The sequence below is a fragment of the Molossus molossus genome, unplaced genomic scaffold (genome assembly GCF_014108415.1).
Source record: "Molossus molossus isolate mMolMol1 unplaced genomic scaffold, mMolMol1.p scaffold_m16_p_1, whole genome shotgun sequence".
Taxonomy (NCBI): domain Eukaryota; kingdom Metazoa; phylum Chordata; class Mammalia; order Chiroptera; family Molossidae; genus Molossus; species Molossus molossus.
The window spans coordinates 21,303,841-21,448,019 of record NW_023425344.1 but is presented as its reverse complement, the minus strand read 5'-3'; the positions used below and the strand labels follow the sequence as shown (position 1 = coordinate 21,448,019).

At 35.9% G+C, this 144,179-nt stretch overlaps 2 pseudogenes; both read left to right on the top strand.

The window, feature by feature from the left end:
- Nucleotides 1–23,519: 23,519 nt before the first annotated feature.
- Nucleotides 23,520–24,261, top strand: LOC118617573 (annotated as a pseudogene).
- Nucleotides 24,262–33,797: 9,536 nt separating this feature from the next.
- LOC118617443 lies at nt 33,798–127,626 on the top strand (annotated as a pseudogene).
- Nucleotides 127,627–144,179: the final 16,553 nt, after the last annotated feature.

Genomic DNA, 144,179 nt, shown 5'->3' with positions numbered 1-144,179 from the left:
CAGATTCTGTGTGGTTTTGGTCACTTGAAATTTTCTGATTTAGTTTTATTTTTTTCAAGTAATAGGGACACTAATTTCCGGTGGAGCCAAAGTACACACACAAAATAGAAGGTCTTATTCAGAAAAGTGGCATAACCTTAAAGTAAAGACATCTGTTTCCTGTGTCTAAAGATGAGCTCATGCAGGCCCAGTGTGGCTCACTGGTTGAGTGTAGACCCATGCACCAAGAGGGCGCCAGTTTGAGTCCAGTTCAGGGCACATGCCCAAGTTGTGGGCGCAAACATCAGTATTGGGCATGTAGGAGGAGGACAATTGATGCTCTTTCTCATCGATGTTTCTATCTCTCTCCCTCTCCCTAAAATCAATAAAGAAAAAAAAAAATGAGCTCAGTAATTACAGCAGATATAAAAAACAAGCTGCTATCTATTGTGACAATCACTTTATATATTTGATATTATCTGGTTCATATTTTGTTTTGAAATAAATATCTACCTTTGTCTATGAGGGTCACAATCTCAGAGAGAGAATAACTTTTCCAAAGTCATACTGATAGTCAGGGCACATGTAGTACAAGCTATGCTCATCAAGCACGGTGCTGTATTCCCTGTCCGAGTCATAGGCGTTCAGTGGAGTACATACTCAGATTGCCTTTTGCTGAGTTACTGAAGGATGACTCTGATTAATAAAATCTTCTGTAGATGTCTTACAAATGGTGCTTCAGTACCATGTAATCTTTGTGTATAAAGGGTATGGCCATACATTTTTTCTCTTCTTTTTGACACCTCAATAGCATAACTAAAGCAAAGGTTAGTTATGGATCATATCCCTCTTGTTTTAGCAGAAAGCTAAAACCAAACTCATTTTACTAGGCCAGCATTATCTTAATTCCAAAATCAGATAAAGACACTACAAAGAATAAAAATCATCGGCCAATATCATTGATAAACATAGATGTTAAAATCCTAAATAAAATATTAGCAAACATATACAGCAATACATTAAAAAGATCATACACCATGATCAAGTGGGGTTTATTTCAGGGATGCAAATTTACTACAATATTCACAAATCAATAAGTGTGATACCCCACATAAACAAAATGATAGATAAAAATCACAAGATTAGCCCTGGCTGGTTTGGCTCAGCAGTTAGAGCATTGGCCTGCTGCCTAATAAGTCATGGGTTCAATTCCGGCCAAGAACACAGACCTCGGCTACAGTTTGTCTCTGGTCCTGGTCAGGGCACGTGTGGCAACCAGTCAATGTGTCTCTCTCATGTCGATATTTCTCTCTCCCTCCCTCCCACTCTATCTGAAGATAAATAAAAAAATATCCTCCTGTGAGGATTAAAAAAATATATCACATGATCATATTAATAGATGCAGATACAGCTTTTGATAAAATCCAGCACGCATTTATGGTAAAAACTCTCAGCAGAGTGGGAATAGAAGGAACATGCTTGAACATACTGAAGGACATATATGATAAACCCACAGCCAACTCCATACTCAATGGGCAAAATGAAGTGTTTTCCATAAGATCATGAACAAAACAGGAATGTCCACTTTCACCACTCTTATTTAACAGTGTCAGAAGTCCTAGCTACAGCTAGGAAAAAATAAGAGATCTAAATTGGAAAGGAAGAATTAAAATTGTGACTTCTAACAGATGACATGATACTGTATATAGAGAACCCTAAAGATTCCACCAAAAATCTACTAGAACTGATAAACAAATTCAGTAAAATAACAGGACACAAAATAAATATCCAGAAATCAGTTGCATTTTTATACACCAATAATAACCTTATCAGAAAGGAAAACTAAGCACAATCTTATTTACAATTGCATTAAAAAAATACCTAGGAATAGATTTAACCAAGGATGTAAAAGATTTTTACTTGGAAAATTATAAGACACTAAAGAAAGAAATTGAAGAAAATACAAATAAGTGGAAACATATACTGTGTTCACGCATAGGAAGAATTATTAACACCAATAAAATGTCTATACTACCCAAACCAACCTATAGCTTCAATAAAATTCTTATCAAGATACCAATGGTACATTTCACAGAACTAGAAAAAATATTCAAAAATTTATATGGAACCACAAAAGACTCTGAATAGCTTCAGCAACCTTGAGAAAGAAGAACAAAGTTGGAGGAATCATGCTACCTGATATCAAACTATACTACAAGGCCATAGTAATCAAAATAACATGGTACTCGCATAAAACTAGACATATAGATCAATGCAACAGAACAGAGAGCCCAGAAATAAACCCATGCCTTTAATGGTCAATTCATATTTGGCAAAGGAGATAAGAGCATACAATGGAATAATGACAGTCTATTCAATAAATGGTATTGGGAAAATTGGACAGATATGTGCAAAGAAAATGAAACTAGATCATCATTTTACACCATATATAGAATAAACTCAAACTGGATTAAAGACAAATGTAAGTCTTGAAACCATAAAAATCCTAGAAGAAAACATAGGCAGTAAAACCTCGGACATTTCCTGCGCAATATTTTTTCTGATATGTTGCCTTGGGCAAGGGAAACAAAACAAAAAATAAATGGGACTATATTAAACTAAAATGTTCTTGCACAGCTAAGGAAACCATCTACAAAATGAAAAGACAACCCACTGAATGGGGGAATGTATTTGCTTATGATACATCTGACAAGGAGTTAATATAGGGGATCAGGAGGAGGAGGAGGGTGTCATTGGGGGAAAAAGAAGAATCATCTGTAACAAAAATAAATTAATAAAAAAAATGAAGAAAAAAAAAGAACTCAGATAACTCAACACTAAAAAAAAAACCCAAAACAACTGAACTGAAAAATGGGCAAAGGACCTCAATAGAAACTTCTCCAAAGAGAACATACAGATGGTCAATAGATAAATGAAAAGATACTCAGCATCATTAATCATCAGAGAGATGTAAATAAAAATAGATGTAAATGAAATATCATCTCACACCTGCCAGAATGGCTATCATCAATAAATCAACTAACAAGAACTGTTGGTGAGGATGTAGAGAAAACGGAACCCTTGTGCACTGCTGGTGGGAATGCAAACTGGTGCAACCACTGTGGAAAATAGTAACTTTTTCTCAAAAAATTAAAAATGGTACTGCCTTATGACCCAGCAATCCCACTTCTGGGAATATATTAGAAGAAACTCAAATACTGATTCAAAAGAATATATGCACTTCTATGTTCATTGCAACATTATTTACCATAGCCAAGGTTTGGAAGCAGCCCAAGTGCCCATCAGTAGATGAGTGGTTAGAAAAGCTGTGGTACATATACACAATAGAATACTACTCGGTCATAAAAAAGAAGACTATTTTACCCTTTGTGACAACATGGATGGGCCTGGAGAAGAGTATCATGCTAAATAAAATAAGCCAGTAAAAGAAAGACAAAGACCATATCATTTCACTTATGTGTTAAATCTAATGAACAAAATAAACTAACAAACACAATAGAAACAGACTCTTAGATACAGAGAACAGACTAGCAGTTGTCAGAAGAGAGGGGGTTATGGGGAAGGGTGATGAAAGTGAAGGGATTAAGCAAAAAGAAGAAACACACACACACACACACACACACACACACACACACACACCCAGATAGACAACAGTATGGTGCTTACCAAAAGGAAAGGGAAGAGGGAGAGGAGGAAGAGGGTAAAGTGGGGCTAAATGGTGACAGAGGAGACCTTACTTTGGGTGGTGAGCACATGATACAATATATAGAATACAGAATTGTAGACTTGAAGCCTATATAATTTTGTTAACCAATGTCACCTCAATTAATTCAGTATTTTTTTAAAAAAGAAAGAAAATTGTCCTGGCCAGCTTGGCTCAGCGGTTGGAGTCTCGGCCCGACCAGAGAGTCCCGGGTTCGGTTCCTGCTAAGGGCACGTACCTCGGTTGCAGTTCGTCCCCAGTCTCTGTTGGGGTCGTGTGGGTGGTAATCAGTCGATGTTTCTCTCTCACATAGATGTTTCTCTCTCCCTCTCCCTCCCTCTCTCCCTCCCGCTCTATCTGAAGATAAATGTAAAAATGTCCTCAGGTGAGGATAACAAAAATAATAAAAAATAAAAAAGAAGGAAAATTTAGAAAAATTTCAAGTATTAATTATCATATATATTTTTTTCAATACTTATGCTTCATTTTCCAAACTTGTTTGTTTTGCTCTGTTTTGTTTTAAACTCGTCAAGGTCTCCTATCTCCTTGTTACTCTAGGATGGGCCAGAAACCGGCATCAAAGGCATTGTATGGGGACATTTTTGAAATGCAGACTGTTAGATCCCATCCAGACCAACTAAATCAGCACCTGCCTTTTGCAAGATCCTCAGGTGATTATTCATAGGCACATTAATAGAGCCTCCCTACCCTAGCATGCCATCAGAATGCTTTCAAACTGCCTTAAAAAGCAGACTAGCCACAATTGTCATAATCTTTCCATGATCAACTACTGACTCTATTTTGATATGCCTGTACTTCCACAGAGGAACAGAAGTGATTTAATAAATAGTTGGCTTTCAGAATTCTTCAGCAATTCTTATTCCCCTACATTGGAGGTCACTTGATTTCTATCTGTAGGACTCCCTTATGAGGCCTACTATTTCTGAGATCAATCCTTATCTAAGAAGAAAATGCAGTCCATGGTTTAGTCTATGGTTTAGGCTCAAGTCATATCCGAGTGCTCTCCTGGTTCCCACAGTCGACGTAATTTGACTTGTCTCTTGCTTACTGCTCCTAACTTTAGGCTAATAGTGACTCGGGTGTGCATCTTTCTCCAACTGTATTTCCTTTTCTTCTTTCTGTCTTTTCTGGTGCCTGGTACCTGTTGACCTATGACCTTATCAAAATTTACCTCCTGGATTTTCTGGTGGCTCTTGTTTGCCCGTACATTCTATTTAGTTTTGATATTGAATTGTAGTAAACTATGCAGCACAAATTTAGTGATATACTTCACCCAAAGCAGAATAACAAATATAGAACAACTTGTAATGAATTAGTTATTATGGATATCATTTAAAACATGTACAGATTAATTATGAATGTGTTTAAAAAATTGTGTAGCTTTCCTTTAACTCTATATTCTCTTAGTGCTTGATGATCAAGAGTTTTATTTTGAAAACTGCTGAACTTAGAAAAATTTGGTAACTTCGGGTATTTTAGATATTTTATTCAGAATCCACTAAGAGCAGAAGACACTATTAATTTACTATGTGAAATAGACGTTTTGGCAAAAACAGAATCTGCAAAAGTTTGAAAAGCAAATGATCGAGTTCATTCAGAAAATCACACTAAAGAGATAAAGATTTAGTATTGGGTCTATTATTTGAATGTGAAAGAAATCATATCAACCTTAAATTTATCTGCCTGTTTATTTTCCTGGCCAAAGATTGTTACCATCGTTAGGATATCTTGTTTCTGAGCCTATCTCAAACTGTCTACAATGGAGAGAGAACACCAGGTTTTGCTAGAAACCAACTTCTGTGCCTGAATTTTCTTTTATCTGTACTTTAGGACTATTTAAATGCTGCCTGAAGTCTAACATCTTGGAACAAGATGTGTTCATTTCTCTCTGTCATGTTACATTTAATCACTTCTATTGTCAGCATGCCCTCTAGAATTCCAAAAATCTTCTTTCTCCACCAAACAAAATTATATATCTCATCTTTACTTTGATTACCACAAAACTATATTGTCATCATCTTCTTCGCACTGGCTCCTCAGTGTTCATTTTTTTCTGTCTCCAAATAGTTCTGTGTATGGCTCTCAGGTAATCTGCAACGCCTCCTGCCTATCATCATGCTGCTTTCTTTACTGAAAGTATTCAACTTCCACAGAACAAAAAATTGGTTCAAACTGCACCACCATATTAAAAAATAACTTTTATAGATGCAGATTTTATGTATGTATGTATGTATGTGCATATACCTCTACCTTTTTGTACTACTTATGTGCATTTTTATAAACTGAGTACACTCATGTAACCAGTTCCTAGATCAATGCAAACATTTCTCTCCACTTTGTACCAAGGCTAAGTCTGCATTCAGAGTTGCCTTTTTTTTTCTGGGCTCCCAACCACCATTGCCCAGGATGGGTTAGGTTATGTAGCTGTAATAAACAACCCTAATCTTAGTGGTTAAAAGATTACATACTTTTTTTCCCCCCAATGCTACATATCCATTGATGCCACTGAAGCTCTGCTGCACTTTACCTTTATTCATATTTTGAAGTGTTTTCTCTCATGGTAAGAGGAATGAATTAAAGAGAATTGTATCCAGGTACTCGAAGCCTCCATTGTTAATATTCTCTTAACATCTTTATTTCTATTCTATATGATGTATGTGTTTCCTTGAAGTGTTGGCCCAATTTTCTAGTTTAAAATTGTAATCATTATCATTTTTTTCAAATATTAGCATAACTGTGTTATATTTATTTAAGTGGTTGCTTAGAGTGTCTAGTAGGTATTGTAAGCTTACCAAACATCGTCTACTGTCAATTGATATTTGCTACATTTTAAATAGTACACGAATCTTAGAATAATATATTTCCATTTCCGTCTCCCTCCCCAACCTCCAGACAAAAACCAGAGCCAAACATCTCCCCCTCCCCAAATATAAAAACAGACCCAAACCCTGGCCTCCCTGATATCTGTCCTGTTTACCTTAGCAGCTTTGGTGATGTGATGGTGGAAGGAGAGAAGGGGGTGATACACTTTGAAGAGGACTTAGGAGGTCTCAAGTCAAGGAATACTGGTGACCCCTAGAAGCTGAGAAAGGTGAGGAAATGGATGCTACACTCAGAAACCCCGGAAGAAATTAGCCCTGCCATGATCTTCATTTTAGTAGATGACATTAATTTTGACTGCTGACCTTCAAAACAGTAAGATAAATTTATATTGTTTTAAGTTAGTAAGTTTATAGTAATTTATTACAGCAGTAATAGGAAGCTAGTACATTTCCCATGTCCAAGGAAACACTGTCTTTCGATTATGGATGTCTAGTGCTTTACAAATCATTCTTTTCATGTTACGTCTGTCCATTTGTTTTGGGTACTCCAGTTTGGAGAATGAATATAATTCTTGTTACTCTATCTGGAATGAATGTGAAAATGCAAGTATGTTTTGTAATTGTCAAAGAATAAAAAAGGAGGGATTCCTCAATTCCTTGAAGATCCATGCATGGCGTATTTTTGGGATAAAAGTTAGTATTTTGAAGTGTATGGATTTTACACAGTTGATGAATCGATGGTAGAGAAAGTGAGCCATATAATGATGGTGTCCTCATCTAATAGGAAAGAAAAAAGATGAATGTATGTATTGTGTAGTGGAAGTAGTATAGTATGGTGAAAAGGCAAAGAACTTTGTAGTCAGACTTTAGTTTACTTTCTAATTTTACTCTCTTCTTTGTGAGTGAGACGAGACGTTAACCACTCTAAGCCTTGATTCCATCATCTGTAAAACAAGGGTAACGTTATACGATTGTTGCAAATTATGAACGTCAAGTTCTTGGTCTGGTGCTTGGCACAAAGTAAGGGTTTAATACATGTAAATTTCTTGATTCACACTGTCTTCTAATATAAAAGTGAAGGATTGAACGACAGAATTGTGGGAGCTGGCTCTCTGCTCCCTGTAAAAATGGGCAGGGATGGGGAAAGAATGTCTAGATACATGATTACACTAGCAAGGGGTCTTGCATAAAACTGGAGATGTTCAGAAAGCAATTATAAATTTTTATATGATAAATAATATTGAATAGTTAAAGTCGGGACTTGAAGTGTCTGTAAGAAGTTTACAAATTGGAACTCTCCGTTAGTTTCAAGGTTAAGTAAAAAATGAGTCAACACCTAGAACCAGTCTTTTGTTCCATAGAAAATACTTAGAATGATTGGATTAACTGATTTCAAAGTAAATGCACAACCTTTTGGCCTGATCTAACCCCTGCATGAAACCATCAGCTTCCTCATAAAATCTGGGGTTCATATAAAAGAAAGAACAGCACATACTGAATGCCCATAATTGATCATTTTTGCTCTTGAGCCAGAGGACTTCACAAACCCTCCACCTTTTATTTCGGGTTTCCTTCTTCCAACTTCTGACCTTAGCTCCACTCACCCACCATTGACTCATTACTTTTATCTTCTGTTTGCCTCTGTCATTCCCACATGTTAATCTTATCAATAATTTCCTGCCAGTAGGTGGTCCAGGGACTTCTCCTGTACTTTCAAGTACTTCCTGGACTCAAACAAAGGACTTACACAAAGGTTAAGTTGTAGAATGCGATAAAATTGAAATTTCATGTTACATAATGTTTCTAACATTTAAAAATTTTTTTATGTTATATTTCTCATTATGGTGACTTTTGGAGGTAAGCTACTTGATTTGAATTCTTGCCCATTGTTCCCTAGCTGTGTCACTTTTTAAACCCACTTCCTTTATTTTAACTTTAGGTTTCTTATATGTAAAACAAATAATTTTGGTACCTCCTTCATCAGATACCTGCAAGAATGAAATGGCTAATATACACGAAAGTGCTCACAAATATCTAGTGCATGTAAGGGCTAAAAAAATTATAATATTATCAGTATTTCAAAATGTATACAAATATATTTTGATAATTAATGACTAAATTCCAATTTTATTATAGTTAAATTTCACATTTAATATAGTTACTTAGAACACAAAACTGCTCAAAAAAATTTACTAAATTTCAAGTTCTTTTCTCTTTAGGCAGCCTAGACATTTTACCCATATAATCCTACCTTTTGATGCTATTATTGCAGGCATCATAATTATAGACCTAGCAGATGTCACAGAGCTGCTTTTGTAAACCCAATGCCCTAGATTATAGACAGGTAAGGGTGCCAAGTAGTTCAGATACTTAGAAGCACTGAGTTGAATGATTTAATCCATTAAGACAGAATATGTAAAATTAAGAATGGACTATGTAAAGAATTTATGTTGCCTATTTGTAAATGAAGATTCCAGAGAAGATCTATGCCTGAAAATCACCTTAGGATCTTATGAAAATTCATATTCAGAATCAGCAAGTCTTGAGTGGGGCCTGAACTTCTGCAGTTATAGCAAGTTCCAAAGTGATGTGTCTATGCTGATGGCTCTTGACCTATATTATGGCAGGAAGTTTATAAGACATAGGGGATTAGAGCAATGATAAACTAATAATTGAAGCTCATTAGCTGTTTTGAAATCCACTACTGGCCACCAAATATATCTCTTATACATTTGACATGAATATATTCCATGTCTTTGAAGTTCTTTAAATATCGTATTAGTAAAATATATCTCTTAGATGTTATGTTCTTCTTAATGTTGACTTCATCCTATTGATCATTTCACTTATATGGCATATTTAATATTAGAACTAGGCTATCAGATACATATCTATTAGAAAGTAAAGGTGAAGTTGGTAATCTTCTGCTCATCATTTCTATGATCATAATGTAAATATAATGCATTGAAAATATAATAAGTTAAAATACTTTTAAAAACCATTAAAATAATTAAGGTGTCTATAAAATACCCAAAGTTTATGTCCTCCTCCCTACACTGCCCCTAAGAGTTCTAATCCACAGACCTATTGACAAAGAGGGTAATATGTTCATGTACATGTTGCCTTAAAAGCAAAAACAAAAATACTGGAAGAGAAAATGTCTGAATCCAAGAAAAATGTTTGAAAACTTAAATAGCAATAATTAGAAGACAGCAGATCAGTAACATTGTAATCAATGTATTTTAAGGTAAACATTTTGAGGAAAATGAATACATCTCCAACTAAGTTTGGTTTTTACTTGAAAAATATGAATGCATGAAAACAATTCATAGAAAAGAATCGAATAAATGTTCACTAGTAGAATTCCAAGAATAACTACTTTAGAAAAATTTAATTCTCGTATGTATTCACCTCATGCGGGGAAGCATTCTACTTCCAAGAAATCTTGTTTTTATGCAGCTTACATTGTGTTGGGCCTGTTTATCCAATGTTCTTCAGTCTCCTTATTAAACTTAAAGTGCAGATATTATGTACTAATAAAACACTGCTTAGCATTTGCAATGTCATGCACTAATAAAAATTTATTTTCAGTAAAGAGTTTGAACCAAAATAAAGTGATATAAGTTTGCTTCTTAAAAAAAAAAACAAACCCAAAATCAACAATTCCCACAATTTCCTTTAATTTCTTTGCTTGTTATTTCTAATTATTAGAGGATTTTGCATTTGAGTCCAACTACCTTTTAGTACACTTATACCTTGCAGTGTTTATGAAAAGGTTGGATGTTACCATGGAAATCATTGTTCTATCACAAATTTTACATCCAAATATTGATGTGATATTAAGCTGACTATAGATTGTAGTTATTCAAAATTTAAAAGATTTAGTAATAAGGTGACAAGAAATAAAAATAGAAAGACTAAGAGGTTAACAGACTTGTTACAATGTAAAGATTTCCAAGATTCTCTTTTCTGCTATGAATATTTAGAACAATATATAAAATATTTAGATAATTTAGAACATTTCCTGTAAGAATCAAGAAAATCCTCTTAAGCTACATAGTTGAATTAAGGTGTTCTGAGATTGTTAGTTTCTCTAGTATGGTCACTTATCTCAGGTAGATATAAGTTCTCTTTAATGAACAAAAATATTAATCAGTGCATTAAATTATCATTGTAATATTTTACATACATTTTCTAGTGTGCAATTAAAAATAATGAGATATTTCAGAGAGGCAATGCTGTATCACTGAAGAGCAAGACAAAAAATACACAAGAAAAAGAGACCTATAGAGAATCCAAGTAATGAAGATATCTAGAGAATATAATGGGAAAATTTACTGAGATTAGTACAGAACCAGAAAATATTTTTTAAACAAATATACATTTTTTATAAATATATAATGAAAAATACTGTAACAGAATTAAAAACAAACAGTGTTAATGGGTTAAGCAAATAGATTAAGCTCAGGTAAAGAAAGTCCTTGAACAGGGAGATCTGTCAAAAGAAAACATCAAGAATGAAGTTTGAAGAGACATAGAAAATAGAAAACACCAGAAGGTTAAAATAGAGGTACGTGTAAAGTGACAATGTAATTGATTTTCAAATTGTGAAAGTTGTGAGAATAAAAGTTTATCATTCAGTTAGTAGATATTTTTGATATCCATAGCTGTGAACGTGGACTGATTGGTCAAACCAAAGCATATGGTCAGTCCACCCAGAAGACATAGTTTAAAGGCCATTTTGAAAGTCTAACTTAAGTCACAGAAAGGATTAATTGAGACAATGGAGGGACTAAATTTTCTAGAGATAATTGTATAGAATACAAATGATTAGGCTTGAATAAATCAAGGATCTGTGTTGCAACCTCTAGAACAGCGGTTCTCAACCTTCCTGATGGCGTGACCCTTTAATACAGTTCCTCATGTTGTGGTGACCCCCAACCATAACATTATTTTTGTTGTACTTTATAACTGTAATTTTGCTACTGTTATGAATCGCCATCGGAATATGTGTTTTCCAATGGTCTTAGGCAACCCCTGTGAAAGGGTCGTTCGACCCCCAAAGGGTTCGCGACCCACAGGTTGAGAACCACTGCTAGAGTAATCACTACAAAAATCCTGTAAGATTGTATATAAAAAAAGCTAACTGAGGTAAAATATTGAATAAAAGCAATCCATTGAAAGTTTCCAAGTAATGAAGGAAAGAAGATAGATTGATTACAAATTAAATGCTAATAGTAAAATGTTGCTTTTAAACACAGATGTATCAGGTATTATAGTAAATGTTATTGTGAAATGGCCAAGATCATCAGAATACATTAACAAACATCTGTATGCTGCTTAAAAGAAACATGGTTAGAAAAGTAGAAATCGGGATCATGGAAAAATATATGCTATGCAAATACTATGTGAAAGAAAGTTGGTAGAAACGCTTTCAATATCGGTATAAGGTAAAACTTTTTGTTAAAGTGAAATTCATAATGATAAAAGTTTTAGTATACTAAAATATATATAGCAATTCTAAATTTTAAGGACCCATTAACATCATTTCAAATATATAAAACCAACAAGAGCTACAAGAATACATAAATACATTCACAGTCGTATTTTCAGATAATTCTCTCATTTACATATAGAACAAGTACATTGAAAGTTAAGATAAATGTAGAAAAGTTTAACAAAAAATGAAGTAAACAAACATGACTTAATTATCATATAAATGACATTGTACCCAACAAATGAAGAATAAAGATCTCTTTAGATTGCTCAAAGATAATTTACTGAAATTGAACATATGCTGATGCATAAAACAAATATAAAAAATTTCAAATGAATGAAATCATAGAAAGTATGTTTCAGACCCAGTAGAATTAAGATAGAAATCATAACAAAAAGAAAGCTAGAAATCTCAGAAATAATTTGAATTCATATAATACATTTCTCATAACTTTTAGATTTAAAACAAATATTACAATGAAAATGAGTAAATATGACCTATCAAAAGTTGGTTGCAGCTATATTTCATTAACAGAAAACATAGAACAATAAATGCATACATTAAAAAGAACGACTGAACATCAGTGATCTGAAAAACTTAGAAAAATATCAGAAAATTATACCCAAAGATAGCAAAAGGGAGAAAACAATACAGATATAAACAGATATTACTAAAATAAAAAATAAACCTATGCTAGATGTGATTAATAAAGGCAGAAGTTAGTTCTTTGCAATAACCAATACAACTAACAAATGTCTGGACCACCTGGCAAGATGGATCAAGAAAGAGTAACTAAAAAGTAAACAGTCTCATAAATTGGAGAATATTATTAAGCATCTTTAATTTTTGAAGAATTAAAAATATAATGGAAGTTATTACAAGCATACTAGGTTAATCACTTTGAAAAACTAAATGTATACATTCTAGAAAAATAAGCACACTGAAGCTCATATAAGATAAAATAAAACATTAGGATTGTTGATATACATTTAATATTAATATTAGTAACCATCCATAACTCCATGCACAGATTGCTTCACTGATAAACCCTACCAAATATTTAACTAGGGAATAGCATCTCTCTTTACCTTTAGCATCTCACTATAACCTTTAATAGTGAATAAGAGTAAGAAAAGAAAATAAATATTTCTAAATTTAAAAAAAAGATTTGTTATTGAATTTTAGAGAGAGAGGAAGGGAGGGGGAGAGAGAGAAACAGTAGGGGATACGAGCCTACAACCCTGCCAGGTACCCTGACTGGAAATCAAACGAGCAACCTTTGGGTGCATGGGATGCTGCCTAATCAACTAAGCCACACTGGCCAGAGCTTTCTAAAAAATTTTTTAGTGGAATCACCATCACCTTATTATCAAAATTTATAATGTCATGATAATAAAAATACAAACCAATCTCATTCATGAATTTAGAGGAAAAATCCTAAACAAATATCAGCTAAAAAATTCAATGATGTAAAGAAACTATCACATGAGGAACCAAGCAGGATATATTTTAGGAATTTCCGAATGGCTTGCTATTTGAAATTCTATCAGCGTGGTTCAGTATATTAACAGAATAATAATTTTCTCAAAATATTTATAAAAATCAGTTGATACAATCCAGTACTCGTTAATAAGAAACTGTTGTGAACTAAGAGTAGAAAATGGATGTTTTAAGATGATAATGGTATTTATAAAAGACCCTTCAGAATCTATGGCACATATCTGTGAATTGAAAAAGAAAACTTGCTTTATTCACATGTGACTTTATTTCCTTTGGAAGTTTTCAGTTGCTTTTGGTTGGGAACCATGTTATACAATTAATTTTCCATTTGTCTTTGCCTCTTTACTGGGAAAATAATACATACTGGATTAATTTCCAAGTCAAGACTTTTACAGTACATCTCTTTTCTTGGAATTCTGTTGATCTATATTTTTGTATGGCTACCTCCATTTCATTTTTCTGATTTAGTCAAAGATCATCTTTTCAGGAAGGACTTCTCCAATCATCCTAGCCAAAATGAGCCCCTAAGTTCTCTCTGAACATGTATTCAGTTAAACGACCAGCATAAAAACAATTAAGTGCAGTGACTCTGCATTTGTGCATCATGCCATGATATATTTTGGAGTGCTACTAAGTGCACTCAAGGGTTCTTCTGCTTACCAAGGATAGAGTAGTAATGAAAATACAATCTCTGATCTGCTTTTTTGGGGGGGGAAGAGAAAAGCAATTAAAATAGCAAATATTAACATTTCAGAAAATGAAAAATACTTCATGATAATATATCATAGTATCAGATATAAAACAGATATTATAGTGCTTTTCACCCTTGGGCTTCTCCTGTACGTGCCAACATGCAAGATTAATAATAAGTGTTCATAATTCAACAAAATATATTGTGATAATCACTTTTGGCTTAGAGATATGTGCTTCCACCCTGGCCTGTGTGGCTCAGTCAGTTGGACTGTCATCCTGTACACCAAAAGGTGGTGATTTAAATTCCTAGTCAGGGCACGTACCCAGGTTGTGCGTTTGAACTCCAGTCGGGGCATGTGCAGGAGACAATTGATCAATGTTTCTCTCTCTTTCTCTCTACTTCCTCTCTCTAAAATCAATTTAAAAAAGAAGATATGTGCTTCCAAAAAAGGAGTAAAAGGAGATTATATATTTTATGATAATTTTCACACCTAAATGAAAAATCAAATCGATATGGTTTGATCAACATTTAGATTCAATGTTTTTAGTACCACATAAATAATGGGAATTTTGAAGAAAATTAAAAAAAAAAAAACTTTAATGGATTATTTAGTACAAGGTCTATATTAATAATGTGACTTTCTTTTTCCTCTAATCTCTATAATTTATCTTCCAAATTGTGGAGCATATATACTTCTTGTTTTCAAAGCTCTTGTCATTCTGTAGTGGTGCATTACTAATTAGACAATTATCTCCATACTGGTAAAACATTACTTGAAGTATTTATTATAGCTCTTAGACTGTTAAAGAGTTACCCTGCTATAAATTGCTTACACTACATCAGGTATCATTTGCCACACAGTTCAAAACTGCTTGTCCTTTTTCAAAGCAAGTGTTGCATAATTACAGTAAGTGACTGCAATTATAAACCCAGAACTTTCAAGAATGACATTTATTGACTTAATTAAAGTAAATCTGAAATGAAATTTTTTTCTTCAAACATAAAATTAATACATATTGCCCTTTGTAGAAGACCCCAATTACATCCATTTTGCTATCTGTACCTCCTGTATTCATTTATGTCTTCTTTTGTTTAGTGAATGCTTTCACAATTCCTAGTACATGTAAGGAAATGTACTCATGAAAGTTAGTGGAAGGAGCAAGATAATGCAGCAGGATATTAATGAATTTGTTAAGCCAGGGCATTGGTTGCTTTTGATCAGGAGGAAAAGTCTGACTGTGTCTGCCCGCCGCATTTTGATATTGGAGTTGCCAAAGGAAACCGCAGTCACGAACTGGATGGAACAATGTTTTACGCACCTAGAGAGGAGACCGAGCCAGGTCAGCGTCAGGAGTGGGTGCCTGTCCTCCTTGGCGAGGGGGCCCCTCCCAGAAGCGGATTCAGGACAATTAACCTGCACACACCCCTCTTGTTCCCTCCCCACAGGGGACAAATACAGTTGTGGGGTTAGCCAGGTGCCATAAGATGCAAGTGTTCAAGCCAAAGAGAGAAGTACACATCAGCTCTGAACGGGAAAAGTTGTTCCCACACAAGGCAATGAATTCAGCACAAGCTGTGAGGTCCCCTTACGTCTTGGTAAGGAAATGTCCCAGGCCCTCGGCTTGTCTTCGGCAGCAGCATGGGAGTCCAAAGACTGCGTGCTGGAGACTGCCTTCCAAGCAGGACTCAGGTTGAAGTCATGCTCGTGAGAGCTGCCGAGGGGATTCAGCCGTTTATATACGGAGAAGCACGGTGACTAAATTGAGAGAGGTGACATTCCATGGTGATCCATGGTGGCTGGATCATATATAAAATTCAACTTTATTTTTAGCATCATGTTTTAAAAGAGCCCTGACAATAAGATTACACGCAGAAGAAAATACTCAGGACAATGGGACTGGAAACTTTCCCACGAGGCAGAGTCGGGTATCAGGGACGTCCAGTGCTAAAGAAACAGAATGAACATGGAGAGGATACAAAGGCAATATAATCTGTGCTAAATTTATTACAATAAGAATATAATTCTCAATACGGTTCTAACTTTTATAATTTACATATTATATATTAATAATTAATAAAAGCATTTTAAAGAGAGATAGAAGTCCTGCCAGTGTGGCTCAATGGTTGAGCATCGACCCTGCACCAAGAGACTGCCAGTTCGATTCCCGGTCAGGGCACATGCCCAGGTTGTGGGCCCGATCCCCAGTGGGGGGCATGCAGGAGGCAGCCAATCGATGTTCTCTCTCATCAGTGTTTCTACCTCTCTTTCTCTCTCTCCCTTCCTCTCTCTCTAAAATCAATAAAGGGAAAAAAATAGAGACAGAAAAATATGAGTTAAACTAAACAAAAAGGAATAAATCCAGTAGACATGTATTGAATTCTGAGAATAAAAGTGGGCCACGTACTAAACCTGACAAGCTCAGAGACTGAAAATAACCCCATAGGATGGTCTGAACATAAAAACTCCTAACTAAAATCAGGTTATGGTGCGTAGCCAATTCCTAGACCTGCAACTTCCTTGACAAATGTCAATCTTTACCTTAACCGAGCCTGCCAATTATCTTTTTGCATCTAAGGTAACATAACTTTGAAATGTCAGAGTAATCTTTTCCAGATTCCTCAAGGTACAACCTCCCCCCAGAGCACAAGCCCACATAACCCCTCACTGCTGTCCTGTTCTTTGAAAACAATCTCCATGTGCTGTAAATGTTAAGTATCAACTATTCTGTACCCACCAATGTAAAAGAAGTAAGAAGTACCTTTCTCTCTGTTTTACTTTTTATCCAGTCCCAGAGATTTCCTCATTTTGCTTTTTCCTGCCCCATTAATCTACCACCAGTGGATTTCAAGCAACCCTCCTTAAATCTCCTCTTTCATGTATAAAACAAGCTACAAAACCACCATTCTTAGGAGCAGTTTGCTTCTAGGCAATTTTCATCAGTTTGGCACAAATAAACTTAAAAATTCTTTACAGGTTTGGATGTTTTTTTACATCAGTTCATATCCTAAAAACAGGGAGTGAACTTTCTTTTTATGGACTCATGAACATCAAACTTCAATAGCATAGAAATGTTAATAACAATCTTAAAATTAATAGAAACCTTGAAAACAAAAACCTCAAAAACCTAAACATTGAAAAACACAAGTTACCACTAATGATTATTTTGTGGCAAAAAAATTAAATCAATTCTAAATTGCCATATACTTTGTAAATAATAATAATTAAACACTTTGTATCTAAACCTTTGAAATTAGCAAAGCACTTAGAGGGATATTTATATCTGAAATAGTTACCTTAATAAATAGGAAATGATTGTTAATTTAATTGTTTAATCATCTAAAATGGTTAGAAAAATGATCCACAAAACAAACCAAAGGCAACCTGAAGGAAGAGTGGAATGAAAATAAAAGCGGAGGTTAGGGGATTGAAAAACAACAAGCACATTTTAAATATCATTTTTGTTAAAAAATGAAAAACAACTAAGCCTATCAAGAAAAAATAAGGGAGAAAACTGATATCAAATGTAATATAAAATAATTAAAGCACTCTAATGATAAACTTTGAGGAAATTAGAGAAAGTGAAATAATTTAAGCCAAACATGAATTGTCAGAACGGAGCGCAGCTGGTTTTGGGGAAAAAAAAAAAAAAAAAAAATTAGAACACAAAGTGTGCACACTCTGCATCAATCCTTTAAAATCTTTCAGAAATACAAAATTCCATTTCTACTTAAACTGTTTCAGTTGAGAAGAGAGAAATCTTATTTACAAAACAAGTACAATATTGTATCATTGTATTAAATTGGAAAATAATATACAAATGAAAAATAGCATACACTACCCTCACTTTTGAATCAATGCAAATGTCCTTTAAAATATTAGCAAAAGGATATCTGAAACTTTAAAATCAAAACCAACGGGTGGGATAGATTCTAATAATAAAATGTCACTTATTATTAGAAATGTACTATTTAAAATTTATCAACAAAATTTATCAAAAATAACATTGAGCTCTGGCCGGTTTGGTTCAGAGTTTAGAGCGTTGTACTGCGGTCCAGAGAGACCCGGGTTCGGTTCCCGCTAAGGGCACGTACCTTGGTTGCAGTTTGTCCCCGGTCCTCATTGGTCATGAGGGAGGCAGCCACTCGATGTGTCCCTTTCACATCAATGTTTCTCTCTCTCTTTTTTTTTTCTCTCTCTCTCTCCCTCCCACTCTATCTGAACAAAAAATGGAAAAATGTCCTCGGATGAGGATTAAAAAAATAATAATAATAACATTGAAAAAATCTCTTAAAAATAGCTGATAAAAAGTAATACCCATTTCTAACAAACACTCTTTCTGAAGTATGTACAATAGACTTTTGTTAAATCCTGTGATTCTGTCCTCTGGTCTTGATGCCTAGTATCCTTTGGGCCATTGCTCTGACCTGCTGAATGCATATATTTTAATACCTGTCTCTCCCTGTTACTGATCTGAACTTGGCTTGATTGGAACAAATAGACCATCACAAATTGGGAGTTTTTGGGTGGCACGGATTTTTGTGTTCATGTTAGATATTCATTATGTATCAAAGGTCTGGAACATGTTGAAAATTAAGTAAATACTTATGAAATGAATATATATGTCCTGATTTTCTAATTCAGATTCACATGTGTGTTTTTTAGATGAGAACTTTTCCCAGTTTGGTCTACATAATTGCTTCTAGACTTCTGTCACAAATTGGAGGTTTCAGGCTTTGCTCCTATTCATCCTGTTTAAAATCATTTCTTCTAATTTAGAGATTCTTAACTGGGGATTCATGTAAGCCCAGGGAGTTCATATGAAGGATTTAGTTTTTGTGTTTTTTTTCAAACTACTCTAATAGTAGACACATAATTTTTATTTATATGCATATATGTTTGTTTTTTCTAGAGAACTGGTTCATAAATTTTCTCCAATTATATTTACTCTCTTCTTTTCTTTGCTGTATCTTGCTGATCCCACATCAATACCTTTCAATACAAAAACTCAAATTAAAAACAGACAATGTTGGTACTGTGTTTTATGATAAGATATGTAGCTTGATGTCAATAATAATTTTTAGTTGTGTAAACACTATCTCTCCTGGAGATGTTTTTCCTCTTGGTATACTCTCCAAGAAAGAGTATAGCAAATACATATAAATATTACAAAATTATCACTACATTAAAGATATATTTCCTACAAATAATAAATCTAATGATCTATTTCCTTCTTCTTCTCCAGGTGGTTCACATACAGTGCTGGATTAACATCAAAGATATTCCAAAATTCTCATGATATTGATCAAAGATGACCCACTTCATAGAATCAAAAATGTGATTTTTTTTGTTCTTTTTTTTAAAATTAAAGACTTTAAGTTTTTAAAGAGGTTTTTAGGTTTACATAAAAAATTAAGAGAAAGACACAGACATTTCCCATATATCCCTTACTCTGACATATGTATAGCTCACCCATTATCAACCTTCTCTGCCAAAGTAATACATTTGTTGTAATTGATGAACCTACATTGCCACATCATCATCACACAAAGTCCATTATTTACCTTATGCTTCACTCTTGATGTTGTACATTCTAAGGGTGTGGAAAAATGTATAATGATATATATCCATTATTATAGTATCATACAGAATACTTCCACTGCCCTAAATATCTTCTGTGCTCCACCTATTCACCCCTCTTTCAGTGATGAGCCCCAGCAACCCTTAATCTTTGTACTGTTTTCATAGTTTTTCCTGTTGGAGAATGCCATATAATTGCAACCATACAATATGTATCCTTTATAGGTCAGTTTCTTTCCCTTAGTCACACACGTAAGTTTCCGCCATGTCTTTTTGTGGCTTCATAGCTCATTTCTTTTTAGTGCTGAATAACATTCCTTTATCTGGATGTACCAACCCCATCTCCTCCATTCACTTACTGAAAGACATCTTGGTGGTTTCCAAGTTTTATCAGTTATGAATAAAAATGTTATCAACACCCATGAGCAGGTTTTTGTTTGGACTTAACTTTTCAACTCCTCTAGCAAATACCATGGAGCATGGTGTGAGGGACCTTTGCTCCACTGAAATGGAAAACTAGGCCTTAAGTGTTGCATGTCTTTGAATTGCCCTTGTAATTTAGCTCAGGAATGTAGATAAAATGCCACATTCGGGAAAGCATCTTTTAAATCCTCCATCTAAGTTCTCAGACTGGCTACATATTGGAATCATCTGGGGGAGGTTTTTAAAAAGTTCTAATATCTGAGCCTAAAATCTTTGAAGATCCTGATTTAAGGGGTCTAGTATAGAGCATTGGTATTCCAGATGATCCCACTGTACATCCAGAATTGAGAACCACTTTTATTTATTTAAATATTTTAATTCAATTTATTGGGCTGATAATGGTTAATAAAATATATAGGTTTGATTCAAATGTACAGTTCTGTGATATTGCATCTGTACATTGCTTTGTGGGCCAATCACTCAAAGTCAAATCTTCTGTCACCATTTCTCTTTACTACCCCCTTCCCTCTGCTCACCACCACACTGTCTGTGTCTGTGAGTTTCAGTTTTATACCCCACAAGGGAGTAAAATTATATGGTTCTTAGTTTTTCTGTCTTATTTCGCTTAGCACGGTATTCTCAAGATCCATCATGTTGTTGCAAATGGCACTATTTTGTCTTTTCTTATGGCAGAGTAGTATTCCATAGCACAGATGTGCCACACTTTTTTTATCCAGTGATCTATTGAAGGATACTTCGGTTGTGTCCATGTCTTGGCCCTGTGAATGATACTGCAATGAACATAAGTGTGCACATATCTTTGCAAATACATGTTTTCAAGTAGATACTCAGAAGAGGGGTTGCTGGTTATATAGTAATTTTATTCTTAATTATTTTTCAGAAGCCTCCCTACAGTTTTTATAGTGGCTATACCAGTCTACATTCCTACCAACTCCTATTTCTTTACAAAATCTCCAACACTTGTTATTACTTTTGTTGACAATAGACATTCTAACAGGTGTGAGGTAGTATCTCATTGTAGTTTAGATTAACATTTACCTAATAGCTAGTGAAGCCGAGCATCTTTTCATATGTCTGTTGGCCGTTTATATGACCTATTGGGAGAAGTGTCTGTTCAGGTCTTCTGCCTATTGTTTACTTGGGTTGTTTGTTTGTTTGGTATTGAGTTGTATGAGTTCTTTCTATATTTTGGATATTAACCGCTTGTCAGAGCTGCTGTGAGAACTACTAAACTCAACAGTTTTCTAAGTTTTTTGAACAGAAGAATCACCTCTGGAATGTTCTTAAAAAAAACAAAACAAAACTGAAGCATGGCTGTTTTTTTAGAAATCTACTTTTCTTTGGTCGTATCGATTACTTATTTTATTTATTTATTTATTTATTTATTTATTTATTTATTTATTTCCTCACCCGAGGACATTTTTCCATTTTTGTTCAGATAGAGTAGCAGGGGGAGAGAGAGAGAGAGAAATATCAATGTGAAAGGGACACATCAAGTGGTTGCCACCTGCATGACCCAACCAAGGCCGGGGACAAACTGCAACCGAAGAACATGCCCTTAGCGGGAACTGAACCCGGGTCTCTCTGGACTGCAGGCCGAAAATCTGACCACTAAGCCAAACCGGCCAGGGCTCAATTACTTATTTTAAATAGGTAGTTAAAAAATTTAGCCAAGAGCCCTGGCCAGTTTGGTTCAGTGGTTGAGCGTCAGCCTGCGCACCAGAGAGTCCCGGTTTCAATTCATGCTAGGGGCACATACCACAAAAAAAAGAAAAAATTAAGCCAAGAAACATTATTCGATTATTGACTCAATCAGCTACAACTTAATAAACTTCGTTTAATTATTCTTTGGATTATCATTCAATTTAACCCTGTATCTACACATTTGTTACACCGGTGGTTATCTCAGCTGCTTTTGGTGGAATTTCCATTCTATAAAGAATGAAAATCATTGCATCAGGTGGAGGGATTTCGTTGTGGTGGTTTGCTGTAAAGCAATTTATAGAAATTAGAATGGGAAACCAGGCCTCGCTGTCCCATATCAGCACAATTTCCAGTAAAGCTTTACATTGTGACATTTATTTTTTCAAAACTTATTAATGCTTTTGTTTTTCTTCTTAACATTAGCTTTAGCAAATAGTAGATTTTAATTAGCAGGTTGTAATTTTATAGGATTATAAAACATTCTAAAATAAAGTATTAGACATTATTCCAGGTTAGTCTTTCTAGAAACGAGGACAGTAAATTTGGTTACCTTTTATGGAGGAAGCAAAGTGGTGTGGGGGATGGAATGGATTTTTTAAATGTAGAAAAAAATCCAGGCCTGGTGTGCCAAATTTATAGAATTACCAAATGAATTTATATGCATCAGTAAGCCAAGTATATCAATGAGGAAGACAGACTGAAAAAAAGAGGAAGTAGTGAAAACACAGCATGATTATTATTATTATTTTTTATTCACATTGACAGTGTAAATTGTTCTAAAATCACTGGGTAATTAGGCAAACCTTCTGCATGGTCCTGAATCGCAGTCTTGATACTACATAATTAATAATGTTCTCTTGAAAAGTATGAGTGATAATGCTTTGATTGAATACTCCGCTTTCATTACATTACTAAATAAAATGAAACAATAATTAGAACAATGTGCCAGCTAAGGATGGCCCATATCAGTATGTGTTTGTATGTAGAGAAGTAGAATTATTATTCAAATGAAATGTGAAATTATTGTGGATAATTGCAGCCATATGAAGATGATTAGCTTGCTTGCAATCAGAATTTTGTAAAGGGACAATGCATGTGCTCATCTTCCCTTGATTATGCCATGTGCATTTCGGGTTGTAACTGAGCTCCAGCACCTAGAATTACAGTAACATCTTCACTCTTTTCTAGAGGTCTCTGTAAGGTGCCCGTTGAAAAACTGAACATTTCCTTTTAGTTAAACTCTATTCCCAATCCCCCTTATAAAAAGTATTTTTTCTTTTCTCTTTGCATTCCCATGTACCTTCTTTATATCATTCCTGACAACACTGTTTTAATATAGTCTTCTTTTACCCTTATCTCACATCCTTCCACCCCAGCCATACCTTATAACTGCCTGATGTCTCATTCTTGGTGGTCTCTCCCCACATGTAACACAACGAGCACACATGTTTTGGTTTTAAATAAGTGTTTGACGAATTCATGAACTCAACCAAATGAAAGACATCGTTAGGTTTTTCCTTTTCTCTGGACAGTGATCTCACCTGTGGTACGCGATGATGCAGCTCAAACCCGCAGGTGAACCCGGAGAGGCTGCGCACGGAGCTGGCCGGGCCGTGGCGCTGCGTGGACGTGGACGTGGACGTGGACGTGGACGTGCCGGAGCTGGATGGGGGCCTGCCCGCGAGCTTCTGCTGCTTCCACTCCCCGCCCAACATGGAACTTCAGGAAAAAACTGATGGGAAAACAGAAGGGACAAGAAGTCAGTCCTCAAGTGAACTTCATGATGGACCGTTGGGAACTCCTGTGGTGCCATCGGACTTACACACGCAGTGGCCAATAATCAAGACAAACTGGAATTTAGGATGGGTCAGTCCTGAAACAGTTTCTTTCTGAAACAGAGAAGTTGTCCTCTGAAGACAGAGCTAAATGCTTTGAAAAGAATGAGGCCATTCAGGCAGCCCCTGACGCCGTGGCACAGGAAGGCCAGTGTCTGGCAGATGACAAGGTGAACGTTCCCTTTAGTCTGTTTAACAACGTGGACGGCCACCTCTGTGACCTGATGGACGCGTGCCTTCTCGGGTGAACCACCGCACCATGCGGAGGACTCGCAGCTGCGGGCCGCGCCGAGGTCTCCAGAGAATCACTGAGACGAAGCAAGAGGGGTGGGCTCTCTGCCCTGGCCCTCTGCAAGGCCGCATGATGCCCCAGGAGGGCATTAAGCTCTTCTCCCCTCTGCCCTTCACCATCGAAATATATCCCTGCCTTGCATTACAGCCTTACAATGCGTCAGTATTGTAGAAAACAGCTGTCCTCTGGTTCTGGATCTTATGTCCGCTCAACCACACCCAAGCGCTAGCGGTGCTCAGCTGTCCGTCGAGCAGTTCGGTAAAAGCTTCAAACGGCTACACATTTCCCCCATTGTATGTCTGTACCTCAATATCTCACGCTTTAGATGGCTACTTCGGTTTATGTCTGTGAGTTAGGGCCCTGGATGTGGTTCAAATGGTTTGTGCTTTTATCTTATTTTTTTAAACTCATGTTTACTGTTGAATGTATTACAGATGTTACCCCCCCACTTTTTCCCCATTGAACCCTCCCTCCCCAATCACGTCCCCTCCTGCCTTCCCCACACTATTGTCGGTGTCCATTGATTATGCATATATGCATAGAAGTTCTTTGGTTTATCTCATTCCACCCTCTCTCCCCTCTTCCCTTTGAGGTTCATCAGTCTAACAACCAATTTGTACCTTTTTATTCATCATCTTTTTCACCCATTCCTCGCAGCCCTCATACATCTGGCAAGCAACATAAAGTTCTCTGTTATCTATGAATCTATTTCTGTTCTGTTTGCTCACTTTGTTTGTAGATTCAATTATTGATAGATATGTATTAACTGCCATTTTATTGTTCATATTTTTGTTCTTCTCCTTCAAGAAGACCCTTCAACATTTCATATAATACTGGTTTGGTGATGCTAAACTCCTTTAGCATTTAATTGCCTGCAAAACTTTTTATATGTCCATTGATTCTAAGTGATAACTTCGCAGGATAGAATAATCTTGGTTGTAGGTCATTGCTTTTCATCACCTAGAATATTTCTTGCCACTCCTTTCTGGCCTGCATAGTTTCTTTTGAGAAATCAGCCTTATGAGAGCTCCTTTGTAGGTAACAAACTGCTTTTCTCTTGCTGCTTTTAAGATTCTCTCTTTGTCTTTAACCTTTGGCATTTTCATGATGATGTGTCTTGGTGTAGATCTCTTTGCGTTCATCTTGTTTGGAACTCTGTGCTTCCTGAATTTGTATGTCTGTTTCCTTTTTGTATGTCTGTTTCCTTCACCAAGATAGGGAAGTTTTCTGTCATTATTGTTTCAAATAGGTTTTCAATTTCTTGCTTGCTCTCTTCTCCTTCTGGCATCCCTATGATGCAAATGTTGGCATGCTTGAAGTTGTCCCAGAGGCTCCTTAAACTATCCTCATTTTTTTTTAAAGTCTGTTTTCTTTTTCCTGTTCAGATTGGGTGTTTTTTGCTGTCTTATATTCCAAATTGATGGTTTGCTTCTTGGCTTTACCTACTCTACTATTGATTCCCTGTAAATTATTTTTTATTTCAGTTAGTGCATCCTTCATTTCTGACTGGTCCCTTTTTATGTTTTTGTTGTCATAGCTATGTTCCTTAGAGGTCTCCTTAAGTTCCTTGAACAACCTTATAACCAGTGCTTTGATCTCTGCATCTGATTGATTGCTTATTTCCATTTTGTTTAATTCTTTTCCTGGAATTTTGTTCTTTTCTTTCATTTGGGACATATTTTTTTTGTTTCCTCATTTTGGCTGCTTTCCTGTGATTGTTTCTATGTATGAGGTAGAGTTTCTATGTCCACTAGGCTTCATAGGGTGGCCTATTGTTGTAGATGTCCTGCAGGATCCTGTGGTGCAGCCTCCCTGATCACCCTAGCTGTGTCCTCGAAGTGCACCTCTAGTGTGGACTGGACACCCTTCTGTTTAAATTGAGTCTTGATTGTTGTTGGCATGTCAGTGGGAGGGATTTATTCAGGCTGATCATCTGCAAGGACTGGCTGTGCCCACTGACCACTGGCATCTGACTCCCTTGGAGGATCAGCCCCTTGGAGGATCAGCTGTGTAGGGGCCCACCACACAGAGCAAGACTTACTTCAGCAGGGCTCTGGTACCCAGTGAGTCTACTCATCGAGTGTGTGTCACTTGTGGAGGTGGTTGTGTGGTGGTCTGAAGCTGTCTACTGGGTGTGCTGGCTCTGGGGCAAGGTCACCACTGCCTGTGTTCTACCTGTGGCCACCTGGCATAAGCTACAAAGTGATCTGCAGATGGCTGCTTCTTGTGCTGGGCTTGGAGGTGCCCAGGAAAAGCCAAGTTGTGATCCAAGGCTGGCTGCTTCTAGTGCCAGGACTGGGGCCACTTAATGAGAGGCATGAGGCTCACTGAGACCGAAGCTGCTTGTTTGAGAGATTTAGGAAACCCTGAAGTGGGATCCAAGACAGGCCAATCCTTTGGTAAAGCCTTTGGAAACTGCTTGGGTGGACCTGAAAGCTGGGTGGGGCGGGGCCTCAGGGAATCACCAGGGTGGGGCCAACAGTATGAGCCAGGTTGCTGGAGTCCCAGATATGGTGGCTGTCTGCTGCTCCAGGGAAGGGCTCACCAAAGGAACATTAGCCTCTGCCTGCATGGTCTATTCAGGAGAAAGCCGCCTCTCCAGCCCTTGTGCTGAGGCCAAAAAGCTCAGTTCTTCCCTGTATGTCTCTGGTGACCCTCAAGCTGCCTTCCCTCCGAGCGTAGAGGGAGCAAGTCTGAGTAAGTCCTTGCGCAGGCCCTTTAAGAGGAGCTGCCTGGGGCTCCAGTAGCATCAGCCTCCCTCAGTCTCGGTTCCAGCTGGTTTTACAGCCAGAAGTTATGGGGACTTTTCTTCCTGGCACTGTGACACTGAGATGGGCTCCTGGTGTGAGACAGGGACCCCTCACTCCTCAAGGAGGACCTTCCCAGCCGAGGTGTTCCCCTGACTTTTATCCGCCACAGGTGGGTGTGGGACCAGTCCATCTGCCTCTGCCCTCATATCAGTCTCCATGTGGCTGCTGCTTTAATTCCGTAGTTGTAGGACTTCCATTCAGCTCGATGTCAGGCAGTTCTGAATGATGGTTGTGTTGTAGTTTAGTTGTAATTTTGATGTGGTTGTGGGAGGAGGCGAGATCACGTTTACCTACACTGCCATCTTGACCATCTGTAAGTAGTCAAATGGTTTGTCTTTATATGGAATAAAACTTTTCTGCTGATACGAGAGATGCCTAAAATGAAAGAGATCATTAAAGTTAAATAAATACAATAAAACTATGGGCCCTAGTTTCTAAGGGTAATAGTTAAAAAACAAGTCTTTTATTTAATGCTGAAACTAAAGACAATTTTATTAAGCCATTCAATAAATAGCAAATTATTATGGGATATGGATAGGGCACAATCCACAAATTCAGTGCACAGTGAATGCAGAGCTAATACTTTCAACGTCAGAATAGAAATTCCTAGTGCTAATCAACTAACAAGCTCTGGTTTCAAATTCTCCGCTGCTCCTAAGACACCTTAGTGACTTAGGAAAGAAATGTTGTTTGCCATGTGCTATTTGTGTGGAACCAGGCTGTATACTTTTGAAATTCAAAGGACAAGTGGGGCCCTGGCCAGTTTGGCTCAGCAGTTGGAGAGTCGGCCTGTGGACCAGAGAGTCCTGGGTTCGATTTCCGCTAGGGCCACGTACCAAAAAAAAAACACAAGTGGGTCATCACAAGTGGCCATGCAATTTGTGCATTGCCCACCTCTAGAAAGGCAGAGAGAGGTTTATTTATATTCATAATTTATTTAATTTCTTCCTTAAAAAATTGATATACTTCACCAGTGAACCCATTAGAGCTTTGACTTTCTCTTATGGAAAGTATAATCCTATTATGTGCCTAGAAGGAGTAAAACTACCAATGTTGTAAATAAGACTGCTAACACCATCATTGACTTGAATGATCATGAGAGGTTTCACATAGCATTTGAATATTTAAAAAAAAAGCAACTAGAATTTGGGCAAGATAAGAGATACAGAGATGCTAGGGAAAAATATGAAGAGCCAAGAAAAGCAGGGAATTAATATGGTGAGTTCAGAGAATTCAAGGAGAGTTCAAATTACCTGTATGTGCCGCCATCACCAATACTGTATGGTTGGTTCTCTTTCCCCGTTTCAACCTACGATTACCATGCTTGAAAGCTTGGAGCTATCTGAGAAGCACTGCCAACTGAAGACTTCATTCAGGCTCCATCTGTAGCTTCTGTGTTCCTTGAATTAGCTTCTTGAGTGGTTTTCTTGACACTAATATTATTCCTCTTTAATATATTCATTAATAATTATATTTTTCTAAAAATGTTTTTGGTTACTTCCATGCTTAAGAATAATTTCTTTTGGTTATCTTTTAATTCAATTGCTTAGTCTGTGTCCAATAAGCTAGTATATTGGTTACTTAATGTATTTAAATTTCTATGCACCACTTTTTGTATACCCAAAGCGTTGGTTTCCTCATTTTAGCAATAAAACATGTTAGCTAATAAGTCTTTCATAGCGTTGTCTACACAAAATACCCATTTTTCTCTTTCTCTAGTCCATAAAGTGACCCCATTCATACTCTTTATCCATGAAATAATTTTCACATTACCTCAACACATTTCCTCTTTAAATTACATAAACGATAACAGCAAAGAAACAAAGAAAACTTTAATGAATTGAACGATTATTATATTATAGATAATTATAAACATATGTCTTTGAGATAAATATATTTTTATTTGGAAAGGAGAAAACGAAAACTTAGAAAATGAGCTCAAACCCAAACATTATGGAGGTCATAGGGCATAGTTGGGATTTAATTCCAGGCCTGTGTAATGCCCAAACTAGTTAAACATTGTAATAGCTGCTAAATTCTTAAAAAAATGTATAGTTTGTTATTTTACCAAAATGTAGATTGCATTTTCCTCTAAATCATTTTCATATGCATGTCTTCTCTTCCCACATAGATTAGAAGCACTTCAAAGACAGGGACACATCTTTGACTTTTTCTGTGTCCCTATACCATTGAGCACAAGAGAAATATATGAACACCGATCAAATGAGAAAAACAAAGGCTATTTATTCTGAGCGTACTATAGCAAGTGAGTCACATCATTTGAATTTTGGCAGAGGACTAAGAAAGCGGTAGAGTAGAAAAAGTGGAAAACTGCTGTATGCAGATTGGAGTCTGCTGACATGGGGAAGTTGTAGGCAGGCAACTAGAAGTGGGCATGCTACGTTACTGGTTAGGGTGCATATTTGTCTCTCTGTCCTTGGCTCGAAGTTGAAAGCTTAGACAAAAATTAAGAAACCTTTTAGTTCTTAATCAAGTCCTGGCTACTTGGGGCTGATTGTAACAGAAGTTATTGTTTAGCTTCCTGGTTTGTCATCAAAGGTAGCAAACTGCATTCCTGAATTGCTTACTATAGCAAGAGAGGTTGATTTCCTGGGCAGGTTGCTGCAGGTTATGGGTCAGAGTTTTATATTTATATGTGATCTAGCCATTGTCCATTTGCATATTTAGTCACTCAGCACTGTGTTGAATAATTGAGAAGGTATCAGAAAACACTCAGTTTTAATTTGGTAATGCTATCTTGAAGGTTTCTGTATATATAGGTGAAGTGACTCTATTCTATCCCCCAATTTTAATGATTTGGCTACATTTAGAGTCTATTATGTACGGTTTCTTCACTGATGGATCATTTTCACCTTGTAGAGAAAATTAAAAAAAAGGGGGGGGGGAATGGAGGAAAAACTCCGCCCTAGGCAGTAACCTGAATGCCAGCCTTGATCCTAGATCTTATACACCATATGTTCCAGAATTAATTAAAAATATCTTTAAATCTTAGTCATTAGATATTATGATGTAAATGATTTCATAGAAATGTTGTAACAAATGGAATAAACTAAGAACTTTAGATGTCTCAAGCAGTGGCCTGTTTATTGAATCTTCTCATATGCAATTCAAAATAAAAATATTTTTGAATCATAAATAAATTGCAAAACTTTTTATTTTTCATATGATAAATTATTTTGTGCCTCATTGAAAATATCAAATAGTTTATTTTCTATTTTGGGAGGGGGTTATTTGGGCATTGCTGGTGCCTAAGTGCATGTTTAAAGTACCTACAATTAGTCCATTGTTGGTGGGGATTAAAATAAACACATACATAATACACTTAGCAATAAGTAACTCAATAGTATGATAATGATTAATTTCATTATTATATTGTGAAATTTTGCCTAATCTTATAATGATGAATAATGAATACATATCCATATAAATAAGTATGATGAGTAGAAGTGTGTCTATTGTACTTTATGGATTCTTATTTTCTAAAGTTTTTCATAAAAATTATCATGTTAATAGGTAAAACATTTTCTGTTAACACTGTAAAATTACTGTTTTTCAATCAAAAGAACTTTTAGAGGCATCAAGAAATAGAAAAAAACTCATGACAATCTTAAGGGTCAAGTATTACCTGAACCTCTTTTAAAAAATGTAAATTTATTATTTTTCCTTTTCACTTGAAGATTTGAGCACCTTGGTTAAAGATGAAAGGGTTATTTTATAAATGTAGAATAATAAGTCATAATAATGATGTATTGAGTGACTAAAACACCCATTACCTTGCATAAGAAGAAACTAACTGCAGAAAGAATGGGAAAAATATAATTTTAGAATGGCCAAGTGCATGTACCTTTGAAGTAATTTATTTCAAGAAAAAAAGTATTTTGCTAGAATATTTTCTCTGAAACAAGTAAAAATTGTTCTAATTCAAATTTTCCGGACAAATTATGAAGTTTTATCTGTTGTATTTTCCTTTTTATTTTTAGCACAGTCTTTTTTGTTTTAATGCTACTGCTTAAATAAATATGTTCTCTTTTATTTTGATGTGTATTGTCATTTCTTCTTACACCAACTCTTCAATCATTCATCTATTTGTGGATACATAATATTTAGCACCTACTCTGTGCTAGTCACTGGGCTAAGCTTGAGACAAAATGTGATCATAATGGGCCTAGTGCCTACCCTCCCGGGTAATAGTTCAAACAGGAAATTAGAATGTAATATAATTCAGGTTGTGGTGGAGGAAGTCCCCTGTGCTGTGACACCACATATGAGAGGACCTTAACACAAACTTGAGTATATATGGGAGTGAAGATCAAGGCATAGAAAGGGGCGGGGATGGACTGCTTCCTGCAGTTGTGCTTTAAGTGAGATCTAAAGAATGAGATCTGAAACCTGGAGGGACTAGAGTTCCAGATTCAGGCTGGGGCGGGGGGGTGGGGGGGAGTGTGGAAAGGCCCAAAGGCAAATAAGAGCAAAGTAGTAAATGGTAAGAAGAATGAAATTTAGAATTTTATTAAGAATCAATTTGCACAGAGCCCTTTATGACATTTAATTGCTTTGGAGTGTATTCTGTGGTCAAGGTGCAGCTTTTAGGATGTTTCATTAGTCTTCCAATTAAATGTTTAATTGATTTTTCAAAATTTTATACACATAAATCATCTCAAGTCTTTGAAACTTAAAATAATAGTTATAGGGATAGATTGGGGTTTCTTTCTTTCATTTTTTAAAAATTTGTTTTATTTTAGCCCCTTAAAACATTATTGAAAAATATATGGCTGTGTATGTGGTTTATAAAATTAGTGAAGATTAGATAAAACAACTTCAAAGGGGAGATGTTGTTCCATTTCCTTGTTTTGATGGCTTTCTAAGATCAGTTCTTTGGGGATTTAAAGGGTGAAGTTGTGAATGTTCAAAAATTACTAGGACATTTCAGTGCACATCACTAATGTGTGCTCTGAAACACTGTATACTAACTATTGACAGACATCCCGAGGGTGGCCCCAGGAGCACCGGGTGAAGTTAATTCAGTATTTCATAGTCTGCTGCATTGCCGAGCACCAGGAGATGGGGCTCGCCGTAGGCAGGAAGGGGGTAGTTTGTTACTTACCTAGGTTGGTTTGTTGATTAGAGAACTTGCAAGCCTTAGCATTCCAATAAAGGACATTTGGTGGGAAGTCAAAAAGTTACTGTTGGTGTCCTTCTTTTAAAGGTTGCGTAGAAGTATCTTACTTGTATGGAAGAATCCATTACACTGGGATTACTATGGTCATAAGATACCTCTCCTTATAACATGTAGTGGGTAGTGTCAATTGAAAGCAAAACACCAGAAGCAATAAGGGAATATGGAAAGTTCACCGAGAGTCTAGGAGGTCAAATTTAGAATATAATACAGTATATCATAATTACATTTATCTCAAAGATATTTGTAAATTTTATGTATTTTCATTGTCAAAGTCAATCTAAACACTACATTTACTTTAAAATTTCTGTTAACGAATTCAAAGAGAAAAATGCAACAAAGTAAAGAATCAAGGCTCACTGAATACGCGGTGACTGGTTTCAGCTCTGCTGTCAGGGAGAGGTCATCAGAAGGTTGTATTTGAAAGTCAAAAGTACTAGAAAATCTACCATAAAGCAGCACTTTGAAGGATTATTTCAGAAGAAAGAAGAATGTCATCCCTGAGGATATTTATATCCTTTGATAAGATCTCTACCAAAAAAAGATTCAAAAACAGAGAGAGATTTCTTTATTTTTTTTTTCCAACCAGTTTTTTTTTTAAAGCTCTGAATCAAAGTATATATTTGAATGGAATTATCAGAATATTAATTACTGAATCTGAATTTTCTGCATATGTTTCATAGTTGTTTAGTAACTTTTTCACTTGAGGTAAAGTCTATGCCATCGAGTTTATGAAATTTTGCACAATGTTATTTTTTGAGGATAGTGTGTGCATGTGTGTGTGTCAACATTTTATAGCCACACCAACAGTTGCCTTGAGTAGAAATATGATGACATTGAGAGCACATTTTTTTAAAACCTAATTGACACTGCTTTCCTCATCAACTTTGTTTTGAATCAATGGAAGCATTGTAGTAAAATAAAATTATAAAAACTCATCTATAATTAGAATTTAAGATATTAGATGCCTGTTTCTGATATGCATTAGCTTAGCAACATAGTAAATTTCCCTGCTACCAAGGATTGGGAGAAATGGAAACTGTACAAATGCTTTATTAAATGCTTATTAAGTACATATTTAGCCTGAGGGTTTTTTGGATATTCCCAGTACCGCACAGTTTAGTGTGATTCATCTGAGAAGTTAGACTGCTAAACCAAGAACAAAGAACAGATTCCCTCGGATTGGTAAGAGAGGAAAGAGAATAGTATTTGACTTATGGGAAAAGTTTAAAGAACAAATCTCAAAACAGAACAATGAAGATTTGAAAGATTTGCTAGTGGAAATGTTACTAAGAGAGTCCTGAAAATAGACCAAACAAGACAAGCATTGCCTACAGAGGATACTGTACTGTTTCTTTGTTCCAGGAAAGCATTTATTTACTCATGAACCATGGTCTAATATTTTTTCTATGGGACAATTTGGGTTTATCCCATTAGCCTTTCCCAATCTGCTTTCCGTTACATACTTGTACTCTTTTTCATTCATCCACATGTTCATTCATTTTATCATTTTTCCATGAGCAATCATCCATGGATGACTTACTGCAGAAGAATTGCGAACATGAACGAGAAGCAGTTTTTCCTAGGACAAGTCTCAACTGCATAAAGTTGCCAAATAATCCTTCAGGATATAGAATTATAATTTATTCAGGATACTAAGTTTGTCTCTGTTTTCTGGTATATCTGCAAATTAAGGAAACATGGAATATTTAGAATCCAAACTAACTCATGGCTATAGTGTAAGGGTTGATATTCGGTATTATAAAGATGCCCTTCAATTTGTTCACAAGTTTACGAGGTATATATCCAACACACAAAGTTCATGTACATGATCTTAATTAATTATAATAATGATACATTATGATAATTGATTAATTGATCAATCAACTGTTTATTAGTAATTACTAAAACTAAATTTGTGACTTTATATCCTTAATTAAAACACTTTAAAATGTGGACCAGGTCAGATATTTCAATTACTTTTTAGATCAGTAATTGCTTTTAACAATTCTCTCATTGTGGCCCAGTCAAGTTCTCTCAACAGTCACCATCACTATTGATGATAGTGTTTTACATGGTGCCTAGGGATTCTTTTACATAATTCAGTTTGATACTTACCTATGTTGTAGGTGTCTATAAATAAGATAACTGAGGTTTGCAAGATTAAGTAACTTGATCAGTCTTAAACAGCTGTACAGTAGTGGAGCTCAGAGTCAACACCAGGTCTGTGTAGATTGAAATTCCACTGTAACTATCTCATGATATTACCATTTTTATAAACACTCAAAATGCAGGCAAGATGTTCCTTTCTTTTCTCATACACACATGCTCCCTCATGTGTAGCTGAGTGTCATTTATTTATGCAAGACAGCTGCTCCTCCAGTCCTAAATTTGTTAGTCTAGATTTGTTAAAACTACCACTGATACAGTTATTTTTTTTTTCCCTATTGTCATCAACTTTTTAAAAATAATCTGTAACACATTGAGAAATGCTTCTAGGAAATAGCTTTGCAAGTCAAGAATGGCACTTCAGAACTAAGTAATATAATATTTCACAGAGGAATGTACTGAATGCACCAATTTCCATAGGGCTTTGGTTGGACTCACAGAAGTGACAATGTACTACTCTATAATAGGTCTTGAGCTTTCTTCACAATAAGTTTTTCATGCAGGTGGCCCAGAAATCATTGTGACATTCATCTTAAAGAGGATTCGGTAACTGCCTTATTTATTTGGATGCTTTAAAAAAAAATGTGTGTGCTGCTATTACTTGAAGTTAGATTTCTGAAAGAAATAATTTTCTTTTCCATATATTAGTATGATATTACTTTCTGAAATAATTTATTTTCTTTTAAATGGTTTTAATAATAGTGCTTATGAAGTTGGGCTCTTATTTAGTTTTACATTCTATTAACAATTTTTTTTAGGTTATGTCTATATGGCTTCACATTCTTGGATGGGAAAGAAAAACCTAGCATCACTGTGATAGAATGTCATATATCTAAATACGATGGAAGTTATATGGAGTTTCTCAACGGTGAGCCCAGAAGTAATAGGAAAGATTGGGGAAACTATATGTTCACTGTACTTTAATTTCAAATATTCATACTCTGAAACATTCAGATAAAAAAAAAATCACTTTTACAAGATGATATATACTCATTGTAGCCTTCAAAAATAAAGGGGAAATGATAGCTCGGGTAGAGTGCTGACCTGTTTGACCATTGTAAATTTGGAGAATATTTGCTTAAGGAATACAGGTTGGTGAATTCAAAATTACTTTTTATAGTGGAATTACCTACTAATGTGACTTATAACAGGATAATTAAAAAAAGAATTCTTACATCAAATTTAATTATTCACATGTGAATCTAAACATATGAGTCTGTGTGGAATGAAAGGGAAGGACTGAGGTTGAGAACTCAGATAAATAACGTTTGTCTCCTTAAGAGGGCCAAAAGTTTAGGATAGTTGTTAAACTATTTTGATTAACTGAAGGTTCACCTATCAAGAGTTGGGACTTTGGCCCGTGTGGCTCAGTGGATTGAGTGTCCTCCCATGGACTGAGCAGACCTCGTTGATTCCCAGTCAGGGCACATGGCTGGGTTATGGGCTTGATCCCCAGTAGGGGGCGTGCAGGAGGTAGCTGATGGATGTTTCTCTCTCTCCTTTTCTCTCTAAAAAAGTCAATAAAAAACATACTGAAAGAGTTGGGATTTTTTACAAATGCAATAATACTACTTAAATAATGTATAGTAAAAATTTACAAACTTCTCAGGAAACTTGAATCCCATATACATATAGTCACTGGCCTCTGAAATTTGGGGACATTGAGACATAATTTATTTATTCCTACAGAATTTATTATTTAGTTAAGGATTTCATTTAAAATAAGGTTGTGTGGTTGGTAAGGTGTCATGTGTTAAATATTTGTCTATTGACCCACAGTCCATACACATCCATAAAACAAGAAATTAAACACTAAAATTATCATATTTGAAAAGTAATTTCAAAATTACTGATTCCTACATATTTGTTGCTTTCTTCATCCAAGGAAATTTGTCCACATAAATGGGCAGCCTTCAGCTAATTTAAATATTCTATTATTTTCTCATCATATATCATACCACTAAACATAAGCGTTACCTCATTGGAAGTATTTGATTGCAATGTACAATCTACATACTGGATTCCAGTAAGCAGTGGATGATTTAGATGATTTAGTGCTGACATCTAGTTACTCTGTAGTCAAAAAAAGATTAAGAAAACAATTCTGAAAGATTTAAGTCCAGAGATCAATGTCAAAGCTTATAATGTTTTTTAATAGGAATTTTGTTTAGACAGATACAAAATTATAAGCTGAAAGAAAAACAATTTTACTTTAATCCTCACCTGAGGATATTTTTTCATTTCTTTTTCAGATAGAGTGGGAGGGAGAGAGAGAAACATCTCCATGTGAAAGGTACACATGGAGTGGCTGCCACCTGCAGTACCCAACCAGGGCCGGAGACAAACTGCAACCTAAGTACATGCCCTTAACGGGAACCGAACCCGGGTCTCTCTGGGCCACAGGCCGATGCTCTCACCGCTGAGCCAAACCGGCCAGGGAGGGAAAAACAATTTTAAAAGTTGACTGTGTCACTCCTAGGGAAAGAAAGAATGCAGGAGACTTGCATAACGTTCTTGTAAGTATCATGATAAGTCAACCTTTGAGTAAATAGACAAAAGATTCTTCTTTCTAGGAGTCTGATACTATCTAAGGAATACTTTTAGTGCGGTGTTCCTGTTTTAGAGCTGTTTATTGTAAACAAATCTGTATTGTTAGAATTTATTAGGTATAGCTTCCTAGAAATGTCATATAAGCTCTATAATTATCTGGTGGTATAAAATGAAGATATTTCATTAACTTTCTTCACTCTTTGATGTATCCCATAAACCTCGTGGGAAACCTCTAATAGTTCTCGGAGCCGGAGAGTACATGCCGAGTGTTGACAGAAAAGACACAGAAAGCCATTCAAAAATGTTCTCAGTCTCTCCAATTTACCCATGCTCTTTGATTGCTGTGTCTTGTAAACTACCAGTAATGCTTACTACTAAGGAAAACTCTGATTTGTATGAATCTGACTTTGTGACATGATCCTTAAAACTAATGAATCCTCAGCATCCACTTCTCCATTGATTATTGACTCGCATCTTCTATAGCAAATATGTAATATTTTCTTTAAAAATAAATTGTTTTCCTTTGATTTTAGAGAGTGAGGAAGTGAGAGGGAGAGAGAGATAGAAACATTGATGAGAAAGAACATCGATTGGCCGCCTCCTGCATGCTCCCCACTGGGGATCTGGCTCATATCTTGGGCATGTGTCCTGAGCAGGAATCAAACTGGCGACCTCTTGGTGCATGGGTCCATGTTCAACCACCGAGCTACACTGGCCAAACCAGATATGTCATATTTTCAAATACAATGTTAATCTTGCAATGATTCCAATAAAATCATTTAATACAAATCTAGAGCTACATGTCCCCCAAATTTTCTTGGATAGACATTAGATATTTTAGAAAGGGTTCTAACTCTCATAATTAGAATATTATTTTATTTATCATTTAATATTTAATAATATCTAGTGATCTGAATAAGCCAAAGATCTGAGAAGCTTACTCTTTAAAAAAAAATTGTAGCTTATTCTTGCAATATTTTAATTGCATTTTTTATCTGCATTATCCAATTTTCTCAAAGCATCTAAAAAATTTAGAACCACAACATTTTTATTTGCACTCATTAAATAGTTTGGTGCATTTTCTCACAAGTTTCTGCTAGCTTGTTGTAACCTAGTCTAACCAGAAGGATATGAAACACCTACATTAGAAATAAAGAGAGATTCTTCCAGTTCCTTTTCAAAATCCCAAGGAAGTCTGCAACCCAAGGAACAGAGAGAAAACCCCAGGGAATAAGGAGTTCAGTTCCTATCCAAGGAGAAAACAACATCTAACTAAACGCTGTATGTACCAGCTGTGAAATTACTGAGGAAGAAACTTTGTATGGAGTGAAAAGTGAGATGTAGAAATTGGGAAGGGGCCTTAAGAAAGAATATTTTTATATCTGGACTTTTGATAAACTGAATAAAATTTACCTATTAAACTCTGTTGATTACAGACAAATCTAATGAAGCCAAGGTCTTGGGCCTGAGAATTTACACCCACACCTATGATTTCTTTAGTATTTTTGGCACAATTTAAAAGCTTTGCAACTGCTAGAAAATTTATCTAATAGTCATTAATATAATTACTTTGATGAAACACAACAGCCATTTGTTTTGCAATTGGTAGAGGAATTTCTAGAGGAAATATTTCATATGTGAATTTTATAACTGAATGAAATCTAAAATTTGTGTTTTATAAAGATGAGAGCAGGTACTAAAATCAGAAGAAACACATATTAATTAATTTTACCTGAAAAAATCTAGGAGAATTATAGAAATATTGTATATACTATAAAATATATAGTATGTATAAATATATTATAAAATATCCACAAGATAACCAGGCACTAAGCAAAGATAGGAAAATATTTATAGCTTTACTAAATAACATCATAAACAATTACAGGTAATAAAAGAAAAAATGCAAATATTAACCTCCAAGAATATAAAATTCTGTTCAATAGTTATCAGTAATAAGCGTTATGGGATTTATACAGAAAAAACAACATTTTTTTCAAAGTTGTAAATGAACACTTGTTAGAGAAATAAAACATCCTGGAGGAAATTTGGACTACTATATGGGCTTTAAATCATCTTGAATTAATTTATACATTTAATAACTTTCTAGTATCAAGTCCCATGTGATTTTGTGGTAACTTGATAAAGTCATATTAAAGTTAATCTGGAAGTATAAATAGTTTAGATAGTTGAAGGAAACTTAAGTTACAAATGGTTAAAGAGACACTTACACATACACATGCATACACATATTTTCATTGAGTATATGATGAAGTCGACCATCAAATTAGAGAGAAAAAGGAGATTAGTTATTAACTTATACTTAAAGTTATGATAATTATTTGATAAAAACAAGTCATATTGATATTTAAATCTACATAAGCTGGAGAAGCATTAACATTTAGTGTAAAATTTGGAAACAGAAGTTCTAATCTAAAATGATGACTCGTTATCTTAGAATGTGAGAGTTTTGTCTAAGCATAAAAGAAAACAACAAAAACAAAAACAAAAACAAGAATAAGAAGAAAAGAAAAAAACATAACAAAAGAGGCATGTCTTACTTAAAATTGAAAAATAATAATTTTAATAATTTTTCAATATGCATAATAAATAAAATATGTCAAACATTACAGCCAGGGAAAATATCTGCCCAAATAAACTAGGTTAAGTGTTAAAATTATTCATAAATAAAATCTGGTTATATTTCTGTAAGAAAAGCATAAAAATTTCAATAGAAAAATGGTCTAAGAACACAGAATATTCATAGAAAGAGAAATGTTAATTTTTGTTTAGTAAAAAAATAAAATATATACAAACTTTTAAATATAAACTTGTGTATTTTTCTTCAATTTCTAGAATGACAAAAAGTGAAAATTATCATAAAATATGAAATATACAATAAAATGCAAAATGAATGTTAATTTTTAATTATTCCAATTTGACTTGGCAAAATATATTGCTTTCTTCACCCTAATATAAGATATTCAAATTATTTTCTATTCAAAGCTAATGAGCCAATAAAAAGCAACTGACATTTTTTTTAGCCAGAAATATGTTTCACTTCAGAAAACAAGTGCATTTTTGTAGCATTAATAATCTAAAATTTTGCAAAATGACACTAGTAAGAACGTTGACAGAAACTTCTATCTCAATCAGCCACAACTCACTATACCTTTAATTGACTTGATTAAATCATGTTTGTAGTTATTTATTATGCTGGAAAACTTTAAATATATGTAAAATTTATACTGCTATTTAGTCATAAACACTTGCTGGAGAGACAGGTATTACTCTGAGTCTGGCTTCATTTCAGGACACTGCATTAATATTCTTAACTACTTTGCAGGGTGAGAACAACAGTATGAATTTATAAGAAGCAAAAATATAAAAATTACAACTACATGTAATCTACAACATTTTCACACTGCATGCAACATCTATGTCTATGTGGACTTTCGAAACTACAAATAAGCCAGAAGTACATATATTTTCCTTCTAGTTACATATTCAATACACATCAAGCCAGTTATGATAATAATTCTTTGCCTTTGTATTATGTCTAGCATTAGTGACCTTCAGAATGCTTGACCTCCAGAGAGACTGGTTTGTAGGGAAGATTTCTCCAATTTGCTGATGAAAATCTTAAGGTTAACAGAAGTTATATAATTTGTTCTAAACCTTAAGACTCCTGGGTGGTAGAGCTATAACTCAAGTCTGATTCTTAGTTTGAGGTTTGAGTCTTTACCAATTTTAAATAAAGGACTTTAGTTAATAATCTTTTCACTCAGTGCCAGCCTTGATAACAAGAAGCTTAGCAGGCCTGAACATTATTGAATTTCAAATTGGTTCAATTTTTCTCTCATTATTTCTTGAATGTGTTAATATACCAACGAACAACATTGTCATTGTCAATACTGTCAACGGCACTCCGGAGCCTTTCTACAGACATTTATTTGTACGTGAAAGGAAGTATTTCTCATATCATGTATTCTCTCAAGGAATTTTTTGCAATACTACTATTGGCCTGGCACAATTTAGGTACATAAAATAGTGATAAATGCCCTGGCCAGTTTGGCTCAGCAGTTAGAGCTTCGGCCCTTGGATGAAGGGTCGCAGGTTCAATTCCCTGTCAAGGGCATGTACTTGGGTTGCAGGTTCAATCCTTGGCCCCAGTTGGGGTCATGTGGGAGCCAACCAACTGATGTGTCTCTCTCACATCAATGTTTCTCTCTCTCTTCCTCCCCCCCTTTCCACTCTTTCTAAAAATCAATGGAAAAATATTCTTGGGTGAGGACTAACAACAAAAAAAGATAGTAATAAATATTTCTATATATTCACAGATATTAAATGTCAATGAAGTCACATTTCAAACAAAGAATCACATGCAAAATATTAACTAAAATTATTATAAGTGGTATGAAGAAATACATGATGCTATGAGAACATGCAATGAAGGTACTAGGTTAATTTTAGGTAGAAACCTGAATGTTGATGACTTACCAGCCAGGTGAATGGGTTTGGGACTAGGGATGGTGGGTGAGAGAAGGGGAGAATATTCTAGGCTAAAGAAACACGCACGATGGCCCTAAGGTGGGAAGGGGAACAGCAACATGGCTTAGGTGTAATGACCAATGGGAATTTATGACAAAACAATGCAAGATGTACAGTCAAGGACAATGTCACATCACTAATTGTACCCTTGGACATGAATAGAGAAAAAAAAGAGGCTTGAATACAATTCAAACACTTGTTCAATACAAGGGTCTGACTGAATTAGTCCACTATCTGGCAGGGCACAAAATTGGCAGTGACAACAGAAGGATGCCACGTGTGCACGGAACTTCTTAGGACCCATCTGACTGCAAATGAGTCAGTGATTATAGGGCTCTTAAGAAAACAAGGTCTCTGCCACAGTCAACAGATGAGAGAAGAACCCCGTTGGACGTTTCATCCTTGAAAATGATCTTTCAGTTTCTCAGTGTCCTAAGACTTTAGCTGTTACCAGTGTCAATCTCAGGTTCTCTGCAGCTGTAAACAATCCATATCTGCTTTTATCCGCTATTGATTTCAGGTATTAGCCCAGCCTTCCAATACTCCTCCTGACAGCCCGGCTGCTACCTCACTGGTTGGGTTATGAATCCCCCCACCCACACCCCAGTTTAAGGTGAAAAATATCAGAATCCTACCACAGTGCTTAATTTGAAGGGCTCTGTTCAATACTTCTGAATTGCTTGTACGTTGGGAACGCACTAAAATGTCACCCTGTCATATAGATGTTTTCTTCTGGACATCTAATTCCCCAACTACTCATCACGGTTCACAAGGTGAACATTTATTATCTGAAAGGAGAATGGCAGGTTGAAGGATTTGTCAGCTCTTTTGAAGCTGTGTGAGAGAGCGGTTACTGTTCCTCCACCAGACTCTTTGTCGCATGGGGAGAGGGAGGTTACACTCCTTAAAGGGGTGCTATCGTGTGGTATTGTCTTCACTTCTTCGCTCAGCTTCCTCTGGTAACACACAAAACCGATGGTTTCCAAGTCATTTAATATTTTAAAGGGCTAACTATTTCAGGTAGTGAAGGATCAAGCTCCTAAACTGAATCTTGGCTTATAGACTGATGAATCGAATCCAGTCCAGATGAACATTGACCAGATTTGTTGCTCTCCTGAAGAGAAAAAAAAAAAAAAAGAGTTACTCTCGCACTCTCAGGCTAGTACACAGTCATCATTTCATTGGCATTTTCCGACAGTAGTTTTTTTCATTTTAAAGGAACTGTTTACAAAATGTCTTTCCATGGTCATGTTTATTTAACGAGGGACATGTGTGAGACCGTGTTCGCTGTGTTCAAGACCAGTGTTATTTGTGGAGACGTATTCTCAATGTATATTTACTTGCTTCTTTTTCCCCCTGATACTTCAGGCTAAGAGAAAGTCTGTAAGCTAGAAAGAACAACCATAAATAAATTAATGATAACTATTGTTTATATAAAATGTTTTTCAGGAAATCAAGTAAATTTTCTGGGCATATTTGAATTTGTTTCTCTAATAACTAAATGAAACTGTTTATAGAAAGGGAATCAGTTCCAATGGCTTCATTTAATCACGACTTTGTCCTTTCATGGAAGTGTCTACCTGTGTTTACCTGCTGCCAGTTTTTGAAAATTTCTTCTCCTTCTGTTCCACAGCCATGCTCCCCTTTTTGTTCCTTCTTCCACTCTGTTTATAGTCTGTTTAGTTACTGATAATTTTTTTTTTATTCTCACCCTAGGACATTTTTCCATTTTTTGTTCAGGTAGAGTGGGAGGGAGGGAGAGGAAGAGAGAGAGAGAGAGAGAGAGAGAGAGAGAGAGAGAGAGAGAGAGACATCGATGTGAAAGGGACACACCGAGTGGCTGCCACCTGCACAACCGACCAGGGCCGGGGACAAACTGCAACCGAGGTATATGCCCTTAGCGGGAACCGAACCCGGGTCTCTCCGGACCGCAGGCCGACGCTCTAACTGCTGAACCAAACTGGCCAGGGCATTACTGATAATTTTTATTTTAAAACATTTTAGAGCCGCCCTGGCCAGTTTGGCTCAGCTCTTGGAGCATTGGCCTGTGGACCAGAGAGTCCTGGGTTCGGTTCCCTCTAAGGGCGTGTACCAAAAAAAAAAACAAAAAAAAAAAACCATTTTAGAGCTACTGTTAGTCTTTAATTATCCTAATTATAACAATGACTCCAAAAAACTGCTTTGCTTTCTTGTATGTTCCACTTTATTCACAAGTGTTTTCTATATAAGGATGCCGTATGTATCAATTTGCCTGGGATAAGACCTCACTTTACCTGTTTCACTCAAAAACACCCTACTTTGGGAATTCGCTGAATAGTTGAAAGGTCTAGTTGCTCAGAGTAGGCTATTGGGACTACTTTGGCCACTGAGTCTGTATCATCAACCAGGACAACACGGCCAAGAGCCCGCTGCCACCGCTGCTGGGAGTGCATGTTGCTGACCCGCAGAAGGGGAGGGTGGGGTGCTCCTGCCGAGGCGCCTGTCACTGAATGCTGGCTCTTGTGAAGCACCCTTTCCAGAGTGGACTCCCTGCAACACCATTTTGCCATGCTTCCAAGCCCATGTCATTTGATCGCGTCTGAGGGACAAGGCGGGGCAAGTGAGTTTTCACGTCTAGCTATGGATGAGTAATGAAGGTGTAACGTGAAGAAATACGAACATGTGAAAAGTGGTCAACAGCTGGGGATTCAACAAACACAACAATTTACCATTAGAGTGATTCTGAATGTATGTCTGTGTCTATAAATAGGAAAGAAGGAAGAAATCAGGAAAGGGGACAAAATTGGCTGTCAAGTTTAATTTAAAAAACTTTTGAAAGCAACATGAAAACAAAGAGCCATGTAACAGCAATAAATAAATCAAATAAAAACAACAACAACAGAGGATTTGAATACAAATAAAGCCCTACATCTTAACCAAGAATCCAGATCTAGTTGAAAGGTGTGGATTTAAATTTGATGTTATAATGGCTTAATGATAAAACTGGTTACTCTTTGTATAAAAATTCAGAGAAAACCGCCAACTGTTTCACAGAGTTCCTTCAAGCACTTGCTATATCATGTACCAGGGATTCTAAAACTGTTCTTACAAATTGCTTGGATCCTTGAAAAGAAGCAGCCCTTAGGGGCTGATGCTCTGAGAATTTTAAGGTAGACTCACTCTCCCCCTACATCTTGCTGCTAAGTCTTTTCAGCTTTTGTAAAACGTTTCCAGGTTGAAGGGTAGGCAATATATATATATATATATATATATATATATATATATATATATATATATTTTCTTCAGAACCTTTGTTGTGAAACAGAAGATAATACATCAAATGTTTATAAGGTTAGATAATAATCAAGAGGCGGACTCTGCCAGATGCCTACTCAATATGTACTTGCTCTTTTTATTGACAAGAACTAATCATTGTTTGGTATGAGATGTGCACAACTTTAAAAAAAAAAAAAGATTTCCCTACCTTCCTCCTAATTAGGTCTGATCATGTGACATTGTCTCACCAATGAGAAAGTAAAAGAGGGCTTTTTAAAAAAATATATATTTTAAAGAGAGAGAGATAGAAACATTGATGAGAGAGAACATTGATTGGCTACCTCCTGCACGCCCCCCACTGGGGATTGGACCCACAACCCGGGCATGTGCCCTGACCAGGAATTGAACTGGCAACCTCTTGGTGCGTGGCTCGACGCTCATCCACTGAGCCACACGGGCTGGCAGAAGAGAGCTTTTATCCTTCCTGCCCTTTAGTAGTCAAGTGGAAGCAGTATAGCAGAGCAGCTCTGACTCCTTGTTTCATAGTTAAATAATGTTTGCACTATAAAGCTTTGAAATGGGAAAGAAATTGGTGGATAAGTGAAGCAGCAAATGCACAGACATAAACTCCACAGGGTCCTATACTCTTTATATGGATAAGAACTAATGTTAATGACTAACATTTCAGAATCCTAAAGATTTTGCTATACTAGTTTTGATTAATCAAATCTTAATTAAGTCACAAGCTCTAAACTAATGTACCCTTCTTGAATAAGAATGATTAATCCCATATTCCAAACATTGGGTCAATGAATAGACATCCAAAAATGAAGCTAACACTACACTGTACATTTTTGCATCTTTCTTACAACAAATATTGGCAACAACCATTCAAGATGTGCAAACAGTAGTGGCTTGGGGAATTTGCCAGCCGTTCTCACTATCAGTTGTTGCTTTAATCTGGTTTAACCCATGAGTTATTTTTCAGGTTTCAGCAGCCTCTAAATTATTGCTCCATTAAGGTTGTGACGTTAATCCCACGAACATACTTTTACTACCAATAAATATGCTGTTCTGTGCATCACTTAGGGCAATATTAGAAGCATTTTCTATTGATACAGTAGCAAAGATATTTCATCAATATAATACAGTATCTCTGTAACATTTTGGGAAACTGTTTTAAAACAAATGGAACATGCTGTCTCTTGCTGGAATGCATGGCCTTAGAGTGCTTTATAAATTGTTTTCTCTCTAGACATACTCAATATTAGTATAGAGTAAAAGTGTTCCTTCCTTAACTAAATTTGAATAACTCCAGTGCTATGGCATATCCTCTGTTCCAGTTTTGTTTTTACATGCTGCTGTTGAGCTCCATTAGAGATTTATTTGATTTTTAAGAAACTATATTTTGATGTTAACAATTTCATCAAAATCTAGATGAACTATGAAGTTTTAATGTCTGGGTACTCTTTCTCTACATTAATGTTCCATTTCTACTTGTAAATATGCAGTTAAATTTATATACAGTTCTTAGCAGTGGTGTTTTTATTGCTTCATAAGAAGTAGAAAACATGAAATAATGACTGCTGATGAGCTGCATATTATGACAAAGGACAGTAGAACGGCATTTCACAATTCTAGGATCTGAATAGAAAAGCAAGTCTTTGGAGAATATGTATCGAGTGTTCTGAAGCTCATTTTCTGTTATATTTTGGGGAACACATTTCCTATATATTTATTAGGTAAGCTAATTAATGTTGTTGTTTCTACTTGTTTATTTAATGGTTGATTAGCTTCTGAGAGGAGTGCCAACAGTCTACACTGATAAATGCGTTAATTTCTCCTTGCGGTTCTGAGAATATTTGCTGTATATATTTTGATGTTTATTAATTTCATAAACTTTTAAAATTGTTGTATTTTTCTAATGAATTAAACCTCTTGATCTGTATTAATATTTTTCTCTTTAATTCTAACTTACCATTTAATACTAACATAGTCGCACTAGCTTTTAATTTTTTTCCCTGAAATACTGTTTTAAATTACATTAATTTCAATGTTTCTGTGAGTACTTTTTCCTAGTTCTGTTTTTTCTTTTTTTGTTAACAGAATCTACCTATATTAAAGCTAAATCAAGAGAAATAGAAAATATGACTATGTAATAGCTATCTAAAAGTCCATATCTAATTGAAATTGTTAACAAAATTTTCTTACCAAAAAAGCTAGGCCAAGATGATTTCACAGATAAATTCTACCAAAAGTTTACAAAACAAGTAATACCAATCTTATAAAAAGATTTTTAGAAAATTTAAGACAAGCTTTTTCTGATTTAATAAACCCACATAATGATGCCTGAACCTGACATTACAAATCCAGATATTTCTTGACATAGAAAAAAATTATAAATCAGTATTCTTCAATCATATAGAGGTAAAAATGACCAATAAATATATAAAATAATAAATATATTATGAGCAAATGGGATTTATCTCATAAATGTAAAATTATTTCAATATTCATAAATCAAGAAATGTTATTTATGATCTCTATATCATTTGCAACTCAACAAATGTAAAAAAAATTATTAGACAAAATTTCACAGCCTTTCGTGACCAAATATCCAGGCTGAACAGAAATTGATGAAATCTTTCTTAATGAATTAAAGGGGCATTTGTTATGGGCTTGCTTGTACCCTCAGAACTCATATGTTGATGCACCAAACCCCAGTATGACTGTGTTTGGACATAGACTATTAGGAGATAAGTAAGGTAAAATGAGGTCCTAAGACTGAAGTCCTAATCAGTTAGGGCTAGCGTCTTTATAAGAAGAGAGACACTTGGTAAGAAGAAACAAGTGATTCTCTGTGTGTATTCATAGAGAAAAGGCCATCTGAGTACCCCCCAGTGAGAAGGGAGCCCTTCTACAGCCAAGGAGAGAGGCTTCACCGGGAACCAACCCTGGGGGCACCGTGATCTTGGATCTCCAGCCTATGGAAGGCAAGTGAACTAATGGCAGGCAGCCCGAGGTACCTGATGCAGCATTCATAACCATCTACAGAACCTTATACTAAATGGTGATGTATTGAATATGTTCTCTCTTAAGTCATAAAAGGAGGCACAGATATTCATTTTTACCACTTTTGTTCAACATCAGATTAGAGGACCCAGCTAGTACAATAAGAAAAGAAAGGAAGAAGCATTAAAGTTTGTCTTATTTGTAGACAACATGAGAGTCCTCGTAGAAAATTTGAAGTAATCCTCTGTAATACAAGAACTAAATTGCTAGAACTAATAAGTGAACTTAGCAAGACTATAGGACACAAAGTCAATATACAAAATTCAATTTTATGTTTATGATAGAATCAAATATTTGGGAAAAGACATATAAATAAAAAGGACTTTGTTTTTTATCCTCACCCGAGGACATTTTTTCATTTATCTTCATATAGAGCGGAAGGAGAGGGGGGGAGAGAGAGAAAGAAACATCGATGTGAGAGAGACATCGAGTGGCTGCCATCCACAAGACCTCAACCAGGGCCAGGGACAAACTGCAATCAGGGTATGTGCCCTTAGCAGGAACCAAACCCAAGACTCCGATCTATGGGCCAATGCTCTAACCACTGAACCAAACTGGCCAGGGTTAAACAAGACATTTTATAGTAGCAGCAAAACACTAGAATAGTCTAAATACTTTTTAATATATATATATCTATTTATTATGGATTGACTCTTTAGAGGGAAAGGATGGGAGAGAGAGATAGAAACATTGATTGACTGCCTCCTGCACGCCCCCTACTGGGGATCGCTCTGCAACCAGGGCATGTGCCCTGACCGGGAATCGAACCCGGACCTCTCAGTCCATGGGACGATGCTCAAGTCACTGAGCCACACCAGCTGGGCTAGTCTAAATACTTTTGATAAAAAAGATAAAATTTGAGTATTTATATTACCCGATTTTAAGACTTACAAAGCTACATCAATCAACACAATAAGGTATTTGTGTAAAGAGACAAATGAGTCATTAAGTCTGAACTGAGAGTCCAGAAATAGAACCACATATATGCGCCTTAATTGATTTTTTTTTTTTTTTTTTTTTTATCCTCACCCGAGGATATTTTTCCATTCTTTGTACAGATAGAGTGGGAGGGAGAGAGAGGAAGGGAGAGAGAGAGAAACATCGACGCGAAGGGACACATCGAGTGGCTGCCACCCGCACGACCAACCAGGGCCGGGGACAAACTGCAACCGAAGTACGTGCCCTTAGCGGGAACCGAACCCGGGTCTCTCCGGACCGCAGGCCGACGCTCTAACCGCTGAGCCAAACTGGCCAGGGCTTGATTTTTTTTTTAAACCTCACCTGAGGACAGGTTTTCATTGATTTGAGAGAGAGAGAGAAGAAAGAAACACTGATTCGTTGCCTACTGTAGGCACTCCCACCAAGGATCGAATCCACAAGCCAGGTATGTGCCCTGACAGGGAATCGAACCCATCACCTTCTGATATATGGGACGACGCTTCAACGACTGAGCCACACCAACCAGGGTGTTTTTTAACAGAATCACTATGGGAATTAAAGATGCTAATATAGACTTTTCAACAAATGCTGCTACAAAGACTGGATAAGCACATTAAATAAGATTGACTTCAAGTCAGAGCTCACCCAAAACACAAAAATTAATTTCCAAAGGATCATAGACATACATATCCATGCAAAAAATGCAAAATTTATGGATTAAACATGAGAGAAAAAAAGCTTGCAATCTGGGATAAACTAACAGTACCAAAAGAAGCACTAACCTAACCATACAAATAAAAATGTATAGATGGACTTCCAGTTTGTAGATATCTGGTCTGTGTATACTTTTCTGTAATATGCAGGGGAGAAATGTTTACCTTCTATACGGGAAATTTGGACCCAGATCCCGCAGTCCTATACCTTCATTCCAGCTTGCTTCTCTCCATGTGTCCCTCTTTAATGTCCATGGAGATGCTGTTTTGTTTTTGTGTAGTGCTACTTCTTTCTCAGTCCTGGGTTGCTCGAAGGCAGCCAGACCAAGGGAAATAAAGGGAGGAAGAAAACACGTTTGTCAGTGTCATAATGTTGTTCAAAATTCTCTTTGGCCTTTTGGTCATTCAAGGCCTTTGTATACCAGGCAGCAGCTTGGACCATATTCCCATCAGCTGCCCCAGCTTTGAATGCAGAATAACAGAAAAAGATGTTAAGAGAAAGCAACAACCGCCACCCCAAACTAGTTCATTATTAAGCAGCGCTTGATACAAAACCTTTTTAGTCACTCAAAATTAATCCTCTTAAGTTTAAAATGTTTGACTTCAACTGGAAAGTAGAATTTCTTTTATGCCATCAAACTGTAATGAGTTGAATGATTTTCGGGAAAAAAACAAACCATGAAAAATATACCCTTTAACAAGTTGGCGTGCTATTTTTGCATGCTGCCCGCTCAAAACCAGTAGGAAGGAAAAATCTCTAAGCGTTCCATGATGATAGGTTTTGGAGGAGAAGGCTTCTAAACAACCCCATTGCTGAAGCAGACTAAAAATATTTCCACTTACTTACAATTAAATTTACATATCTCGGTGGTGACAAATGTTACTAAATCACAAACTTAGGCCTTTGTGTTTTTTAAAAAACAAGTAATAATCCCATTTTATGCTTGGCAGGTCTGGGAGTAAATTACACATGTTCACGTCCCTTGTCATTTTTATTCAGGCTAAAAATAATGATTAACGCGAACTAGTAAGACAACCTTGAAGGGGAAAGATTGGGAGGGAGTAACTTTGCTGATGTGAACAGGATTCTGGCGTGTTCATATATGTTGGAATATTGTAAAGTTTTTTTTTTTTGCGATTGGAGTACTTCAATGGTATTTTCAGAATACCTTTGTGTAAACTATGAGTATTAGGCTTCTGAAGAAGCAAGCACAAAAGTTTTGATTAAACATCAAAAAATTGTGATTTTAATACTCTTATCTTTGCGTATCTTTATGAATATTGTTATGGTGCTAAATATCCTCTTTGTTTTAATTTTTATGTAGCAGAACATATTCGTTTTTTATTGTTGCACTAACAAATTATCACAAACTTAGTGACCCATGTAACAAATATATTATCCTATGTTTCTGAAGGGAAGAAATCGAAAACAGGTCACCAAGTCTCTGTTCCTCTGGAAGCTCTAGGAAGGGAACAGTTTCCCTGCCTTCTCCAGCTTCTGGGAACTGCCCATGTTCCTTGGCTTGTGGCCCAGTCAGTCCAGTCTTTGCTTTTGCCATCTCATCTCTTCCTTCGATGCTGACCCTCCTGCCTCCCTCTTATGAGAACCCTTGTTATTACATTGTATCCACCCAGATAATCAGAATAATCTTCCCATCTCAAGACTTGTAACTTAAACATATCAGCAATGTTCTTTTTCCCATGTAATATAACATCTTCACAAATTCTGGGAATTAGGCCATGGGCATCGGGGGTAGAGGGGGCATTATTCTGTCTGCACACAGAGGATGAAATACCAGAATATTTGTGACTGGATTAATGGAACATACAAAACATTTTATTTTTTAGAAAACCAACGAAGTATAGATATATATCAATAAAATGAAAACAAACAAACAAACAAAACCCCCTCTAATTCTACCACCTGGAGATACCACCATTAATGTACTTTATATAATTTTTCAGATTATTTGTTGGGTACATATGCCACCACACTAAATATTTTATACAAATGTTCAGAAGTTTTACATACTTTATTGTATGTAATATTAATTTTGACTAAATAATATTATAAATGCATCTTTCATGTGAATAAATATTTGCTTCTAGTATTTTTACCAACCCAATACTGTTCCTTTGTATGTATACTCCGATACTCCTTAATCCAAAGGTTTAACTGGAACTCGGTGCCTTCAGCACACCACTTTCTCAGGCAAAATATCTCTTAATTGAATTGCTCAGTCAAAGGAAGGACATTTTATTTATAAATTTATTTTATATGTGTATCCAAAGTGTTATTCACTTAAAGTACTTATATTTTTCAAACCTTCTTGCATGTTGCTAATGTGATTTCATTTCATCTTTGTCAATTTCTTGAAAGAAAAATTATATCTGCCTGATTTCACCTGGGCAGAGCATGACGCAAGCTGTTTGCAAGTCCAGAGTATCAGGAAGTCTGGAAAGGACGAGGGTGCAAATTGTGTAATTTACGTCCAAGAGATGGACACGTTCCACCCATTGACGCTTTCATTTGCATCTTCATCCATTCCTTTATTTTTTTAGTCTTCACATATTTCTCCTTACTGTTCAAAGGCATTAGATACAGCAGTCAACAAGACTGTCAAGATTACATTCTCATTCTTTCAATCCTGTGTGCGCGCGTGTGTGTGAGTGTGTGTAGGAGGGTCACAGACAATAAGCAAGCAAACATCTAAATGAATGAGATCATTTCATATAATGAAATGTACCATGAGATGATAAAGCCGGGTGGCGCTGGAGTACATTCTAATTGAAAATGGGAATAGATTAAATATGAGGAATCCAGGTATGTGGAGAGCTACGGGCTGGACATCGGGCAGGTAATTGCCCTGAAATAGGAATGAGGGAAATGAAATGAAGTCAGCAGGGCTGGAATGGACTGTGTTGAACTGGTTAGCACTGGAGCTCAGTGGGCTTGGTGTAGAAGCTTGCAGACCAATGTTTTACAAAATGGATTTTTTTCTAACTGTAGTGAGAAGCCACTGGAATTTTAAGCAGGGTGGTATGTGATTGATGATTAAAACGGCTTATCTTGTTCAATACTAAGGAAATGCGGTGTCATTTTTTAGGAGAAGAACTAGGAAGACCAGTTAGGAGTCCGTTTCAAAGAAGCACTTGGCTAGTTTAGATAGGCTAGACTATGAGGACAACACTGAGGAACTGAAATAAGATTCTGTTGTTTCTTTATACTCTCCATATCCCTCATCCCAAGGCCATAATGTCTTAAGTATTCATCTGACACTAATTTTAATGATATGAAAATAACTATTATCTGATCCAGTTGCAGTCAGAGAGGGCTGGTAATGAGAGTCAGGACCAAATAATTAAAAGTAAAAAGTAAAGGATTTTTACTGCAAAATGTTTCTAAGAAATCAATCTTCATAATGTTTTTGTTTGTTTGTTTCCTGTTTTGACCTTGTTTGGGGACCTGAAATCACCAGCAGTTTCCTTCATAGTGAGGCCTTGTCTTCAGTGTACCTCTGTGCAAGCACCCACAACTTATCTGGAAGTAAGAGCTCATTAGCAACCACCAATACTTTAACAAAATTAAATTATAAGGATGACTTAATTTAAAGTTGAAAGAGTCCTTAAAAGATCTTCCAGTATTGATGGTTTAGGCTGAGATTTTTCAGAACCAGACCTAAGAGGAGGATTTATATGAAAGTGAAAAGACGTTTATTAGGATGTTTTCCCAGGAAAAAGCTTTTTGGGTGTTAGGGGAGTGAGAGGGAGAAGGGGAGAAAGGAAGCAAGGGTGCACTATCAAGTCACGTTGCACAGAGGTAACAGGGCAGCTAAGCTCACACCTCACTGTTGGTCCATTCCAGGTAAAGATAGCTGGAGAAATTATCTCCCCTTTCCCTCACAGTTGTCAACCATCAGCTAAGAACTCAGAGGGAGAGTCATGAATCCCTGTATCTGCAGGGAAAGTGGTCTCTCTTTATTAGTCTGAGGGTAGCCCACTTTTGTGGACCCACAGACACAGGCTGTTAGCAAAGAAAGCACACAAGGAGCTCTGTACGCTATCATGGCCAAAGGATCTCAAGCACTGTCAGTATCGGGGGCCAGGAAATGTTATGACTACCTGAGAGCCACAGAGTCGATTCTGACTGTGGCAGACACATCTCAACATGACCCCCAAAGGAGTCATGCTCTGTACCATCCCCTCTCCTTGAGTGTGGGCAGAATGTGTGATTATGATGGACAAGGTTATATTATATGGCAAAGGCTTTGGATTTTGCAAATGTCATTAAAGTTCCAAATCAACTGACTTAAATTTAATCACTTGAACAGTCGTTCTGGGTGGGTTATCTCATCAGAGAAGCCCTGTGAAAGAGACTTGAAGCAGTAGCAGATGCTAGCCTGTCGGCCTCGAAGAAGCAAATTGCATATTGTGAAGAAGGCCAAAGAGCAGGGAAATGTGGGCAGCCTCCGTTAGCTGAAGGTCTCACTCCCACAACAGGAAGTCTGTGAACTACAAATATATATATTTCAAGATTTCAAGATTAGTACTCAGGTCAATCTGTTTCAAGGTACTCATTTCTTCATTGCCAAGTTTTATTGAGATCCCTTTTATCTCCATAAGCTAACATGTGGGTTCATTTTAAAGATGTTCTAGAATTCGTACTGGAAGTCTCTGGGCAACTTCAGTCAGTCTGAGGATATAACAGCCCTGAAAACAAAGTTGGGGAAAGATGCAAATTACTCAATTACATATGGGTACCTCTCATCACTTTCTCAATGACTAATGCGTAAAGATTAGAGTATGCTGTGACCTACACCACCCCCAACGCTACCAAAAAATGCAGGCAAAAGTTGGATAGATTCAGATACTCCCGTACTTATGCTAAGTGAATTAATGTTTTTTTTTACCACATACTTGCATTATGCACTCTGGTACATAGTTTATTAATACAGTGGAAATTTTAATTCTAGAATAATCATTTTTTGTTGTTAAATGTGAGCATCTTAGTATATATTAGGCAAGGGATAGCATACTATGGTGCAACATGACCTAGTTTGAATGGGAGAAAAGGTGAGTGCCACCTTTGACTGTAGACTAATCATTTTTAATGCAAATGTTTAGTTGATATAATATTCAGAAAGTTTAAAATCGAAATGCTCATGTTTTTTAACTGGTAAGTAATGGCTCCTTGTTAAAAGGTATAAAATTATTATAATAGATCTGAGAATTCATGTTTGTTTTTATTAGTCTGTTTATTATGTTATTCCCAACCCAATAAATTACAAACTTCATGATGGTGTATAATGCGTGGCACAGAGGATTAACTTTAACTGATATTTGTTTTGTAATGAAAAGAATGATCTTGCACCAAATCGTCTGCAGATGCAACATGAATACCTCTGTATACATAAATATGATATAAATATAAAATTTTAATGAGCATTTATGGTGTGTGACAGGCATCATGAAAAATATTTGCTATCTAATTATGAGCAAAAATTAGATAAACCATGTGTCATTAATTTAAATAAACACAGAAACAAATTTCAAATAGCGACTGTGGCAAATGCAAAGAGGGGTTCCATTGTCCAATTAATGCTTCCTGAAAACTACATGTTTGTCTATTGGTTTATTATATTTTCCTATTGCCTCCCCCAACTATATGGAAAGAGGTTTGGCCTATTTTATTTACTGCTACATATATTCCAACATGTAGGCTAACTTCCCGCACATAGTAGATCCTCCGTAATATTTGTTCAGTGAATGAATGAAATGGATTTGAGGTATGCAAGGCCGCTAATGAAGGCAACTCTGAAATATGGCGATGCTGTCCTAGCCAGTGGAACCAGAGTCTGTGTTGCTGCATGGATATTTACAACCACGCAGACTGAAATAGAATGAAACCTGTCCCTGCCGGCAGAGTCACCCCAAAAGAGCTATAGCACAGAATTGTTTCCAAATCACCTTGTCATCTAGGCATTCTGCTGCTCATTTAAAGTCAAAATAATTAAAATATTAAAATACAATTGAAACTTTAAAAAACAAACAAATAAATAAATAAATAAGGGCAACTCTGAGCTGAATTCCGAGTCCTGAACAATGACCTGTGTTCGGAGTGAGCATAGTGACCACGGAGAATGAAAGGCCAGGGCAGACAGGAAGGGAGAAGGAGAATAAGCATGGGGCTGGAGAGGCAGGTAAGTGAGAAGAAATCTTCTCCAAGGCCTTTGTAGATAATGCTAATAAAATGTATCCTTCTTAGATTATTGAAATATAAGCGGTAGAGAGAAATAATTACACTTGTACTTTAAAATGATATCTCTGCTGCTATTTATAATGAAAGTTGCAGGGACACTCATGGAGAAAGCACAGTTAATGAAGAGAGGACCTAGATGAAGCTTAATCATTTCATTGTTTAATGTCTGTGAAAAGGAGCATGCGGTATTAAAGGAGTCAGAAAGAACAGGCAGCGAGACAGGAGAAAGGCTGGAGTGTGTAGCATAGGGAAAGGCAAGAGAAGACAGCCTTTTAAGGACCGGAGTCCACAGTGTTCAATGCTACCAAAAGATAAGTTGAATTGTAGAAAAATTAATCAGCTATCCACCAGGTATAAAAACATGAAGATTGCTGTTAATTTTAGCCAGAGGAAATTAAATAACGATGAATTAAATACACATACATACACCAAAATAAATTCTAAAGTTATTGCATAAAGAACAATAGTATGAAACTGAGTGTAGAAGAAAGTAAGGCTACTGCCAGGAATCAGGCTTAAGAAGGACCCGGAAAGTTTACAATCTGACCGGTAAACCTGAGTGGATGACGGCAGTTGATGAGAACATCAGTTTCCTTTGAACTTAGAACTTTGGGTTTTAGCAGATATGCTGAATATAAGAGACAAAGCTCTGGGTCTATGCCTACTGGGGATTTGGAACTGAGGGCCTCCCTTAATAAAGGCTACACCCTCAAATGATACACCCTCAAATGATATACCTGTGGAGAAAGAATACAAAGAAACAAACCAAACTCCTGCTCTCCAGATTAAAAAGACAACAAGGTATATAGCCTTTGTCACTCTGTGATCTTGCTAGGGAAATAAACTTAATGCTGAGAACCAATAATCAGAGTTCTCTCAATCCTGTAAGAAGTTTCAATATTCTCATTTTTGGAGTGTAGAGAAAACCCCGGCCAAGAAGTTCTGCTCAACAAAATCGCAAGCACCTTGGGACAACAGACAGAATCAATGCATGTTTTTTTTTGGAGAAAAGCACACTCAAGTAAGACTGTCAAATTCTCATAAATGATGATCACTCAAATATTAGCTCATAATTCCAAATTACACCACACATGCAAGCCACCATGAAATAGAGCAAAAACAAAAAATGGCAAATTAAACCCTCAAGGGCAAAAGATATTGGAATGATTAGATACAGAATACAACATAATTATATAAAATGTTTACTAAATTAAAAGAGGGAATTAAAAACACAAGAAAGGAACAATGAAAAACAAAATTAAACAGCAACTTTAGAAAAGAACCAGATAAAACTTCTAGAAATTTCAATTAAAAATTCAATGAATGTGTTAAAATTATAATTGGCCCAGAAGAGAATGGCCTGGTAGTCTAATATATATATATATAATAAAATTTACAAATAAAAATTAAAAATGGGTAGTAATAGATATGGTAAATAAAGCAAGAAATTCTGATGTATATAATTGAAAATCCAGAAGGTTTTAAATAAACAATATTTAAAGGGATAATTTATTAGACATTTCTAGAATTAAAAGAAAGACAGAAGTGCTCAGATTTAGGACAAACACAAATTTTGCTAAAGTTTAAAATGATCAAAGATGAGGAAAAATTTAAAGCATTTACATTGAAACAAAAATTACCTATAAAGAAGTAATGATACCTTCAGCAGACTTTGTTTTTTTTTTTAATCCTCACCGGAGGACATTCTTTGCATTTATCTTCAGATAGAGCAGTAAGGAGAGAGGAAGGAGGGGAGAGAGAGAAACATCAATGTGAGAGAGACACATTGACTGGTTGCCACCCACACAACCCCTACAGGGACCGGGGACAAAGGCAACTGAGGTACGTGCCCTTAGCGGGAACCGAACCGAGGACTCTCTGGTCCTCGGGCTGATGCTCTAACCGCTGAGCCAAACTGGACAGGGCCAGCAGACTTTTCTTGAACACCAAATTCCAAATTTAGAAAATTGTACCAAGACTAAAAAAGGAGATAGTTGAAATAATAAGTAATATATTATTTTTTAAATGTAAGTAAACCATCATTCAAGAACAAGGAAAGCATCAAGTAAGTTTTTAGAGAAATTTTAGAAGGTTTATCATCAATGCAATCTCACTAGAAGAACTTCTCAATGTTGTATTCCAGGAACAAATAAAACAAATACAGAAAATACAAGTCTTCAATTTAAAAATAAATAATAAGCAAAATAAAATGGTAAATATACATAAAAACATAAAAAAACAAAAATATTGAAATAAAAACAATAATATTCTCATATGATTATCTCGAGGATTAAAAATATAAAAGTTATAAAGTATTTGAAATAGTGCTTTGCTCATTCTCAACATTTTATGATATTTGTTAAATAAGTAAAGTATTACTTTAGAATTTATTAAATATGTTTAAATGTAAGTTCAACCACTAAAATATACAAGTAAATCACTAGTTATCAAAAAACATATGAGGTAAATGAAAAAATATCAATCAATTTAAAAGAAGGTATATTTTATAAATGGAAAAAAACAAATTCATAGTAACAGAAAACACAGAATTGGTCCAAGGAAACATTTATAAGGATTATTATACTGTACTTTAAAAATCCATGTACAGTATGTGTAATTCACAAGAGGTTTATATAAAGCATAAAACCTAGGGAAGTTGAGAGAAAAAGCATAGAATTACCAACTAAGATAAGGCTGTTAAAAGTTATTATTATTTTTTTAATCCTCACCTGAGGATATTTTTCCATTTATCTTCAGATAAAGTGGGAGGGGGGGAGAAAGTGAGAGGGAGAGAGAGAGAGAAAGAGAGAGAGAGACATCCATGTGAGAGAGACACACTGATTAGTTGCTTCCCACATGACCCTGACCAGGGCCAGAGACTGAACCACCACTGAGGTACATGCCCTTGACCAGAATTGAACCCATGACTCTTTGGTCCGCGGGCCGACATTCTAACTGCTGAGCCAAACCAACCAGGACTAAAAGTTATTTTTAATATTGGACAAAATAGACCTTAGGGTAAAAAAACATTTTTTGGATTAAAATCAGTCAGTTTATATGAGGAACATAACACAATTTTCTTTTTTTTTTTTCTTTTTGCATGTAATAACACAGCCAAGGTTGGGTAAAGAAAAAATTAACAGATGGTAAGCAGAATGTACTATCTACTATCATACAGAGAGATGTCATTCAAGTCATTATGAGATCCCAAATCCAAACTTAGTAAAAATATGGAAGATTTGAACAACACAGTTAATAAGCTTGCTTTAATGAACATACATTGATTAAACCTTGAATCCCCAAAATAGAAAATATATTATTTTTTTAAACACACATGAGATATATATAAAATTGACTTTGAAATAAAATGTAATGCAAATTTAATCAAACTTCAATTAATTGGTAACTCAGCAAATTATACACAATTACTACAATGTTATTTAGTTAGAAATAAAATATACTTAAACGATAATTTAAAAATACCAAATATATTCAGAAATTACATGTTACACTTCCAAATAACTAATAGGTCAAAGAAGACAACATAAAAATTTAAACACAAACAAAGCAATAATGAAGTAATCTATATTAAAACTGAGCTAGAAGCTTATTTATAAAAGAAGGAAATGAGAAAAAGCAATGAGATAAGCTTCATTTTAAAAACTTAGAAATATGCCTTGGTGGTGTGGCTCAGTGGTAGAGCATCAATTCATGCACCAAGAGGTCAGGGTACATGCCCAGGTTGTGGGCCTAATCCCCATTGGGGGGGGGGGGCATGCAGGAAGTGGCCAATCGATGTTCTCTCTCATCGATGTTTCTATCTCTCTCTCCCTCTCCCTTCTTCCCTCTCTAAAAATTAATCAATAAAAAAAATAATAATTTAAAAACTTAGAAAATATGACAAAATGAACCCAAAAGAAAGCAAAGGAAGAAAAAATAGAGATACATAGCCTATCAAAACTCATTCAAGAAGACATAAAAAATTAATAGTTCAATAACCACTTAAACATTTTGAATGTGCTCAGTAAATAACACCAACTCCAGATAACTTTAGGAGAAAATTATACAAAATGCCTAATTCATATATAATTCCAATTTTATACAAAGCCTTTCAGGGAATATAAATACAGAAAAATTTTAACAAGATTATAATTTAAATGGTAGTCAAGGGGCCCTCCATCCATCCACCTAGCCAACTATCCAATCTATCATCTCCTGTTAAAATTTATAGTTCCAAGAAAGCAGAATTGTATTTTGCTGATCTTTATTTTTCTGTATTTTGTAGATTAGTAAACATAACTATTTGTTCGAATGACTGATGATCCCAAAAAGTCAGTAGAATAACAATTTATCGGATCCCAACTTTACCTTAAAAAAAAACCAAAAAACAAAACAAAAACTACTTAAGTCTCTTAGCTGATGAAACTTCTACAGTGGCAGTGACATCGTTGCCTGTCTTCCATTTCCTTAAGTTTTCTGCCCTTCGGACTAATTAGTCCTGTGCAGTGTAATGCTCGCCTGACATCCAGGAATCGATTCACACTCTTACTACTTTTTTCACCCCTTCCAGGTGTATGACAGCAAAATGAATGCAAGAACCCAAGGTCCAACCCAACTTCAAATTCTTGATTTCTTGCTACCAACTTTTGTTCTGCAAGAGTTGTTTTACTGACTGTCCTTAGGTGCATTCTGGGGCACAGCTGGGATCACCCCTCTGGGATCTGGGTATCGCACATGTTACTTTCCCCTTCAGTACCTGTTTTCAAGTATCATCTGTCTTTCAATGACTGGTTTACCTCCTGTACAGTCTATGCAATATTCAATGCTCAATCCAATCTCCTATGATCAAAATGATTTTTTTCAGAGTTCTCTTACACTTAAAAATATATTTATCACACAATGCTAACTTTATTAACTTATATCATTAGTTCATTTTCATTAGTAATGGTGTCCTGTCTTTCGAATGTTATTAGAATTTGCCTTAGGGCATACTAGTTAGTATAATATCTTGAATAAACTACTCTGTTTTGCTTAGCAGAATTTAGTAGGTGTTGAGGAAAAAGTACTTCTTACATTCATAATTTATCATTTTTATTCAAAATGTATTTTCCGATGGAAAATATTAAAAATAAGATTATATAAAATATGCATTAATTAAATTTAAAATGAAACCGCTCATTTCTCTTCTGTATATAGTTATACACTGCACTTACAAAGTTTGCAATTTCATTAAATTGTTAACTTCTCAAGGAATTTCATAATTATTTTGTGTCTAGTCAAGCACTTAGGAAAAAGATGGTGGAAGATTTTTAATGATGATAATGCAATCGTGATGAAATAATAAACATGCATATTTAGCAATGTGAATGATAGTATCGATTGAATAATAAATGGTCTGTGCACATTACGGTTCATATATGGACTTCTCATATATATTGCTAGCCCAAATGTGCACGGCAAGTACTTTCTGCACTAAAGGATTCGGCAGTGAGCCAACTAACCGCAGACTCAACAAACTGTGATAGGAAAAGTGTATGTCTCCGGCTGGGGAGAAAGGGAGAATTCCCAGCCATTATGCTGTTTCTTTAGTATGAAATGTGACTAATAGGATGCATTGAGTTACTGACAGTTTCTGTGAAGAGTCTCTTCCCTTTCAAATGCAAATACTTCAGAATCAGGTTCCCAGCGCATGGATTTTTAAAACCAAGGTATTCTTCACTGTGGGCTAACGTAATTGCACACTTGGGACATTATATATTTATACAGATAATGGGTACAATTCAAGCAGCTGCCTGCTGAACTTAATGGAAGGTCTGTCTACTGAGAAGGGAATGGGAAAAAATAGAGAGAGAGATGTATAATTTTCTTCTTTTTTTCACTCAATCCCTGATTAGCCTTATCCTGTGTTTTTCTCTCTGGCATGAATTCCTTCAGTTTGAACTTCACACTATCACTATTTTGATTTACATTTAATTTTTTTTTTTTTTTTGGAGGGACAGTGGGAGACATGGACATTACACATGTTATCTGAAACTATAAATCTTATTTTTTCTACTAGGGTGAAACATTTTTAGTCATAAAAGTCATGTATGTGTCATTAAAGAGGACAGATTTTGGAATCAAAAAGTTTATATTTTAATTATCATGTCACTGATTACTGGATATTTGTCTGTGCAGAGGGTATTTACTCCTTTGAAGCTCCGTTCCTCATCTCTCAAATGACATCTTTCTTGCTAAAGCTGTCACTTGCTAGGTCCTCAGCAAGTTCATTTTTTTTTTAACTTTTCCCCCCATGGCATGTTGTCTGAGAGTATTAAAAGTGCAGTGCCTGCCAAATAATGCATAATGCTTTTTAAATATAGGTTCACTGTGGCTCCCTCCACCAGCAGCCGCACTCCATTAGGATGGACAAAGACATCTTCATCGCGTTATGGAAGCGGCTCTGACTCCCTGGAGTCTCTTGAACACAACCCCTCAGGTCCAAGCAGAGTTGGTTAGGGCAATGGGGTAAGCACATCAGAAACTCTTAGCCTCCTTTGGAGGCGTTAGGTTTCCAAGGGGCCTCGTGGTAAGTAACATCTCTCTTCTCCAACATGATTCTGAGCAATTGAAGAAATAAAAATAAAAGGAAAACCAGAGTCTTAAACGTCACCTTCATTACTTATAAAGCCAGGTAAGAGGACACAGGTTAGAGGAAGCGACAGATAGGCCTACAAAAGCATCCCGGGTCTAGGGAGATGTGCTTACTTAATGCTGAGCTGGGACAGCTTCGTGTTGTGGGAATGTGGGGGTGCTGGGGTGAGGGAGTGTTTGTGGGGCACGTGTGTTCCCTGTAGGAGGCAAGAAGGAGAAAGGTAAAAGTATTAAGTAGGTGAAAAAAGACAAGAAAAAAAAAACTCTCCTCATGGAAAACAGGAATAGAATAAAAAGGATTGTTGTCTATCATTAAGTTGATTATTTTCACTCAATCTAAAGTTATGATTCATACCCAGAGAGTTCAAGGAGTCTTAAGAAGTGTGAAAAGGGCAAGCGGGTATGAATAATTTAGTTTTTTTTTTTTTTTTTAAGCAAAGCTTTAGATTCTGCACCACAATGAATGTTGTCAGAATTCCAGAATTCAGTTCAGGGTGAACTCCTCCAGAGTATCCCAGTGACTGAAGGGTCACATGTCAAGAGAAATAATCAAAAGGAGTTTGGATATCACTATTTGGTTACCATTACTGAATCCTGTTCACCAAAGTCACTGTTAGGTGCTAGCCCCAGCATTATTTCAATCCTTTGATCAAGTCTGCAGGCTAAGTTTATAAATTCAATTTTATAAATAAGGAGAATAAGGTACAGAAAGATAAAGTAATCTGATATTATCCACAGGTAGTAAACAGGGCAAGCGAGACGTTATGCCTGGCTAACTTCATTTATTTTAAAACAAATTTTATTGATTGCTTTTTAGAAAGACAGAGGAAGGGGGAGAGAGAGAGAGAGAAACATCAACTTGTTGTTCCACTCATTAAAGCATTTATTGGTTGATTCTTGTATGTACCCTGACCTAGGATGGAACCCGCAACCTTGGCCTATCAGGTCGATGTTCCCACCAATGAGCTAGCCAGCCAGGCCTGTGGCTAACTTCAATTTCAATCTTGTTTCGCTGCACTCTGATATCTCATTAATACTATATCATTAGAGATTTTCATTGTGATCAACAGAAAATGACTACTGTTATCTTAAGTAGAACAGATTAGAAGAGAATCTGTGGGTTACAAAATCAATAACGGCCCTGAGAATCGGACTTGGAAATCTTGGAAGAATTAAAGCACCTCTATCAGCTCAAGAACAGAAAGTAGAAGGAGCATCTTTAGCACAAGAAGCATGGCCAGATGTAACCAGTCACTGCTGCCTGACACCACTGGATGGCACTGTAGTTGTCACTAGCTGTCCTCCTCTCCCCATGACAGTGTGCATACTGCTGAGTCTTGGGAGAAACTGTTTGCTAGACTGACAAAGATCCTTTCACCTGGGTGAGAGGGTAGCTACTTTAAACAATGTTTCTGCATTCTTATTTAACGACTTTAATTTACTTTCTTTACACACCTGATTCACTAAGCTTACAACTCTGGGAAGCAGTTTCTCCACTTTACAGCAAGGGAAACTAAGGCATGAGGAGGTTCAGTAACTTGCTCAAGTCAAGTGTGTATTACTTGGAGGCAGACAGTCTCTTCCAGAGCCCATACTGTTAACACTACCCCGAGTTCCCTCTCACATGCGGAGAAGACAGAATACTGACAGTTTCATAAATTAACAAGCAATGCATAGATAATAGGCAGTAGGTAGATTCACTGAAGCTACCTTTATTAAATATTTTAAGAATTTTATAATTGTCACCGTATTTCCATGTATATTATCTTACTGGAGGAAGCAAACTTATGAGATAGATTGTCAAAATTATGACTATGTGAAATAAAGAAAATAAAATCGACCGACCTGCTTGAGTGCATTTAATTATTAATGATCTGGACTGTAATGAAAGTCACACGATTCAAGGTTGGAGCACTCCTGCACTGTTGTAGTGGCCCACAAATAGCCACTGCCTTCTTTTGTGTAGATGAATAGGACACTGCATGTGATTAAAATGTATTTTTAATTCCTGTTGTCTTAGCTGGAATATGTAAAGACATAAGAAATGTTCGGGCAAGTAAAAGATTACAGAGCATGAAAAAAATCTTAGCTGGCCACCTCTGACCCTTTGAGTTTAATATCAAGGAGGAAAATGCCATTGTCTCCCAAAATATATGCTGGAGTTACAGTCAGAAACCAGCGTCTTGTGAAAATGTCTGAGAGGTCTCCAAACAATGTTTCCCTACACTTGGAGCAATTTCTTATCAGGCAACATGATTTCTGTCTATCTTGCAATTTCAGAATTTTCTGTTTGCTTTTGGCTCTCATAATTTTATCTGGATGAAATGCTCCTTTATGTGATATCGTTTATTATCCCTCTTCAGCTGACCTGGTTTAGAGGGCTAAAAAGAAAAAGAAAAAATAGAGCTCTATTGGGAGTGGCCTCTGTTACTCGAATTTTCCTTTTCTCCTAGTGAAAGAGCAGGGAGTGATCTGTGTCATCGGCTGGTAACAGGGATGGCAGGTCCAGATGGAAGATGAGAGAAGAGCTGTTGACCTTGAGAAAGATGAACGAAGCCACTGGCTGCTCATCGTCTTTCTTTCCAAAGCCATGGGTTGCCTCTCTATGGACATTTTTCCACGACTGGGGCTTATTTAAAATGAGAGTTCCGAAGCCCAGCATTGACTGGACTTTTATTAACTGATGTACTTGGGAATTAGCATGCTGAGAAAATGCCTCCCTTGAGAACATACACGCATCAGATTTAATGGAAACAAATAACCTTGCATGTAACAGACACTCAGTAAGTGACGGCAGTGTTCAGTAGGCACCGCGGCCCACCTCCCAGGTGCCCTCAGTAACAGCAGGGTTTCTCTCCCCAGCCTAGGGGTGCTGCCAAATGGCAGGTTTCAGTTGTCAGTCTCTTCGGAAACTGGCCCTGGCTGAAGAGAATCACCACATCTAAGTCCTACTCCGACCCAAGGGCACTGCAGCAAAGGTCTGAGCCTGGGAGGGTATGCTGGCCCAGCCCCTTCTGCCCAAGGCAGGCTGCACCTCTCCTGCCAGAGAAGCTGAGGTCTCGTGACTGCATTACAGCCTGATTGTTCAACCCTGCTTCCCTCACCTCTCCCCCGGGTACTACCCTGCGTACTAATTTTCTCTGTCACCCTCTGCAAGTGATACATCGCATAGGCTTCAATTAATGTTGAGACGTGCCTACCCGTATTCCTCCTTTTAAAAGTAAAGTCTCCCATCCCCTTGTTTTTAGAGTCAACTCCAAGGTAGGTATTTTGATAGGTAATGCAACTTATAAAACCATGGCCTCCGTTCTTAAAATATTGGTTACTCTACAATGTCCTTTGTCTGCTTAAGAACAGAGACACAAGTCAGTCTCTGTGGAACCCTTGGGTGCTTCTCAGTGGCCACCTGGGCACACGTGAAGTGTTGTTCCTTTGCAGCTATAGAATCAGGTGCCTGTCTCTGTTGGTGTGACTTCGCTAGTTTCCTGATTTCACCAATAACAGTGTTCGTTTTTTGTTTATTGCTGCTGTTCTTTTCACTGCTAAAACATTTTATTCCTTTATTTTTAAACTTTGGTTTGTTATTTTATCTGGATTTGAAGATGCACAAAGGTACTAGTGGTACAGTAAGAGGGACTTGAAACTGGAAGTCAGAAATTATAAAATGGAATTTTTCAATTACTATGTTTATGACTTGGAAGAATCATATTGCTAAAGGCTGTTAATACACAAAAAGAGAATTATGTAAAATGTGTGGCTGTGGAAAATAAGATGTGAAATCTTTTTGTTAAGGAGTCATGTGCAGATGTAGACATCACGGCGAGAAGAGGGATGAGTGGGTTATTATTAGTCTTTGATTTTCTAGGTTCTTTTTTTGAAGTTTTTAAAACAGGTTTATTGAGGTATAATTGATATACAAAGAACTGCACATATTTAATGTGCACACTTGGATGAGTTTGGACGTATGCAAACATCTGTGATACCACTAACAAAATCAAAGTAAAAGACATAGTCAACAATTCTTAAAGTTTTCTTGTATCTTTGTTTGTTTGTTTGTTTTTGTGTTATGTTATTTGTGTGTGTGTGTGGTAACACCACTTAACATGAGATCTACCTTCTGAACACATTACAAAGTGCACACTACTGTATTGTTAATTGCAAGCACTATGTAGTATAGAAGCTCTCTAACTTATTCATTTTGCATAACTGAAATTTTATACCTATTGAACAACTCCTATATCTCCACTCACCAGTGCCTGGCAACTACTGTATATTCTGTGATTCTATGAGTTGGATTATTTTAGATACCTCATATAAGTAGAATCAGGCAGTTTCTTTTCCCCTCTGTCACTGGCTTTTGCTTAACATAATATCCTCCATGTTCCTCCATGTTGTAAATGGCAGGATTTCCTCTTTCAAGACCAAGTATTATTGCATTGCATGTACATGTACATTTCTTTACCCATTCAGCTGCAGATGAATATTTGGTTGTTTTCACATTTGGCTATTATGAATAAATAGTGTAGTAAACATGGCAGTGAAAATATCTCTTTTGGATCCCAATTTCAATTCTTTGGGGTATATTTCTATAAACGGAATTGCTGGGTTATATGGTAGTTTAATTTTTGAGGAACTTCCACACTGTTTTCCATCATGGTTGCACCAATTTACATTCCCACCAACAGTGCACAAGGGTTCCCTTTACTCCATGCCCTTGCCAACACTTCTTTATTTTTCTAATAGCCTTCCTGACAGGTGTGATGTAACATCTCATTGTGGTTCTGATGTGCATTTTCCTAGTAATTAATGACATTGTGCATCTTTTCATCTACCCATTGGTGATTTGTATGTCTTCTTTAGAGAAATGTCAAAGTCCTTTGCACATTTACAGACTTTAAAACATTTTTTACTATTGAGTTATAGGAGTTTCTGTATATTGTGGAAATTAACCCCCTCGGGTATACGGTTTGCAAATATTTTCTATCATTTCTTAGGTTGCCCTTCTTTCTTTCTTTCTTTCTTTCTTTCTTTCTTTCTTTCTTTCTTTCTTTCTTTCTTTCTTTCTTTCTTTATTTTTATCTTCACCCACGGACATTTTTGCATTTATCTTCAGATAGAGCTGGAAGAAAAGAGAGGGGAACAGAGAGAGAGAGAGAGAGAGAGAGAGAGAAAGAGAAACATCAATGTGAGAGAGACACATCAAGTGGTTGCCACCCACACAACCCCAGCCGGGGGCCAGGGACAAACTGCAACTGTGGTACGTGCCCTTAGCAGGAACCAAACAAGGGACTCCCTGGTCCGCAGGCCAATGTTCTAACCCCTGAGCCAAACCAGCCAGGGCATGCCCTTCCTATGTTATTGATTGGTTTCTTTGCTGTGCAGAACCTTTTTTGCTTGACTTGGTTCTACTATTTCTTTTAGACTGGGGATTTAAATTATGGCAGTATGGACTTCTGAGGATTCTGTTTGTAGTAGGTTCTGATAAGCAAAAGCATAAGTAATGATAATATCTATGAAGAAAGAATGGGTCAATTCAACCTCAGCCACTCATAAGTCAAGAAACCCTGTGCTGTAAGAGCCACTATCAAGGCAATGGAGAGGGGCAGGAATTGTCAGCCAAGCTGCAGTTGGAGAACTTGCATTAATGCCCTGACAAGTAGAAGAGACATCTCTGGTACAAGAGGGGTATGCTGCTGTTACCAGTATGCAATTCTACCATGGAAACTTGGGTGACTAAATTAAACAAATGTATTCATGATTCAACAAATACTTATTAAGATTCTACTATGGGCAGGCACTGTGCTAGGTAGAGGTTACAACAGTGATAAACAAAAACAAATATGAACTTGCCTTCATGAGATTGTCCCCCCTTTTATTGGATGAAATACTTAATCCTGAAGGTGATAATGAGTACAGGAAAGGGGGAAGAGAATTTTTGTGCAGAGATTTTGTGCACAATTTTTTTTTTTTGGTCATTTCTAAAATGTTCTTTTTCTCCAGAGTGAACAGTGTTAAGGGCAAAATGATCCTATCTGGTAAATACAAACAGCAACCCTCATTCTGACTCTCTCATCCCATAGAGATTCTGACTTCTACCATTTGTTTTTCTTTTGTTTATTTTTCCTTTCATATCTTTCTAAGGGTCAATTCAAGTTATATAGAATATCAATTTCTGTATATTTTAATCAAATGTATTTAGAAAAAATGTTAACATAGCAATCAACATATCTTCATGATTTTGGATTTGATTCACTAACTTGTTTTCCAGAACTATAATTTTTGGGTTGAATATTCTCCTTGAAACTATCACTTGTCTTTGCTATGATGTTTTTTCTCTCTAATTAGTTGAACTCTTTTTCTGTTTAATTTCTGCCTTCTGGAAACAGAGATTTCCTGTCTATGCAATTCCCCTTCTAGTCTAGTTGCTCTTGACCCAAGAACATATTCCCCTAAAATTTTTTTGGTAACAGTTTAGGAAGAGACCATTATGATTTTTGTACCACAAAAGCAGTGTTATTTTTATCTTTTCCTTCTCCATTTTCTTACTTTGCATGGAAAATAAATTTAATTTAAAAAATAAAATAAAAACCCTCTATTGCCCACTGGGCATTCTAGAAACCTTTAGAAGAGAGGATTTAGTCTCTGTAATGTATCACTCTATTACAGAATGCACATTTATGCTGAGAGCTCAATTGCTATAAACAGCTCCAGGGAGAAGTTATTTAAGTGTTCCTAAAAAACAAAACAAATGAGAAAACAAAACAAAAACAAACTCATAGATACAGAAACCAAATTGCTGATTCCAGATGGGAGGGGTTTGGAGGGATGGCTGAAAAAGATGAAGGAGTTAAGAAATGCAAATTGCCTGTTAGAAGAACAGTCATGGGGATGTAAGTACAACATAGGGAATACAGTCAATAATATAACTATGTGTGGTGTTGAGTTAGGTTGTAATGTAGATTCTATGTAGTTATATAGGTACCTGACTATATGATAACTAAAATGATGCATTTGTATATTTATATATAAAACTTTCTCAGTAGAACTATGTATAATAATATGTAACTATATAAATATATAACCATATAGCTATACATTACATATAACTAAATATTATCTATCATATGTGTGTGTGTGTGTGTGTATATATATATATATATATATATATATATATATATATATATGCTTTTGTCATCCAAAATTTATATGCTGAAGTTCTAAACTCTGGCGTAGCTGTATTTGGAGATGGGACCTGTAAAGAAGTAATTAAGATAGAATGTGATCCTAAGAATGAGGACCTGCTCTGATAGGATTAGTGTCCTTACAGGATGAGACATCAAAGAGTTTGCTCCATCTCCCGTTCTGCCTTCCCATTTGCACTCAAAGGAGAGGTCATCTGAGCACACAGTATGAAGGCAACCGTCTGAAATCAAAAAGAAAGGGGCTTCAAAGGAAACCTGTCTTGCTGGATCCTTGATCTTGGATTGCCCTGACTCCAGAACTGTGAAAAATAAGTTTCTGTTGTTTAACAGTCTAACAGTCCATGGTATTTTGTTATAGCAGCCTGAGTGGACTAATCGAGTACACACACACACACACACACACACACACACACACAGAGTTTTCAAATTCTAAAGATATTACATATTAAGAAATATCATCATCCTTTTCCCCAACACTGCCACTGTTTTTTTTACTTAAAGGGCATAACCAAGTTTGTGTCTTTTGTGTAATTTTTAGCTGTTTCTGAGGTGTGCTATTGTGTAACATTTTGTATTCACTATAAAATTAAGTGCTGTCACCCTGGCCAGAGTAGCTTAGTTGGTTGAGTGTCGTCCCATGCACTGAAAGATTGCTGGTGCAAGTCCCCATTTGGGCACGTACCCAGGTTGCAGGTTCCATCCTTGGTTGGGGTGCATACCAGGAGCAATAGATTGGTATTTCTCTCTCTCTCTCTCTCTCTCTCTCTCTCTCTGTCTTTCTCTTTCCCTTCCTTTCTCTCTAAAATCATTAAAAAATATATTTAAAAAAAATTAAGTGATGCCATCAATCTTTCCAGAGCAATACCAAGTTCTAAGGGAAGAGGAGATTCAACAGACTCTCAAAATAACATAGACAAAAGTGGTAAATTAATTTTCACAATGAAATAAAGGTTACAGAAGTCATTGGGCTAGACTCACAGAGGAATTGTAAGCCCATTATTCAATTAAGTTCAATATCATAACTATTTTGAGTTAGGTTGGGAGAAATGCCAGTGAAGTTAATCAATGCCAATTAGTTTGGAGTGAATTCCCTAATCGCCTTTTCTCAAGTCCAAAGAAAAGGATAGTCAACACTAGAGATCTAAGGGATGAGTGGAATATATATTATATGGTGAAAAACAAAACAGTAAAAGCATCTATGTTTTGTTTTAGAATGTAACCAAAAACCAACCCGAATGTTCAAGTTTTTATACACAAAGTATTTGTTGTACTTTGGCCTAAGTATCTATTTTTCTCAGGAAACCCCTGGCCAGGCTAACATAATTAGTTGACAAATAGCCTATGTTTGTTAGAATACATCCCCAATAGCACAGCTTCATTAAACTATCCACATTTACAAACTCTCTAACATAAAACATAAGCCATGCTGGTTAGAGTTGGAAAAAGTATGAGAACAGAAAATGCTGATTTCTAGAAATTCTGGTTATCTTTAGCTAATAATTTTTAGTTTATTTATTGTCAAATAATGTGCTAGTTGCAGACCTAGCTCCCGTCAGTCTATCAGCATAGGGGACAGATTTTAAACAATTTCCAGCATAGTAACAATAATTACAATTGCTGAGGTAGAGAAGGAAGAGGGACAGAGGGCAGTGGTACATTTTGGACTGTAAGTGACCAAGGTTCTCAGCTAGGATTAGGACAATGCACTTATTCAGGTTCTGAAACACTCTACTCTCCTGAAGTTGGTGGGAGGCAGGAGGAGAAAGACAGAACTCAACAACTAGTGATATGGCCAGAGCAACGGAGTGGGGATTTATGTATAAAGGAGAAAATCACTCTCCCTGATTTTATCTGAATAGATAAATTCATGTGGTATCGTACATTTAGTTTCCTATGAATACAAAAATGACTATAGGTAGAGTTCTTGATTTTATAGATACTCAAATTTTATTTTGAAATTCCACATGAGTATGCCGAGTTGTTTACAGCACTCTACCAACAAGAAATTAAAAATGTAAATATAAAGCAACTAAAATAAAGGCAGGTCGATCAAGTGAACAGAGCCCAGGATTAGATCTCATTCACATTGGGTTGCAGTCATGGCTGCACTGACTTGAACAGCTGTGGATTCCAAAACAAGACCCTTAATCCTTCTGTCTGAGATTTCCCATCTGTGAGTGACGTGCTCACACCTGTCTGTATCTAATTTGGTAATCTTAAGTGGTTCCTGCGGTCTGATGGCATCGATTTCTTCACCATAGAATGTGGTGCCTAGAGTCATGTGGTTTGGTACTTTAAGGTTTAACAGTTTGAATATTTTAACACTTTAATTATAAGTTTTAAAAAGACATTCTTCTTGTTTTCACTTTATCACAGAGAATTAAAAATTCAGCCAATCACGAAATGTATCAGTTTGAGACCATGACTCAACCTCTCACCTTCTAGGGCAGGATCTATAAACTCATTATAGATTTCTATAGATTGATTGAATATATCAAGAAGCAAAACAATTGGCAAACAGATAACTATGTTTCAAAAAGTTTGATCATCAATTAGATCGAAACTGTCTGTGCATATCTTACTTTTGATGAATATGCCTGTATGTGTATTTATATAAATTTATACACATATTATTTGTGATGAATACTTACATATGTATATATACATATGTATATATCTATATATCATTGTCAATTACATGAATAAAAACTCCAGATTAATTTAAAATATGTCTGCATATTTAGCTGCTTGCTAAAACAAAGAAGCAAACAAAACCCCATCTTTTTCCTTAGATCCAAATACAACAAAAGATCTGTCATACTTAAGAGACAAATAGCCATCAAGTGATTGAGTGATTGTTGTCTATAAAATATGTGAAAATGATATTTGTGCAACAGAAATTAATAAATGATAATTTTTAAATTTTAAGTATAGTAAATAAAAATGCCACATTTATGGAAATTTGCTATTTCCAAGAGATAAAGACAATACCTTAAAAATAATATATTGATTTTTGTGTGTCTATGTGTGTATGTTCACAATGAGGACGAAACAAAGAATTAAGTTAAGATAGGTCATAGTTTGCTTTGATTTTCATGATTTACTGGTAAAAATTTTGGAATCTAAGAAACCATTATTAGGTTTGATGTTGTAGACTTTAAATTAAGGTGCTTTACCCTGAGAAAAGTTTTGCTTTAAAAGGCATATATCTATATATCTATAGCTATATCTATATTGATAATATCTCCACACATAATCATCATATATGTTATCTATCCTCAGCAATTCTTACATATTTATCAAAAGAAAAATTTAAAATGTAGATTAAAGTTTTCCTTAACCTAAGATCTTTATACTAGGTGAAAAATTCTTCGTAAAGGCATGCAAATGGCTATTTGTCCTAAGAAAAACACATTTAAGAATGTTAATATTTGCAGAAGAGATGGAGTCATTTATCTTTGTTACACTAAAAACAAATAAACACAAAAGTTCAGCAGAGATTCCCAAACGTTATGCTATGGACTTTTTTCAATGGTCTAAAAACAGAAAATATATACAAAATAAAAATAAAACCAACAATTTTATTTCTTAAGGGATGAGAGCAAAGCATTTAATTGTAAACTACAATTTTCAAGTGTGTGATATACATATTTTTTTTTCTTGCAATAAAAGTTGTTAAACCTCAGGCTTAAAATCAAAGGGAAATTTTAGATACCTTCTCCAAAGACCCTTCCATTCATTCAACATATATGCTAGGACCTGGGAATATGTGTTTATCAAAAAAATTAAGTGCCTACTAAAATTTTCCCTAGAATTTGAGCATTGTCTGCCTAATAATATATAAAGACTAAATGGTGAAGGTAAAAAGAGGACAAATCTCTAAGAATGGCTGGAATCCAAAACACTGGCAACACTGGCAAGCAACAGGAGTTCTCAGTCATTGCTCTGGGCATGCAATGCGGTCCAGGCAATTTGGAAGACAGTTTGGTAGTTTCTTACAAAACTGAACATACTCCTACTTTATGATCCAGCATTTGCACTCCATGGTATTTAACCAAAATGAACTGAAAACTTAGTTCACATAAAAACCCTCACACAAATGTTTATAGTGGCTATATTTATAATTGCCAAAAATTGGAAGCAACCAAGAGGTATTTCAATACATAAATGGACAAAGAGACAATAGTAGAGCCATTTAATAAAATATTATTCAGACATAAATATGAGTTATCAAGCCACAAAAAAGACATGGAGGTGCTAAAAATGCATATTACTAAGGAAACAAAGCCAATCTGAAAGGCTACCCTCTGTGTGATTCCAAGTTTATGACATGTTGAAAAAGGCACAACCATGAAGACAATAAAAAAGATCAGTGGTTTCCAGAGTTTAAGGGGAAGAGGGATGAAAAGTGGAAAATGGGGGATTTTTAAAGTATGAAACTATTCTGTAGGATACAGTCATGATGTATATATGTTATATGTATTTTCAATACACATAGAATTTATAACACAGAGTATATGGCAACATAAACTATGGATTTTAGTTAAAAATATATCAAAATTGAACTGTGTCCATCAGTAGATGAGTGGATAAAAAAGCTGTGGTACATGCACACAATGGAATACTCTGCAGCCATAAGAAAGAAAGATCTCTTAACCTTTGAGATGGCATGGAAGGACCTGGAGAGTATTATGCTAAATGAAACAAACCAAGCAGAGAAAGACAAATATCACATGATCTCACTTACTTGTGGAATATAATGAACTAAGCAAACTGATGAACAAAATTGACCTGGAGACATAGAGGTGGGGTACAGACTGACAAGTCTCAGAAGAGGGAGGGTTGGGGGGGGGGCAAGATATAAACCATAGAACTTATATGCATGTATGCATGACCAATGGACATACACAACAAAGCTGGGAATGGGGGAGGATGGGGAGGAGGGTGTCAATGGGGGAAAAAGAAGAAACATCTGTAGCAAAAACAAACTAATAAAAAGAAAAAATACATGTCAAGATCGACTCATTAATTTTAACAAATACACCGTAATAATGCATAATAATATTAGTAGGAGAACTGTATGTTGGGGAAGAGGTCATACATGAGTACTCTATTTTCAGCTTTTTTTCCCCATAAACTTAACACTGCTCAAAAAACAGTCTAGTAATTAAAAATGTAATAACCTTAAAGTATTATGTCCAATTTCATGTATGGTTGAATATTTCAACTGAAATGTTTTAGGTATGATATAAACAACAAAACAATACAGGGATATTGCTGTAAGATGAGGTTGGATTTTCTCCCCTTACATGCTGTGATAGATGTACTAAAATAGGACTACCTGTCCCCCCCAAAATAAGAACTTTGGAATCTTGCTTTCTTTGTTGGCTTTGATGAAGCACGTTGTAATGAATCCTCTGGCTATAAGATAAGAGATTCAGCCAATAGCCTGAGTTAGCTGGAAGTGGAGAAATCCTGGCTGGTATTTAATTGAAACCCTGCAGAGAACCCAACTAAACTGTGAAGGAACTCCTGACACAAAACTATGAGATAGTAAATGTGTCATTTTAAATTGCTTATAAAAAGGTTATATAGAATATGAGGGGATGGACAATATGGACAATTAAGGAATCCATTGGTGAAGTTTATGCATCTTGTGATATTGATATGATTTTGCCAAAGCCAGGAGTTCTAGAAGGATCATTCTTAGCTCTTCATGTATGGGCTTTTGCTTGTGATTTTAATTAGAACTGATTCATTTGGTTTGGTTTTGGTTACATATCAGTCTGTATGTCAATCTGTGAATCAGTTCACCAATTTCTTTCATTTTGATAATTCTCACAAGGGCCGCTTGATCTCTGATGTCTAGTCATCAGAACTGGGAGACAGTAAATGTCTGCTGTTGAAGCCACTCAGTTTGTGGTACTTTGTACACAATCCTAGAAAACTCAGTTTAATCCTGGCTTGTGTGGCTCAGTGGTTGAGCTTTGACCCAAACACCAAGAGGTGTCAGTTCAGTTCCCAGTCAGGGCACATGCCCAGGATTTGGGCACGATCCCTAGTGAGGGGCAAGCAGGAGGCTGCCAATCGATGTTCTCTCGTCAATGTTTTTATCTCTCTCTCCCCCTTCCTTCCTCTCTCTCTAGAGTCAATAAAGAAAAAAAATATATACAGTTCAATTGTTTTTACTATATCTACAGACTTATACATCTGTATAACAATAAAATTTTAGAATATTTTTGTCTCCACAGAAGAAATTGTATCCTTTAACATTCGCTTCACATTTTCTCCTCCATCACCAACCGTTCTCCGGCAAACACAAATCTGTTTTGTCTCTATAGATTTGAATGTTCTGAACATTTCAGGTAAGTGGAATCTTATAGTATGTGTTTCTTTGTATCTGGCTTTATTCACTTAAAATAATGTTTTCAAGATTCATCCATGTTGTAGCATGAAGCAATAATTCAGCCCTCTTTATTGTTAAATAATATCTCATGGTATAGATATATACAGTTTTACTTATCTATCCATCAATTGATAGGAATTTGAGTTGTCTCATTTTTAGTTACTATGAATAATTAGTATATATTTACTTTCTAGTGTCTGCATGAAACATTTCTTTATTTCTTGTAAGTACCTAGGAATAGAATTGCTGGATCATATGCTATGTCTATGTTTAACTTTTTGAAGGACTGCCAAACTGTTTTCCAAAACAGACTATGGTTTTCAAACACGGAACTACATTTTCCCACTAGCTGTGTATAAGGTTCCAGTTTCTCTACATCCTTTTAAGCACTTGTTATTGTCTCGCCCCCTTCCCCCAAGACTAGCTATTCAGTTGGATGTAAAGTAGTATCTCATTGTAGTGCAGATTTTTATTTCTCTAATGACTAATGGTGTTGAGAATCATCTTATGACTAATTGGCCATTCATTTTTTGCATTAGTGTATATTCAAACCCTTTGCCCATTTTAAAAAAGTATAGTTATTATTTTATTATTGAGTTGTAAGATATGTATTTTCAGATATATGGGTTTCAAATGTTTGCCCTCATTCTATGTGTTATTTTTTAACTTCCATGATTATATCATTGGGAGTAAAAAAGGTTTTAATTTTGATGGATTCTAATACATGTATTTTTCTCTTTGTTGCTTGTGCTTTTGATGCCATATCTATAAAGGTTTTCTTCTACACAGGGTCAGAAAGATTTACTCCTATGTGTTCTTCTAATATTTTATATATATATATTTAGCTCTCAGTTTTAGGTCTATCACTTATATTGAGTTAATTTTTGTGCATGATGATAGGAAGGAATTCAACTCTAGCTTCTTAAAGGTATCATATTATGAGACAATCCACACTGATTACAAAATAAAATTAATAAACTCCCAAGCCAAAAATAAGACTCCTTTGTAATGCATCTTATGTAAGTGAAAAGAAATGTGGTTAAGTATAATCAATGCTTTCATTCTGATCTGGCCATACTGTAGTGTAAAAGTTTTATACTCCCATTTGTAAATATATATATCTTTTGTGTGAAGTTCTTAATTATCTTTGAATGTCCCAGCTTTCTATTCTTTAATATTATGACAGATTGTTGAGCCAAAGATTTAGAATATAATCTCATTCAATAATTTTTATCCTATATCAAATGCCCAAAACAGGGTGAAAGAAGCATATAATATAGTTTTGAATATAAAACTGATATATGTCATCTTCACAATCAACAAATAGTTATTGAATTTCAATGTACACTGGGTCTTATGCAAGATGCCTCTTGTTTAAAGAAGTTTAATATTTTTGTAGAGATGAGTTTTATAAACTGTCACTGACAATTCAAAATAGAAAAAATATAGTACATTTGGTAAATTCTCTATAAATGTATGTCTTTTTTAAAATAGTATTATCTTCCACTGAATATAATGACAAAGATTTTACTGGGTTTTATCCCTAGTACCATGGTGCTTTGTATGGATTTGATTAATAATTCTTCAATAAGTAAATGAGTGGGTATTCATATTTATTGGTGTCCTATTATGTGCCCCTTCTTTGGCCTGACACTGTTACATTCATCAACGTGGCAGTAGGGGGTGATCCAGTGCCCCAGGGAAGTGTTTATGTGGGCCTGATCAGGGAGAGCTACTGATCCCTTTTGATTTTCCAGGCTCACAAGCATACCTGGACTGTGACCACTTTAAAAAATATATATAATTGTAGCCAGTATTATTTAAGAAATTTTAGTATTAATGCCTTGATATGTATTGTATTGTTATTTTAAAGGACTTATTGTTACTGCCTTCAAAACATAGCATGATGGCACTGAGTTCCATTGTGGGAAGATGGAGTTATCTTTGGACAGTATTTTCTTATAGTAGGATTTCCAATCAGTCCTGAAATCTATCCCATGCTGCTCCCATTCATATTAAACTGAGCAGATTTTTAAAGGCACAGTAATAGTTTAATTTTGTGTTTGTTTGTTTGTTTGTTTATTTATTTATTTATTTATTTATTTGTCTATTTATTTATTTATTTATTTATTTATTATTTCATCAGGAACTGTATTATACCCCTAAAAGTACTGCTGGTATGATAAGCCCAACAATGAAGCTTATGACAGTCAGGATTCAGTGTCTCTCATGTCCTTTCCCAGAGGGAGGCCTCACAATGAAATCACGCAGCGGTGTTTGGGTACATTGCCTCGAAAAATCGAAGAATGAGTTCAAGAACCAAGGATAAGCGAAAGAAAGTTTATTTTAAAAATAGACAGATTGGTCGAGGAGAACACACAAGTGGGTTGCCTGCGGGCCTCTGTTGTTTAGGGGGAGATCTACACTTTGCTAGCCTCTGATTGATCCTTTCAAGGAATTCTGCCTTAGCAACATCTGTGCATTTTAAAGCTGTGTTTCCCACCTGATTGTGTTCAGCCCTAGGTCATCTTTAGGGGCCATAGTGGCCTTTCTTTTTTGATAATTTCAACTTCTCCCAAGCTATTACTGAGGAGGAGGGAAAATACCCTTGGAGCAACCCTATGCTTGTTGTTGGTTTCTCCCCAACATCCAATTACTCAGCAATCCTGTTGCCTTTCTCCTAGAAACCAGTAAGTATATTAATTGGAATAGGTAAGAATGGCAGTATTGTATTCTTTACCAGTAAATAAAATTTCTCTGCAAACCCAGAAAGAGGAACTATACAATCAATTTCTGTTCCCCTCTTGCCTGAAACCAGCCTTTCAGGTTTTCTTATTATGTAATTGATCTGTGCTCCTTCCAGAAGCTTCTAATTTTCATTTTGGTAAATGGGGCTGGGAGTATCTGGCCTTGGAGGCACAATCTCCTATGGGTATTTTAGTTTCATTTTGAGATCTGTAGAGTCTAAATAAACCTCCAGATGTACTGTACACTGGGTTGCCTGCCTGTGAGCTGAGCCCCGAGTCATCTCAAACTTCCCCCATGTCTCAGCCTCCGCTTCCCATGGTCCCACCCTCCCTGCCTAACCTGCCTCTGTCTCCTCAACAATGGACTCATAGGGTCATATGGTTTTGTAAAATTTAGAATGATAATGATTTAGAAAGTTGCAGTTTACAACTCTTTGCTAATTTGAACATTTCTTGGGGAAATTCTCTCAACTTTCATGTATGAGCTATAACGTTTTATCAAAGGATTTATGTTTCCTTTCTGGATATTTGTCTTGTTTGTGGTACTTTTTAAAAGGTCTGAGACAGTGGGAGATTACCTCTACAATGCAAGGCCAATGTAGAGCAACAGGATTTTATTCCATGGGCCTGGGAGCAGGTGGGCTGAGCCCGAAAAAGGGTCAGCCTCGAATAATAGTTGGGGTATAGGTTATATACTCTACTTCTAACTTCCAGCAGTTCTTGCTGACATACTCTGCCTGGCCCATTGTCCATTTTACATTGGACTAGTCTGTTATCACATCCAGCTTCTGCTGAGTGATTCATTGTCTTGCAGATAATCCGATAATCTGTACTCAACAGAATGCTGAGCAAAAGTCATGCAAGCAACACATTTTTTCAGTTTTTGCCTTTTGTAAGATTTCACCTTTTCCTTTTATTTATTTATTTTATTAATTTATTTATTTTTGTTCCAGATGTTTCTCCTTTTCCCCCACTGATCCCCCCCACCCTCTCCCTCCCCACCCTGAACCAGCTTTCTTGTTCCTTCCATAGCTCGGCTGGTAGAGCGGAGGACTGTAGTTGATCTCCATACCTTTACCTTTTAAAAAGTTATTAACCCTTTCACTTTTCAGCTCTTAATAATTTGTATGTTATTTATTTTTTCATTCTAAGTTTATATTATTTTAGATAATTGAAAATTTATATTGTTCTTCTTAAAGAGGAAATCCAAACTGAAAAACTTCAAAGCTCACAAAACAAGGATCTGTCCCTAGTAAGCTTACTGTCATTTTGTTTTTAGTACAAAGTTTTTATTTATTTATTTTTTATTGATTTTAGAGAGAGATAGAAACATCAATGAGACAGAACATTGGCTGCCTCCTGCATGTCCCCTACTGGGGATTTGGTCCCCAACCTGGGCATGTGCCCTGACTGGGAATCGAACCAGTGACTTCGTTCTTGGTGCCTGGGTCAATGCTCAATCACTGAACCACACTGGCAGGGTGCTTATTGTCATTTTGGAATAAGGCAGTAATATTTTGTAAACAGAAAAAAATAAAGAACATAGATTAAAATAGATCATTACTGTAAGATGAGTATTCTAGGGAAGTTGTTCATTACATCAGAGAAGTTCACTTTGTTTATGGGTTGAGGATAGCCTGACTTCTATTACCAAAGATTTTCTCAATTAATTGTGTGGCCCAACTGTGTTTCTCCCTATAATTTTGGCCTCACATTTTTGATTACCTCTTTACATGATAACATTTTATTTTCTGTTGAGATAATGGAAAGGAGTTCTGTCTCCCTTTTACATGGTTAATGGATACATTTTTGTTATTATTAATAGTAGTTTAGACAGTTTCAGCCTATAACAGAGAGAGAGAGAGAGAGAGAGAGAGAGAGAGAGAGAGAGAGAGAGAGAGATCCAACAAGAGTGTCTGGCTTCTTCCCCTTTACTTCTAATGACACTAATCCAATTATGGGAGCCTCTTGCATGGCCTCCACAAAACCTAATTATCTCTCAAAGACCCCACCTTCAAATACCATAGCATTGAAGATTAGAGCTTCACCATAGAAGTTTTGGGTTAACTAAACATTCAGTACATTACACCTCATAAGTGGGTTTTCTTCATTCATTCTTTGGTCCATTCAATCTGTTCTCTACACAATGGCCAAGCAATCTTTCAAACAGATTAATTTTCCCCTGTCACTCTTTTGTTTAAAATTTAGGATCAAGACAAAATTATTTCTATTTTTTAAAAATCTTTTTTCTTTCTTTCTTTCTTTCTGTCTTTATTGATTTTAGAGAGAGAGGAAGGGAGACGGAGAGAGATAGAAACATCGATGAGAGAGAACATTGATTGGCCGCCTCCTGCATGCCCCACATTGGGGATTGGGCCTTTAACCTGGGCATGTGCCCTGACTAGGAATTGAACTGGTGACCTCTTGGTGCAGGAGTCAATGCTCAACCAGTGAGCCACACTGGCCAAGCTCAAGACAAAATTTTTTACATGGTCTGCAAGACACTGCATGATCTGGCCCTTGAGTAACTTCAGCCTTATCTTCTGCTTTCTCCCCACTTCTCTCTTCTTATTAGTTTATTAATCTAATGACAAAAATAATATAAAATGCAGAAAACATATATTCAATTGAAACAGAAAGACTGTGGCAAACGTAGGTTTACAGTTTTGGGTGTGCAAAAACCAGAGTTTATTCTTGTATTATTATTTGTTATCCCTTATTTTCCATATTAACAACTACAAACCTACTTTTGCTTTACCACGTACATGAGAGATTAGTCTATAACAGAGTAGGCCAAGAAATAGATCAGCTCTGTATGATAGGTAAATAGTATAAAAGTAGTATAAATGGTATAAAAAGCATATTCAAGATACAATAACATAGACTAGAAGAGATGTAACTTTATTTGGGGTGGGGAGAAATTATCTAATTATAATTTCAACAAATTTTACTATTTTAATTTTTAAAAGAGAAATTCTTATAGGGAGGAACACAGGAAAATTATGGTGAGTTGAATATTGTAACTCTTTAGATTAGTTATACAGTGAGACCCTGGTTTAGATTTATTATCTTTATTTAAAAAATGCTATTTTTATGGGGGTAAAAACAGCATTTGTGAGTCTAAAGCAATATTGAAGAACTCAACCATTTGCCAGTACAAATTAATGTTTCATTCTTAATTTGTTCTTATCTCCAATGTGTCTGTCATTTTTTGTTATTCTTTTAATAAGCATTGAATGGTATAATGTTATTTTATAAAAAGAATCTTGAAATACCACACAGGTTGATGTTTGAAAGCCAAAGTGAGGAATTTCCAAAAGTGGTAGAATTTAGTCATAATAGTGACTGATCATTTTGTCAAACAGTATGAAATTTCTGGGCAGATATTAAAGCAAAGTATTAAAAATAGAATATTGAAAGTTACACTTTACATTATCATGTTTATTCACTGAAAAGATCATTTTGAATCACTTTCTTCTTCACAAACATGAGATCAGTATTCTCACTGAAATCTTTGCAGATTCTTCTCAGCCACACTAATATACTAGATAAGTTGACATTAGGAACACTTAAGTTGAAGGTTTATGCCATGAAAGTGCAAAAGGCGACTCTAAGTCATAACTCTTTGAGAAATGTATTCACAGATATTCAGTGAACAACTTTATCGTGCTTGTGGACACTTTCTTACTATAAAAACCTACTTAATACCCTATTTATGACAGGCTGTTTCAGAAATAATGTTCTATTTATTAATGATTGCATTTTATTATTTTTTAAAATTAATTAATTTATTTTTGTTATAGATGTTTCTCCTTTTCCCCCCATTGATTCCCCCCTTCTCCTCCCTCCCCGCCCTGTCCTCAGCTTTGTTGTCCATGTCCATTGTTCATGCACACATGCATATAAGTTCTGTGGTTTATCTCTCCACCACCACCCTCTCTTCTGGGGATTGTCAGTCTGTACCCCACTTCCACGTCTCTGGGACTACCCCATTCCTCAGACTGTTATGTTCATTATATTCCACAAATAAGTGAGATCATATGATACTTGTCTTTCTCTGTTTGGCTTGTTTTGCTTAGGATGATACTTTCCAGGTCCCTCCATGTCATCTCAAAGGATAAGAGATCTTTCTTTATTTTTTGTTTTGTTCAGGTAGAGTGGGAGGGAGAGAGAGGAACAGAGAGAGAGAGAAACATCGACGTGAAAGGAACACATCGAGTGGCTGCCACCCGCACGACCGACCAGGGCCGGGGACAAACTGCAACCGAGGTACGTGCCCTTAGCGGGAACCGAACCCGGGTCTCTCTGGACCGCAGGCCGACGCTCTAACCGCTGAGCCAAACCGGCCAGGGCAGATCTTTCTTTCTTACAGCTGCATAGTACTCCATTGTGTATATGTACCACAGCTTTTTTCCATTTGTCTACTGATGGACATTTGGGCTGTTTCCAGATCTTAGCTATTGTAAATAGTGCTGCTACAAACATGGGGGTACATATATTCTTTCTGATTGGTGTTTCAGGCTCCTTCGGGTATATTCCTAAAGTGGGATCACTGGGCCAATTAAAAATTGAACTTCCAAATTAAAAATTGAACTTTCATTTTATTATTAAAATATTACGTATTTCTAACATTTTTTCAAGCATCAGCAATAACATTTGTTCTGAATAACTTGATTGAAATGCTTCATATTTATTGATATTTTATTATTTTTATTTTATAACTGGATGGAAGGGCCTTTTTAAGCTTAAGTAATTTAGTGGCTTTTAGCTTAAATAAAACTGTGTTCACTCACTTTATAATACATAATTATAATTTGTACTTTGGGTAATTAAAAAATATCCCAAGGGCTAAGATGTGTAGTACTTCTAAATTATTTCACACTCTTTTCTTGAAGGTTTACATGGTACTTTTTTTTTTATTATTTACTTCAAATAAACAATAAGATTCAGCATTATTATACTGCAAGTTGTTGATTTTTAGCCTATTTGCAGCAGCTCCCATAACTTTGTTTTGGTGAGCAGGTCCCACGAATGAACAGATTTATATCTCAAAGGCGTTGGATGTACAAAGCTCACCTCCCTTCCTCTTACCACTGACCCCCACACACGCACATGTGCCTCTATTGTGTCCTCTTGTCCAGGTCAATGTGGGCCAAGTGCTGCTGATTTAAATGAGTCATGAACACATTAAGCTGGCATTTTTGTTTTGAAATATGACAAACAGCATATTTAATGCATAATTAGTAACTGATTGCAGTTATGACATAGCATACTTTGGACATTAGGGCCATAAAACTGGGTGTATATCCTGTTAAAACACAGACATCCAAAATAGCAGGATGAACTCTGCCCAGGGACACGTGATGCAGAGAGAGGTAAAACTCTTGATTGGTTCTTTTCTATTTACCTTGTGAAGCAATACCTGAGGTTAGAAAATTCTGAGGCTTGGTGAATTTAGAGAACAAAATAAAAATGTTCAAAATACTTATTATTATTATTATTTTTTTTTTGCCACAGTCAGAGAAGAAAAGAGAATGAGATAACTATTTGGCCTTTGGAGCCAGTTGGAGTGGACTTGAATGCTGGCTTCATCACTCTTTTAATGTGTGATTTTAGACAAGTTACTGAATCTCTCCAGGCCTGTTTCTGAGTACCCCAAACAGGTATAAAATTGCTCTAACGTAACGTGTTGTCATGAATAGAGATCCATATCTTTAAACAAAAATCTCTCAAATTAAAAAAATGAGTATATATTTAACTTATTTGGTGACAAAAACTAAATTCATTTATTCTAAGAAGGTAAATACTTAATATTATTTCAGAAGCTTCAATATGTTTCATTACAGGTTGTGACTCCCTACCTCTCTATATGAAGTGGGTGTTATGATTTATACTACATATATAGTATACATACTATGACGGTTTATACCTTAAAAATGGCAAAAGAAGGTTCTAAGTCACAGTGCTTCTGAGAAATGTGTTTTCAAATTATTCAAGAGCTTTAATAGTGCTTTAGATCTTTTCTCACTTAAAAAAGCCTACTTAATAGCCTGTTTATGGTGGAGTATTTAATAAATTTATGTTCTAATTATTAATGAATGTAACTTATTAATTATTAAGATATGTTATTGCCTCTCTAAAATTTAAAATTACTAAAATAAAAACCCGCAGAGTTTTGAATAAATAAATACACATATGGCCCCTAGGAGTTTGGAATAAATTATTATGGACATGCAATAATGAAATTAATGATCTTACATTAATTTGATAAAATGTTTGAAAGGTACTAATTCTAACATTCACTAAGCACTTACCCTCGACTGGATCTTCTCATGGCCATTCAGCTTATGGGATCAAAGTTTCCCTGCCTATTCTGAATAGATATGAAGGGAAAGACTGGATAGTGTCACTTAGATGACACAAGGAGAGAAGAAGCCCAACATTTCTTTATTTTCACATAAATTATAAAGCTTTTAAATCAGACATGTTTAAGGGAACATGGAATGTTACAATTTTAGGAGTCAAAATGAACAAAGCTTTGCACCGGTGAAATGGAAAAACTCAGATAGTGTGATATATTTTATTTTATTTTTTACTTCAAAGTGCATGCCCACTTGTTCATCCTCTGTCCTCCCCATCCCACTGAATGTATTTTTTTGGCTCAACTATAGTTCCCCTCAAAACAATTCTATTAATCATAACCAGACTCCAGGAATGTCAGAAGTGCAGTGCATTAGAAATTTGGAGGTATTTATTAACATTTTCAGGAAGCTAAAGCATATCCCTGTCTCTTTGAGCTTTATCTGGCTGCAGCTGTGTATAGCAATATCCATCTCAGTAACTTCTTGTTATAATACGCAGATGCACAAGGATTATCTCAATAGTTTCATGATTATCTTAAGCCACCATTGACTTTTGTACACTTACATTTTCATATTATGGTGTTTTTTAGAAGAGGGTAAGGGAGAGATAAATGGTGATGGAAGGAGACTTGACTTTGGCTGATGAACACACAATGCAATATACAAATGATGCATTATAGAATTGTGCACCTGAAACCTATATCAATGTAATATTAAAATATTCTTTAAGTAAAAAGGGAGTTGAAGTACATTTTCATAGCGAGGATCACAGTTGGAGGTATATGGAAGATGAAATTGTACATAACCATGATATGGCATTTGTAAATATTTCAAGCCAGATGACAGATGCTTGAGTTGTAACTAATAGCATAACCTTCTGGCGGAACACCACTCTTCCCTTCTGCACAGGACGCCACCTTTCTGGGGATTGGTAAAAGTTGTTTGTTATATCTAATTGAAGGATACAGATTTCAAGCTGTTAGTAGGCGAGGCATTAATTTTTCACTCCTGCCGATGAGCATATTGACTGCTGTGTAATTCTTTAAATTAATTAAATCAAACCCATGCTGCTTATGCTTTCAATTGATTGGATTAAAGCAGTATTTTAAATTTTGAATCATTCCACTGGACGAGGTTCCCTTGGCTTGCTCATGCCTAAGCCAAACCAGACGCACTGTGGCTTTTGAACTTGTGAAGTCCCACCAAAGCCCCAGGTGGCATTTTAATTTCTTTAGCAGCAAGGATAGACAGTAAGATTATCACAAATGAAAAAGAACACTTCTGGTTTCGCTGCACATTACATCTTTCCGGGTGGAGGTGAGACTGCCCACTTTTCCTGCCTCTTTTGAAGTATACAGACCATCCGATGTCACAGTTCTCTGAAGCAGGGAGATTCTGCCAACTGGTCATAAACTTCCACGACAGACATGCAGCGACACTTGGGGACCATACAAATATGCATTAGCTGCTTTGGCCTGGAACACAAAACACTGCGGTGCCAAAGGCAGGGCAGGAGGTAGGGTCCGCAATGCTGGCAACACATGGGTGTGCTGTCTGTGCAGAACTGGGAAACTGATCAAACTCTACGCATTGTCTTGCTTTATCGCATCACCAGGCCTCACTGATGCTGAAAAATGTCAGTGCTATTTCTCCTAAAGAAACGTTTTCTTTGGCTGAGTTCTAAACAATTGCTATGGTTATTTTGCATTTTAATAATATGTTTGTAAATGTCAAATCAGCCTGTTTTCTGATTTACTCATTAATTAACATTGCATGGCTCATGGAAGCTAATTTGGAGAACCTCCAGTTACACAGTTGGCTCATGACACACTTGGACTCAGTTACAAACGTTTATTTAAAGACTCAGTAACAGTTTGGAATCGTTCACACTTGCTCTGTATACCATTCTCGTCTGCAGTCCCCGTGAAACTCCACGTTTCTGTGTTTAAACAGCAGCTTCAAAATACTGAGCTGCATCACGGAGGAGGTGATGACGAAGAAACAGCTGCACTTCAGCTCGGTCACTGCGTGTGACGCTCTCCCTTCAGCAGATACAGGTAGACACTACAGTTACTCCATTCTGGTTGTCATTTCCGTCAGTGACCATTCCCCCAGTCAGTGCAGGCATCTGCGTAACTTCTGGAAGAAATGAGGGTACTTTGGGGATCCATAGTAGGTTCTTGAATTCTTCCCCAGACACAGACATTGTGAAAGCCAAAATATTCTCTTTTAAGCATTCAGGCCTGGAGATAAGAAAGGGCTAGGAAAAAACGAATTCAAAAACGCAAAAGAATAAAAGCTTCAGCAGAAACTGATGTACAGAGTGAGACAGGCTTCAACAAGATACTAGAGTCATGTATGTCATGTAGGTAAAGATCAGATGAACCCAACCTCAGAGAAGACTGGACAGAGTGACTTTACCTGGGAAAACGGAGGAAAAGAGTGTGATAGAGCAGTCTGCAGAACCCAAAATGAGGTCCCGGGTTGGCCTCCCACGAGGTTTATAGATTTACATTTATATTATATTTAGCTTTCTGTGTTGTTTTCAATGAGAACATTTTATAATCAAACTAAAAGTAAAATTATTTTTCTTTGGCAACATACCCAGGTATTTTAATTTCTAAAGCTTTTGTTTGGCAAATTTATATAAATCAAATGCCTTTTTTAAAACCAAGTTTGCAATTAAGAAACGTACTAAAACAACAATTATTCTCATATATTGCCAGGTTATCAAAATTTATGTCTTGAGCCATTTACTATAACTATTAGGGCAAATAATGGAAAATAAATATTTCATTTGGTTAACTAGAATCTATTAAAGGGATAAAGCGTTAGAGAAAAGCTATAAAATTTAATTTAACAGGACAGCAGATATGTTATCAGCAGAAGAGCAAGAGTTCTACAAACTACCCAACAAGAGGGGGTAGGAGAGAATTTATGGATTCAATCTGAATTTCTTTGAAAGCATTCTTTTTTCTTCTCTTTCTTTTCTTGTGTGTGTTTGTTTTTCCCTCACTTTATTCAGCATCGAGCATTTATAGTTAGCACACAGATAATATTCACTCCCTAGGGAGATTAAAGATGAGGAGTATGTAGGTTTATTTGTCATTAAACACAATATAGTCTTTTTCTTCCAATTCTAAGCCCCTCAAGGTCAAGAACTACTTTAGTTGCTTGTTTTTGACCCCAGATCCGAGACAGTGTTAGATAGTAAATATTCTCAAGCTACTCGGAGTAATGTGTAAGTGAATAAATGCATATATGAACTAAGTGCCTTTGAATGTTAAAACTGTGGAGCAAGAAACAGTATGAAGGTGAAGGAAGATGGAGAAAAGGATATTTGCAGTTAAGTGAGACATTTATCTGTTCAGAATTCAGTCAGTTTTGCTTCTTGAAATCATCCTCTGATTCTACATCAAGGGAATTATTTTTCATTGTTTAGTGTCCAGTCTGGGGCACAACCAGTAATGATAACTGGAAAAGACTTGGAAAGGAATCAAAGGGATGGAATAAAATTAATTAAATTGACTTATAATGGGAATTGAAGAAAAGGAGAGACGAGGAATTGTAGACCTAATGTAATATTGCATATCAATTGTAATTAAATGATAAATTTTAAAATAAGAAAAAATAAATTTAAAAAAAAAGAGAGAGAAGACTCCATGGTACTAATTAATGGTCTTTATGGATCCAAACACCAGAATTAGTTCTTTGTGCTGAGTAGAAAATATGAGAGTCATGTTAATTAAAATGGCATTTTGAGAGCTATGAAAATGCTGGTGTTCTATAAATAAAAGATGGTGGTGCACTTGAAGGTTTATAAAACAAAGGTACTCGAAGACGTTATGAATTACTACATTGTTTTGTATTTATCCTTCTCCCATGTCGTTTGACACAGATTTTACAAACAATTGCCAAGTTTTGGTTTCTGTGTCAGGAAACAAAATGTCCTTATTTGGCAAGTATATATACCAAGGATTACGCCGTCTGCCATTAGAAATCAGAAATGAGTTTTCAATGTATAACTCTGATGAATTCATAAGAATTTTCTTTTAAGTTTAGCAAAGGCAATGATAGTAGCTACTAATGACTGAGTTCCTAAGAAGAGAGGCTATTTGGCATAACTCAGATTTGGTTCTTCCATTTCTTAGCTGTGTAACCTTGGTCAAAGTATTTAACCTCTCTGTTTCTGAGTTTTGTCACCTTTAAAATGAAAAATTATAATTATACCCACTTCAGAGGTAACACATGAAAAGTCCTTAGAACAGTTCCTGGGACAAGTCAGTCATCTATACTTGTTAATAATTTTTATTATTATATTTCAGGCTTCCCCCCAAACATTATATATTTAATCTCATGTACTTTATTCATATACCACAGATGAGGCAATCCAAGTTGAGGCTTGTTAAATGATGTAAGTAAAGACCCATAATTTTTAGGATGGAGTCTGAATTCAAATCTTAGTCTGATTTCAAATGTGAGTGTTATATATTTTGTGAATTACTTTTTAAAAATCATGAAACTTCATTCTTTACTTTTACATTCAGTGTTATTCTGATTAATAGTATAAAGGATTTGTATGGTATAATAAGATTAAATAATATCTTGGCTGCTATATGATGCTCTGAATTACTCAAAGAGATGTATGGAGTTCATACTGGGTGGAACTCTCCAATTAACATAAAATTCTTCCACATTTACAATTTACAGCTTTACTTGACAAGCATTGACTTCTTTTCGAGGTTATAGAAAACCAAAATTTAAGAAGAATGCAGCTTTCTGAAATGATTCCCTTTATTTTCCTATGAAACACACTAGCCCACCCATCTTAGAAAATCAATTTGCCATTTGATCACAATAACTTCAATATCTAGTTTCTCGAATAATTGACCAAGTTAAACCTTTGACATGTCTGTGACTGCTCTGTTACCAGTGAAGCATAGCAGATTAAAGTGATATTGCCAAGCATAGCATATTAATTAAATTTCATTAAGTAGTTTTGACTTGATTAATGAGGAAATTGTTTCCTTATCTGCTGATGTTTTGAAGAGGAAATGAGATAGCAAGCATATATTTGGTTAGGCCTTTCCATTTTAATTCTTTGTGTTAAATTTGAGAGAATAAAATATGTTTATTAAATTTTTCCTTTGTTCTCTTGCCCTCGATGATGTATCAGTGAAAATTCTGCTACATGTGATGTCTGAGATTTTTACATTTTCTTCTAGGTTTTTATGGTTTCATGAGTGACATTTAAATCTTTTAACCATTTGAGTTTATTCTTGTGTATGGTGTAAGCTGATGGTCTAGTTTCATTTTTTTTGCATGTAGCTGTCCAATTTTCCCAACACCCTTTATTGAAGAGACTGTCTTTACTCTATTTTATGCTCTTGCGACCTTTGTTAGCTATTAGTTGAGCATAGTGACTTGGGTCAATTTTTGGGTTCTCTGCTTCCTTCCTTCCTTCCTTCCTTCCTTCCTTCCTTCCTTCCTTCCCTTCCCTTCCCTTCCCTTCCCTTCCCTTCCCTTCCCTTCCCTTCCCTTCCCTTCCTTTCCCTTCCCTTCCCTTCCCTTCCCTTCCCTTCCCTTCCCTTCCTCTCTCTTTTGCAATCTCTCTCTTTCCTTTTTTTTTTCTTTCTATTTTTTTCATTGCAAATAATATGACAACTAAGTAACTAAGTCTGGGTATATATGTCATTATCAAGGGAAATTAGCATTTTTGCTCAGATCCATTTGGATCAATTTTTTAACAAGATTTTGACTACTTTAGCAATTGTGTTATTCAAATGAATTTATTTTTGTCTAGCTTCCTTTGTCCATACAGAGTCAGGGAAGGCAAACTGCATTCAAGACGTGGAAAGAACAAGTATTACTATAGACATATTAAAGGAAGTGGCATGTTGCTTCAGGGTCATTAAGAAGAAAGAAGACCACACCATTATTTTACATAGAGCTCTTTAATGATAATACATTTCTCTTTGATAGCAAAATATGGTTATATAGAAATGCTCAAGTAATAGATTTTTAAAGAATATAACCATAAAATACATAATTGTGTGAACTACATGAGTTATAGAAATGCCATTACTATTCTAAGAAACAATTGTCGGAAAGTGGCTACAGTATGGCATAATAAAAACCACATAAAATGTGTCTTCTGAATCAAAATTTAAAATTTTCTGTTTTCACATAAAAATAAAATGAAATACTAATGCTAATGTCCAGAATTGTACCTCACATAGATTAGGCACTTGGTAAATATTTATTAATAATATCTAGAGTACTATAAGATGGTGCATTGAAAGAGTTAAGAATCCCAAAAGCATATACTTATAAACTACTAGCTCTTACTATAATAGCATATTATCACAAATTAGCTATTTTCTGTAATAGTAGTAGCAGTACTTGAGGTAATTAGTGCATATCTTCTATTCATCTATAATAATAATATAGATGTGATTCAGAATGCACAGTAATCAAGATTTTTATCTAAATGAATTTTCTTACTGATTCATTGAAATGGAGCACTTAAAACAAGAATCTTCTAAATTCTTGGCACTACGACTCAAACAATAGATGTACAAACAGAGCAACACATATGGTCTTTGCTTCAAACTTGTATTCATGTGTCTCGCTTTGTATAGGACTTCCCTTCCTTAGTCCATTGACTGCATGAGCATCCTGTTGCTCACTTTATTTTACTACCCCAGCACTTTATTTGCTTCTTTATGCTACTTAAATTCCATGATTAACTATTATTATTCATTTCTGTTCAAACACTATTTCCTCACTATTTTCTTTTTTCCTGTATCATACACACTTGGCAAAACTCAACCCTAGTTCAAGCTAAGATCTTGCTTTCCCATTTCTCAAGGGAATAAATACTGATGTACCAAATGAAATTAAGATGGCAGACTGGCTGTACTGAAAAATTAGTGAACATGAACACCATGTGGAATCATACTCTGCCCAGATAATATGTCCCCACTCACCTCAATCTTAAGTTTATCCTGCCTGTCTCCCTTTTCTCATAGGGAGTTTTGTCTCTCATGTATTGACAAATCAGAAGACACAAATGAGAATTTTTTAGCTTCCTTTAATCAAATCTATGGTCCAGTATTCTTTTGTACTCAAATTTTTTTAAACCTTTCTTCATCTCACAAGTTCCTTACCTTATCATGGTCTTCATTTAAGCTTTAAAGTGTTTGTTCTTGACATGTGATTCCAGAACAAATCACCCGAGTGACAATTCCATTGGAAAGCTGGCTCATATCATTCTTACATCAACATAACCAATGTATTTTAAGCTGCCATAGATAGTGGTGGAGATTTTGCAAAATAAAGATATAAGACCACTGCCCTTGAGGTTGTCAGAGTTATACAATAAATAACAATTAAAATCAAATAGAAAAAAAAAAAAGAAAACAATGACCTAGAATTTTATGATCCCGTTTTCTGTATTTTTAATTAGACAATTGTGTCAAAGCATTTCTAATTTCAGGGCCTTTATGTGTTTCCAATTAGAAACTCTAGAATTCTGAGAGACAAAAACTGACATCTAAATGATCGATTTACAGCAACACAGGTATTTTCTTGTTTAACTGGCTGCTGTTCTGCACCAGCTAGAGCAGCGCCTTGTGCATAGAGGACATTATGTAGTTTACAATAAAACTGTGAGAGATAGCTCAATTGAAAGCAAAACAAAACAAACAAACAAACAAACAAAAAACACCTAAAACTTGGACTTATACTTTTAGATTTAGGAAAAAAAGATTGTTGGTGATGGTGACCCTTTCTATTTTTCCACTTATTTCTCTCCCTTAGTGAAGAAAGAATGGAAAATTTTCCAACATTTGACCCACCTACATTCTCCTAGGACACAGAGGGAGAAGTAATGACTTTTCTTAATTATTGGAAGACTGACATATTCTTGGCTACATTTCTCCACTCATTTGGGTTTATGAGTGAAAGGAAAATATTCAGGGATTGACAAGAGGTATTGACTTTAGCTATCTCTGACTTTAGCTATTTCTGACTTTAGCTCTTATTTTCAATGGAACCTGCCTTAGCCCAAGCAAGTACTATAAATTCTTGCAATTCCTATTTTTCTGTGAAAGGTACCCCAGTGAGATTTTTTTTTTTTTCTTAAGCAGGCTAAGCTTTTTCGGATTCACATGAATAGGTAATATGAGGTTGACTCCTGGAATCCCGGATAAAATACATGTGGCTTGAGAGCTGGAGGCTAAGCAGTATTCTACCAGCCAGAATTTTTTAGGGACCTCTTCATATTGACTTTGACCAGACGCTTTTAATTATACTAATATTTTGATTATCATTTGATTCTGTGTTTGAATTTACCAACAGTTAGAATCCAGAGGGAAGGGAAAGTGAGTGCCAGAAATTCCAACAAGTTTTATGTTTGAGGCATCATTTTGGACCCATAGCCATGAGTCATATTCACTATATATCGAGAGTTTTCATATTACAATATGAATTATCTTTCTAACTTGAAAATGTAGATTATTTTTTTCAATTTTGATTAGAGAAGAAGTTATCACAAGGACAATGCATGAAAGAATTTTTCTCCTCATAGACATTCTTCTAGTATATTACCCCCTTCTCGGAACACATATAACAGGCAAAGTTCTATGATCGTTTACGCCATAACCAACCTCTATTCTCAAGCTACATCTCTGTACTCTCATTTCATTGACTTCACTGATATTAGTCCTTGTTGGTTCTTTTTTCTTTTAAATTTTTATTAATTTATTTTTGTTACAGATGTTTTTTCTCGCCCACCAAACACCCTCCTCAACCGGCCTGCTTACCCCCTAGCATTGTTGTCTATGTCCTTTGGTTATGCATACATGCATATAATTTCTTTGGTCCATCTCATCCCCCCCCCCACCTTCCCCTGCACTCTGAGGTTTGTCAGTCTGAACCATACTCCTTTCTTTGTCTCTTGGTCTATTTTGTTCATCAGCCCACCTTGTTCATTATATTCCACAAATAAGTGAGATCATGTGGTATTTGTCTTTCTCTGATTGGCTTATTTTGCTTAGCATAATATCTCAAGGTCCCTCCATGTTGTCTCAAAGGATAAAAGATCTTTTTTTTCTTACAGCTGCATAGTATTCCATTGTATATATGTACCACTGCTTTTTATCCACTCATCTATTGATGGACGCTTGGGTGTTCTTAGATGTTAGCAATTGTAAATAGTGCTTCTATGAACATAGGGGTACCTACATTCTTTCTGATTGGTGTTTCAGGCTTATTAGAATATATTCTTAGAAGTGGGATCAGTGGGTCAAATGGCAATTTAATTTTTTATTTTTTGAGGAAACACCATGTTTTCCATAGTGGCTGCACCAGTCTGCATTCCCACCAGCAGTGTACTAGAGTCCCCTTTTCTCCATACCCTCGCCAGCACTTTCCTGATGATTTGTTGATGGTAGTCATTGTGGCAGGTGTGAGATGATACCTCATCATCGTTTCAGTTTGCATCTCTCTGATGATTAGTGACATTGAGCATTTCTTCATATGTCCTATTGAAGAGGTGTCTCTTTAGGTCCTCTGCCATTTTTAAATTGGGTTCTTTGTCTTCCTTTTGTTGAATTGTATGAGCACTCTATATATTTCAGAAATTAACCCCTTATCTGATGTATGATTGGCAATTATGCTGTCCCATACAGTGGGTTCCCTTTCCATCTTGATGCTTGTTTTTGTTTTTTTTGGTTTTTTTTTGCTGTGCAGGAACTTTTTAGTTTGATGTAGTTCCATGTGTTCATTTTTACCTTTATTTCTGTTGCCTTAGGTGATGTATCAGTAAAAATTCTGCTGTGGATGACGTTTGAAATTTTGTTTCTTACATTTTCTTCTAGGATTTTTATGAATTCACAAGTCACATTTAAGTATTTTATCCATTTTGAGTTTATTTTTGTGTATGGTGTAAGTTGATGGTCTAGTTTCATTTTTTTTTTCATGCAGGTGTCTAATTTTCCCAACACCATTTATTAAAGAGGCTGTCTTTTCTCCACTGTGTGCTCTTGCCACCTTTGTCAAATATTAATTGAGCATAATGTTTTGGGTCAATTTCTGGATTCTCTGTTCTGTTCCATTGATCTATATGCCTGTTCTTGTGCCATTACCAGGCTGTTTTGATTATAGTAGTTTTGTAGTATAACCTGATATCTGGTATTGTGATCCCACCTACTTTGTCCTTTTTCAAGATTGCTGTAGCTATTTGGGGTCTTTTTTGGTTCTATCTGAACTTTTGAAGTATTTATTCTAGTTCTATGAAGTATGTCATTGGTATTTTGATGGAGATTGCATTGAATCTATAGATTGCTTTGAGTAGTATGGACATTTTAATGATGTTAAGTCTTCCAATCCATGAACAAGGTTATGTGCTTCCACTTTTTTATATCTTCCTCTATTTCTTTTTTCAATGTGCTGTAGTTTTCTGCAAATAGGTCCTTTACTTCTTTGCTTAAGTTTATTCCTAGGTATCTTTTTTTTCCACAATGATAAATGGGATTGTTTTTTTAGTGTCTCTTTCTGTGAGTTCATTATTGGTGTATAAGAACTCCATCAATTTCTTAATGTTAATATTTTATCCCGCTTCCTTGCTGAATTCATTTATTAAATCTAGCAGATATTTGATGGAGTCTTTAGAGTTTTCTAAGTATAATATCATGTCAACTGAGAATAATGACAGTTGTACTTTCTTCTTTCCAATTTGGATCCCTTTTATTTATTATTTTTTTTAATCTTCACTCGAGGACACTTTTGCATTTATCTTCAGAAAGGGTGGGAAGGAGAGAAGGAAGAAGAGGGAGAGAGAAACATAGATGTGAGAGAGACACATCAAGTGGCTGCAACCCACATGACCCCGGCAGGGGACAAACTGCAACCGAGGTACATGTCTGTAGTGGGAACTGAACCTGGGACTCTCCAGTCTGTGGGCCGATGCACTAACTACTGAGCCAAACCGGCCAGGGCCCCTTTTATTTTTTCTTTATGTCTGATTGCTATGGCTAAGACTTCCAGTACTATGTTAAATAAAAGTGGTGAAAGTGGGCATCCCTGTCTTGTTCCTGTTCTTAAGGGAAATGCTTTTAGTTTTTGCCCATTGAGTATGATGTTGCTGTATGTTTTTCATATATGGCCTTTGTTATGTTGAGATATGATCCCCTTATTTCCACATAGCTGAGCATTTTTATCAGAAATTAGTGCTGGATTTGGTCAAATGCTCTTTTAGCATCTATTAATATGATCATATGGTTTTTATCTTTCATATTGTTTATATGGTGTATCACGTTTATTAATTTGCCAATATTGTACAAGCCTTGCATCCCTGAGATGAATTCCACTTGGTCATGGTGAATAATTTTTTTGATGTATTGCTGGATTAGATTTAGTAGTATTTTGTTCAGGATTTTGGCATCTTGTTAATCAGGGATATTGGCCTGTCATTTTCTTTCTTTGTAGTGTCTTTTTCTGTTTTTGGAATTAAAATGATGCTGGCCTCATAAAACAAGTTTGGAAGTCTTCCTTTTTTGGAATTTTTTAGAATAGTTTGAAGAGAATGAGCGTTAGCTCTTCTTTGAAATGTTCGATAAAACTCCCCCGTGAAGCCATCTGGGCCTGGGTTTTTGTTCGCTAGGAGAGTCTTGATTACATCTTCAGTTTCCTTAGTTGTTATTGGTCTGTTCAAGTTTTCTATCTCTTCCTGGTCCAGTTTTGGGTGATTATGTGTTTGTAGAAATTTGTCCATTTTGCTTAGATTGTCCAATTTGTTAGTGTATAATTGTTCATAGTATTCGTTAACGATCCTTCATATTTCTGTGGTGTCAGTTGTTACTTCTTCTCTTTCATTTCTGATTTTGTGTATTTGGGTTCTCTCTTTGTTTCTTGGTGAGTCTAGCTAAGGGTTCATAAATCTTGTTTGATCTTTTCTTAAAACCAGCTCTTTGTTTTATTGGTTCTTTGAATTGTTTTTTTGGTACCTATGTCGTTTACTTCTGCTCTGATCTTGATCATTTCTTTCCTTCTACTTGCCCTTTTGGGGTTTTCTTTTTTGTTGCTTTCTGGTTCTTTAATTGGTGAGGTTAGTTAATTAGAAATTTTTCTTGTTTCTTGAGGTAGACCTGCAGAGCTATGAACTTCCCTCTCACAAGTGCTTTCGCTGCATTTCAAAGATTTTGTGTTATTGTCGTTCATTTTCATTGGTTTCCAGGAAGGTTTTAATTTCTTCCTTGATCTCCTAGGTAACCAATTCATTGTTTAATAACATTCTATTTAGCCTCCATGTATTCAAATGTCATTGCCTGTTCTTGTTGCATTTAATTTCTAGTTTCATAGCATTGTGATCTGAGAAGATGCTTGATATGATGTCAATCTTCTTGAACTTATAGAGACTTAGTTTGTGTCCTAACATGTGGTCTATCTTTAGAATGTCCCATGTGCACTTGAGAAGAATGTGAATTCTGGAGTTTTGGGGTGTAATTCTCTGTAGATATTTATTAAATTCATTTGATCATGTGCTTTATTTAGAATCTGTTTCCTTATTAATTATTTGTCTTGAGAATCTATCTAGTGATGTCAGTGGGGTGTTGAAGTCCCCTGCTATGATTGTATTGCTGTCAATTTCTCATTTGAAGTCCTCCAGAAGATTTTTAATATATTTTGGTGCTCTTATATTAGGTATATATATGTTTACCAAGATTATATCTTCCTGTTGGCTAGATCCATTCAATATTATGTAGTGGCCTTCTTTGTCTCTAGTTATGCCTTTATTTTGAAATCTATTTTATCAGATATGAGTATTGCTACCCCAGTTTTTTTTTTTCCTTCTTTCCTTCCTGTTTGCTTGGAAGATATTTTTTCATCCCTTTACATTCAACCTATGTGACTCTTTTGTTGTATGGTGGGTCTCTTGTAAACAACATATATATGAGTCAGGCTTTCTTATCCAATCAGCTACTCTGTGTCTTTCGATCAAAGCATTCAATCTATTCACATTTAAGACTATTATTAATATGTATTTATTTGTTTATTGTGGTTATATTTTTCTTCCTATTTCTACTAATTAGAGCAGTCCTTTTAACATTTCTTGCAGTGCTGATTTGGTGCTAATATATATTCCCTTAGCCTTTTATTTTATTTTTTTCCTGTCTTGGGAGCTACTTCACCTTCTATTTTGAATGACAGCCTTGCTGGATAGAGTAGTCTTGGATTCAGATCCTTGTTGTTCATGACCTTGCTTACTTCATGCCATTCCCTTCTGGCCTGTAGTGTTTCTGTTGAGAAGTCAGCTTATAGCCTTATGGGGGTTCCTTTGTAGGTAACCTGTTGCTTATCTCTTGTTGCCTTTAGGATTCTCTCTTTGGGTCTTTAATTTTTGTCATTTTAATTACTATGTGTCTTGGTTAGGGCCTGTTTGGGTTCTTCTTACTTGGGGTTCTCTGTGCATCTTGAACTTGAGTCCCTTCTTCCTACACCAAGTTAAGAAAGTTTTCTGTCACTATTTCTTCAAATATATTCTCTAACCCTTGATCATTTTTTACTTCTTCTGGAACTCCTATGATGTGAATATAGTTACATTTCCAGTTTTCCCCAAATTCTTTTAAACTGACTTCCTGCTTTTTAATTGTTTTTTCCTTTTGGTTTTCTGATTGGTTGATTTTTTTCTACCCTGTCTTCTAATTCACTGATCTGATCCTCAGCTTTGTCTACTCTTCTGGTTATTCTTTCCAATGTTTTCTTTATTTCTGCTGTCATTCTTCATTTCTTCTTTGTGATTTTTCATTTCAATTGGTTGATTTTCAGTTTCTATATCATTACTCATGGTGTTGAGGTCCTTATTCATGCTGTTGAGCTTCTTCAAGATCATGGTTCTGAACTCTACCTCTGATAACTTGCTTAACTGCATTTCATTTATCTCATCTTTAGTAGATTTCTCTTGTTCTTTCATTTGGCTTTTGTTTCTTTGTTTCATCATTTTGGCTATATTAGTGGGTTTTGGAGAATGCCAACTTTTCCCTGAGGGGGGTGTTGCTCTGCTGTTTGTGGCTCCCTCTACTGGGTTTGGATGAGTGTGGGAGGACCCACATTAAACACCACTGTCAAGTCTTATCTTCTTGGGTAGATTTGCAAGCCCAGGAAAGTTTCAGTTATCCTTTAGCTTTTTGCCTGGAGGCTATCAGTCTCAGTTACTTGATGAGCCTTGGGTTGTATCCCACAGCTGAATGAAAAACTCCCTCAAGTTTTCAGCGTAAGAAAATTTCCAGAGGGTGGGGTAGATGCTCATTGTAAATGAGCCTCAATTTGCATTTCTATGGCCCGGCTTGGTGGGGTTAAGTCTCTGAGGGAGGCGCTGCTGCTTCTTCCCAGAGCTCCGAGAAGGAGCAAGATGCCCTTTGTCCTGTGTGGTCATGACTCAGCAAAGACTCTGAGCGCCCTCCAAATCTCAAGTGTCCCCACACAGTTCCAGTCCATTCCACCCTTTTTCTGCTGGAACCCAAGGTGAGTGGCTGTAGCTAATGTAGTGCTCTATCCCGGCACTCTGCACTGCGGAGCCAGCTTGGGATTTTAACCCTGAGGTATCTGCTTACAACTAAAGCAGCTTCTGTCTGTGGGCTCCCAGCCCACCCTCTTTTGCCTCCCCAGACTTATCAGGCTCGATTCAGTGTTCTTTTTTCCTGTCCCTGGTTATATGGTCCTCTCCAGCTGCTTTTCTGTTCCTTTTTCCTGATAATTTGTCTTTATTTTAGTTGTAATTCTAGTTTGGTCCTGGGAGATGGTCTGTGTAGCTTCTATTAACTCTGCTGCCATTTTGGAATCCCTCTAGTTATAAAATTTTTTGAGCCTGGAGGGATTGCAAAGATTAGTGTTTCTGTCAAAGACTTGAAGGATGCATGGGGGGTGCTTGGTCAGATCCAGCAAATCCAGTGTTTCCTTGTTGTGGCAGAAATCTGGTCGGTGAGAAGAGACAGACTACAGCACACTTGGAGGATTAGAAAAGGACTGTTTAATGTGCACTGGTGCTGTCCCAGCGGAGTCACCTCCAAAGGCTGATCCAGCCCTTGTTGGTTTTAACATTAAATAGGCTTCTAAAATGGTGCAGAGAAAACTTAAGTGCTAAGAATAAAAGTATGTAAAGAAGTATAGATCATATCCAAGAGTAGTTAATCTTGATATTTTACAATGTGAGTTCTAATAACCCAGTAATAACATATAAAATGTAAAAAATATTAAGGAGATATCTATAGGCATATGCATCATGTCCAATTTTAGATGAGAATAATGAAGAGAACCCATCTCTTCTATGCTAATATTACAACAGAGAAATCTCTATGTAAGGAAAGAATAAGAATCACCTTTATATAAAAGGTACCTTTATAATAATAGGTACTTAAGGAAAACTAATACTCTTGTATGTATGCAATTTTGAAGTAAAAGTTACAGGTACTTAGCCAAGTCTGAATGACAACAAGCAGCCCAGTATTTTCACATATAATTATGTCATTAACTACAGATGACTTATTAGCCATGAATTTCATGCAGCAGAAAGATAAAAATTCTTAAATCAGAAAGTGAAAGTCAACAAAGTAAATCAAAGATATGTTTTTTTTTTTTTAATATCATCAATGTGTTTGGGACAATTTCAAAAACTTACACTTAAAAGTGTGTGTGTGTGTGTGTATATCTATATCTATATCTATATCTATATCTATATCTATATCTATATCTATATCTATATCTATATCCACACACATATATATGAAGATCTCCAATGGAATGAATAATGCAAATAGCCAGAAACAGGACCAATGATTAGCAACAACTCAGTGACTTTAATAAACAAATCATCTAATTTCAAGTTTGTGACAATTGGTGAAGGTTTTGTGGTCTAACAAGCATCTGAGCTGTGCAGGATGACAGGATTTGAGGCAGGCAAGGGAATTGCTATAATGAAGGCTCAACATTTGGCATACAGTACAGTAAAAGTAAACATGAAGAAACTTCATTAAACAGTGTACACTCCCAATATGTATACAGCAGAGAGCAAAAACCTGATCTAGGAAGAGACAATTTGTTCCCACAGTGGATCAAAATGGGAAACTTAAACAAACAATAATGAAGTCACCAACAGTGGCAGCAGCAGAGAAAATAATGTGATGAGTGGCAAAAACTAAACATTAATAAAAAATTCACATGTTAAGAGTAGAAGAAATAGTTATGTGAATATCAGCAAAATCATGTGGTTGATATTGCTATTGTATATAGAGTTGCAAATAAAAAATAGATCTCATATACATGCTATCTTTTATATAGGTCTGTGATCATTGTCAAGAAGATCCTTCTGACATTGGATATTGAAGATTTTGACAAGAAACACAGACTGAGGCAAATAGCAACTGAAATTGTTTAGAAATAATTACCGAGAAAGATAGACTAAAGCTGACAAACACCAAAACAATCACCAACAAATTCAAACTCCCAGTTTTCAGACATTGTTTCTTGGCTTAACTTTGTGTCATAACATTGGAGACAAGGTTTGTCACACTGGGCAGTCTAGATAATATGATCTAGTGTTTCTCAATGGTAGTAGTAACAAGTATGTGCTTTCGGTTTGAAAGGGTAACTGCTAGCAAGTGAAGAAAATAGTTTCTGGAAGAAATAAATCTGTTCACTAAGGCATTACTCAGTTGAAGAAACTCATTCTCCAAGAAGGAGTATTAGGTATTTGTGCACAGTATTCATTTATATGTCCTCTCCATTTTTTTTATTTTTTTTTTTACCTTGGCTAAAATTCCTGACTTTATTGGGGGAGTTGCCTCTCTGTCAGTGTATGTGATGTTGGTGGGGCTGTCAATCACAATACACTGATTGCACCATAACGAAGGAGTGGGGATCCGATAAAAGCTTGTTAGAGATCAAGAACTCTTAGGCCCTACTCTACCTCTACTAAATCAAAATGTACATTGTAATAAGATTCGTAGTTGCTTCATATACTCATTAGAATTGGGAAGCACAGCTCTATAGTAGTAGGCCAATATATTGTATTTCCTAAATTCTACAACAGAAATTATGGAGGTCAGGGTGAGATATCCTTATTATCTTTAGAGAGGTGTGGTTTGCTTCAACTTAGTCTTTCTGTGTCATCTATTTATTTATATTTTATCTATCTATGATCTATTATCTATCTATCTATCTATCTATCTATCTATCTATCTATCATCTATCTATCTATAATCTATCTATCTATCATTATCTCTCTATCTAACTATCTATCCACCTAATTATCTATCTGTTGTGACCATTCTTTAGAAATAGAAAGAAGCTCCACCCAAAACTTGAATCAGATTTTGACATTGATAATGCCACACACAACAAGAGGGCATGAAAAGACTTATTATTAGTCACATAATGAAACTTTATGAGAAGAGCAAGTTAGCTCCAAACCAGGTATGAAAAAGGGCTTGAGATCTTAGGAAAAAAAGAAAGGCTTGGGGACTTTAATGGAGTCAGGGAATGGAGTCATGATGAGGGTTCCCATGCAAGGGATGGGACTTGTATGACTTGAAAGTGACAGGAGTGTTGAAGGAAAGAAAGAGCGTGGGTGCCCCTTTTTAACATTTCTAGACTTGGAGTGGAAAGGGATAGGTATGGATGAGGTTTAAAAGCTGTCAACAAACAAACACCAAAACACTGAGTCAGGTTTTTTATTTCATTTCATTTCTGATGTTTACTGGTGATGGAAATTTATCATTTTCCCAATTGAATTGAAGCTGTTTAATTAAATTATTATGGTGCTTTATGAGGGCATCAGTCCAAGGCTGGTAAGAGAGGTGGATTTCCTGTCAAATACCCTGTGCAAGAGGCCAACACTGTGTATTCTTATTGTGAGAAATGACACAGTTTCTTTGGTCACTATCAGTGATATCTGGGACTCTGAAATGAAGAAAGAGTGGTTTGATGTGGCCTGGCATAATGGCCTTTGAAGGTATGAGATATGCATGGCCTTGACTTTATATTTTGAACATTAGTGATGTCAGAGATTCCCAGAGTTCTTTATGCCAAAGAGACAGTCTTGGGTATTAATGGTTGTTGCTGCCATTGGCTGGATCAAGCAGCTAGACCATTTGCATTGTGTCAAGAATTTGAAAAATTGTACAGATGGGGAAGATTATGAACCAGGGCATGCAGTTCTAATAAGATAGATAACTGAATTCAGCTAATTGTTTTGAATTGTAATTCCTGTCCTTCATTAGGGCATCCTGGATAAGGCATGAAAAGAAACAACATTACCCTGAGCTCCAATACATGTGATAGTGGTCATTAAGTAAAGTACAAATTCATTATTGTTCACTCTGTTGGTCCCAAGAGTCCCAGGAGCCAAGGAGTCTGAAAGACGATGATCTCCTCTAGTGTTATGACATCTGGAAAGGAATTTTGGCCACCTTCCTGCAGCTGGCATATACTAAAGGACCTATATTTGGCTCTCTCTTGTAGGCAGAAGGCCTTGATGGCTCTGCCAAGCTTGAAGGAAGCTGCTTCCATGACCCAAGGCATGATGAGTAACTGGGTATGGACAGTCACAGACCCAGGGCTTGTGAGAACCTCTGTTTCCAGGACAGCCCAGTATGCAGCCAGCAAGTCTCGCTCTAGTGGAATATTACATGGAGCTAAAGGGAACAGTGGCCTGTGTCAGGAATCGAAGGACCACTATTGGGCATCACTATAGTCCAGAAACTTTGGGAAGTAGGAAAACAAATTTCCAAAATCTCTACAGTGAAGGAGTCTCTTGGGGACAACAATGAGAATACTTGTTATAGCATAATTTGAACAGACTCTAGATTGTTTTGTTGGATGAGGTCCCATTCAGAATTTGCCAGTTTGTAAATGCATCATAAGTGGCATTAAGTAAAATTTGTAAATGAAGAATACCGCATCTGGAAACCCAAAAGAAGTTGTGGAAGTTGAGAGAATCAATGGATGCTTCCCAACAGTGTCAGGGATAAAGTGGCCCTTATTATACAAATATTTTCAGGAATTTAACTGAGGGGGCACAGCCTTGCACTATGTGTGGGAAATGGCGAAGGCCCTTTTTGACTTCCTTTGTTAATATTTGTATATCCTGAGACAATGTGTCAGATGAATCTCACTGAATGATGTTATTAATGTCACACCTGTGCAAAGCCTGACTGTTGAGTTACCCAAAGGGCAGCCTGATAAAGTTATATTAAGTCCCTTCAGAGATAAAGACAAATTGTAACTGTGAGACTATGGAAATAGGTATTCTACAAAACCTATTAGCCAGATCTATAATAGTAAAATATTTGTCAGTTGCTGGAATGAGTAATTTCAATAATATGGGTTATTGGGCCTTAATGGGTGGGAGCAGAGCACTAAGGTAGCAGTAACCCAGCATCAGACATGAATTAATCTTTCCAAGATTAAGATCAACCCAAACTGGGCTGTTAAATGGATAAGCAGTGGGGGTGTTCACCCATTCTCTAAATAGGTCCTGTATATATAATGGGTTTTCAGTTTTAAAGGCTCTGTCCTAACTTACACTGGGACATATTAACTATTTTAAATCATTGAGGTGAGGGGGAAAGTTTATAGAGTTCCATTTTGTCAAGTAAATTTGTAAGTATCAAAGAATTAATTTAATTTTAATTTATTATTGGTTGGGTCAGCCTTCCATGACCACTATGTGATATTTTAGGGCAATATATTTATGACTACTGAGAATTTAGGTAAGGTATAGTTCTGATGGCTAAAGTGAGGCATGCCTGTTCTCTATTTGATTTTCAGTAACTCCCTGAAGACTATGGGAATAGCTTGTTTATATTCAGTGGGGTCCCCAGGTATAAGTGCAATTCGAGCCCCATTGTTAACTCACTCCACTGAGGTTTGTCATTGCATTTCTGCAGAAGTAGTGATTCAGAAGTTACATTGTAGAGGCAAAAAAAAACATTTGGAGCCATTTGTGTGTGTGTACTTTACAAATTATTTCAGTAAATTTAAAATTTTCAATGATGTCAACCTTTGTTTCAGTTTTTTGGTTCCTCTCCCATGTGTCTTAGTCTGTTTGGGCTGCCATAATAAAATACAATAGATTATTTTCTCACAGTCTGGAGACTAGAAAGGGTGATCAGGTTCAGGTGACAGACCTTTTTCCCCTACTGTGGCCACCTTCTTGCTGGGTGCTTATATTGCTTTTCCATGGAGTATGTCCAGAGAGCAAGATATATCATCCTCTTCCTCCTACTTAAGACCCTGTTTTAAGACCTTATTTAACTTAATTATCTCTGAACAGCCTTATCAACAAACACAATTATATTGAACATTATGCTGCCACATAGTAATTTTCAAGGGATACAATTCAGTCCATAATACTTTGTATACAGGATTCATTTTGCTTCCTTTATTTCTTGCTTCCTCTTTTTTTTCCTTCCTTCCTCCTTCCCTCCCTCCCTCCCTCCCTCCCTCCCTCCCTCCCTCCCTCCCTCCCTCCCTCCCTCCCTCCTTTCCTTCCTTCCCTCCCTTCCTTCCTTCCTTCCTTCCTTACTTTCTTCCTTCCTTTTCTCCTTTATTATTCACTTGCCTTCCTTCCTTCCTTCCTTCCTTCCTTCCTTCCTTCCTTCCTTCCTTCCTTCCTTCCTTCCTTCCTTCTCCCCTTTCTTCTTCCTCTTTCCCTTGGATGTGATAGGATTACTTTGTTGGAGGAGGTGGGAAAATGAATAGGAGACTGAAGGAGAGATATATTGTATTTTTGCTACTCTGGACATATAAGAACATGTAAATAAGATATATAACTGTATATTTCTATACCAAATTTGAGGTACAGGTGATAAGTTATATAAGTGGGTGTCTTATTCTCCCTTCTATACACTGTAAATTCTACAGCAAAATCTTACTAATATCTTCCCAGAGTCCCATATTAGAAAATTATAAATATTGATTGAAAAGTAAAGCCAAAATGGGAAATAAGGGCAGTTTTTTTTTTTTTTTTTGTACGTACCCGTAGCAGGAACCAAACCTGAGACTCTCTGCTCCGCAAGCCGATGCTCCAACTGCTGAGCCAAACCGGCCAGGGCAAGGAGAACTGTATAAATTGAGTTCTAAGCTTGCTTTTTACCATTATCATTTGGATCTTCCGAATCTTTTAAAAAGTTAATGTGCTATACAATTTAAAGTGATCCTAGTTGATCAATCTGCTCACTTAAAAGAGAAGTAAGGAAATGGCTTAGGAAATACAAGTGATGTAGCATCTAAAGTGCAATCAATAATAAAAAGGACTATGGCATTTTTGCTGCTCTCTATGTGACAAAATTTTCATAAGCCCATCCTCATGATGGTGGAGAATCAGAAACCTTCTGCTCACATGCACACTGCTCTCTCTTTTACATGCCACTGCCTTCTCTTTTCCTTTCTTTGCTATATGAGTCAGAATTATTATGGTTGTATCTTTTGTAGGGAGCCTAGAAAGGAAGTGAGAAACCTTTTGTAAATATACTCTGCTGACTACAAGTCTGCTTTGGTTAAATTCAGTCTGTATGTATTTTTATCTTCTGAGTTTTAGCTTTGAAGAGAAGCTATTTCAGTTAAAAATTTCTCCTATTGTATATATTAGGATTAACTGAAATGGCTAACGACGTTTTGAATATACTATATGCACTCTCTTATCTTTGCGCTGACTTTTGGTTTTCTAGAGAAAGTTTTGGTTCTCAGGTATGATTTTCCTCACCTTCAAATTAATCTTTATTTATGATCATATGACTTTTTTTCCATTTCCAAAGGAGATAAAAAAATTTCATTTCCATTTTTTATGGGTAATGACATAACCTCTCGCAGACCCTACCTTCTTTAGCATCCTCAGTAGCAATCCTCCAATAATTATCACTGTTCTTTGCTCATTTCTCCAATCATCACCAGTCTATGTTCATACTTTCTCACTATTTTAGTGTATGTCTCCTTAGCAAATAAATATATTCAATTATTTTTTACTTATAAATAAAACAAAAAATTACACTTTCATTTGACTTGTCTCTCTAGATTCGCCTATGCTAGTCAATAGGGCAGTTCGCCTGTATTCAGATTCTTCTCCTTCCAGGCGAGTGGTAAGGATTGCCAGTGAAATGTGATGTACCTTAATTTTGAGCAGAATCCTATATGAGCCAACTGCAGATTCTCTATGTCCGTACCCCTGCCGTGCAACAGGTGATAGTCTAGAAGGCAGGTGTTTGTCAGCCAAGGCCCCTGACTGATCATATATTGAGTAGATACTATTGCTGACTTGAAATAAAAATATTTTAGTGAAATATACCCTAAGAAGCCTGAAACACCAATCAGAAAGTATATATGTACCCCCATGTTTGTAGCAGCACTATTTACAATAGCTAAAATCTGGAAACAGCCCAAACGTCCATCAGTAGATGAATGGATAAAAATGCTGTGGTACATGTACACAATGGAGTACTATGCAGCTGTAAGAAAGAAAGATCTCTTATCCTTTGAGATGACATGGAGGGACCTGGAAAGTATCATCCTAAGCAAAACAAGCCAAACAGAGAAAGACAAGTATCATATAATCTCACTTATTTGTTGAATATAATGAACATAACAGTCTGAGGAATGAGGTAGTTCCAGAAGTGGGGTACAGACTGACAATCCCCAGAAGAAGGGGTGGTAGAGGAGAGATAAACCACAGAACTTATATGCATGTGTGCATGAACAATGGACATAGACAACAAAGCTGGGGACAGGGAGGGGAGGGAGGGAGAGGAGGGAATCAGTGGGGGGAAAAGGAGAAACATCTGCAACAAAAATAAGTAATTAATTAAATAATATATTGTAGTGGGAGTAGGAAATAAACATTTGTTTTTAAGCTCTGAGATTTTGGGTTTGCTCTTTACTAAAGCATAACCTCTCTTATTCTGCTTAGTGTAGAAACTGATTACTAGAATTTGGGTGCTAACACAGTAAAAACCTAAAATATTCACTGCCTCTATGGTCAGCAAAGAAGAAACTGTTATTTATGGCTAAAAAGACAGTGAGACACATGATACAGTAGCAAAGCTTTTGGTGAAATAATTTTGGTTATAACTTAGAAGGCAGACCATGCATAGCAGATGTGAAGTGGTAACAGAAAAGATTGAAAAACTGAAGGTAGTGTTTAGCTGAAGGTAGTATTCAGTGTATTTAGCAAGGTATTAAAAGAAAATTAAAATTGCTCTGACTGGTGTGGCTCAGTTAGTTGGAACATCATTCCATACATCAAAGGTGGTGGGTTCGATTCCCAGTCAGGGCTCATGTGAAAAACAGCTGATCAATGTTTCTCTCTCATTTCGACGTTGCTCTCTCTTTTCCTTTCCTCTCCCTAAAAATCAGTTAAAAAAAGAAAAGTAAGATCTCAAAATAAATTGGCCAATATTCAAAAATAAATGTGAATGAACCATGTCCAGAAAGGTGGAACCTTGTAATATTAAAAAGACAACGGTTTTCAGAACCTAAATAGTAGGGGAAAATTGAGAAAGCTTTAGAGAAAAAAACAAAATCTCGATTTAAATTAAGCCTTGAGGGTTAAAAAATGTGAAATATTTTCAAACAATTAAACCTGGGAATAAAAATCAAATTAAGAAAATGACCATGGTAGTCATACTTAAAATCACCTGGATAAAGGTGCATCAGAAAAAAAAATCCAAATTATAATAATGACATTAGTAAATATTTTCAAATGGTCAAAATGCCTCAGGGATCAGACTAAGGGTGTGCAACTTCCAAGCCTGGTAGGCTCCAGGTATTTGATAAATCAAGGTATTGAGAGAGAGCAAGAGTGAGAAATATAGTGTATATGAAATGTATGTCTTGAAAGTAAATGTACTTATGGATGCTGACATAAAAAGTGAAGCTGCCTGGCATCAAATGGATAAGAATCCAACTATATTTTTTAAAAGAATGTACTGTCGAGCCATAAGAGACTATTGCTGTTTGTGACTTGAAATGACTCTTGGCTCGAACCATCTACGGACAGAAAGTAATCTGAAAACTCTCTGCAGCCCCTAAGGAGAGCATAGTCTCTGAATCCATTTCAGTTGTAGCAAAGGGAGATAGTGGAAAAGAATAATTGGTTTCTGATTTGTGTTGCATCCTTATGTTTTCCAGACAGGAGTGTTTATTGTGATTTTCCTGGCAATGTTGATTGGATTGTGTTGGTAGGGGTAGATAACATGTCTTCATTCGTAGATCTCAAAAACAAGAATAGCCACAGACATGTTTTATCTGAACTCTTTTATTTATCATTCAAAGAGAAAGATCTTTTTGCTGGGAAAACTGGCACTTTTAGTTTGATGCCGTGATTAAACAAAATTGCCAGTTGAGGTGAGCAAACTCTATGCTCAAGAAGGAGAGTAGGCAGAGTATTTGGTGACCAGAACACAGAGAGTCATTTTTATAGTTTTTACAATGATTTCAGCCTTTTTCACTCTGGAAAAAAAAGTAAATTGTGCTTCCATCCACTTGAATACAGGCACGAACATGTGACTTGCTTTAGTATGATACATGAGCAGATGTCTGCTGGATTCAGTGCATAGATTTTGCTCTCTTCTCCCTTCCTGCTGTAACAACCCTGAATTTTAAGGGGTTCATTAGCTTGGTTTCTGAGTGAGGACATTGAGGACTGGAATCCTCTGCTGACCTAGGGTGGGCATGAAGCCTAAGCAAGAAATACATTTTTGTTCTTTAAAACTGTGAGATAGAAGGCTGTTTGGTTTTTTTCAGCACAATCCAGAATATTCTGACTGTTACATTACTTATATTGTGTCTATCCCTGACAGGTTTTGAAAAACTTATTTTGTATGTGTTACTTCCAAAATTTTACTTTTTTTTTTTTTTGTCCTACAGCGATTTGGTTTCTATGACTTCCACAGCAGTAAAATTGGTCCATTAATTTCACCCAAACTGGCTATGGCTGAATTCAAATGAGGATTTTAGTTTATATCTTATTAACATAGCTGCAGCATGATTTTATTGATTTTTTAAAATCTGAAACTCTTCCCTTCCCTGGATTCTGTACACCATTGTATTTTCATTTTGCGCTTTCTCTCAGATCCTTTATGGAATTCCCACTTCTCATTCCTTCAAATTTAATGTTCACTCAGCTTCTAAAACGCTCTCATTTCTACCTGCTACCTCTGGGAAAAACACAACTTTAATAATGTCACCAACTGCAAATGTTTGAAGGATTCCTGAATTAGGGTCTTCGGTCCAGGTTGTTCCATTGAGTTTCAGAACATTGGCCACTCTATCCTGAACATCACCTCCCATATCTGAATCTCAGCATGTCCAAAGTAAACAGACACTTTCCTTCCAACCTGTGCCTCTTGTAATATTTCCTTCTTGGTGAACACCATCAGTTTCTCGCCATCTGGTTGTTAGCCCTATCAGCGTGTAGACTCCCCAGGCTTTTGCTGATCTCCACCACACACATCAGGATGATTACTAAATGCTGCTTATTCTAACTCTTTAGTATGAACGATCATCATATTTCTCTCTGCTCCTGTTGCCACAATTTTAGTTTTATTTCCTTAATGGGTACACTATAGAAGGTAGCCTCTCCAAGTCCTATGGCCAGTTACTTTTTCTCAGCTTTCTCTAGCACAATTCCAAATGAGATGCTTCTCATCACTCGCTATGTATCTGTTCTAGTTTATTAAATTCATCTCTGTTCAGTCAAGAGACATGTCATTCTAGACCCATAAGTTTAATGCAGAATCTCCATTGAACAGACCAGAAAAAGCTTCTTAATAATCTTCTCTTCCTATTTTTGAGAAGTTTTTGGAGGAGGAATGGTCACCCTGAATTCTGCCTTCCTTCTTCCGCACCCCCCACACAAACATGTTTACCTGGTAATATTTAAGATCATGGATATGTTTTTTTTTAGTTTATGATTGGTTATAACTTAGGTGAACTTGAAGTTATTGTCCTGTAACTGTAGTAAATAATTCTTGCTAAACAGATATGAACATTCAAACTTCAATACTGTTTAGTTGAATTATTCATGAAATTGTTTATATAGCTGGATTGATTCATTAAACTGAATTAAAAAAAAAATTTAAATGTATCCTTATTGTTGAAAATATTACAGATGTCCCTCCTTTTTACGTCCTCCTTCCCACATACCACCCCTGCCTTCACCTCACTGTTGTCTGTGTCCAGTGGTTATCTCTTCCCATCCCACCACCCCCCTTCCCTCTGAGGTTTCTCAGCCTGGATCTATTTTGATCATCAGTTTGTTTTGTTCATTAGATTCCACATATAAGTGAGGTCATGGGATACTTGTCTCTCTCTGACTGACTTATTTTGTTTAGAATAATACTCTCCTTTTGTTGTCTCAAAATGTAAGAGAGCATTCTTTCTTAGAGCTTCATAATATTCCATTGTATATATGTACCACAGATTTTTTTCCACTCATCTACTGATGGACACTTGGGCTGTTTCCAGATCTTAGTTATTATAAATAGCACTGCTATCAACATAGAAGTGCATATGTCCTTTCTGATTGTCATTTCAGGCTTCTTAGAATATATTGCTAGAAGTGGGATCACTAGGTCAAATGGCAGATCCACTTTTAATTTTTTGAGGAAACACCATATTGTTTTCGATAGTGGCTGCTCCAGTCTGCATTCCCACCAGCAGTGTATAGAGTTCCCTTTTCTCCACACCCTCACCAGCATTTGTTGTTTGATGATTTGTTGATGGCAGCCATTCTGGCTGTTGTAAGGTGATACCTCATAGTAGTTTTAATTTAATTTAATCATCTCTTTGATGATTAGTGACCTTGAGCATTTTTTTTTTTCATATATCTCTTGGCTATTTGTATGTCCACTTTGGAGAAATATCTATTTAGGTACTCTGCCCATTTTTAAATTGGGTTCTTTGTCTTTCTTTTGTGGAGTTGCATGAGTACTCTATATATTTTTGAAATGAACCCCTTAGAGATGTTTATACAACTATAAAACGAAATGAAATGTAATTTTTCAAAGGATTCTATGATATAAACCATCTATAATTATAAAACACTACCCTTAAATCCTACAAGTAATTAAAATCGAAGGATATCAAATGGACTTGAAAGTTTTTTGAAACTGTTTTAAAATGATTAAAAAAGCTATATCCATTAAAATCCTTATAAAGTGTAATTGATTAAACACAGAAAAACAATAATAAAAAAATTACTAAGGATGGAGACACATGTCCTAATACTCCACCCAAATTAAGACTACACAGCTTTCTGACTAATGTGAGTCTGGCTTTGGTAAAACAAACAAACAAACAAAAACAAACAAACAAACGAATGAATAAATAAATAATAGATAAAGAAATAAAAAGTAATTTTAATTACAACAATATCAATTTCTGAAGGTTATTTGTCATCATTGACAAAAGTGAGCTATGAACAAACAGGGTTAATGCTTTCTTCTTTCTCTTTGGCATGAGCTGGAAAAAATAATTAGAACAGATTCTTTCCAAGTACAAGCACTGATAATATGAAACTTGCACAGTACATGGAAGAAGTTCTTTCAGAAGCATGTTTTATTATTTTTCACTTACCGCAGATGTTAGTTGTTTTTTACATCAAAATAATGATGTTAGTCATGAGTTTCTTGGAAAAGCATTTTTGAAAAGCATTTTTAAAAAGCTTTTGAGCAGATGAGATGGGAGATGTGTTCTTCAGAGCAAATGAAAAGAGGCGTGTTTTCAGTAAAATATCATGAGCAGAAATTCTTTGGCGGTAGCCTTTGAACAGGTATTTTAAGTGCGTACTGAAAAACTGGTAGAGAAAGACTCAGAACTACAAACTAACATACGAGAAGTGAGACATCAAAAGGCTAAACAAGAACCTGACAATGACAAACTTTTTAGGAACCAAGAATCCAGAAAAAAACATGAGCTTTTATTCACATATTTTATTCTATTAAACTATATCTTACATGTAAAAAAAATGAATACAGTTTAAAATGTAAAGCTCTATAATTCCACTTACGGTAAACCCTTCATTGGTAATGCTACTCACATAAGAAATAGAGAATTACTATCCTGAATTCTGTTCAGAGATTGTGCCTGTTTTACAACTTAAACACAAATGGAACTATACTATTTGTATTTGCATGTGCTTTTTCTCTCTCAACATTGTCTATGATGAAACATTTTTTGTGTGTTTGCAATGTCATTTTTTCTTTGATGAATAGAATTATATTTTATGACTTTATTAAGATTAATGTATTCTGCTATTGCTAGACATTTTAGTTGTTGTTAGTAGCTAATAAAAATAACACTACTATAAATATTATTGTACGCCCTGTGATGCAATTTTGAGAATTTCCGATTTATGGGGAAATCTTGCATTTAGCTTTAGTAGATGCCACCAGTTTTCCAAAATGTTTAAACCAACTGATACTCCCCCAGAAGTGTACAGGCACTTCTAATTGCTTGCTTTCTCACCATTTGTAGGTGATGCCAGTCATTTTAACTTTAGCCATTTTGGTGAGTGTGCACTTGACTCCCTGTGTTTTTCATTTGATTTGCCTATCACTGATAAAGTTGCACACCATTTTATACACTTGTTGTTGAATATTCTCCTTTACCTGTTAAAGGTTCCCTACATTTATTTATTTTGTACTGAGTGAGGTCTGTCTTTTCTTATAGATATGTGGAATTTTTATTTTATATTCTGGCTATGAGTCTATCATTGGTAATTGGTATTACAATATCTTTCATCAACCTATGGACTACTTTTTCACTCACTCAGTGGTCTTTCAACATACAGAAATTATGGTTAAGACATCTATTTATGCCAAAGTCAGGAAGATACTCTCTGTTCCATTGTTATGTCTTTAACATTTATATCATATTTGATAAGGAATTTGTTTTTGTAAGTGTCATATCAATGGTTCAAGTATTATTTTTTCATATAGACATTCTCGATTTTTTCTTGTATTTTTATCAGATTTTGTTATTAAATTTATGCTGAGTTTATAAAATGAGTTGTAGATTTTAAGGTTGCCTCAAATTATTCTGCAATATTAGGAGAATTTAATAGGATAAGTTATCGGAGCCAGGAACTTTCTCACTAGATTTTTAGTTACAGATTGAATTGATTTAATAGATATAAGATAATTCAGGTTTTCTACTTATTCATGTATCAGTTTTACAAAGTTGTGCTTTTCTAAATATTTATCCATTTCATTTAAAATTTCAAATTAATTTTAATGTTGAGAATCCTTACTTTAATATTTTTATAATATCTAATATCTGTTTTTCATTCATATTAGTAGTTTGTAATTTTTTCTTAATCAGTCATATTGTTTTTTTCTAATTAGTTTTTTATTCAAGCAAATTTTAGCTCCATTGAATGAACTCGTATCATTAAACAATATTATTTACATGGATAGATATAAATCTTGCTGTAACTCTTGTTTTCTAATATATGTATAACCATACCAGCTTACTCTTGATTACCCTTTACATGTTATATATTATTAAATACTGTTATTTTCAAGTTGTTTGTGTCCTCATATTTCAGGTTTATGCATTGCAAGGAGCATATGTGACTTCTGCTCTCATATGCAGTCTGACAATTTTTGCTTTTTACTCATTCTGTTATGGACAGTAACATTTAGCATTTAAGTATTGCTCAAGTTGATTGTAAGTTTCTCCTCTAATTGCTTTCTACCTGTTTTTTTTCCTGTGTTTTAATTCCTTTTTTCTTTAATTCTCTATTTGTTTTTGAGTTATCTATTCTTTTATTATTCTTTTAGTAATTACTGTGGATATTACTAAATGTTTCCTTGAATAATTACTTCTTTTCTGACAGATAGTCTATACCACATTAATAACTCAATTTATTACTCTTTCACCATATATATTGTTATTATTATGTATCTAAATTTTAAATATATTTTTTAATTTTTTTTTATCCTCACCCGAAGACATTTTTTCATTTCTTGTTCAGATAGAGTGGGAGGGAGAGAGAGAGAAAGAGAGAGAGCGAGCGAGAGAGAGAGAAACATTGATGTGAAAGGAACACATCGAGTGGTTGCCACCCGCATGACCAACCAGGGCCGGGGACAAACTGCAACCAAGGTACGTGACCTTAGCGGGAACCAAACCCGGGACTCTCTGGATTGCAGGCTGATGCTCTAACCGCTGAGTAAAGCCGGCCAGGGCCAAATTTTAAATATTTTTAAGTCACACAAAACAAATAGTAATTTACATTTACGCAAATAAATTAGTATTCAATTGCACTACATTGCTTAGTGTATTACCTTACATCCTTCAATGATTACTTTTCTTTTACCTGAAGAACAATTCTCAACCCCCTGACTTTTATTTTGATAAGCAATAGTTATTGTATTCTTTTTTGATTGTCTGGAAATATATTCATTTAACCTTATTTTGAAGAGTATTTTTGTTGGATGTAGAATTCTAGACTGACAGTTATTTTTCTTAAGCATCAAAAATGTCACCCCAATGTCATCTGGCTTATATGATTTCTCTTGAGAAATCTATTGCCAGTCTTCTTATTAGTACTCATTTAAAGGCAAAGTGTTTTTTATTTGTTTGTTTGTTTTTTATCCTCACTTGAGGACATTTTTTTTGTTTTGTTTTGTTCAGAGAGAGAGAGAGAGAGAGAGAGAGAGAGAGAAACATCGACGTGAAAGGGACACCTTGAGTGGTTGCCACCCACACGACCCAACCAGGGCTGGGGACAAACTGCAACCATGGTACGTGCCCTTAGCGGGAACTGAACCCCGGTCTCTTCAGGCCGCAGGCCCACGTTCTAACCGCTGAGCCAAACCGGCCAGGGTCAAAATGTTTTTTTTTAAATACATTTTTTGTCCTAACCCAGGATGTGTTTTATTGATTTCAAAGGGTGGGGAGAGGGAGAAACATTGATGTGTAAGAGAAAAACATTGATTGGTTGCTTCCCATATGCACCCTGAACCAGGGATCAGATCTACAACCTAGGTATATGCCCTGACCAGAAATTGAACCCACAACCTTTTGGTGCATGGGACAACTCTCGAGCCAACTGAGACACCTGGGCAGGTCAGTCAATATGTTTATTTTTTGTTTTTGTTTTTTTTAAATATTTAAACATGCTTCTTAGTGAGTTTAATCTGATTTTCCAAGTTGTGATTTTCTTTATACTTATTCAGTTGATGAGAATTTCTGAACAGTATAAAGAATACTGCCCACCTACCTATTTATGCTTCCGCTCCACAGCTCATGATTACAGTCAACAGTGATGGAACCTGTACCATGTGCCAGACTGGGTTAGGCATGCTATTTCAATTTTATCTTATGATATGCAAGGAAACCCTATAAAGTTGCTACTATTATGAATTCCATTATGTAGAAGATGAAAGTGAAAGCCAAGGTCAAACATCTAGGTTGCAGAACAAGGACTTTTGTTTGTCTTAAACCAAATCTCTTGTGCTTTAATGGTAAGAATCCCCAAATGTATTTGGAAAAAAATTAATAATGTGGTGCTTTTAATTCAGTAGAATGACACTAGCTGGAGATACTTGAAGTATGTAGCAAATTGGAAAAAGCTTTTTATTAGCATGAATGTGGGTTTTAATGTTGGCTCTGACACTAATAGGCTCCAGGGACTTGTTTAAGATGACAATTTTGGCCCAAAGCCTCATGTTTAAATAAGGGTGTTGTAATCTTATTTTAAGAAAACTTTTTCAATTTTTCCTTAAATCAAAATGTTGCGTGCTTATGTAGAATCCATGATCAGTATACATCAAATCACATTCTGGAGCTGAGAGAAAGACTACTGTGAACATTATCTTATTAAAAATATCCTCTCAAATCTCTGAACATTAATGTTGCTTCTCAGAAATCTGTCCTACTTTTTATTTTTTGTTAGAAATGAGGTGCTTAAAATCGAATGTGGTTTCACAATGCAATACAACTAAATTGGATAGCAAGTATCTATTATCTTGCAGCTTAAAGACATGACGCTTCTGGATATACAATCCAAAGTCACCAAAGTCCTTTATAGTATCCAAGAAAATTTGTTCATAATTCTATGCACTTTAATATTTAACGTATTTAAGATTTTATTTGACATAAACTATTTTATTTCTATTTATCGCCAAATGAATTACATAGCAGCATCTAATTTTAAATACATTTTGTTTTTTGGTGGTATCTATCTTATCATGGAAACTTCTTATGGAAATATTTGCATTTTTTTCTGCATTTTAATAACAATTATATTAGCATTATTTAGGTTTTCACAGTTATTTTTCTTTTCTAAAATAAACAAATCAAGTTGTCTTGACAGGGAGCTAAGCAAGTCTTATTTCAGTTAAATGTTGTTTTCAGACTAGAAATACAATGTTATTGTTTATAGTCTATGATGTGACTGTAGTAAAAATCAACTTAGCAGAGCGGCAGCGGAGCCTGCAGCGCACGGCGCTGGTTGTGCTGGTATGCTTCTTGAAGTCAAGCAATGTCTTTAATTTTCTTGGGCAAAGTGCTAAATAAAAACAATGAGTAGATTGAAATGATCTATGTATGATTGCAAGTGAAAGCAAAATAGTTTATTTTCACTCAGAAAAAGTGCAGAAATAGGATGTTTCAGTTTGCCAGTATAGTTGGTGAAGTTTAAGAGCTCAAAGACAGTTTTGATCATTTCTAGCTTCCTCTGATTATTCACATTTTGGAAATGAATATATTAAAGTTAGTTTTGGAATTCATACCATGAAAATGCCTTGACTATTTTATTTTTTTATCCTCACCTGAGGACCTTTTTCCATTTTTTGTTCAGATAGAGTGGGAGGGAGAGAGAGAGAGAGAAACATCAACTGAGAGAGACACATCGAGTGGTTGCCACCCACACAACCCAACCAGGGCCGAAGACAAACTGCAACCGAGGTACGTGCCCTTAGCGGGAACCAAACTCGGGTCTCTCTGGACCGCAGGCCAACACTCTAACCACTGAACCAAACTGGCCAGGGTGCCTTGACTATTTTAGTTTATCTCATAAGAAATAATTTGAACAATAATATTTTAATGCATAAGCCTGGAAACACTTTGTTTCAGAGAGCATTTTTAAACAAGAGATAACTAATTCATAATTATTCTATTATTTCAAAAAGAAATAATAAAGAAGTTATATATCAACTATTAAATGTTAGATGTATAGAAATGTATTATGTGGCAATATTAAAACATATTCCCTAATTCACTGAAGCAATAAGTTTCCGAGGGAATATAACATATGGCAATCAAGAGACCCATTAATTGCTGGAGCAAATGGGCTTCTGTCTTATTATTCTTATTGTTTTTCAAATGATATGTGCTGTCTAGAGCCTCGTTTGGTTTCAGACTTTGAGCATTTTGTGTCTACCTCGTAATTACAGAGCGGGGGGGTCTGACCATTAAAATTTAGTCCCAGGGAAGAGTTCTTTCAAAAAATGGTGGCAAGTCTGGCTCTGGGACATCACAGTTTCTAATTAGGATTCAGAGTGGAAGGATCTTTTCATAAAAATTGTAATTAAATAACAGTTTGTTAAATGGACACTAAAGCAAAGGAGCTGTAATTTTACTAGGTCAGTGTTTTTCTTCCCCTAGGTTTACAGTCATAGTAAATTTTAGCTGTGGTCAGCTGAAACCCCTAGTTTGAATATCTGTCAGCCAATTAGATTCTGAGTTATGAGGAAGTAATTCTAAGTGAAGTTCTATTGCCTGACACCACTGGTCTTGAACAGAACCTGCACTCTCTTAGTAGTAATTTTCAAAAAACAAGCAGCAGTTATTTTTTCTTATGTTTAGTTGAAATAAGATGACTAATAATGTAATAAAATTATTTTAAACCATGCTTGTACAAGACTAATATTGCTATTATAATAATTAAAATTTGACGATACTATGCATTCTATAAAATATTTTCATATCATCTTCATTTAATCTTTTTTAGTCTGCTCTGAGCTAGTCATTTTCCATATTTGGGGAATCAAAAGCATTAGTAAGATGTTTCTGGAGAAATTATCCATCTTTTCTTATTTTAAAATAATCCTGACCAATATGGAAAATTAACCAAAGTAAAATACATGCACAAAATATGCAAAATTAATTTTCTGCTACCATGTTTTTAACATAAGCACACAGTGTTGAAAAGTTGTTTTGATGTCAAGAAATTGACAACCTTTTAACAGGTTAAGCATGAGGTATGGTTATGGGTACAACAGAGAAAATAAGTAAAAGCATACTTCACCTTCATGCGGAGACAAAATGAAAAAATGGGTCTGGGTTGAGGAACTGACAGAGGAACTGAAGAATAATTAAATACCTTGTTCTGCTTCTTTGTTTTAGGACCTGGAATATAGAACTGAATAGAATATATGTGATCTGTTGCTGTAGGGAATGTATAGACTACTTATAGAGGTGCACATTAAATAAATATTTTCAAATAATTAATTAAGTGATAGCAAATAAACTGTGAAGGGAAGAATCATTGAGAACCATTTGGAACTTTATCTTGGTCTGCTATGACAAGGAAGTTTACTTTTAGGAAGTGATACATTAGCTGATACCTCATAAACAAGAAAGTTAAATACTAAATTAAAATGGGGAAAAATACCCGAATCTAGGTATTAGAGTATTTTTGAGGCTGTGAATTTTAAGGATCTTAGGAGAGATTAGCATGGCTAAAATAAGCAAAGGAGGGTGTGCAGCAAAGCGAGACAGATGGGCGATGCAGGTAGTATCACACTAAGTAGAGCTATTAGACATGTTCAGATTTTGTTTACATTATTACAGTAAAATTAGGAGTTATTGAAAGGGCTTAAAAATGGCAGGAATGACCTGATTTTTTTTGTTTTTTTTTTGGTGATTTTAAAAAATCCTTTGAGCACAGCAGTGTTTAATGAGGAGTTAAAGAGAAGCCAAATAGAAACTATTGCAATAACTCCAGTGAGAGATGCTGGGGTCACTGGTGAGGTGCTGGTGAAAAATCATTAGGAAAGTTGATAGAAGCTATTCATTCATTAACCAAGTGGTAGGAGTGGTCAGAATGACCCCTGAGATTTTAACTGAATTTCAGTATGTGAGAATCCATTTCCAGAGATAAACCTTCCAGAAGAAAAATTGGGGGACAAAGTTAGTGAATACAAATTGAGGAATTTTGGACACATCCAAAAGTCTGGAGTGGAAGAGGGCTGAGGATGATAGCATTTATATTTAGTAGAGATTTGATTTAAATGAAGGGAATTATTTAGGAAACAAACACAGTTTTAGGAAGGAAATGGCCCAAAAGAGAGCCATGATCAGAGGCTGAAGGAAGCAAAGGTTTAAAAAGGGAAAAGGATTATCTGTAGAGAATGCTGTTTACACATCAATTAAAAGGAGGACTCAAAAGTAGCCACTGGATTTATGGGCATGGAGATTATTGGAGAACTGTCAAGAGACGATCCCATAGAGTGGGGAAGGGGCAAATCCCAGGGAAAGGTTTGATGAGTGAATGTGAATGAAGAAAATGATTAGAGGTAATTAACAACAAAACAGCAATAAAGTAATTTCAAGAGCTTTGATTTTGAGAAAGCAGATTAAAAGGGCCATGCAGAAGGGTGAGATAAATGATATGAAAGAGTTATATAGATGTGAGAATTTGTGAGGAGGAAAATGACAATCTTTACACAGCTTCTTTCCTCTTGATTAAACTATTGATTTTATTGGCCTCTCCCAAATGGGTATTTGAGTCTAGAGGTACTAAGAACAAATAAAGGATTAGTTCTGTGGGACTCCCCTGGTGTAAGGTAGGATTGTCACCTTTTGGTGCAAATGCTAATGAAGTCTAATGTTGGAGCCCTAATAAAAGTCATTAAGTAATCAATACTGGAAGGATACTGGCCCTTGGACATCTCTGTATTTCTAGTTGAATTTTGGCATTGGCCATCAGAGAATGTATTTAGTCTCTTAGATCCTGGAGAAGATAAAGAAGAGTTAATGGAGTGTTCTGATTGACGTTGGCCCAAGACCCCTTGTATTTGAACTTAGGAATTCAGTGGGAGACTACTGCACTGGTAGACTCTCTCCAGGTGCCACATCAGACACAACCTTGCAACTTCCTCGCGTCTATAATACTAGCCCGAAGGAGAATAAATAATTTCATGTTCTGACACTTCTAGGACTGACAGCATCAGTGATATACCATCGCTAAAGCATAAATCCAAAGGAGCTCACACAGAAAAATAGCATAGTATTTAAAAGGATTCAAGATCTAGTGTTTAGAAATCAGACCCAACAGATAACATACTTAGTGAAATAGAGATGATAGACAGAAAATAAGTTTCTCAGTAGAAGAACTCTTTCTAGTGCTTAACAAACATAGTTTTCCAATTTAAAAAATTTAAATATAGTAGGTGAAATAAATGATGTTTACTGTTGAGAAAAAATATTTCATAATCTAAAATGTCCAGTAGAAGACATATCTTAGAGTACATAGTAAAAATATAAAGAGAGTGAATCTGTGAGTTGTGCTGATATTTTTTATTGCTCAAACATTGTCGGTTTCCTGGGAGTCACTGACTGATGTGGGCAGGGCTCATCTGAACTTGGCTTCAAATTAAAAAATGGTGCATGTTTGGTCCAGATGTGATTTATTTCCCTTTTGACCAGTGTGCCGGCTGGAATATGTTCTCATGATGACTGAAGAGGAGCAAGAGGCCAAGCCCCATTGTACATGCACAATTCATGTTTTTGCTTTAATCACACCTGCAAACATTCCATTGGCTAAAAGAAGTCAAATGGCTGAGCACCAGTCAAGAGATGGGAATTTTACTCCTCCTTTGCCTGAGTAGCTGCAGACACATGGGAAAGGGTATATGTACAGGGAGTGGCGAAATTTTTTGGAGCAACGGTTAAATCAGCTACATATGAATATTATGAGGAGAGGCCAGGTTTTCAGAGAATAATTCCAGGAGTTTAACATGTGAATAGTAAGATTCATAAAAAGGCTGACCCTGTAATTTATTATCAAAATCGGACACGTTGAGAGCGAAAGGGGAGGAATATTAATCAGTTAGCTGGAATCACAGACATGAACTAAGGCTGTGCTTGGCGAACGGGAATGCATGGCTATACTATTCAGAAGAAAAACATACAAAGAGCAACTGTTAATAAAAGATAGTGAAAGAAAATCCTCCTGATATGAGAATAATTTTAATAATCTTTTTGAAGTTTCAGTGATGCAAAAGACAATAAATATGAACACAAAGCACAGCTGTGATGGATAAATCAATTTAATAGGAATACATATAATTATGGATATCTCATACAGAATGTATGTACTTTATAAAGTCTGTGAAAAATTTGCAAAATATCTCATGAAATGAAATTCACAGAACAAATGTTTAAAAATTCATTAAAAGTGAACATTTTTAGGTCCCATATTTGTCATCACCCCCAAAAATAGAGCTAAGTAATTTGATGACTGAAAAACCCTAACTACTTTTGAATTTAGACACAGTTCTATAATGCCCTGGAAGTACAAGAAACTCTAATGGGAAATTAACCACCGTATACACTTATATGTGAAATTTAATGTACAAAATGAATTGACAAACAAAATAGATCCACAGACATGGAAACATGGAACAGACAGGAATCTCAGAGGAAAGGGGTGTGTGTGGGTGGGGGGGGCAGAAAGAGATTAACCAAAGAATTTACACACATATATGCATAACCCATGGACACAGACAGTAGTGCAGTGAAGGCCTTGGGGAGTGGGAGGAGGTGGCAGGAGTGGGGTGGAGGCGTCAATGGGGGAAAAAAGGAAGACATTTGTAATACCTTCAACAATAAAGATAAATTTTAAAAATACAGAAAGCAATAAATATGAAAACATATCAAAATATATGAGATAAAGCTTATGTACCAAAATACCATCATAAAGATAATGAATGCCCAAATTTAAGAGGTTTACTTTTTATAAAATTTTACACTGAACAACAAAATTAAATAAAATACACAAAATGAAATAAAAAGATGAATTTAATAATGATAGAATAAAAGTTAATGGAAATGAAAATAATAGTAGTGAAAACATAAATTTAGTAACTCATGTTTTTAGCAGTGTAATAAAATAAATTATAAGAGGAGAAAGTAAACATATGAATGGGAATAAAAGAGGAGAATTAATAAAATATGTAGGATAATCTAAACTTTAAACAACATCTTATATTAAACTGTTTAGAATACATTTGAAAAACCTTAAGGAAATAAATAAGTTCTAAGAAGTATAAATTACTAAAATTAATTCAAGAAGTAGACAACTTGGAAAGATACATTTTCATCTTCATAGAAGGGACAGAACATTTATTCGAAAGCTACATTATTGAAAAAAGGGATCTGGATTAACAAAATTTTAGCTAATCATCGAGTAACATGATTCCAATTTTATTTAAATTATTCCAAGATATAAATAGAGACAAAGGATTCTTAAGTTTATTTTATGAAATCAGCTTGATTTAAATATCCAGCCTCAAAAAGGAAATTAATGAGAGACATGAAGGAGAGAGAGAAATTATACGTTCAAAAACAAATATAATAAATAGAATACTAACATAAAAGCAAGCAATGCATAAAAAATATATAATTACTGAGCAGAGTTTATTCCATTAATCAAAATGTGAATCAATATCAAAATTTTGTCATATATATGTGTGTGTGTGTGTGTGTGTGTGTGTGTGTGTATTTTAATCACACAATTTTCTAGGAGTAAAATGTGAAAAAGTTCTATTGGTAGGTTTCAATAAGTCATTTGGTAATATCAAAAATCATTCCTAATGAAAGCCATGAGGGTAACAGGAATAGAATAAAACATTTTTAAAACCACTTACCAAAATTCTCAAATCCTACATGATAAAATTATATTTAAAATAAAGAAGGCAGTGGGAGACCAAGTCACTATACTATGTGACATTTTCTTGCATTATAGAAATATAATGCAAATATAAAAGCAAATATAGAAATACAAGAAATAAATAATCATACAAATTTTAGAAAAAGGAGATAAAATTATGTTTTCTTGTGATAGTATACCATTAATCCCTGTCTTCCTTCCCAAATTATTGAGATGAACAAGAGAATTTTATAAAAGTAACTTGATATAAAAATGATTTAAAAAATAAGTTATCTTCAATTTTGCAGTAAACAACTAGAAAAATAATGATAAAATTAATCTATTAAAAATAACAACAAACCCAACAAAAAGAATCAGGAAATTTTATGAAATACTTATCTATAAATTTGACAAGAAAGACAGAGAACATAGATGAAAAAAGTGAGAGCACAATATTAAAAGGCAAAACAAGATCTGCACACAAAAAAATCATCCCCTGCCCAGCTGGTGTGGCTCAGTGGACCAAGAGGTTGCTGGTTCAATTCCCTGTCAGAGCACATGCCTGGGTTGCAAGTTCAATCCCCAATGGAGGTGTGCAGGAGGTAGCCAATCAATGTGTCTCTCTCATCCATCTTTCTATTTCTCTCTCTCCCTCTCCTCTCTCTCTAAAAATCAATCAAAACGTATTAAAAAAAAAAATCATTCCCTGCTCTTGGATGGGAAGAATTAATGTCATAAAATATAAATTTTCTCCAAATCAATCTATACCTGTAGTACAATTAACACAATCGCTAGTGCTTCTTAAAACTACTTACTGAAAACTTTTTAGAAGTTCTTGATAAGATAAGAAGACAAACTAGAAAGTCACAGGACTAAAACCTAAAATACGATGTTTTATTTATTATTATGTTATCTACAAAGGCACTTGGACATTGAAATTTCTGCTGGGTTCTTGAACTTTTTGATGATTTTGGTGAGAGCATTATTAAAATATATCATAAGTTATTTGCTTTAGCAGATATTACTTTGTATTCTGTTCTGAAAAAATAATAAAATTAGGGAAAAAATGATTTGAGTTTCCACATTGTTGAAAATATTTTTACTCGCCACAAAATATTTTTTGTAAATTGATAAAACATAAATGTGAATTTTCAAGCTATTTTATCAAGAAATAGATAAACCTTTAATCTAATATTTTAATTCTTAAACTCAAAATAATGATTTAAAAAAGAAGCCAAGACAATAATATGGGATAAAAAGATCTGCAGTAGAATCTATGAACCATCTGTTTGTATTTAAAAAAGGGCATTTGTATAATTCCTAATTCTTGCATATGGTTCAATTAATGCCCTTGCGTTTTTTGACAGAAGTACAGATGGCTTATCTAATAGGGCAATATTTGAAATGAAATATATTTAATTTTTTACACTGCCTCCAAAAATATCCCAAACTATTTAAATGACAAAGTAAATAACAGGATAGGATATTTAATGGCTATACGTTTTTCACAATTAGAATAGAAACTTCTAGAGGCAGGTAGCGTACCTTAAACATTTTAGTGTCTAATTTATTCCTAATCAGATGACACAATCTTTTCAAAATATATTTGTTGATTAATGCACATTCCTCCCACACACACCATTTAACTGGGCTTTATCCCTTCCCCCATAAAAAAGATAATTATTGGTATTGAAATTGCTATATATTCCCCATAGTTTCCATCCCCTGTGCATTCAGGAAAGGTGATGTGGCTTTTGTTGGCCAATGAGGTTCAAGCAGAAAGTACTCATCACTAAAGTCTAAGCCCAAAGTATAGAGTAGCAAGTGCGCTATATTCTCTGTTCACTTACTGAAATGAAAATGACAAGGCTCACATGGGATTGTCGGAAGCCAGAACCTCAGTCGCCTGGGTCTGTGAATGACTGTGGACAAAGAGCCTTCCTCTCTCAGGACCACCGTTACCTTCATGCCTGAGCTAGATTTAAAAATGTTTCTGTGTTACATGACTGAAGTTCCGTGATTAATTTATAACTGCAGATTAACACAAACTTCTTAACCAATACTCCTCAAATATTTATATTCAGACAAAAATAGGACATGTGATAGTGCCATAAAAATAGTTCATGAAAACACATTTCTTCTCTTCCAGCCACATTTTATGGTGCAGTCCTTTATCCCTGTCATTAAATAATTTCGACTTGACTTAAGTTCCTTATGGTTAGGAATATGTTGTCTTTTTGAAAACAGCTTCATTTATTCATCAAGTACTTATCCTGTAATTATTTGGATGAAGGCTTTACAGGAGTAACACAAGCTAAATTTAAAAAAATAATAATATTTGCCCTCATACAGTTAACTATATAGTAGCATGTATTATTATTTTTATTGCATGCAAATAGCTAGGACACAAGTTGGAATTGGGTCACTGTAAAAGGCGCTGGGCACCAGCGTTTCGAATGGCGCACCAGAGGCTGGAGGACACTGCGTGGTTGCCTGAACTGCAGCTGGAATTGACGTCCCCTCCCTGAAGGAGCTGGACTCCTTCCAGTGACCCGAGAACTCGGCAGAGTCTGGGCCTCCGGGCTCACCTGAGGCTAGACACGTTGCTAAAAGCCTTGAAAGCCCCCGTGAAACAGGTAGCAAGAAAAGAAAACGAAAATCAGGATGAAAGTTAAACCTCTGCATCCACTTGTGATGAGTCGAAGATACAGATTAGCAGCCAGCAACAAGCTGAAAAGAAACCGGCCTGCCGTGTCACCAAAACGAGGAGAAGGCGCAGGGCTGTCCCCAGGAATCCCGACCCCCAGCAGGACCCTTGGAGATCAAACACGCGGTCCCACGGAGTCCCCGCATCAGGGAAAGCCGGGCTCCAGAACTGCCCGAGCTCCTGCCCCGCCGAGCAGAGCCCAGGAGGTGAGCGCGCAGCGTCCTCAGGAGAAAGCGGAGTGAACGTGATAGAGGCTCGAAGGTACCTTCAGAAAGAAAGAAGTCTGTCTACACAGACGGGTTTCCAAAGCTGGAAAAAACTAAAAGAGTTGAAAGCGCGACTCCAACCTTTAAGAAGCTTCACGCGACTCGTTTTAAGGAAATGGAGCCCATGATCAATATAAAAGAAGCATCTTGAACAACACAATTTCCCTGAGTCACCGAAGCAGTCTGGCCCTAGGGAGTGGGGGCAGCTCCAGCGGTCTCCGAGGAAGACTCTCAGGCCTGCGCTCCCTCAAGCCAGCCGCTGTCACAAGGTCACAAGGCCAGATCCCAGCACCGGGTGGGAACAGTCACACGCTCCACTATCTAGGCAGCTAAAATGAATGGCAGGTTTTCAGCTGCCACTCAGTTGAATGAGATATAGGGCTACTGACCAAGACTCCGGCCGGAAAGTCTCCACGTGTGACCGTATCTGGGAATACCCCCAAAGGGCGAGCTGTGCTTGGGACAGACACAGTCAAGACCACAGAGGGGGATTCTGTTGCAGCTAGTACCCCACTCAAGTTGACAGCTGAGCCAATGTCTCACCCCTCAACGGTGAGCCACACAAAGGAAAACTGAAACCTTGAGGACAATCTCAAGAAAATACATCTCTGGTTGAGCATGTCAACAGAATAAGCTTCCACGAGAAAACTTACAAACATCCTCATTCCAGACCAGGAAGGAGCAATGAAAAACGCAAGAAGAAGAATGAAAGGAGAAGAAAGCAAAGGTTTTGGGAACTCAAAGGGGCCTCATATGGCTGTAGATTAATAGTTTAACATCCTGTCAATATTCCTTTATTCTGAAGCATTTTTTTTTTTATAAATCTTTCTCTACTGTCCTTCCCACTTTAGTCAATAGGTCATTTTTCTGCACTTAACTCTGTTCATGATGTGGCGTGTCAGTGGGTTCTTCACATGCTACGATCTTTTAAAAGAAGTTACTACCTTAAAGCTCACGAATTCTTCAAAATGGTTCTAACTGAAGTCCACGCACAACTCAGTTTTCTAGTGAGACTCATCCTATAGACTACCCACCCCCCATTCTGTAGATTCTTGACCTAGATTTTTAATGTCACGATCCCCCTGCTGGCTCTGATATTAACAGAACTGCAGTCCTTTTCTAGGCAAGAGCATCTACCTGACCATAGCTACTTATGTGACAAGCTTCAGTAGAAATTGAACAATAATAACTTATGGATAGGGTATGCTGGGAAACCACCTCTTCATTCTCAAGAGAATCTGGTCCTTTTAATGAAGCTGTGGACCGTATAGGTTGGTTGTGGCATCAATATTTTACCCATGTGGAGAGTTTTTTTTCTTTCTTTTTAGGCTTATGCATCCTTGTTCAGATCATTTCATGTAACTGCCATCTCACTCAATATGTTCTTAAAAACAAAAACTCCGTAGATTCTTCTAGCCTTGTTTAATTAACAGTATACTGAAATTTTAGGAATGCTGCTTTATAGGATTACTATGCTGTCAAACTTAAATCATCTTCAATATGTGGACAGGACTAGAGTTGGTTAGCATCATATCCATGGTTGTTGCAACTGAGTGGAGCTTCTGAGTTTCATACCAGTCCAGATTTTCATAAATAAAATTTTTTTCTTGTAAAATTTAATTTAGAAAAAGGTAAACTATGCCCTAGGTAGAGTTCAATCACTGGGACAGTTTTCAAAGTGATGTGGAGCCCAGGGTTGCTAAGGGTCACGTTATTTACACATTTCAAACAATTTTCATCAAATTCCCTAGTAATGTTCAGATATTTTCTGCCTTGTTGTTACTGTCTGTCTGACAATTGAATGTATTTACCTGTCAAAAAGGCAGTGAGGATCACAGCTCCATTGATGGAGGAATATGGCAGAGGTATTTCCTATGACATACAGCTAGATCCTTATCAGCAAGTACATCCAGGAGCACGTGTACAGAGAGGAGACACTCTGATTTGAATGACTTCCCTTGAGGCAAAAGTTATGGACCCTGGGTAATATTCAAATATAGGTGAAGACAATGAAGGACTGCTTTATAATCCAAACCCTCATTCAGTTTTAGTCAAAACATCAGAAGTAAATAGATGAATTTTAGACCAGGAAAGACTTTCAACAGGAAATGTCAAGATTTGCATAATCTTTTTTCTTCAGAGATAGAGCACACAGATGTTGTTTTAAAATGGTAGACAATTGCCAGCCCCCCAAACCAAATATCATAGTTCTAAAAGAGATATGCCATTGACCAGTGGTGAGAGTGATAAACTCTAGGACCACATCCTTGGAATACGCTAGCTGAGGTTGCAGAGCAGCCTGAAAGTGGAACCAGATGAAAGTTCATATTGACATACATTACAAATGTAGTCTCCACTGAGGAAGATGGCCAGATGCAAGGCAGGTGGATAGAGGACAAGAGGCCAAGAGAACGAAATACCAACCCAGACAGCCTGACTTGTAAAGGACTGTGCTGTGTTTCACAGATTTTAAACAGCAAAAGTACAGAAAGGTTTTTTCCTAAACAAAACAAATATGTTGGCAAAGGCTGTTTGATCCAGCACGCCAAAACTGAGGCTAAGAGCTGCCTCATTTCACTGTGCTCTCTCATCTCCATACTCATTGTCTACAAATAGTTAGCTCCACTAAAATGTGCATGGGAAATGGAAATGATATGGCCTGTCCATGGGAAAAAGGAAAGCACACAAAGAAAAGCAAAGGAAGACACTACATCAGAAGTGTATTTATCTAAGAAAACATTTATATTTGTAATAAACAGAGCTTCAAATGATCTTGATGATAAAAGGAGCTCAAAGATTAAGTAAAGATATTTGAAGCAGAGATTATAGAAATGTAAGAGTTGAAAGGGAGCTAGAAGAAAAATAATGGACAAGAGAAGCAAGAGTCATAAAAACAGATGTAACTCAAAATCTCACAAGGAAGTGATTATCTTGTAATAGCTGATAACATATTGAAATGTATAGCTGCAAAGATCAATAGCTGATTTTTGAGAAGTTAAAATTTAGAATGCGAAAGGTTATAAAGAATAGCAACATAAACAAAATTGTGGTTTCTGAAGAAGATAAGAACTAATTGGGACATGAGGACTTAGGCATAATAGAAAGAAAAAAAAATTCCTGAAATAAAGATTTAATACAATTACACAAAACATAAAATACCAAGTAATTGTATACAAGGCTAAATTCCCTCCAATTATAAAGGCAATGGACAACAGTTCTTAATTATGTCAGAACCGAAGAAATAAGATATATTTGAGGTTCTTAATAAATTATAGCCAAATATTCAGTGAGATAATTGCCGAAACCAGGGATGGAGGAGTAAGGTGTATACATTACAACCTTTGAAAAAAATAGACAAGGACATCTACTAACCTATTTTAAAATGTTAATAAAATATAAAACCATAAAGCTTATCATCATAAAAATTAAATTTAATTAAGAAAATAATGGAAAATAAGGAATGGAGTTGGTGGGAACTCATGTTTCACAGAGGAGGGTTAGTAGAGTATTAAGGAGTTCAAATTATTAAACTAATCTCTAACAAAAATTATTCATAAGATATTTATTAAGTTTAGCATCATATTTTACAAGTCTCTATAGTTTATAAAGAAATAGCTGTCTTTGTAATTTATTCCTTTTCACTTCTATTTATTACTTTACTAACAAAGGAAATTAAATTTAATACACAAGAAATTGACATGATTTTGATAGTCTAATTTTGTGTGAAAATCTATTCTTTAATGCCAGTTAAGCAAGATTTGCCCTGAAATTACAGAATGCTTGACTTCTATTCTTGTAAACACATAAACAATGTGTTTGTTTTTCTCACATAATTTGGGAGGTGAGGAGTCACTAGACCAATGACTCACCAATGTCACAACCAAGGTCCATGCACTACTTTCTCCTTATCTTCATGGTAACAGCAGGTCTGCGTATTTCTAAGCAAGAAGAGGGAAGAACACAAGGGGTGGTGCCATCAGACTGGCCAGTCCATGTTACTGCTTCAGGAGAGCCTGGACAAGAGCCACAGAGGCTTTCGGTGAGACTGACAGTGAGCGAGGGCAGAGGAGTTTGAGTGATCTGTGCTGTGTGTCTACCACGTGCTTTCTTTTTGTTTATTCATTGATGAGTTTCAGAAATAAAGTGCCACAAACTTTTACTACAGATGATGTATAGTGGTGGATTTCTTTAATCTGAAATTTTACATTTTAAAAGTTACAAAAGGTATTATCAAAGTTACATCTATGTCTATCTACCCATGTAGTTGAAACCAATGAAAACATTCATTAAATATATGACATCATTTTTCATAGATTAAAATCACATGAGTACCCCAAATAATAAAAGATATGTTACATAAAATATTAAATATTTAATGATGAGGAGGGATATATCAGATATATTAAATCATGTAATTTTAAAAAATGTATATTTAACAGAAATCTTTCCTCATTCTCAGACGCCATGTTCAAAAACACTTTCTCTGAAGGTTTGTGGTAACTGTAGTAGTCACATTCTCAGCACTTAAGGGGGAATAACACACTATTTCTTTTGAAGTTCCATTAATATCATCTGTTAAAACTTGGCTTTCAGACTTATTTCAGCATGTCCATCTACAACACCCCTTGCTAGTCAAAAGTTGCCTTGGTTCAATGACATTTACAATGTTTTCACAACAAGCAATAGCTTTGCATGGAGTCATTTTTCAATCATTCTCTTACAATCAGCACTGCGTCTGGGTTGTGTAAATGAAACCATCCCGACGGGCCATTCACAGCCTGGCAGGCCACACACCGCCCCCGCCCACACCAGGCAGCTAATCCTCCCCTGCTTATTATACTGGTGCTGTTTTAGAAAATGTTTCTTTAAAGTGTATCTACTCTCCTTTTCATTAGACTTTTGGTTAAAAATTGCTATGGTTAAAAACTTAAATAAAGTAATTGAATTTTGCAATGATACATTTAAAAATAAGATACAGTACTCTCCAGGTCCATCCATGATGTTGTAACAGGAAATAAATAAATAAATAAATAAAATATAAATAAGGTAATATAAAATAGGAACAATTATAGTCCTTAAACATAAAAAAGACATTTGCTTAACGTATTGAAACATAACTGTACTAGTTGTGATGATTGGGAGCATACATATGGCTGAAGAGTAAATCAGCAGGAGACTGAGGTAAGGGACACAGTTCAAGTGGTCCAAGCGATTCAAAGTGTGAGAAAACTTAATAAATCCAGGTACTCTGAAAAGATGTATTGCTGGAAATGGCAAGGCAAAATTGAAAGTGAAATAATAACAGAAGAACATTTTTTGCAAGTTAAATAAAGGTACTTAATTCCAGATAGAATGTTCCACCTCCTGGTGGGGGAGGATTGATAGATATATTTTAAAAGATCCACAAATAGATGATAGATAAATAGATAGATAGATAGATAGATAGATAGATAGATAGATAGATGATAGATAGATAGATAGAGGAAATATCAGAACTCACCAGATAAAGATAGATTAATTACATATATGTTTTTATTGATTTTTTAGAGAGAGAGGAAGGGGGAGAGAGAGAGAGAATGAAATATTGATGTGAGGGAGAAACAGCGACCAGCTGCCTCCTGCATGCTTCCTACTAGGGCTCGAACCTATACTCCAGGCACATGTCCTGACCAGGAATCAAACCAAAGACCTCTTGGTGCATGGGACAACACTCAGTCCACTGAGCCACACCAGCCATGCAGAGATTTATAAAATGTTTTAAAATGAAATAATCAAGTTATCAACAGTATGAGATTTACGTAGAGTTTTGACTTTTTCTGATCAAAAGACTAGATTAGTGTTTTTTAAAAGTCAGAGGAAATTAGTATGTACCTATAGTTCTATAGTTTGCCAAACTATCAAGTAAATATGAAGATAAAATCAGCCAATGGTGATCATGAATAGACTCAGAAGTGTTATAACCAGAAGGTCTGTTATAGAAAGATATTTCTTAAGAACATGCTGGTAAAATTAAAAATTTTTATTTGCACCCTCCTATAATTTGCACCCTTTTTGTCACATACTTTATAATGACATAACTTATAAATCCTACCAAACATTATTATGTTTGTTGTTTTAGATTCAATGTTCTATTACATTTATTCATATATTTATTCTTTTTAATGCTCTTTATTTCTGTCTAGTCATATGTCCTTTTCTTCACATATCTGTTTATATTTAAATTTGTATTCACGTTATTATGACTAAAACAGTTGTAGAGATCTATATAGTGTGTGTGTGTGTGTGTGTTTTCCACCAGAAATAATTCTGTTTTCTTGCTTTAACCAGATTGTGGTTGTTAATATCATGAATTCAATCAAAGATTGAGGTAGATTAGGCTGTGTTGCCATTTTAATATGAACTGATTTTGGTTAATCATTGAGCCAGGAGTGTATCCTTTTCATAATTTTGCTTGAAAATTGGGTGGTTCTATACCTTCTTTATCCCAGAAGCCAATGGGAAATTAATTTCTCTTCTTGAGGTGTTTTTATTTTTGAAATTCATCTCACCTGCATCCCATATTTTTCAATACCTAGCAAATATTTTTAAAGGAAACCGGCCAAATTTTTGAGACAGATTCCAACATTTCATGAGAATTTTGTCTCTTAAGTACTATGAGACTATGATTTACTTCACTGTGTTGTCTGGAACACTTTACCCAACACTGCTTGGTCTCTAATTCATGTCACCAATACAGTATATGCCGACATCTAGAAGATTACTTATTCACATCTCCACAATGATCTCTTCTACAGTAGCCGGAGTTTAATAATTTAGCTACATCTTCACAATTATCTCCTCTACAGTGGCAGAAGTTTAATAACTTAGCCAAGAAAACATTTTCTTTTCATTAAGATTAAACTCCCAGCACAGAATTTTATATATATATCCCTGCGGCCACAAGGAAAACTTGACAAAACTGGCTTTCAAATGTTTAACGATGTATGTCACATGTACTTAAACATTTGAAAGTCACTTTCATCCATTCCTTCCTGTTACCACAAATTGAACAAAATCGGAATCCCTTATCTATTACTCACTTGTTCTTAATAATGTAAGCATATATGACTGTTCACAATATGATGTGACACAGAGGACTGACATTTTATTGGGCATTTACGAGAGTGAATATGAAAGTGCTTGATATAGTGGAAGATGGTTGAATTGACTCGCAGGTGAAGTGGGAGCTCAGCAGAACTGTCAAGAAGAAAGGGCTGTGAGTCAAGTTCCATCCAGCAAATGTGCAGGGAAAGTACACGGATGGTTCAAGGAATTAGCTGTTCAGTTAAAACGGAGAACAGAGTAAATTTAGAGGTTTGTCAAGACAAGAGGTAGAACAGTTGAAATAGGCTGGATTCTGTAAAGGATTCTAAGTGGGAGCAATTGCAATCAATTGTAATGACCAACACATATTTTTCTATCTGTTTGTCAGATCCTGCTAGATGCCAGCTCAATGTCTGTTTTCCTATTCTCCCTTAAAGATAAAACTTTAATTACATTTTTGTTGCCAGAGTATGTAGCTAAAAGTCTATTTCCCAGCCACCCACCCCCAACTCAAACTAAAGGTGGCTCATGAAATAATCCTACCTCTGCTATATAGTCTGTTTATAGTTTTCCTAATATAACCACAATGTTTTTTTTTCTCCTGTCCCTTTTTTTCCTACTGTTATGAAGTCGTGTGCCTGGAGAGGAACAGTCATTTTGTAACCATGAGGTCAGAAGCATGTGCAGAGGACTTTATGCTGTGGACAGTAAGGCTGAAAGATGAAAGAAACCTGAGATCATGCCTGATAAAGTCACTGAAGCATTGCACCAGCCCAATGGCCTACTCAGAGACTTCTTATGTGAAACCAATAAGTATTCGTGCCCTAAACCGTGACGATTAATACAGTAGGTATCAATAGATGTTCGTTGGCTAATACAAGGGCCGCATATAAGATGCTAAAAGTCTTGGGCTACATTCTGTAGCCAATGTAAAAGCATTGAAGTATTTTAAGTTGGGGATTTATATAAGCACATTTATGTTTAGAAAGATCACTCCTGCTGCAGTGAATATCCAGAGTACTGATTTATAGCGTAGAGATTACACAAATAATATATTGTTCTATGTTTAAGAAAACACACAGCTTTCAAAATAAATGTAAGCAAGACTGGAACATTGCCAGATACCCTAGCTACTAACCAAATTCTCAGAATTTCAACAGTCACTTAATGTGTATTTTAAGATTTACGTTACTACGAAGTAGGTTATGCTTGGGTGGAATAATTCTATCTGCCATTCAGACCTAGGGAAACTTGTTCCTATATCCATCTTCTCCACTCATGGGAAATATGAGGGAAATGGATCAAGCATGGATATAGACATGGGAAAAGTCTTTTAACCGGTATCTTCCTGAGAAGCTAAAATAAAAGAATATGGAATCTTTACAATGTCATCTCATTGAAGTAGTCAAAAAATGCTTCAAGATCTTAGTTCTTACTAACTACAGCTGTATCACCATGCTTGGGTATCATACACAGAGAAACAAGCAAAGAAGAAGGAAAAACATCAAATGAACTATCTAATGAACTTGGATTTCAGCACCACTTGTTATTGTATGGTCATTGAAAAGTATGGCCTCCAGACTCATGGAGCCTCACATATGAACCCTAGCTTTCTAAATTACTAAATGGATTACCTAGGAAAAATATCTTCATACATTTAAGAATGGATTTCTTTCATCCTAAATAAGGGGTTATGATATATTCATGTAGGACTGTTATGAGAATTAAATGAGATAACATGTGTAAAGTGGGTACCTCCATGCCTAGCACATAGTACTCATTCAATTTAATGATAGTTGGCATTAATAGTATGATTATTACCATTATCATTACACCATTATTATTTTCTCCCATTAGGAGAGAAAACAACTCATTTAAATGGAAATGGCTTCTTATATTGATTTCCTTTACTGTGTGCTTGACACCTTGTCCTGTCTTAATTATCCATAAGAGAATTTGGCTGGAATGATCTATTTTAGTCTGGTTTTAATTCTGGGGAAACTTGTTCAGGAATTTCTGAACCCTCTGCCTGCCTGTACTATTTATAGTAAATTTAGGAAAGCAAATTTATTTTAATAGTAAATTGAGGTAAATAAAAATATGGAGATAACTACACACAGAAACTTATACGACACATTTTATAGATATCATCAACTATATTTTGAGTTGTATATTAAACATTTTTTTAGTATCTGTAATCAAGATAATGCTCTATTGAAAAGATATATATTTCCATGTTTGATTAAACACAAATGAATTAAAAGTTTTACTATAGAGCCATTTAACTGACCAGAAGCACTGCTTTCTACAATGTGGACCAGACCAACACTTCTAGGCAACACCTACATTCATGAACAAAGATTTTGATTTCTCTAACGTATATTTTTATTTTAGCATATGACAGAATCAAGTTTGAGAAGATATTACTGTGAAAATACAAAGTATGCCTCCTAATTTCTTTAAATATTTGATGAAAATAATTATAATACTTATCTAAAAATGCTATTTTTGCAAGATATTATCATGTAGATTTTGACTTGAAACCAAAAACTTGGTACCAAAATCCACATTGTATGCACGTGAAAGAAGGTCGAGGAGGACTATTTTAGAGGCGTGTTTGTAGCAATGAGAGCTTTCTGGGCAAAGGAGACCATATGCTAATCATCATCATCAAGAAAAGTCTCATTATATTAACACTTTGGACACTACTGAACTAAACCCTGACAACTGATGTTTTTTGTTGTTGCTTTTACATTATTGCCATTTTGAAAACGTTTATATTTTGAAAATGTGAGCGAGCGGTTTCTTCACTGGAAACAGAATGACAACAACAAACATATCTTTGTAGAGACTTCATAGTTACCAACTGGCCACCCCGTTTTGGGGCAACACTTGCAATGGACTAGTTAAGATACCAAATTCAGTGATGTGACGGAGTCACAGAGTTGAAGCAGTATTTGTAAAGATGTTGATGATGGACATGCATAGATAAGTAATCACGAATTGTGTCCACAGTTTACCTTTTAGATTAGTTCTGTAAAACGATTATGTGTCTGGAAAGTGGGGACATGCTGACTCGCCCACCGACTGTAGGAGGCCTTTCAAGCTTTTAGCAGCTGGCTAGAACTGAAATGCAGTTCTCACTGGAGAAGTACAGTACTCCTCCCTGGTGGGTTAACAGTTTTGATACGCCGACTCTTCTGTTGATCCTTGTCCAACTCTACGCTGAGGCAGTTTGAGACCAAGGAGTTTCAGTATCCTGATATATTAAAAAAAAATAAGGAAATAATTCAATAAACTTGAATACCCAAAGAAGAGTAAATAAAAAAAAAACAAATAAACAAGAAAAAACAACCACAAACATTTCTTTGTTTAGTATCCAAGTTACAGAAAATTCCTTTACTTGAAAATAAATCATGGTTTCTCACCATTCATCATAACTTTACTGTGTGTAGGCAGTGGACTTAAAGGCCTACTTACCTAATCAATGACTCAATTTATCACGTGGGGGAGCAATGTGTAACCAAAGGTCAGTTATCATAGCTGAAAAGCCACTTTATGATCAGAATAAAACAGAATAATATTCAATATATGGGTTTTTCAAAAGATCTTTTTTTGCCCAGTTTTATTGTACGTAACAGACAAATAACATTGTGCAAGTTTAAGGTGTACAATGTAATGATTTGACACATGTACACATTGTAAAATGATTATAATAAACTCAGTTAACACATTCATTGCCTCATATAGTTATAATTTAGAGTTTGTGATGAGAACTTTTAGAAGGTACTCTCTTAGCGACTATAATAGAGCGATCTATAATAGAGTACTGTTAACTCTAGTCACCAAGCTATACATTAAATCCCTGGAAATTATTAATCTTATCACTAGAAGTTTATACTTTTTGACCATCTTCACTCATTTCCCACACTGATCACCACTCACTCCTGGCAACCACCAATCTGTTCTCTGTCTCTATAAGCTTGTTTTATTATATTTCACAAATCAGTGAGATTATAAAGTGTTTGTCTTTCTCTGTCTGACTTATTTCATTTATCATAATGCTCTTAACCTCCATCCATGTGTGGCAGATAGCAATATTTTCTCCTTTTTTATCAAGACTTTTTAAAGTAATTTTAAATATAAACACAATGGATGTCACAAAACAATGAATGTAAAAAAGCCAAATATATTGAGAAAAAGAAGCCAAATACACAATAGCATATACCATGCAATTGTACTTATATAATGCTTAAACATGTGCAAATGCACTCTATGGTATTTAAAATGAGAGTAGTGCTGAGGATATCAAGGCAGCCGCAGAGTAGATAGAAGCTCCACTCACCTCCTCCTGGTGCCAAACCAACTTTACAGCTAAACTATAGAGCAATCCACCTGAATTACCCATGGAAGGACAGCTGAACAAGAATACTTTGTCCAAGGATTATTAGAAGAACCTACCTGGAGATGGTGTAAAGGGTGGAGACAGAGAGGGCTGGTCCCAGCACCCACATGCCATGTATGAGAAGTCAGAGGAATATCTTGGCTGCAAAATTTCCCTCTGAGGAGCATGAGGTCTCAACTCCATGCAGGGACCCCCAGAGTATGAGGGTTGGGAAGAGGAGCCTGCACAGCATCTGGCCTTGAAAATCAGCAGGGACTCTGTCCGCTGGAAAGAGGAGGGGGTCTGGTCGAATCCCTGGTGCTCTCCTAAAGGGCCAACGCACAGTAACTAGCTCACAGACACTCACTTGGGGGGCCAGTATAGGAAAGTAGACTCAGGGCCTATGGGAGTCATAAGGAGAAGATCTGGGTGGTAAGGCCCCAAAGAGAGATCTGGAGGGTCAGCTACTGAGGTCCTGGTCCCGAGTCAGTAACCCTCAGGCACCATCTTCCCAGGTTCAGGTTCTCCTATTCTTACAGCACCAGCCTGGGTAATACACTAACTAGGTCTTCCGGTGACAACACCCTGCCAAGCAGGAGTCTGGCAGAAAGGTCTGTTGGCTGCACCCAACAGGGACCTTTAGTACATGCTTTCTCTGGAGAAACTCTAGGTAGAAACTCAGGCAGACATTGAACCATGGGGCTTAGCCAGCACCACCCCCAATGAGAAACTGTTTTGTTCTATCTTCCCGAGTCCTGGTGGCCCCATCCTGCTGAGCTCAGCAGGAGGAAGGGATGCCTCTCAGAGCTGGGACATTTGGAGCAGGTCTCCCTCAGAGGCTCTGGTCCAGGGCTTGAGTTGGAGTGACTACAGCTAAGGGTAGTATGGAGCTCACCCCTATTCTGTGGGCTTGGCTACTCTGTCCCTAACAGAAGCTGTCTTGATCTGTTTTCAAGTCCTTGTGGCCCTACTTAGCTGAGCTTGCTCCTGCAGAGAGGACCATTGCCTGCACCTAACCTGAAGTGATGATGCACTCCTTCTGGGGAGTTAGAGTTGGAGACGAGCAGAGACCGAGGGGTATGGCTCTAAAGTAGGGGCAACAGTCCCCCACTGAGTGCCTGACCATGCTGCCTCCAAGTGGGGGACCCACTGGCCCTGCCCTCCCTACCCACTCACCCTGCCCCACTGAGCTTGTGCTGTGTGGAAGGGGCAGTGGGCATGGTCAGCTTGGGCTCACTCTACAGTCTTTCTTCAAAAGGCTTTTGAGGAAGTCCAAGAAACCTTCAAGGTGGCAAAGGTGGATTCTGATTTCAGAGACCCCCCAGCTGAGAGCTGCAGGAAGCCTACCCTTGTACACAGCTTGATCCCTCCCATGCACACCTAGGCCTGGGAGATGCAGCCACATCGTTAAATAGTGTGGTAGCTCCAGACAGGTAGCCCAAGGCCAGTTACACACAACATCTGACATTGACCTGCACCAGAACCCTGTCCGAGTGGGACCAAAACCAGCACAACCAGTGGTGGTCTTCAAGCATCACCAGAGCTTGACCCAAATAGCCACATAAATGACACAACCAAAACAGTACTCCATCAGGCACTAGACCCTGCTGGGAAAACTCCACCTTGAAATGCAACTCCTGAACAGCAACTGATACACAGCAAACAAGATTTATTTTTATAGTCAGCCAGCCTGAGGGTTACCTCCACCCAAGAACAGGCCAACAGCATTCATGACTCAGCTACAACCCAAGGGAGCACATATCCCCACAAGAAACTTCTGGAGCACCTAGTTCAGGTGATCTAGGAGATTTTGCTGCTGAAATTCACAAGGCATCTGCATCAGAAAGCCCTCATAATAAGCTTGGGAGTCATAGCAAATCTACCTAATACACAGAGGCAAACACCAAAAGTCAAACAAAATGATGAGACCAAAATATGCCCCAAATGGGAAAAAAAAAAGGAAATCTTATCTTTTGTAACAGGATGGATAGACCTGGAGAGTATTACACTAAGTGAAATAACCCAGAGTAAGACAAATACCTTATGATCTCACTTATATGTAGAATCTAAGGAACCAAATAACTTAATAAACAAATAGAAATAGGTGCTTAGATATATAGAAAAGACTGATAGCTGTCAGAGGAAAGGAGTTTGTGTGTCTAGTTGAAAAAGGTGAAGGGATTAAGCACAATTATATATATATAATATATAATATATATATGCCTATATATATATAGACATACCATGTAGACAAAGACACAGATGACAGTGTGGTGATAGTCAGAGAGAAAGGGGGTGGGTGGAGGGGGATAGACAAAGGGGGAATAAATGGGGACAGAAAGACCCTTGACTTTGGACAATGGGCGCACACCACAGTATACAAATAATATTTTGTTGAGTTGTGCACTTGAAATCTGTATGGTCTTATTAATCAATGTCAACCCAATGAATTCAATAAAAAAATAAAATAAAAATGAGGATAGTGCTAACCTCTAGGAAAAAGAGTAGAGACTGAGAGTGGCACATGCTTTAGCAATTTCATTTTTTTTCTTTCTTTAATCTGGGTATAGCCTCCATGCGTGTCCCTTTTATAATTCACTGTCTTCCCATATGATCTGCACAGTTTCTGTCTGTTGCTATACTTTAATAAAAAAATTATATTAAATTCTAATTCACTTCAGAGTTTCCTTCTTTTATTTCTTCAAAATTTCTTCCTCCCATTAAATTCCACTGAAGTGCAGGGCATACAGACCTATATTTCTGACCCTCATCAAATGTAGACTGTTTCTACATCAGCATATTTTCTGAAATTTTCTTCCCCAGTCTTTTACAGTGTGCAACCTAATTGTTCTGTCCTCACATTTTGCTATCTCTTATAAACTACCCTTGAGTACCTTAAGTTCTAAAGGTTTTATGTGAATGATAGAAAGCAAACAAACCCAATTTTTTTGTGACCCACCAAAGTTCACTGACTATGTCTGCCAACTTCCTTTACCATAGTTTCCGCACGCTGTTCCACACTATGCTCCTGTTGTTTGCACTGCGCTTCTTGCTGGGGTTTTAGCATTCACGCTGTTCTAAAATATTTTCCCTTCTCTGCCTTGACTGCTCTTGGCCTTTTTTTTTTTTTTCATATCCAAGAGATAGCTACTTTTTTTTTTTAAAGTATTCTTTTCTGACCATTTGTTTTCTTCATACTAATTTTTATTGTAGAGTAATATTTTGTTGTTTTAATGTGTTTCGTGTCTCACTTGTATTTCAAGAATGTAAGTTCCATGATGGCTGTTACTTTCAATTGTCTTTTTACATCCAGATAAGATGAAAAAGGACAGTATCCAATATAGAATACATATCTAATTAATATTGATGGATAGCAAACATAAGCATGTTAATGGTTCTGTAGTTTTATGGATATGGTCTAAACTCATCGCAGTGTTTTGACCAAAGCAATACTGCCGATGACCAAATTTAAATGTCCTCCAAGATTTTTAGGTCTATGTCTTCAATACTGCTGTATACATAGTGACTGAAGTAATACTTCTTTAATAATTTTTTCATTCTCTTCTTGATTCCTCTTTGATCAGTTATTTTCAACTTTTTTCTCTTTAATTCCCAGCCTATTCCATCTCATTTCTTTCTCCATTCTTATTTTGTGCAAGTTTTAAAACCCCAAAACAAGACAAAACAACAAAAGCAAACAAAAAGGAAACAATGACACTAATGAAACTCAAAAACAATTAGTCTGGCAAAAGGTATTTTTCTAGTAAATTAGAGAAATGAAAAGAAACTGAGCAGGAGAAAACAGTTTTTTCTTTCATGAGTAGGAGGAAACATAAGCCTAGGATTACTCATACTATAGCAGTGGTGGGTCACCCATGGTGCTATCTAGAACAGAAATTCAACACTCATTTTAAAGGAATACTCACATAAATTTCAACACTTTGAGATAACATTAAGGAGAATCAGAAATGCTTTGACAAACCATGCATTAAAAGTTATTACTAAGCATGTCTGAGCTCTAAGGTAAATATATTTATGTGCACTTTTTGCTGTTATATAAGCAATAGATATTTTAATGTTTTTGAAATACAAATTGTGATCCTTGAAGGCCAGGCACCATGTCTTTGTATCACCTATGGCACTGAGCCAGCATCCTCTACTCATTGCTGAGACTATGAGTGTTGAGGACTTATAAGAGGTCAGGATTATTTATGGAGTGGGAAAGACCTTCTGTGGAGGGAGACTGGTCAGTGATATCATCTCTTTTTACATTTTGATTTGTTTAATACAAGGTGGTTGAGCTGTTACTATTCTGTTATCGCCAATTAATCACATCCGACTGCCAAATATATGAGGTTTTCCAAATAATGGGGTCATGGTAAAGAATTCCTGGTATGGCATATTGGGATGGCATTACATCATGAAGACACACAATAAGAAAATTTTATTAAACAAACTGCATAAAATTGTTTTTCTTATTTGAAACTTTGGCACATTTGGCAATTTTTCTAGGATATTTCCACAAAGAAGTTTGAGTACACATTGGTTAAAAAACCATATCTTATTTTAATCTGAGTACAAAGGTGAAAAAGAGTGTTTTCTTTACCCCCGAGAGGATGGAGTTGGAAACAGAAGTTATCCACAGGAGGAAAAAATTTACTCCAAAGTACCCAATTTATTCATTTATCAATTAATTACTCCATAGAAGAATATTTAAGAAATATTTATTGATCATCTACTAGTTGTTCTAGAAGTTAGAATTTGAGTAAGAAACACATAAAACCCCTTTTTGTACAAAAATTATATTTTAACTATATAGTAATTAAACAAATAATAAATACATAAATAAATAACTATATATAATGTCAAAGAGCAGTGAGTAGTAGGAAAAAAAATAAAACAAAATGGGGACTGCAGTGTGAAACAGGAATGTGAATTTTAGTTACTAGGAATCATGGAGCATCGCTCCTAAGATGTACATGAGCTGCTTGCAGGGATCTTGCACATCTATATCTCAAAATAATTCCCTTGGAAGTTTCCTTTTCCCATGAGAGGGAGGTGTTTTAGAATTTGGGAGTAAAGAGACATGTTTTTACTGGAAGCAAAATACAATCATTTTGCACACTCTCAGTTTTACCAGTTTATCTGAACGAACATTGCAGCTGAGGACTCCTGATGAACTGAAATACACTCAAAGGCATTCTAGATTCGAGCGCTGCACCCTGGGAGTCAGGAGGTGGCACATTCAAGAGTAGTGGAAAGGAGACCTTCTTCTATCATGTTGTCCTTGTCTCCACAGTGGAGGCCTGTGTAGCTCTTCGATGAGCCCGGAGTCCTGCCGACCCAGGAGTCCTGCAAGTGTCGCATCCAAAGGGGCAGAGTGGTGGGTGGGTAGCTGGGAGAGGGCATTCTACTCAGTGCTAAGAAGTGAGGTGAATACAAGGGAAATGAATCTGAGTTTGTTGCTATATATTTCTGACAGTTTCTCAGATACTTTCTTTGAATGTGCATCTAGCAACAGAAATTTTTAATTAAAAAAATCAAAATAGTGTATGCCACCGTGCAAAGCAAAGCTTATAGTGATGCTCACCAATTCACTTCCTGACCAATCTTCTATGATGTCAAAATCATCCTTAAAATATGATACAATCAGCGTTTGTACTCGTTGGGGTTCTTCAGACAGACAACCAGTAGGATGTACAGACCGAGAAGTAATTGGCTTACCCAGACCATGCTGTGTGGGCTGGCAGACCAGAGACCCCGGACAGCTAATGGCAGTCTGAACGTGGTCCCGCCAGAAAATTCTCTTCTGCTATGGAAGATCTTTTTGTTCCACTCGGGCTTTCAAT